This window comes from Eublepharis macularius, chromosome 18, assembly GCF_028583425.1.
Source record: "Eublepharis macularius isolate TG4126 chromosome 18, MPM_Emac_v1.0, whole genome shotgun sequence".
In the NCBI taxonomy this organism is placed as follows: domain Eukaryota; kingdom Metazoa; phylum Chordata; class Lepidosauria; order Squamata; family Eublepharidae; genus Eublepharis; species Eublepharis macularius.
Window position 1 is genome coordinate 21,064,796 of NC_072807.1, and position 144,179 is coordinate 21,208,974.

Sequence of the window (144,179 nt, forward strand, 5' to 3'; positions counted from 1 at the left end):
TCTTTGTCTCTGTACCCACATTTATAGCTTAGGGTTTGCATCTTTCAAGGAGGGCTGGGAGATCTCTCGGAATTACAACTGATCTCTAAATTACAAACTTGCATGTCTTCTCCTATTCACAAGGGAGGTGGGTTGTTTTACAGGCTACGCTTACCTAGCAGCAAGTATTTCCAAATTAAAGGAATCAGTACTACAGTATAACTTTTGCTGCTCCGGAGACTCTGCTATTCCCGGAGACCTAGATAACACTGAAAATTTCCACAATCAACTCAATGGTCACACGGGCCCATTACTGTACCATTATTTTAAAATGGATGGCTGCAGAATCGGCAGATACTTGAAACAGTCCCCCAACCTTACAACTGGAGCATGCTGCTTGTATTATTTTATACTTTTAAATTAATTTATTTTATTAAAATATTTATATGTCGCCTTTCCCTTGTGGATCCAGACGACTCATACAATTCCAATATTACAAACATACAAAATACAATAATGCACCAGTAACCCTCCCTCCCCAAGAAAATGCTGGCAAGCTTAAACCCCGTTAAAAGCCCTTGCAAATAACAGCACCTTACAGAACCTCCTAAAAATTCTAAAGGTGGTGCCCCCTGACCAACTCTGGTTGAACAGTGAGTCCAGAAGAAAGTCCTGTTGGCAGTGATGCCGTAGGCCTTGCACTACAAGATATGGTGGAAAGACAGCTGGAAGAAAATGGTGAGGAGAATCTTGATGGATCTTGGTCTATGTTGCTTTTTCCTCTGAACACATCTGTCAAGAGGGAATCAAATTCAGTCTCAGATGTAGCCCGCAGCTGAAAGTTTGAAACCCTACAAACATGGTGTCTATTTAAAGAATTTCAGTAGTATGGAGTTCCCCCACGCAAAAATAATCTGGTTTTTCCATGCGCCAACTAGACTTCTGGGATCACCCTGAAACGTTATTCTGAGCCGAGCAAAACTTCTTCAACTGTTAACAGATTTTAAACATAGGAGCAACGTAGGTTCAAACCTAGACTGTCCCAAGACCCATTTGGAGATCCTCGAGCCATCTGAAGAGCTGCAAAGGTCACATTTGCCACACGGCAATATGCAGCATATAAGAAAATGGACCGTGAAGCATATTTAGTGAAGCAAATTATTTTTGCTCTTTAAAAAAAGAAACGTGGGCTTTCTTCCAGCTCTCATGACGAGCAATAAAATCAGTCATGGACTCCACTGAAGATGTTGACAATCAGCCCTCTGTTGTAGGGTAGCTGGTAGGGCACAGCACAAGCTTTGCTACAGGGCTGGCCGCATGCTAATAATTATTGTTGTTCAGTAGAGGGTGGTTTGCCCCGCAGCCATTTTTGGTTCCGTTTTTGATGGACTGCCCTTCTGCTTCGCTGAGGGAATCTTCCTCTTCCTCTTCCTCATCGCTCCTGTCATCTTTCACTTTCTAGGAAGGAAAGAACATTTGTTCATCATTAATAGATGCCGACGCCGTTAAGTGCTATTACTGGCGGGCCGTGTTGTAGTAACAGAAAAAGAGACAGCAACGGGGGGGGGGGGGAATGGTGTACCAAAGGAGTGTAAACCAGGTAATTCTGGGAAATTGAAAGAGATGCTGAAGTTGGATGGTAGGCTAACACTTTGGGATCAAATCAGAAGTTCAAATGGATCCAAAAATCATCTAGCTAACCCTACCTTAAATAATTTCCACATCAACATGCAAAATAACATGGAAGGGACATCAGTCCACTCTAGGAATCGCTGGAAATTCTATGGGCTTTACCATAGAATTTTCAGCGATTCCTACAATGGACTGATGTCACTTCCAGGTTTCCCTAAGAAATGATGTAATGCCATCAATCAACAGTATCCTCTCCTTCCATGTCTCTGCCCCTCCCAGACTCCCATTGTTGAAAGGCTACGCAAATCCCGAGTCTTATTTGGCTACCTTATGCTTGGCTGTTTAATTCACTTACAATTTTTATAGCTCACCTTTCAACAATAACATTCACAAGTTCATTTACTAAAATAAACAAATGCAAGTACAAAACCAATCCTTTCAAAGCAGCAAAAAAGAATACACAATATCAGAATCACTACCTAATTTCCAACTGCCTGAAGGAACAAAAAAGTATTCACCAGTCTCCACGAAGAGACTAGGGAAGCATATGACGGGGCTTCTTTGGAGAAGCATATTCTAACAAAACTTCAGAGGCCATCACAGGAGAGTTTCTGTTTGTGATAGATAAAGGTCTTCCTAGAAGGTGGAACTTTTTTTGAGCCACTTTGCTTAAAGTTATGCAGCCATATATAAATCTGGTAAATAAATAAATAAGCCTGGAATAGGGCCTCTCACTCCAGAGGCTTCTGAATCAAGCCTAGCAGGCAAGGTTTCCAGCTCCAGGCCAGAGAATTCCCTGAGATTTCAGGGGTGGAGCTCGGGGAGAGCGGGGTTTGGGGTGGAGAGGAGTTTTAGTGTGGTATGATGCCATAGTGTCCATCCTTGGCAGTTGCTGTTTTCTCCAGGGGAACTGATTTCTGTCAGCTGGAAATCAGTTCTAATTCTGGGAGATTTTCAGCCACCACCTGGAAAGTGGTAACCCTACTTGCAAGATAATACACTAGGGTAGAGATTCCTGAGCTACTGGGTCCTGGATTGCAAACCAAAGGACTTTCTAACCTTGTTAAGAATACAGGCATTTTGGAGGGAATTTTGTGAACAGAGAACCACCACACAATGGCTGTTATCACAACAACAACAACAACAAACAAACAAACAAACAAACAAACAAACACATTTGATTTATATACTGCCCTTCAGGACAACTTAATGTCCACTTGGAACGGTTTACAAAGTGTGTTATTATTATCCTCACGACAATCACCCTGTGAGGTGGGTGGTGCTGAGAGAGCTCTCAGAGAGCTGTTACTGACCCAAGATCACCCAGCTGGCTTTAAATGGAGGAGTGGACAATCAAATCTGGTTCTCCACACTAGAGTCCTGCTGCTCTTAATCACTACTAGAGATGGGCATGAACCAGAAAAAAACCAAACCAAGTGGTTCGTGGTTCATCAAATTTCATGAACTACGAACCACTTTCACGAACCTGCCCCTAGTTTGTGAACCGGTTCATTTGGTTCATGAAAACGTCACATCCAGGTCAGAAAATCATCACTTCCAGGCCAGCAGAAGATCACTTCCGGGCCAGCAGAAGGTCTGCAGGAAGTGCATTCCCTGTTGCCTAGGAAACTGATTGATCGACACCAAGCTGTCTGCAGTGATGAACCAAAAAACGAACCAAATGAAACAGCCTAAAGTTTGTGGCGGTTCGTCAGACGTGGGATCTGACGAATCGCTGGTTCGTGAATCATGAACCGGCCTGGTTCGTGCTTAATTTTGGTTCGTATTTCAGTTCGTGCCCATCTCTAATCACTCCACCAAAATGTTGGGTTCCAAACCAAGCATCCTATTCCAACAAAGACAACAGTTGCCAGATGAATGCTCTGGGAAGACACAAAATGGATGTTTCCCAAGACTCGTCCTGAAGTATTTCCTGCACCAATGAGGTGGAGAAAAGCCAGGATTGGCTCTTTACTTAGGAGATGAAATAAATAAGGGAACAGAAAACACATTGGTGGGCACAATGACGGGGAACATTCATAGGGTTTCTTAGGGCTATTGCCTGCATTCGTGCAAAATCCATACATACGAATAAAGCTTTTATGATAATAGCTGGTCAGGCTGCAATAATCTGTACTCCCATTTGTATACTAAGTTTCAACAAAAAAAATAGAGCTGAAAGAAAAGGAACATTAAAGCATAAATTGTACCCGCTTGACCAGATGACATCAGCCTCCTGGGGTTCTTTCTTTTTGTCTTTTTCACAGCAACGTGCAGAGAGGGTATCCAAACAAACAAAGCTTATTGTAAATACTGTTGGATAAACTTGGCACATCTTCAGACAGAAAGAAGGAAAAGCAACCTTCTATCCACAGACAATTGATGAGGTATCATTTCATTCAAATTGCCCACTGGCGCTTCCGAAGGAGGATTCTACTTTGCCCCTTTTTTGGGGTCAAAGGAAGCAAAATGTTGGGGGGTTCCAAGGACAATTACCACCAGCAATGTAAAGTGAGTATGTAGTGTTTGGGTGGGGGTGGGGGGAGAGGAAGCAAACTTCCACAAGTCAAAAAGAGTATACGCAGGCTGAATTATAAAGTGATTGATGGAAACTTGGCCTTCCTATCTTGGGACAGCACATGCGGTTGAATAAGCAAAGACTTTAAGGAGGTGCTTATGATTAGATACTTCCTGAGTATTTTGAACTCTAATGTTACTCTCTTCATTAAACCTATGTAAGCCCTTGCTTTTGCAGTGTGTACAATGAAGATGAAAGTACTACAAGCCAGAATTCCTCAACTGTTTTTATATCTACACAATGATAAGTACATATTTTAAAAATAACTAGGCTATTGAATCGGTGTTTTGATTTTCTGGATGATGCATCCCGATCTTGACTCAAAATATTTTGAAAAAGAACCAGGTTGGGTTGAGACCTGGCCTGAAACTCGGCTGGACAATTCTGAGAGTAATAATGCACTGGGAAAAGTAAACTTAAGTAATCAGGAAGGATTCACACTGGCTTTCTCAAGTAGCAAATTCTACACAGCGTCAGGGCATGCCAAACACAGCAATGATAATTAGTAGCCACCTCAATAGATCTCAGTGGAAAAGTTAACCTAAATCTATAGAAACAGTGATTGAACAAATTATACTACAGAATGTTGTTACATATATGCAGGGCTTTTTTTCTGGGAAAAGAGGTGGTGGAACTCAGTGGTGGAACTCAGGATCACACAATGACATCACTTTGGGTCAGCTGGAACAAGAGGGGAGTTTTTTAAAGTTTAAATTGCCCTCGGTGAAAATGGTCACATAGCTGGTGGCCCCGCCCCCGATCTCCAGACAGAGGGGAGTTGAGATTGCCCTCCGCACCGCTCAGCATCGCAGAGGGCAATCTCAACTCCCCTCTGTCTGGAGATCAGGGGGCGGGGCCACCAGCCATGTGACCATTTTTAAGAGGTGCCGGAACTCCGTTCCACCGCGTTCCCGCTGAAAAAAAGCCCTGCATATATGTAACATACATATATTATACCTTAGCACAGCTTCAGTCTATGCAAGAGATATAAAGAAGACTCCAAAGGCTGAAAATCCTGAAAAAACAACATCCTTGTTTTGGGGGTGAGTGGGAGTGGAAGTGGAATGTATTCAACGGTCCCATTCTGAATGCTTGCAATTAACTCTCGCTCCTCCTTCCCCCTGAATCGCAGGTCTTTGCAAGCTTGCACTTTCAAAATCACCAAAAGTTCCATCTTATCTTGATGTCAACTGGTTGTAACTTTTGAAGTTTACTAGCTACTCTAGGGTATGCGGCTTTGGGAGAATGTCAAAAGGCCATGCATGCTGCATGAGTTATTAAGCGTCCCACTAATTTCCAAGGGAGTCCAATTATAAATCCACTGTTGGCAGCAACACAAAGGACAACATCATAAGCATTCTGAAGCTGTTTTGAAATGTCTTTGTTAACCTAAGAGAAAGCTTAGGAGTTGAGCTAAAGGGTTCCTCGTTATGAGATTTTTATTTCCCATTAGGAACGCTTGCCTAGCTGAAAAACAGCTTATCAGGGCTGTTGTCTTTTACCGAGTGCTCTAATTGTGGAATGTCTGGGGCACTTGATGTGGCCTGGTTGTGTCAGCATTTCAGAGGAGCCTAGACCTGCTTTGAAAGGAGGGGTCTGCTTTGCACACACACGGTACACTCACCCTATGTTGTGTGACGCTCGTTGGAATGAAACAATTCCTGACACAGAGAACATTGAGGATCCAAAAAGCTAGTGTTAAGCTGCATTTTCACACAAGGGGGCAGATGAAGGGTGGGAATGCACATTACTAAGGGCCAAGCTACAAGTGATGAATGACACTTGAATGGCAACTGAACAGACTCATGTGTATTCCTCCCTGTTCACTTGCCCTCCACTTGATCAAGTGGAGGGCAAGTGAACAAGGAGGAATACACGCGAGTCTGTTCACTTGCCGTTCAAGTGTCATTCATCACTTGTAGCTTGGCCCTATGTATCTAGGGACATTCAGGTGAACCTCATTTCACATGTCCCCCGTCCAACTTTCCATGTACTTGCTTGCACAATTTGCTCCCTGTGAATACATTCACACGTTTGATATCAGTTCCTCCTCAACTTCTAAAAGTATCCCAGTTTCCCTCATCTTCCACATCCATTCATTGAAATGCAGATCTTGACACTTTCTCACACCTTAAAGAAATGCAAATTGGCAGATCAAAGGAGCCTACAGTACTTGTTCTCAACGTGAAGGACTCACTTGCAGATGCAATCGCACAAAGGGAGCTCCTGTGAAAGTGGCATGCACTCAGAGCAAGAACAGCCTGCATGTGAATTGAGGACCACAAATAAAATCCTGCACCTGAGCATCCCCAGGTAATTCGCAACAAATACTGCCCTTCTACTTAGTCGACCTCTTGGTCTATCAAGGTCAGTCTTATCTACTCAAATCGGCAGCAGCTGTCCAGGGTCCTAGGAAGAGGTCTTTCACATCACCTACTACCCGACCCTTTTAACTGGAGATGCCATGGATTGAACTCAAGACTTTCTGCACGCCAAGCAGATGCTCAAGATCGCATGAATACATGAAGCTGCTTGACCATTTATCAGGGTCAGTATTATGCACTCGGATTGGCAGAAGCTCTCCAAGGTCTCAAGCAGAGGTCTTTCACATCGCCTGTGGCTCGATTCTTTCAACTGGAGGTGCCAAGGATTGAAACTGGGACTACCATGAAGCCTTGGTGTTAAACTTGCTTCCTCGTGTATCATTTTGAACGTTGTCTTCCCTGGGTATTTTTAAATTTCAGAGATATGAGCTTGGCTCTAGTATTTCCTGGAATATCATGGTAGGAAATGATATAATTCAAACTGGTGTTAACCTGTTTGCCAGTTTTGCCTCTGAGGAGCTTTCACCTCCCTCTTAATCACTCTATTGCCACCTACTGCCCCTAATACTACTACTACTACTACTAATAATATTTGATTTATATGCTGCCCTTCAGGACAACTTAACACCCACTCAGAGCAGTTTACAAAGTGTGTTATTATTTTCCTTACGACAATCACCCTGTGAGATGAGTGGAACTGAGAGAGCTCCAAGAAGCTGTGACTGACCCAAGGATACATGCCAGGTAGACACAGCTGACTTCAAGCAGAGGAATGAGGAGGAATCAAACCAAGTTCTTCAGATCAGAGTCCTGCCTTTCTTAACCACTACATCAAACTAGCTAGAACACAGAGATCAATTCCCTTGGAGAAAATAGCTGCTTTAGAGGGTGGACCATGTGGAATTATGCCCCTCTGAAGTCCCTCCCCAAACCTGACCCTTTGCAGACTCCACCCCCAAATCTCCAGGAATTTCCCATCAAACAATTGTTGCACACTCGGTGCTTCACTATATTTTACTGAGGTAAAATGTTGGGCGCTGTGTCTACCTGGCTTGTATCCATTCAGTTGTAGGGGTGTGCACCCCCAAAAGATTCAGTTTTCCCACTTCGGGTTTACCGAAGCAGGAAAAAGATTCAAGTATTTAAGCCGCTTTGGAAAGCTTCGGGTAGAGTGGCAGCAGCTCAAAGCAAACAGCAAGAATAGTGCTACTTTCAAGCTTCTTGCCACCTTTTTTACCCAGTGGAAGGGGGGAGGAGGGAGTTGTAGTGAGTGACTCGCTACAATCCCCTCCTCCCCCCTCCCATTGGGTAAAAAAAGGTGGAGGGAAGCTCAAAGCATCACTTTTCTTGCTGTTTGCGAACAGCAAGAAAAGTGATTCTTTGAGCTTCCTAATGCTCCGATGGGAGGGGGGAGGAGGGGGTTGTAGTGAGTGTATTTCATTTTCTAAGCAATGTTTTTCTATAAGAAAATGTAGAGACTGCATGGTGTTGTGGTTAGAGTGTCAGTCTATGTTCTGAGAGAACCAGATTCAAATCTCCATCTGCCTCGGAAGCTTGCTGGCTGACCTTGGGCCAATCACACACTCTCAGTCTAACCCACCTCACAAGGTTGTTGTGAGGATAAAATGGCAGAGAGGAGAAAGATGTAAGCTACTTTGGGTCCTCACTGTGGAGAAAGGCAGAGTATAAATAAAATAAATAAAAATACAAATCAGCAAGGGATCCCCCTTTGTGTGCAGCCATAATAATCCCTCAGTGATTTCAGTAGACACTTTAATGTTATGTCCACACTGGAATTCTGCGTTCCTTATTACTGTCTAGATATTTCCATTTGATGCATGCATCCATCAAAAGGTTAAAGAACGTGGAGAAGTATAAAGGCTTTGCAGGAAAACGACGGAATACCTTTTCTGTTGATGATTTTTACAAGTATTACAAGGAAAGGAACGCTTGCATTTAACCAAACACTGCTAAGTATTGTTCAGAAAAAGAGAAAGAGCCTGTACCCATTGAAAGTAAAGTCATGAAGGACAAGATGAGGTAGACGGCTGTCATATTGGAAGGCAGGTGGAGAAAACTATGACACTTTAAGTCTAGAAGAGGGATAAAGTCTGGAAGAGGCTCAGGGGATAAAGCAGACATGAATCTGTGAATTAATAGATCATCTGGGACGGGGAATGAAGTGTGACCAGCCAATGGAGTTTAAATACAGCACTGTAAAAACAAATGGGAGGATGGGCAATGCACAATCTTCCTGTTCAACTCATTGTCATAGATTGTATAACACCATCTGACACCATAACTGGATACAACCAAGAAGATCCAACAGCTGTTGGGTTAAGATGGATCCTTACGGCCAACCACATGTTCCAAGTTTAGCCAGATACATGTTCCAAGTGTAAGTTAATTTCATGGAAACTTAAGGAATAGAAAATCAGGAATTCCATTATCTTCTTGTTCTGTTGACCACTGAACTATCCAGAAAGGGCCGCTGTTGAGGACACGATGGTCTGTATATTGAGGTCTGGCTTGGTAAGATCTAGATGGAAAGTGGATCTGACTTGGGAATGCCATTCTGGGTTTTTATGAGAAGTTTAGCCAAAAGAAGATAAACAGCCAGACCTACATGGCAGAAGTGAATTGAGGAATCTCGTTGACCAGGTCAGTAAAAGAAAAAAGGTTAGAAACCAATCAATTTGAAGCTAATTCGGGGTGGAAAATCACGCCCCCCCCCATCGCTGGAACAATCTATCTCCCTATTAGTCAAGATACCAATCATGTCAATTGATCACGTCTTTAGAGAGGGAGGTAGGGAAATATCCATGCACAGGGGGACCAGGAAGAAACGATGATTTGTGATTTGTACAGATCTTAAGAGAATCAGCAAAATATCCCATTTGTGGAATCATTTGCAGTGGAAAAGAGATAAATCGAGAGTTTGATTTTGTAAATCCATTTGGTTTGGTTTAGAGATACAGGTAGATTGCGCGGCACGCCAAGCCGAAGACTGACACCCTGTTACTGTGGAGAGCATGCAGAGGTCAAATCGGCTTACCTCATCGTTGCCTGTTCTAGCCCAAGCGGGAATAGGAATCCTGAGCACCTGGAAAGGGTAACCAGCTATAGAATAATCAAAACATGGTGGAATTCACAGCGAAAGGGGGCCGATGGACTGGTTTGGATCGTTTAAAGGAGGATTCATTCATCAGAGACAAAGAATCTGATTATTCAACATGGCTAAATGGAACCTCCATCTTCAGGAAACAAAGGCTGCTTCCACACACGTTGGATAATCCACTTTCAATACTCTTTAGTGAACATTTGAAACTGATTTTCCATGTGTGGAACAAAAAATCCACTTCTAAAGGGTTGCGAAAGTGCATTGAAAGTGCATTATTCAACGTGCGTGGAAATGGCCAATGAATTCTAATTCCAGGGTGGGGTAGGGCATCCATGCGGGAGGGCCATTCAGCGTCAGTTCTGGGTTTCGGGAGGGGGCTAGGCAGATAATGCCAAAGCCCCCCTATGCTCATAAGTAGGCTCCCCTTCTTACCCTCCCACCCACATGCCCCCACCTGCCTGTGCGTCCTTTCATTGTCTAGTCACAAATTTTCCCACCACTTGCAGTCATAGCTGCTCTCAGGGCTTTTTTTCTGGGAAAAGAGGTGCTGGAACTCAGAGGGTTGCCCTCGGAGAAAATGGTCACATGGCTGGTAGCCCTGCCCCCTGATCTCCAGACAGAGGGGTGTTTAAATTGCCCTCTGTGCCGCTGGTGGTGCGGAGGGCAATCTAAACTACCCTCTGTCTGGCGATCAGGGGGCGGGGCCACCAGCCATGTGACCATTTTCAAGAGGTTCCGGAACTCCGTTCCACCGCGTTCCAGCTGAAAAAAAGCCCTGGCTGCTCTTATGCCTGCATGCCTTCCCCGATGGCACTGGATGGTGGGTGCAGCTAGGAGTGTCACTGCCATGGCCACCAGAATGCTGATGCTTTGTGAACCACCCACATGCCCTTCTCCAGCAGTGCTAGGCAGTATATGCAGCTGGGAGTGGAGGTGACAAAGCACTCACAAGCAGGCAGTGGAAGGCTGAGAGTGCAGAAGGAGGAGATATGTGAGTAGGGAGTCAGTAGCAGTGGGCCCCACGGGCTCTGGCAACTGCCCCACCTCAGGGTATGTTGACACCAGCCCCGGGACATTGTCTTTGTGGACTGCTTGTGAGCTTCCTAGAAAAGATTCGCTGACCATTGTAGGAAATAGGATTGAGTACTTAATGGATTCCTGGTCTGACCCAGCAACGCGATACTTGGCGCCTTCACAGAAACAGACATACAATGATGACTAGATATTTTGTAGGAATCCACTGTTTTCCTTGGTTGGGAGCTCCCACAATTAAACAAGCGTGAAACGGGTTTAGCTGTCGAGTGCAGACAAGCCTCACTTCTGCTATTTAGGACAAAGTGGGCCTTGAGTGAACAACAAAAAAGCACGTTCTGTGCCGAAGGGGAAAAAGGAATGGGGGAAAAAATCATGTGGGTGGACGTGACGGTCGAAACCAAGAACTCTCTGCCTACGAACAGTCGTAATTTCGCCCTGCAGGACTTTTGTCTCTGTGATGTCAGTTTTTTGCAAAGTTGTCATAATGCGTTAGGAACTTTTTATCATTAGAAGTCCTAGCGCTATTACAGTAGAGGAAAACCACCTCTGGGCTGGGAACCCACTAAAGGTGCTGAACCAGCACCAAGCAAAGAACCTGCCTCAAACTGAATCACTTTTCCTAGTAAATCACAGCGGAGGTTTCACAGGCAAGCCTCAACTAGACTGCCTTAGTTCCGGAGCACGAGAACAAGGGAGATATATGAATAATTTTTAAAATAATATTTGTGTTTATTAATTTCAAGAATAGGCCTAATTAAAACTAATTACTCTAACACCTTTGGGTTGAGACGGATAAGTAAGCTAGAAGTAGCTTAATGAATAAATAAGAGATTTTTTTTCCCCATGGGAGCTGCTGAGGTTGTTGTCTAAAGGCTTGCCATCTACCTCCTGGGGTGAGGAACTCCTGCCCCCATCTGACTCCCCCCACCCTGCTCACCTGGTCAGCAGGGGGGGCACAGGGGAAGAAGCATGCGCACATGCTCCCATGCTCCCCTGTTGTGCTGGCGACAGAGGAACCACCAGTTGCACTGAGCTGAGCTCAGTAGAAATTGCCCGGTTGGAGGTGATTTCTCCAGAGCTCAACTTTAACTCATACAGCAGCTCTTCTATTGTGCTGGAAAATGACATAATTTCCTAGTGCGACAGGGAAGCACAGGAGCCCTGGGCAAAATGCATGCAAAGGAAGGAAGTATCCCACTGCCCCTTCCCACCCCCCAACCCTCTGCAAGTCTGCTTTGGCCTCTGGGGCCCCTCGCAATTCTAATTACCCTGACCACAGTATGTTTGGAAAGGAAGCTCTCAGCTGAAGAGAGTGTGTAACACACCAACATTTTCATTTATTTTGAGTTGAATTGCCAAATTCGGGTTGGGAAATTTCTGTTGGGGGTGGAGTCTGGGGAAGGTTGGGTTTGGGGAAAGGAGGGACTTCAGTGGGGTATAATTGCAAAGCATCCACCCCCCAAAGCAGCCATTTTCTTTAGGAGGTCCCACCTGGAGGTTGGCAACCCTAAGTGAGACAGATTTGGAGGGGGTCTGAGTCAGGGAGAAAAGAAAGTATGAATGGAATTAACTTGGGAAGGTGGTGGGAGGGGACCTAATATGGGCTCTGGGAAGTCAGACAACAAGTCTTGGGTGTTGTTTCAAATCCATTAAAAAAAAACTATTAAAAATCCAAATTTAAAAAAAATTCATTCAGGCGTATCTACCTTGTTCCAGCCTCCTTCCCTTCACGTTGCATTTTTGGTGCAAGAAAAAGTCTCACTTGCAGAAATGGTGCATTCCTGATGCAAATCTAAACCAACTTTTGGACCCATGATATTCGATATCCAATTGTCCCCCCCTTTTTTTTAGCCCCACCATGTCACTAGAGACACCATGGCTCCAGGTAAGTCGTAGCAGATGTTACAGAGGGGAAGAGGGAGCTAGAGAGATGGTTGCCATTTTGTTTGGCAGGCAGGCTTTTTCTAGTATGACCAAGAGACTGTCTCTTGAGTCAAAATTCAAACCCTGTGGCTGTTGTTCACATCTTTACAACAATGGTGTCCTTCCCTCCCTCCCTCCCTCCCTCCCACATTTTAATAATGCTTTCGGCTGTATTATTGCCTCAGTGGTCTAGAATGGAAACCACTGCATTTCGTCCTCATTCATTCAGCTCAGAAGCGAAACATTGAATCTCAACGGATTCCAAATTGGCAAGATACTTGAAATTAGTACATCCTTGTTTCACCATATGTTTTAAAACTTTTCTATGCTTAGACATCACGGCGACACACGTTTCAGTGAAGCTAGAATCCTGAACCAGAGGGGAACTTTAACTACAGAATACTTTTGCAGAAACAAAAGGTGTTTCTTAGCAACTCAAATCCTTAGACATCAAGATGGCAGCCAATTTTTTTCTGAAAGAAAGTCTGCATTACAATTTCCTTCATCCAACCTGAAAAGAAATGATAGAGCGAAGAAAAACGTCTTTTTAAAAAAAAATGCAAAATGACTGCTTAGAAGTTCAATCCTAAAAGCTCAGCTGGTGAGATGATCCTTTATATGGTTCTTTTAAAACACGCAAAATATTTCTTGTACAACTTTGGTAGGATTACTAGGCTAAACCTGGCAAGCAAAGAGAATGTGGAAGGACATGGGGAGGGGGGCTGCAATGACAGTGACGTGGAAACTCTAAGAATTGCTGCAAGCTCTATATGTCTGTGTATATGTGTGTATGTGTGTATGTTGTGTTGTTCGCCAACTTGAGGCCCATAATTGAGTGGAAAGGTGGGATACCAATGTTTTAAATCTTGACCTCAAAAATGGATGTTTTGGACAACACATGGCTGCTGCTGAAAACAGCAGCTCTGCGCCTCTTCATCCTCTTTTCTCCAGCACTGCCTACTGATTCAGCTGTGTGATGCAATGTCCTTGCTCTGCAAGCTCTCCCGCATCTTGGCAAACTTGGAAGTACCTTCCTCTGCCAGGAGAAAGTTCTCATCAAGAAATTAAGTATTTGATGCCATCTCGGCTTAAGCAGAGACTTTAGTTTCCTTACTCACAACAATCTCTCATAGTTCCACAAGGCCCCCTTTTTAGAAATTTTAATTGCCTATTCCTAACATGTTTTATCAGGCTATAACTCTGAATCTATATCAGATGCTAATGTTTTAAAAAAATAAAAATGGTTCAGCCTCAAACCAGATGTCATGGACAACGCACGGCTGCTGCTGAAAACAGCAGCTCTGTGCCTCTTCATCCTCTTTTTCTCCAGTATTGCCTATTGACCCAGCTGTGTGATGCAATGTCATTGCTCTGCAAGTTCTCCCGCACCTCGGCAAACTTGGAAATACCTTCCTCTGGCAGGAGAAGCGCTGCAAGGAGATCATGAGAATCCCATATCATCCATTTTAGAAACGGCTTGATGTTACAGGAGAGGATAAGGAGGAGGCAGCAATACTACTGAGCTACTGCGTTCAGCATTAGCCACACATCCTTGGTAAGTCTAGTTCTTATGGTCTCTCAGCAACAATTTAACTGCTTCAGTATTGGGTTTTGCTCTTATTACAAAAAAAAAATTATAAAAACAATCTGTTCTTTTGAATGAATTCCATTAATCATGGGTGCAGAGACCAGATTTTGCTCATATGAGACCAATGCTTTACAGGCTTGCTGTTTTGATAGCAACTGTTATTTGCGGAATTGGGAGGTTGGGGGATTATGTGGAACAGAAGAGCTTTCCTCCGTCATCAGTTCCAAAACTCATTTATTGAACTGCTAACTATACACAGGTAAATAAACAGTGAACGGAAGGACTAATAAAACCTAAACAGAAACCCCTACTCGATCTCCCTCATGCCCTAATTAGATGTCGTGTAGGGCAGGCCCAGTCCTTTGATACCTGGGGTTACATTAGCTCTCCATCTCCCCTCAGAGCCATCTCTCCCTCCACTCCTCAGCCACCAACTGTCAACTTCCAACTCCCTCTAACTCCCAATTGGGAGACAAGGATGTATATGAATACCTAGTATTTTTTTTTAAGACTGCCACTTCCTGTGATAAACAGACCTTGCCTTGTGATATTGCCTGAAACAAGTTTGTTATTTTTTTTTTGTTTACATCGGCTTTAAGTTCTTTTTTAACATTGCTTTTGAACACTGGAGTTGCAAGCGGCTTTCTCAGCCAAATTTGCCACCCTGAAGGAGCACAAGAGCCTGGTGAAGTTTTCCCAGACTGAAAAAGAGTAGCCGTGTGCTACCACTGCTGGATCAAGTGCCATTTGGATGCCCCCACATACAGTGTAAAATATTTATATAAATATAGCCCCATAGTGTCTACCTCTATCCAGAATTAGAATAGCTCTATTTGTCACTTTGCTGTATGATGAAAGCACAGAATTGAAGATGGCACTATGTCAACGAACAGCCTGGGCCAGACAAATCTCTACCTGTATTTTTTTCTCCTATAAGCCACCTTGAGCATATATAACAGACAGCATAGAATATTTTTCTAAATAATAAATTTAAAGAAATGAAATTAAAATATGGTCATTAGGAGCATCATTGTAACAAGAGAAGAACTGTGCTCAAGCATTTGTTCATTTAATTAAAAAAACCCCACAGAGACATGCTATACACTCAGGATGACTTGTGCAACATACAGCAGGCAACCTCCTGATCTAATGTTCAATGGAACCGTTGGAACAAAAATGTAGGGGAGTGGGGGCATATGACACCATTGCTGAATCCACACGTCCTGGCATAGCACTAAACTATTTGAATGATAGCATCTTCCGGGCGCGATTCCTGACATTATCGCACCATGATTCAGCTCTCGTGGTGCAATGACATCAGAAATTACGCCAGAAAGATGCTATCTTTCTGACAGTTTAGCACTATGTTGGGACGTGTGGATTCAGCCCATGACATCACATGCCCAGTTGCATCATGACATTGTACAATGCTCTAGGAATTTCCTAAATCTCTGTGGTAAAAACCATAGACATTTGGGACATTCCTAGAGCATCATGTGTTGCTGATTTCCAGAGTTTCTGTGCCCCCCCCTGAGCTATCCACCCATAATAACATCAGGTATTTCAGTAGTGTACATATCTTCTATAGATAAAATAAATGTTCACCCTCTTTCCTTCTTCCCCCTTCCTCATCTTTGTCCTGCCCCAGAAATTTAGAACATCCCTGAGGCAAGGGTTTATACCTTTTGCTTGTGTTACTGCATAAAAGTTGCATGCAAAGGCGGTAAATAAATATTTCATTTTGGTTTATTTACATTGGGGAGGTCCCCAGTTGATCAAGCCATCCCAGATGCTTTGACTTGAAGCCCAGCAGGCTCCTTACCTTTATGAAAATGAATTTCCTCAGAATTTTGAAAACTAAGTAGCTCCAGTAGATATGTAGACATTGTAGGACCAACAGCTGCCCATTGAATAAGAAATATGCTGCAACAAACTTCATTGAATAATATGTAGGGTAGTAGGCTGAGGCACGAATAATCCTGAAATGCAAATACTATTGTCACAAAGTGCACAATTTAAAAAATAAAAATAAAATCCCTAGTGCCTAAAAGGGAGGCAATATGTGCTATTAAATCAGTTGGGTAACCACAAGCCAGCCACATATAGCACCAATCCTTTCCCTGTAAAATGAATACTTGTGCAGCTCACAGGACTGTTGCATCGTTATCCTTACAGGAATGCCATAAAGCTCTTTAAAAAATATATAAAGCAGGTGTTCCCCAATCTTATTGGGCATGTGGGCATTTTTGAAATTTTGGGTAAGAGTAGTGAGTGTGACTAGAAAATGGTTGCCATATGAAGCAGACTGGTCACAAAATGGCTGCCACTTGAAGCAGACTGGTCACAAAATGGCTGCCACGTGAAGCAGATTGTTCACAAAATGGCTGCCATGTGAAGCAGACTGGTCACAAAATGGCTGCCACGTGAAGGAGATTGGTCACAAAATGGATGCCATTGCGGGCAATGGCCAAATGTTGGGAGGCCCCAAATCAATAATCCTCCTATGAAGGAGGCAAGTATTTCCAAATGAGTGCTTCCTGCTGCCCCAAAGGGGATGCCAAAGATGAAGGATCTTCTGCTCCAATCAAGTGGAGGAAAGGAAGCTTTGATGATGGCCTGGGTGGGGGCTTTGGAGAAAGGGTGTTTGGGGAAAGAAGGAAGTCGGCAATGTGTGGCAACTGCCATGGTGCCCATGGGTGCCACATTGGAGATCACTGATGTAAAGTGTTATTTGGAAGTTATTGTTATAGCAACACTAGAAATAATCGTATGCCTAACGATGTACATTGTACTTCAGGTCGATCGAAGCAAAAGAAAGAGGAATATACAGCAGGCTACAAACGCCACTTACCAGAAGGGGAAGATAATGAGTCTTGAGGTGAAGAACACAACAGAGAAGATGACAAAGATGACACTACAGGTATTCTCCCAACGAGCATAGTTGAATATCTTTGCTGCCTAAATCCCAAACAAATCTATTAGGAGGCATTTGGGCAGGAAGCAGAGGTACGGCCACTTTAGCATAGCTATGGCAAACCCCAAAAGCAGCATTTTTGATGCACATACTTATACATGAACACAAGCTGCCTTATACTCATAAGGTAAAGGTAGTCCCCTGTGCAAGCACCAAGTCATTACTGACCCATGGGGGACGTCGTATCACAACGTTTTCTTGGCAGACTTTTTACAGGGTGGTTTGCCATTGCTTTCCCCAGTCATCTACACTTTACCCATAGGAAACTAGGTACTCATTTTACCGACCTCGGAAGGATGGAAGGTTGAGTCAACCTTGAGCCGGCTATGTGAACCCAGCTTCTGCCAGGATCGAACTCAGGTCATGAGCAGAGCTTGGGCGGCAGTACTGCGGCTTACCACTCTGCGCCACTGGGCTCCGCCTTATACTCATACAGGCTGCCTTATACTGAATTAGACCCTTGGTCCATCATGGTCAGTATTGGTCATTTCCACACGGCTTACCTTCTTCTGGAAAACAGCGTCTTCATATGTGAAGAAGATGCTGTTATCACAGCGAAGACGCTGTTATCACACAAAATCACGCGAGAAGACGCTGTCTTCTGCGATAACAGCGTCTTCTCGCATGATAACAGCGTCTTCTCGTGTGATTTTGCGTGTGAAGACACTGCTTTCTGGAAGAAGGTAAGCCGTGTGGAAACGGCCCTTGTCTATTCTGACTGGCAGCAGGGTCTTCAGGGTCTCTATTGCCGGTCTTTCACATCACCCTCTCCTTGATCCTTTTAATTGGAGATGTTTGGGATTGGACCTGGGACCTTCTGTGTACCAAGCAGAAGTTCTACCACTGAGCCACAACCCCTTCCCCTAGCAGTTTATCCCCACCTCCTTTTTAATGTGCGTCAAGAGTCCTTTTTTGTTTATATTAGCACATTTTATCAACACAATGAAATAAAAGAGAATAGAAAGCATGTTGGGAAGATGGTATCTTTGACATTGTGCAGAAATAGGATCTCTTGCGGAAACCAAGAGAGAAACCCAGCATCTCCGATTAAAAGGATCAAGGAGAGGGTGATGGGAGAGACCTGTATAATCTCAAGTTAAAAGGTTCATGTAGGAGGTGATGTGAAAGACCATCAGTGGAGACCCTGGAAAGTTGCTGTCAGTCAGAACAGACAATATTGACCTAGATGGACCAAGGGTCTGATTCAGTATAAGGCAGCCAGTAAACTATGTAAACTAATGAGCCCACAGTAAACACACATGAAGGTGCCTTATCCTGACTGGTTGATCCAGGGGTCTCACACACACGTCTTTCACATCAGGGATTACCTGTCTCTTTTTAACTGAATGTGCTGGGGATCCAAGGTCCCAGGACCTCTTTCATGGCAGCCAATCTTCGGTCTGTGGCTGGTATGCAAGGGATCGTTAGGGAAAAGACTGCCAACAAGTGTTTTCCCTCTCTCATCAGAGGGTTTGTTAATTTCCTCTTTGCCTCCTCAAGCCTCTGTCAGTTTCACCTCCCCTTCTAAGAGGCTAAGAGGAAAGAAACAAACCCTCTGAGCAGGGATCTCCCTGGCTCTATAGAGAAGGGAAATTGACAAAGCCTTCCAATCTCTTTTAAAACTCAGCTTCCCAGCTAACTTTGCGACTTCCTTCACGTGCTCCTACTTGTGTAATTCGTCTCTTGTAGCTTGGCTCTAAGACTCTAGGAGCTGTGCCAATAACCTGAATGATTCAAGAAGCCCCAAAATAATCGTTATCAAAGAGGACCGGTCTTAAATAACAGCAGCTGCTTGTACCTCAAGCCAGAAGTCCGCACAGTCATGAACAATCATCACCAGCGTTCCAAGACGGAGGTAGTTGGCACAATAGGAGAAAAACATCAAGCCGAGGGCAGCCAAGTGGTGAATCACATGGGCTTTGAAATCCTAAGGAAAAGAGATCTGGATTTTTTCCCCCTCTTTAAAACTGATTTAATAAAAAAGAGATCCATATACTTAAACTTGGGGCACCCACAGGTTGGATTGTACCCCAATGTGGATATCAAGCAGGCACCCAGCATTCCTATTTATTCTACGTCAGCTCTTCATTAGTCAAGCAAAAAGTAGCAAATCAGGAGACACTCCTGGAATATAGCCGTGCGTGGGTCTACTTGCCTTCCTTTTGGTGTCCATTCCAAGGGTAAACAAGAGTGACCAATAGAAACTCATCTCAGCCATGTAGTACCAGTACTGGGATGGCAGTAAGGACTGCAGGAGAGGGAGAGGAAGAGATGGTGGGAGAAAGAGAGAGAAGGGGGAGGGAGACAGAAAGAAATCTATTATTTTCAGATCAAGAAGATAGTATTTTCAGAGGCAGAGGAGAGTGTAGCACATTGATGCTAGTGGCTAGACATAGGTGAATCCCAGGGCTGTTTCAGGTCAGGAAAATGGTGCAGAAGGGAAAGCTTAAATCTCCTCTCCCTGTGTGCTGTAGTAGCCCCTCCTAATCAGCCCACCTCACACTTGAATGCCTAAGTTTTAATCTGGGAATACTTAGGGCTCCTCTGCCTGACAGGACCCAGCAACAGACCTGGGAATAGTATCTAGAGGGTACTTCTTCATAAAGCGTAACAGAAAAAAGAAACTCCAGATCATAAGCCGTAGCGATGCTTACCTGAAATGGGTAGCCAACCCAAGCGTTCCAAATGTCATGAAACCAGGGTTTCTAGGAGAGAACACAGAATTGGGACAGAATGAATTTCTATACCCTGCAGCACTAGTGCAATGGTTGAGCAACTAAGCTGTGAACTGGGAAGTTCCAGGTTCAGATCTCATTGCCTGCTTGGTGTCCTTAGCCAAACCATTCTCTCACAGCCCAATCAGCAACATGGAGCAGAACTACAAGTGACAAAAGGCACAGATTGGACACTTGTCAGCTTCCCTCAAGTTTTGATGGGAAATGTAGGCAGCTTGGCAGAATGTTGGACAAGTGACAGTTGAAAAGTCCATTGGACAGCAGTCAGAGAGCCAAGCTGCAAGACCAGGATGCCTACATTTCCCATCAAAACTTGAGGGAAGCTGACAAGTGTCCAACCTGTGCCTTTTGTCACTTGTAGTTCCGCTCATGGGGAGAGTCACACTGGCATAACTTTGAAAGTGGCTTAACAGTTGCTGACATAACAGAGCGCAAAACACCCTAAAGCAGTATCTAAGATGCTAACTGATCTAAACAGATAAGCAGCGACCAGAGGTCTGAACAGTAATCACCAAAGTCCCAGTAAGTTTATGATGAAACAATGCCAGAAGGTCTTCAGTGCACGTGCCAAAATGGAAGGCAGATGCTAAAGGCTAAAAGAATATCAAATGACTAGTGGAGGTGTATATGCGTGACCTGTGATATAACGACTGCCAGGATGAAGAGGTGAAACGGGCAGATTGCTGGCTTCCAGTCGCAGTTGTGTATCCATTCTTCATTGCCGCCTATCACTGTCTTCATATGAGATCATATACACTGTTTCTCCAATAGAAACTTACTGCACTGAAGACCTTCTGGCACTGTTTCATCATAAACTTACTGGGACTTTGGTGATTACTGTTCAGACCTCTGGTCAATTCTAGGCACATAGCACTTTAATACTGTATAGGAAATCCTGTCGAATTATATTTTAATTATTTATATATGATGCTTTGCCTTCTGTAATCACCTACACTGTGTGTATATATATTCTCTGTTTATCTTGCTTAATTTGACTATAATGTTGCTTTAATTTGACTGATTTACAATAGAGACACTCATTAGTTAGATTTCACGGCTTGGTTGTTTTTGTTTATTTGATAAGCAATTATTAGCCAATAAATGCATGGGGTCTGGCAAGTTCTTCTTTCAATGTGTGAGATGGTGCTAATTTTTACTTGCTGCATAGCAAGATTTGTCCAGTCTGGGCCTTCCTTTAAGTCCCAAATCCACGTAAATCTCCTCCCACGAAGATGTCTCTGTTTAGGGTAATAATGGCAATAATAATTGAGAGCCAGTGTGGTTTTGTGGTTAGGATGTCAGGCTGGGATCTGGAAGACCCAGGTTTGAATCCTCACTCTGCCACGAAAGCTCGCTGGGTGACATTGGGCCAGTCATCCACTCTCAGCCTCGTCTACCTCACAGGGCGGGTGTGAGGATAAAATGAAGGAGAGGAAAATGATGCAAGCTGCATTGGTTCCCCATTAGGAAGAAAGGCAGGGTACAAATGGAGCAAATAAATAAATAATACAGCCCGACAAACAGTCGAGCGATTGAGACATTAGGTCTTATATTGCAACACAACACAATTTAACTTACATCATAGAGAACAGCGAATCCACCAACAGTTGATAAGAAATAGAAAATAAATCGCCAACTGCAAAAATAAAAGAAACATGAGATCCAGGAGATCACATACAAAAACAAAAAGAGAAGAAATGTGCTCCAATAACCTCTTTAGATCAGTAGGCTTCTGAAACATGGAATGACACCAGGGTTGCCAGGTGTCCGGTTTTCTACCAGACAGTCTTTTTTTTTTTTATCGGACTGTCTGGGGGGAAAGTGGTTAAAATACTGGACATATAAATATTTGGTATTTTTTTGCTCAGGGGAAGAGCGGCTTGCGGCAGGCCTGCAGGAGCTGGCAGAAGTGCATCAGGCTTTCCTGTGCCACCATTGTCCCCTCCCCCCTGCTGGAAGCACTCCCGGGGAAGCAGCTCCGTTCACCAGGGCATCTGCACAGCATCACCTGAGAGAGGCTGGCCGGCTGCCCAGGCTCCTGTATGTGCCACCTGGGAGTGGCTGGCCACTCTCCTGGGTGCCTGCAGGGCACTGCCTGGGAGTGGCGGGCCAGCTACCCAGCCTACCTGTGTGCATCACCTGGGAGATGCTGGCTGGCAGCCTGCCCCGAGAGTGGGGTGGCATAATGACCTGATGACGTCACTCTGGAAGTGACATCATCACACTGGGAGGCGGGAGTGTGCACTCTTTGCACATGTGCTACTATTTTTCCGCCCCCAGATCCCATCTGGCATCCTTAAATGTGACTTGAAATACCGGCAGAAGCATATTTAGCCATTTTGGGGGAGGGGGGTAGACATCAAGCAATTTAAATTTTCTTCCTCAAATATGTGAAGCTGCCTTCTATTGAGTAAGACTGCTGGTCAATACAGACAGAATTGCCAACTGTGGCTGGCAGCAGCAGTCTACCAGGGTTTCAAGTTGAGGCCTTTCACATCACTTAGTATCTGATCCTTTCAAGCGGAGATGCTGGGAACTGAATCTGAGACCTTTTGCGTGTCAAGCAGATGCTCTGCCACTGAGCCATAGACCCCTCTTACCAAGCTTCTTGGTGTTTCTTAAGCACTGTTGGAATCTCTAAATTTCGCCGTCGTCTGAACCATTTTTCCACCAGGTGCACGGTCCAATTACACTTTTTGGCTAATTTACGCATCTCTAGCTGCGAAGGAGGGAAAAAAGAGAGAGAGAGAAATATACATGAGTTAGAGGCCCAATAAGAGAAATGGAAAAACAGGCCAGCTCCATTCTAAGACAGCATCTAGTACCACTGGGTCACATAGCTTCTTCCTGAAAACGGCTTCCCACATTCTTGCGTTTCACTCCCAGGTCTGAACCAGTCGATTGATCCATGGATTGCTTTCCGTGTTTAATTGGAGGAAGCAAATTTGAATTGCGGCAAGCAGCAAGCTAAAGGCAAACTTGCTTGGCGACAAGAGGTCATACATTCTGTTTAGAGTGCACATGCTTCAGAACAGAACCTAAATTGGTCCCATCGCCAGCCCCACAGAAAGGGCGGGAGGAACAGCACTGTTATGTCCACTTTACAGTGGCAGTGGCTCACACTTGGCTCATGTGCACCGAGCAAGGCCCACTGGCTAGCAGTCTTGGCTCCCGCCCACCTTTTGTGAGGGCAGGGGCCACCCATTCCTTGGGGCTGGATTGGCCCTGGTGAGAATAGCCCCCACTCAGGCCATCAACCCACCTGGTCTGAAGCTTTCACTGCCTTTCTCTGAAGGAAATAATAGAAATGACCCTAAACCCTGGTTTACAGACTTCTCTTTACCACATGAGGCATGTAACATGTACTCAGTCTTCTTACATTATCTCCCAGCAGCATAAGTCCTGCTGAATTCTGTGGTAGTCACACACTCTTAACCTATTTTACCTCACAGGGTTGTTCACTTGGTTTATACTTGCTCTGGAGATAATCTGAAGGGATTATTTACTTCAAATAAACATTTCCCTCTTTGTTTCCCACTCTTTTAATTGCGCAGAATGAACACTAATTCTCGAACATTGTGTCCTTCAGAGCAGAGGCCGAGACTCAGGATGGCTTATTAGTAGCTCAGAGTATTCAAAGACGAACTTTCTACCACAAATTTTGTTAGTCTTACACAAGGCTTTTTTTCTGGAAAAAGAGGTGGTGGAACTCAGTGGGTTGCCAGCACAGGGGGCAATTCCTGGTGGGAAGTGGTGCCCCTGCTACCACATGCGTACACGCAAAGTGCGCACACGCTTTGGGGGCATGCAATGACATCACTTTGGGCCAGCTGGAACAAGGGGGGAGTTTTTTAAAGTTTAAATCACCCTCAGTGAAAATGGTCACATGGCTGGTGGCCCCGCCCCCTGATCTCCAGACAGAGGCGTGGAGGGCGATCTAAACTCCCCTCTGTCTGGAGATCAGGGGGTGGGGCCACCAGCCATGTGACCATTTTCAAGAGGTGCTGGAACTCCGTTCCACTGTGTTCTGGCTGAAAAAAAGCCCTGGTCTTACAGGTGCTACTGTACCCTTGCTCTTTTCTATTTCCGCGCCTATGTAACCGCACACTTAGTACGGACAAAGAGGGAATTCTTATCTGCTTCAGGAAGTAACTAGTGTGAAGTCAAAAAGAGACAATGATCAGTTTTTCTGAATGTGGTAACTAAAAGGGCGTGATATTGAGTAACAGATAGAGGCAGCAACTCTTTGTTTTGGATTGATTCATCTTCATAAAAGGGTGTGATCTTGGATACCAAAGGTGAGAAGCTGCAGTGCTATTTTATGTAGTGGGTTTTTTAATGGTGTTATTCAGAACACTCCCAAATTTTGTAACAGTGATGAATTATTCAAATACACCTTGTCAACTTCATAGGCAATGGCAAAACTTTTTTTACTCTTCATTTCATTATACAGGGTTGATATTGTGGGCCTGGCCAGGGGAAGATCTTCTTTCCTAATTTAACATCTTTCACTCGCACAGTCCCATCTTATAGAAGACCTTTCACCCTAGCCTGATGTGAAGTTATCCCTTCAATGACCATATAGAAATATAGAAAGATCCCATATGAGGATAGACACTGCCGTTGCTCCATTGGTGAAGTGGAGTCACTTATTCATATGTTCTTTCGTTGTCCTTTCCATCAAGTCTATAGGGACAAGTTTATTTCCCCACTCTTAGACACACCAATTGCAGAGGCAAATAAGGCCTGCCTGGAGAAACTCCTAATTGATGAAAATCCAACTATCTCCAGGCAAATAGCCAAATTCTGTCTCTATTTGGTTAAATTCCATAATAAAAAGAATAGCCATACATAGTCTGTCCTGCTCTTTTTATGATTTTAATTATTTTAATGTCAGTGTTTTAAATATTAGAATTACTGCAGTTCCCAAAGGACTATATACATTTTAAGATAAGATTTTAAATGCTAAATGTATTTTTCTATGTCCTTTACATTTTTACACTGGATTTAACTATTCTATTGTTCGCTAAGGATGTATTGTCATTGTCTTGGTCTCTGACCGCAAATAAATAAATAAATTCATTCATTCACTTGCACAGTCCCAAAATATATATTATTTTAATAATAATAATAACATTCGATTTATATACCGCCCTTCAGGACAACTTGATGCCTACTCAGAGCGGTTTACAAAGTGTTATTATTACCCCACAACAATCACCCTGTGAGGTGGGTGGGGCTGAGAAAGTTCCAGAGAACTGTGACTCGCCCAAGGTCACCCAGCTGGCTTCAAGTGGAGGAGTGGGGAATCAAACCTGGCTCTTCAGATTAGAGTCCCGTGCTCTTAACCACTACACCAAATTGTCTCTCTTTTAGAAGGAAGGGATCGTGTGACCCATGTTCCAGTTTCCAGCACTGTATGAAAATAAACTCGATTCTCTGCATCCCCAACGTAGTGCCCATGGGCACAATTATGCCCAGTGACATCTTTCCTTGTGCCTGCCAAGTGTTTTTAGAAGGTGGGTGAGGCCAGGTGGGGCTTTAGCCCATCAGGGCTTCTGATTGGCCACTGGAGATTTTATTGGCTGTGCAGATTTTTAAAAACATTGCTTTGGCAGAAACTGTTTCCACAGCACAATAATCTTCACTGTGAGGCTGAAGATAAGCTATAGCAAAAAAAGGAGAAGCACCCTTAGTAACAATAGCCAGAATCCACAGTGGAAAACCACATCTAAGGGATTTAAAGGAACATGAACACAGCAAAAAAGAAATAAATAGAAATAGAAATAGAAATAGAAATAGAAATAGAAATAGAAATAGAAATAGAAATAGAAATAGAAATTTTCTGTGATTTAAAGTGACTCCATGCAAATAAATACAAAGATATACTGTATACAAAAATAGATTCTCATACAATATTCAATAGAAAATGTAGGGATCAACAATAACATTCAAAGGCAACCGGCCAAAAGGCAAAAATCTTATCAATGTCTCTTCCTCCAAAAGGTGTTTCTTCAAATACAGGTGCGAAGATGCCAGAGCACACCAAAAGGACTCGCCAGACATAAACAGTAATGATGATGTCTATTATACTCAATAGGATGTAATCAGAATCTTTTTTCTTTTTCTCTTTCATACAGGTGAACATAAGAAGGGTGGCAAGCTTCAAAGGACCGAAGACCCGACAAGGAACCGGTCATCAAAGACGCTTGTTTCTGAAGTGAAACTTCATCAGGGGTCAACAGACCTTGCCACCATGTGTCAACGCTGACGCATAGTAATTTTCGAGCGGCAACAAGACGCCCCCTCACATTGGCTGTGCTCTGGCATCTTTGCACCTGTATTTGAAGAACCCCCTTTTGGAGGAAGAGACATTTCTTAGCTTCTGAGAACTGACGAGATCAGGCGTGGGCACGTATTTCCTTACTTAATTTATACCCCACTTTCTTCCCCATCTTCGCAACTGATTTATAAGAAGCTAGAAGTAGAAGCAGCCATGGTGGAACAACATGGTATAACCCAGTTCCATCAGATCTCAGAAGCTACGCAGGGCTGGTACTTGGATGAGGAACCACCAAAGATGCTTCTGCAGAGGAAGGTAACGGCAAAGTGCCTCTGCTCCTCGCTTGCCTTGAAAGCCCCGTGCTAGGGTCACCATAAATTGGTTGTGACTTGAAGGCATTCACATATATATATGTAGAAGCATGCATAGAAGCAGGGGTCACTTTGTAGAAAAAGAGCAGGAGGAACTCATTAGCATATGCCACACCCCTTGACATCACCAGAAGTGTGTCATTAGCATAACTGATTTGCATATGCCACACCCCCTGACATCACCTATCCTGGCTGTTTTGGACCCAATCTTGGCCATTCAGGGCCGAAATTGGGCCCAAAATGGCAAAAGGAGCTGAAAATGGCCAAAAAGGGGCCCAAAATGGTCAGGATTGGGCTGCTGCTGAGTGGGAGAGTGATCCACCACCCGTCAGAGGCCCAATCCGGGCCATTTCAACCCCAATCCAGGCTGGAATGGGCCCCAAATGGCTGAGAGTCAGGTGGGTGGGCCACCTGACATGTGACCTCTTTGGGGAACTGCCGGAACTGCATTCTGGCGTGTTCCCCCTCGAAATGAGCCCTGCACATATGTAGAGGCATGCATAGAAGTATCGACTATGGAAAAGATTTTACATATGCTTGATTATTTCAGGGATTTTACATTGTAATGGGGAGGGAGTTAAAGTTTACTCCCTCCCCATCTGTTACTTGATTCTCTAACAGGAAATGCTGGGGATTGAGCAGGGAATCTTCTGCATGCAAAGGGCCGTGGCCCCTCCCCTGATAAGGAACACACGTGAACATGCCCCACATCGAGTTGCATCACGTCTTGCTTCGTTCTTGCTGCTGGCGATGCCATGCATTGAACCTGAGATCTTCTGCATGCAATTCAGAAGCCTTATGGCCCCTCCCAAGTTGTATACCTGTGATGGCTTTTTTGTGCATTGCTTGAAATATTCCTCCAGCGTGGGATTGGGCTGGGGCTTCACTCGCTTCGCTTGCTTAATGCCCAGAGCGTTTGCCAGGGGAACTGCAATACACCTGGAAAGACAGAAAGGAGGAGAATTGATTGAAAAGGTGCAGGCAATTCCAACAGCAGGACCCAGGGAGGCAGGCTGTTTTTGTGCTTACTGAAGCGCCGTCTCCATCAACAGAGCTTTATTTTTCACTGATGTGAATGGATGGTACCAATGCTCTTCCAGGGGGAGGGGGGGTGAATAGAGTGGCACTTGGAGATACCATTGGAAACGGAGGCTGGGGGGGGCAGCTCTCAGCTCCGGATGATCACAGTATCTGGAGCACATTAAAAATGTTCGCAGTCCCCAATTTGGCTTGAGAGAATGGCAAGGGGGGGAGAAGCTTCCCCCTGTGCCATTTTCTCAAGCTGAAACAACTATAGAAGGACCCTATAGAATGATAGAAGGACCCTATTTACCCCACTGTGGGGCTTTAGACGTTGCAGCTGGTCATATGGATCCCCACAAAAAGGCAAATAGTGCCCCCCACAACCATTTGGGGACCCCCAACCCAAATCGTGGTAAATGTCACATCAAGATTGGCCCTAAATGGTATGCTCTACGTTGGTTAGTTACCCGAGGCTTCAAAAAAACCTGTTGGGTTAGCCAGCAGTATAAGGTTTTCTGGGCCACAAAACCCAACGAAAAACTTTTTTCATGACATTTTTCAGCATATTTATACTGCAGCTATCACAGAGCCTCTTTGCTTCTTGCGAAAATAACTGCAAGCAGATCGAAATAATCTTCCCATCTTTCCCGTGTTCTTGGGACCGGGAAAGTGAATCCCACACTCCTCACCTTTCAACAAAGAACCTGATGAGCAACATCACAAAGGCAAAGGGGATGGTGGCATATAAATGGTGTGGCTTGGGGAAGACCATTCCATCGCGGTCTTCAAAGTTTGCCCAAGAGCAGTTTTCAGGCATCCAGATGTCCTCCCACCAAAACCAATTGTTCAAGGTTTTTAATATGTGTGCCATTCTGGGTGGACAAGGAGAGAGAAAAAGATATCAGATTAGTCCTAGAGAAATGTGTTTACTCATAAACAACCGATGATTAGCAAGTGTGCCCTTTTTTGAAGCATTTCCAGATGAACAAGCAGAAATGTTTAGCTGTCGCAAATCCGTAGAGCTAAGCCGATTCTCCTAACTGGGTTTCTCCATGTTAGTTACAAAAACAATTCCTTGCCTTATGCCAGACCACAGATTAATCTTCCCAGGGCAGTCCTGCAGTAGGGAGACTGATTTTAGTTTACTTATACTGGTGAGCAGGTCAACAATTTTACATTTAAGTTTATATGGTATCTGCTATCCAGACCTGGAAACTTGTTACTAGACATGGGCACGATCCAAAAAAAAATTCCGATTAAGCCGTTCATGGATCTGGGCTGCCGCCGAACGCAGGTCACCGATTCTAACCGATCAAGTCTCGTTTCTAGTCCGGAATCGGGAATCAGGGAGGCCAGCGCCAAGGGCAACCGTAGTCAGGCTCTTGTGCGCGCGCTCCTGAGTCGCCCCCGCCCACGCAGCAAGCCGGCTGTCCCAGTGCACTGCGGAGCTGGTGGCAGCACGAGTGGCTTGGAGGCTACCCGTGCCGTTCACCTGCCCCGCAAGACAAAGGGCGGCCGGCTTGCCCGCGCGCCCCTTGTCCTGGGGAAAGGTGAATGGCGCAGGGGGCCTCCCAGCTTCCTGCGCTACCTTTTGCCTTTCCCTAGGACAAGGGGCGGCTGGCTTGCCCACACGCCCCTTGTCCTGGGGAAAGGCGAATGGCATGGGCGGCCTCCCAGCCTCCCATGCTGCCTTTTGCCTTTCCTTTGTGCCCATGGCTTCAGAACACCCCCTTCCCCCTCCCTCCCCTGGGTTGCTGCTCCGTGGTTGGAAGGAAGCCTGCTAATCAAGGAAAGCTGGGCTTCCATTCGTGTTTCGAGAGCGACAGAAGGAGGGCAAACACAGCTCATTCCCCTGACTCCATTGCCCCAGGAATAAATTACTGGTGCCAGAGTGTCTGCAATTCCGAACAGAAACTGACCCATCCGATCAAGTCCCGAACAAGCAAACTCCCAACTGCTGGATCAGTTTCCGTGGACGGAATCGATTAGCTGAGTCACGATGGCGCAAACGCCAAAATCGGGGGTGGGGGTGGGGGTTGAAATCGTAATTCAGATCGGGCCCATCTCTACTTGTTACCACTTCACATGCTGAATATTTGACTCAGTGGTAAAGCATGTAATTGACATTCAAAAGGATCCCCATTCAATCCTTGACATCTCCATTTAAAAGGACCAGGGAGAAGGTTAGGTGGAAGGATCTATGCCTGAGACCCTGGAGAGCTGAGCAGGCAAGACTAACCTTGATAGACCCACAGTCTGATTCAATATAAATCAAGATGGGTAGCCATATTAGTCTGTCTGTAGCAGTAGAAAAGAGCAAGAGTCCAGAAGCACTTATAAGACTAACAAAATTTGTGGTAAGGTATGAGCTTTCATGAGTCACTGCTCACGATACATGAAGATACCAAAGATCTAAAGAAGTTTAGTTTAGTTTATTCGGTGTTTAACCCGCCCTCCCCACAAGCGGGCTCAGGATGGGGTACAACAGTCATAAAATATGTATTGTCGAAGGCTTTCACGGCCGGAGAACGATGGTTGTTGTGGGTTTTCCGGGCTGTATTGCCGTGGTCTTGGCATTGTAGTTCCTGACGTTTCGCCAGCAGCTGTGGCTGGCATCTTCAGAGGTGTAGCACCAAAAGACAGATATCTCTCAGTGTCACAGTGTGGAAAAGATGTAGGTCATTTGTATCTACTCAGGAGGGGTGGGGTTGAGCTGAGTCATCCTGTAAGAGTTTCCCAGGGTGTGGAATGCTAATGGCGGGAGGCTTCACTGTATCCTGAGGAGGTTCTTTTGCATATGGATTGGTACTTGATGTGCTAATCTTCTCTGCAGGGCTATTGTCGGGGATAGAATGTTTTGTTAGCCTGGTGTTTTTCAGAACTGGAAACCATGCTCTGCTCATTCTTAAGGTTTCTTCTTTCCTGTTGAAGTTTTGCTTATGCTTGTGAATTTCAATGGCTTCCCTGTGCAGTCTGACAAAGTAGTTGGAAGTGTTGTCCAGTATTTTGGTGTCCTGGAATAAGATACTGTGCCCTGTTTGAGTTAGGCTATGTTCAGCCACTGCTGATTTTTCAGGTTGTCCAAGTCTGCAGTGTCTTTCATGTTCTTTTATTCTTGTCTGGATGCTACGCTTTGTGGTCCCGATGTAAACTTGTCCACAGCTGCAGGGTATACGGTATACTCCTGCAGAGGTGAGGGGGTCTCTGCTGTCTTTTGCTGATCGTAGCATCTGTTGTATTTTTCGGGTGGGTCTGAATACTGCTTGAAGGTTATGCTTTTTCATAAGCTTTCCCATCTGATCAGTAATTCCTTTGATATATGGCAAAAACACTTTTCCTGTAGGAGACATTCTATCCCCAACAATAGCCCTGCAGAGAAGACTAGCACATCAAGTACCAATCCATATGCAAAAGAACCTCCTCAGGATACAGTGAAGCCTCCTGCCATTAGCATTCCACACCCTGGGAAACTCTTACAGGATGACTCAGCTCACCCCCACCCCTCCTGAGTAGATATAAATGACCTGCCAACATCCTTTCCACACTGTGACACTGAGAGATCTCTGTCTTTTGGTGCCACACCTCTGAAGATGCCAGCCACAGCTGCTGGCGAAACGTCAGGAACTACAATGCCAAGACCACGGCAATACAGCCCGGAAAACCCACAACAACCATAGTCATAAAATACAATTGCATAACAGATTTTACAATAAAATCCAGCAATTAAAATCATATATATATACAAAAACCTCCAATGGTTGGCTACACATTCCCGCCCCCAGCATACAAAGAGGAGACAGACAGACACACGAGCGGTACTCGAATACCGGAGACCGGTGGGAGGCTCAATGATGGTCCCGACGCTGGCCTCAACCGTAAGCCTGGTGGACCATCTCCGTCTTGCAGGCCCTCCGAAATTATACAAGATCCTGGTGGGCCCACGTGTCCTCAGACAGAGAGTTCCATCAGGTTGGGGCCAGGACCGAAAAAGCCCTGGCCCTGGTTGAGGCCAAACGAGCCTCCCTAGGGCTAGGGATCACCAGTAAGTTCTTACCCGCTGAACGAAGCGCTCTCCGGGGCACATACGGGGAGAGACGGTCCCTCGGGTGAGCTGTGACTCATGAAAGCTCATACCTTACCACAAATTTTATTAGTCTTATAAGTGCAACTGGACTCTTGCTCTTTTCTACCAGTTCAATATAAGGCAGCTTCATGTGAGTGTAAACATGGCAAAACGGCATGCAAGTGTTATAATCAAACATTGCAAATACAATTGTTGCCGTTTGGTACAACCTTTCTGGCTGTGTTTTGTACTTATGCACAGCTGTGCATACAAGGATCAGGGCAACTGTGTGAACGGGCCACAGCTGTGATGCACTCCTTACAATAGCCATGCGAAGAATGCATGCACTAGCAAGCCGATATCCAAAGCCTGCACATTGCAGAGCACATGTGTAACCAGTTCACTGGAGGCTAAAAGCACAGATCAGACTTTCTCTCCTTGTGCCTGTGCATGAATGGGTAATGCAAATAATCACATAGTCAAATACAGTGGGCAGAATTTTCAAAACTAGCAACTGAGCATTTTAAAAAATATATGCAGTGATGAATACATCCTCTCTTTTTTTGTTGTTAAATAACATTTAAAATCCTCCAAAACAACAACAGATCAGCTCCAAGCAAGCTTGATTATGTCATCCATATAACAGGTTCATGCTTGGCCCACAGCTCAGAATTCCTTGGGAGATTTCCCAAAGCACCTGCTTCTTTTTGGAAAGGATCCCAGGCCTTTTCCTTTGGCATACATAGCCAACCTGGTTTGGGTGGTGAAATTGCCAGTTTTTTGTCCCCCTTGCATTTTGAACAGATTTCTCGTTCTGTATCCGTTTTTAATATGGTTAACCTGCTTCAAAGTCTCCGGACGGAAATGTAAATAAAGGAAAGACTGAACAAATCCCAGAGGGGAGAAAGAGTTTGACAGACGTGCCAGGCAGAAAGATTTGCAGAAGAGAGCTGGATAGCGGAGGAGAGCTGCTGTGGTATAGAGGTTAAGTGGCTGGACTGGGAGTCAGCAATCTGCTGGTTTCCCGCTACTGCTATGAGCTCAGCAGGTGGCCTTGGGTAAGCTGCTCCTCTCAGGCCCAGCTTCCCAGCTGTATTATGGGGATAATAATTAATTACACTGACTATATTCACTGCTCTAAGTAGGCAGTAGTCTGTCAAGTACATAATTACACGGTTGTTGTTATTATTGTGGGACCAATCAAGTGCTCATGTGTAATTCGTCTTGTGTGTTTCCACTCATAGTCCGTCCTTTTCTCACTGTGACTCAAAAAGGGTGAACAGTTACTACCAGAAGATGACAGCCACTGCTACTGCTACTCCAGCCTCCAGAGCGGAGTTGATAAAGGATAGTGTAACCAGGTGGAGTTAAACCAAGACATGACATCATATTCCTCCAACCAGGTCACAGTCATATAAGCTATATCTGTTTTCTCCTCTTCCACTACCCAGACAGGAATGCAGTTAGATCCGCTGAGTCTGGGTTGGGAAATTCCTGGAGATTTCAGGGTAGAGCTTGGGGTCGATGGAGTTTGGGGAGGGAGGGACCTCAATGCCATAGACTCCACCCTCCAAAGCAGACATTTTCTCTAAAGAAACTGATCTCTGTATTATGGAGATCAGTTTTAATTTCAGGAGATCCAGACCCTACCTGGACTTTGGCAATTCTAAGTGCAGTTTTATTCCTCGCCAATCTGGTGTTGCACAATAGAAGTCAACTTTTAAAAAAAGGAAATTTAGCAGGTTGATTTGGAATTCCACCAGAGGCTGGTTCTTCTTCTTTTGCACAAGAGGGCAAAATGAAAGAAAAACATGTGAATTTGGTCTCTTTAAGCAGGCAGCCTTTTTTTCTTATCACCCTGCTGGGTGCAAGACTTTCAGTAGGAAGATACAGACTTCCAAATGTCACTGATGTAAATCAAATGGTTTATTGAAATGAACCCAGTTTTGTAATAGATTTTTTTTTTTTTTTGAAAAATTTTTATTGGGTTAGAATCCATTATTTCCACATTTACATTCAATTTTCCCCAATTTTTTCATCTCTAACCCCCTCCCTTTCCCCCCCCTTTTTGTTGACTTCCAACAGCTTTCCAACCCTTTGTCCCCTTTCCCTTACTTTTATTAGCTTCCTCTATCTAAAACAAATATATATTCTCCATTATTCTAAGCAGTACATCCTTAACTATTTTTAACATTATATGCCCAAACTGTAAGCCTTTGTTTCTATCTTAGATAAACAATTTATCCCAATTTTTCAATTTCAGGTATTTCTATATATCATAAACCATATAGATCATACATTCGTTTATATCAAACAATTTGACTTATTCTCTATATATATTACTCATTCTATCTTTTTATAATAGTTCTATATATCTCTCCTCACGTAGTCAATCAATTTGACCCATCTATATCTTCAGACATTCAGTTTGGTACAAAACTTGTCAGAAAAAAAAGAAAATATTGTTAGTTAATCGCTCCTTATATTTAGTCCTTATAATTAATTATTTTCTCTATGTTCTATTTGTTAACCTACATATATCTATATATATGTCAATCTATTAATCTGACTGCTTATTAATTCACATTTATCTCTTCTCCCCCCGGTAAAGTCTCCCCCCTCTACTTCAATACTTCAGTAGTTCTCAAACTGCCACAGTTTTCCTCCCACCTCCCATTTCTTCTCCAGGTATTGTTTCAGCTTCTCCCAGTCTGTGTTGAACTGCCCTGAGTCCAGATCTCTCAATTTTCTTGTCATCTTGTCCATTTCAGCCATATACAGCAATTTGTAAGTCCAACCTTCCATAGTTGGCACTTCTTGTACTGATCTGGGCAGTTCCTTCATTATAATAATCGTCTTGCCATCAATCTCCAATGGATCTTGAAACTGTTTTGTCACAATCCTCTCTTTCATATTTCGTGTTGTAAACTGCACAATCACATCTCTTGGTAGTTTCCTCTGGGTTGCTATTCTCGAATTCACACGGTATGCCACATCTAGGATAGCCACAACTTCCTCCTCCTCCTTCCCCAGGTACTCAGCCAACACCTCAGTCATCTGTTCTTGCGCTGACTTTCCTTCCACTTCTGGCAAGCCACGAAAACGTAGCTGCTTCTCCATATGTTTAGTTTCTGCAACTGACATTCTCCCCTTCACCAATCTCATCTCTGTTTGTTGCGTGTCTGCTAAATTCTCCATCGCGTCTTCTACTGTTTTAACTCTCTGCTGCGTTCCTTGTAATTCACTTCGTATTGTTTCCATACCTTTTTTCACTTCTGACAGCTCCGATTTTACTGTCTGTGTAACCTCTTTAACCTCTTTTATCAGCTCCAATTTCGTGTCCTTAAGTTCTTTAATCATATCTAAAAGTTTTTTGTCCAGGTTTTTATCCAGGTTTTCTATTGCCGATTGCCACTCTTTTTTTGACATCGTGGGGCTTGCTTTAGCTCGCTCCCACGAATCCGCTCTCTTCCTTAACTCCGTGGCGTAAAATTTAACGTTTTTCTATTTTAAATGTCCCGGTCTTCTTATAGAAATTAAGTTTTAAAGAGTCCAAAATGTCGGGCGTCTTTTCTCTATGGTTTCTCTATGATTTTGTAATCCAAGATGGCCTACTTCCTCTTCCGCTGAAGCCGCGACCCTTCCCCTTTCAAAAATGGCGATTCCCTACTTCCTGCCCTCCAGCAAGGGCCGCTTCTCTCCAGCCACTCTATTGTTATTACGCACTTCCTGTCTCCCGTCTTCCCACAGCAGATCTCGCGATGGTGTCTTTTTCTCACAGCTCCAAAGCCACAGGTATTCAAAACAATAGTCCCATTTCTTTAATAACTTCTTTAAACTTAGTCTCTTTTTAAATTCGATTCCTGCCGAGTCTTCCCCTCCTTTTCACTAGTCTGTTGCAGTTTAAAAATCTACTTTTTTTCCTCTCTGTTTTTATCAATCTGTCCCGTCTCAGAAGATAATGATCTTTACCTTCTCTTCACTTTTCTCGGGTTGTAATCGCTGTTTCGATTTTAAGTTCTCCTCTCAGCTTCTTCCCCCAATCGATGCTTGGGTATGTAGGTCTTATGCCAGCCGAATTGGCCCCAAAACTGCCGCAGAGATTATAGCCGACCCGTCGCAAGGTGGGACCTCAAGGATCGGGGGGAGACTCGCTGTGTAGAGCCCCCCCTCGTCCGAGATCTAGCTCACCCTAGGGTCTTGAGCGTTCTTTGCCTGCTCCCCGCCTGAGAGCAGTCGGCCGCGGGCTATTTTCACCCCGCCGGCCGGTTAAAACGGCAGTCCGGTCAGCTCCGCAAGTGGAGCTGCGTTAGACCTCCATGGATCCCAAACAGGAAGTCCAGTTTTGTAATAGATTTTGTCTGCATTTTAAACACTTGCATAGGATCAATGATACGGCTATCTGATATGCATAAGAAACCTCTGTGGCACATGCAACTTTGCTACAGAGGTGAAGATGGAGAACACATTGACATAAACCATTTGCAAGCATCTTTAGGAACCACTCAGTTTACCAAGAACAATTCAATGCACGCAGACAGAGATAGAGTATATAAGATGGTAGCTTTGGATGGGGCAACCACACGTAGGTGTACATGTATTTTACACTGTAGGCAAATCAACACCATGTGATGTTCCTGATTCCAGAAATACAGAATGCAGCACAATGAAAGACAACTGTTGGATTTGTTTCTATCACAGGTGTTATTTTAACTTAACCAATGGAAGATCAGTGGTCACTTACGGGATAATTTTGCTGTTTTCCCTGGGATGGTTTCTCTGTGATGGCTCAGTTCAGACATTGTGTAAAACCACAATTTAATGAAACAAACTCTAATTACTTTGTTTGACTGGGTGCAGGCCACTCCATTAACTGTGGTTACTTTGGGCCTGTCAAATCAGGGTCTGAAGTTGGTTTATCAGCTCCAGTCCCTTTTAACTATAATTTCCATGTGATTTATGAAAGCAGGCAACCAGTTTCTGTTCTCTGGCAATGCCCTCCTAAGCAACAGAGGGAAGAAAATGAAGTCAGTGTTTGTAGAGACAAACCAGAATTCTAGTGATTGCCTTTGACTTCAATTCTGGTTTTATGAACATAGTAAAACATACACACAAACTTGGTTTTGTGTTGTGCTCCAAATACTTTCCAGAAGAGTATGCATGGGTTATAAAAGTCTCACTTAAAAAAAAAAAAAAAAAAAATAGGCGAGTTAGCATCCCACCTACACTTCTGGCTCAGGGCTGTAAATGCTGTTTGGAAATCTGGTGCAGCTTTTTTCCCATGCTAAGGTGTTAGGGAGAGAGAGGTGAGCGAAGAGGAGTGGCAGAGAACACTGAGATCTTGGTGGCCAAGAATACTGTAGCTGCACCAGGGAGAAGTATTCCTGGTGGCTCATTATCTAAGAAGAAGCCAGGGGACAACAGCTCGGCAGCATACCAGGTCACTCTGTTCTTACCTATAATTACCTTGCCTAGTGTGCATGTTCAAGTTAATAGCAATGCTACAGGCAACCACTGGGTTCTGGCAAAATGCCAATACATCCACCGCTGACTTGAAGAAACACTTCCTCACGTCCTGCCCTCTCACTTAATTACTCTGTTTGAGAGACAAAGGGCTGTGGCTTGGTAGCAGACCTTCTGCTCGTCATGCGGAAGGTTCCAGGTTCAATCCCCGGCATCTTCAGTTAAAAGGATCAGACAGTAGATGATGAGAAAGATCTCTGCCTAAGACCCTGGAGAGCTGCTGCCAGTCTGTGCAGACAATACTGACAGTGATGGACCAAGTATACGGCAGCTTCAGGTGTCCATGTGAGAGTCACTGAAAGATATTTTTGTTATCTGAACACAGGAAGGATGCACATCCATCCATCCATCCATCCATCCATCCATCATCTCTCTCTCCATCCATCCATCCATCCATCCATCCATCATCTCTCTCTCCATCCATCCATCCATCCATCCATCCATCCATCCATCCATCCATCCATCCATCCATCCATCCATCATCTCTCTCTCTCTCCATCCATCCATCCATCCATCCATCCATCCATCCATCCATCCATCCATCCATCCATCCATCCATCCATCCATCCATTATATCCCATTTCTCTCCCCAATGAGGACCTAAAGCAGACTTAGAACATTGTTGTCCCTTCCTACATTTTCTCATAACAATAACTCTGTGAAGTAGGTTATGCCGAGAGAATGTGACTGCACCAAGGTCACCCAGCATGGTAGAGCATGAGATGTCCATGGTAGAGCAGAGATTCAAATCCAGCTCTCCCAGGATCCTAGTCCAACATTCTGGTCCAGATATCCTAAAATCATAGTCCCACACTCTATCCTGGGTCTCCCAGGATCCTAATTTCTCACTCTCCACTATGCCATGCCAGCAAGCACTTGGGGAAACTTCAGTAACTTCTGCCCCCACACTGGCCACAGTCCACACAGCAACATCACTTGCCAGACAAACGCTTGGAAAATTGTATGATGGATAAACCTTATATGGGAGCCGGAATGGTGACATGGTTAGAGTGTCTGAGCAGGATCTGGGACACCCAGGTTCAAATCCCTACTCTGCCATTAAACACATTGGGTGGGTCAATTGTTCTCAATCTAACCAACCTCGCAGGGTTCTTGTGAGGATGAAATGGAGGAGGAAAGGATTACCTGTCTGATTCTCAGCTGAGTTCTAGGTGCTGATGCTCAACTTTAGAGACCTTCATGGTTGGGAAATTCCTGGAGATTTGGAGGTGGAACCTGGGTCCTCAGCTGAGTCTAATGCCATAGAGTTCACTGTCTGAAGCAAGCATTATCTTCAGGGGAACTGATCTCTGTCACCTGGAGATCAGTTGTCATTCTGATTAGAGATGGGCACGAACTGGGGGGGGGGGGAACAAACCAGGTGGTTCGTGATTCATCACATTTCACAAACCACAAACTTTCACGAACCTTCCCCGATTCACAAACTGGTTCATTTAGTTCATGAAAATGTCACTTCCAGGTCAGCAAATCATCACTTCTGGGTCAGCAGAAGGTCTGCAGAAAGCCCATCCTCCATAGCCTAGGAAACTGATTGATCGGCGCCTGACTATCTGCAGTGATGAACCAAAAAACAAACCAAATGAACCAGCCAAAAGTTCGTGATGGTTTGTCAGAAATGGGCTCTGATGAACCACTGATTCATGAACCGGCCTGGTTTGTGCCAAACTTTGGTTCATATTTCAGTTCGTGCCCATCCCTAATTCTGAGAGATCTCCAGGCCACACCTTGAGACTGACAACCCTAACCATGGTAGTGGTATAGAATAATATAGGGGAAAATATGTAGGTCCCCTATCCAGCCAAGATTTCAGAAAATGGTGTAAGTTGACCTTTTTTTGAAAGAGACTTCTCTAATTGATGCTGTTATGGAGGGTTACCAGTGACTGAAAATTTGTTTGCGAGTGGTTTGTTATTGATCAAGATGTCGGGTAATTTTCAATTTTTACTGTTGTTACTGTTTTGTTTTTGATTTGCAAGCTGCTTTGAACCCTGCAAAAAAAGCAACAAGGAGCTTTCAATTTTTTTTTTTTAAACACATTCTTGCCAGTTTCTTAGACAGGCTCCTACCTAAAAGATTCACAGCAGGTATTTTAAAAATTCCCTCTCTTGCATATACACCTTAACGTGATGAAGGAGTTTGAGTGTGTCAGTGAAGTTGAGAACAATATTGTCAGGAGCACAGACTTGGTCAAGAGTCTAAATTCCTAGCAGAGTCACTCAAGGTGAAATGACTGAAGCTGAGACACCAGACTAAGATGTATCCACCCCCTTCAGGAATCAACAGTCACATCAGCAGAAGAGAACTGAGAGCCAAGCTACAAGCGACACCTTACACAGGTTGTACACTTGTCAGCTTACCTCAAGTTTTGATGGGAAATGTAGGCGTCCTGGTTTTACAGCTTGGCTCTCCATTACAGCTGCAAGACCGGGATGACTACATTTCCCATCAAAACTTGAGGGAAGCTGACAAGTGTCCAACCTGTGTCAGGCGTCACTTGTAGCTTGGCTCTGAGAGGTCCAATGGTGATGGAATAGAGGAATATACTACTGCAGCAGCAGCAGCAGAAGGTGACAGTGGCAGAAGCTCTTTCACAGACAACAGCAGTGACACTTCAGCTAACTATGGTTAGTACTGCGCAGAAGAAGGCTATAATAAACTTCAAAAACCATATGATTATGAGACAATCTTAAATGAAAGATATAGTGCTGGAAAACAGGACCCTCAGGTCGAATGGCACGCAATTGGCTCCTAGAGAAGAGCAAAGGACGTACGAATAGGGCTGTTTTTAATTATGGGACTGGATTAAAGCCAAATGGACATCCAGTTGCTGGTGTGAATAGATGCGAAAGAAACATCCAAATTTCTGCAACACATATAATAGGAACATGGAATGTAAGAAGTATGAATCAAAGTAAAGCTCAGAATCGTAAAATGAGAAATGGAACATTTAAACATTGTAATCCTAGGTGTGAGTGAATTAAAGAGGACTGGATTAGGACATTTTTAGTCAGATTACAAAATGTTTTACTCTGGAAATGACAAATTCAGAAGAAATGGTGTTGCTGTGATAGTGAGATATAGCACAAGCAATCAGTCCCACAGACTGGAAACGCTCGATCTACATTCTACTTCTGAAAAAAATCGGATGCCAAAGAGTGCGGCAACTATCAGAACATCGCATTAATTTCTCATGCAAGCAAAGAGATGCTCAAAATTCTACAACAAAGACTCTTATCATATATGGAACGAGAAATGCCAGATGTACAAGCTGGATTCTGAAAAGGAAGAGGCACTAGAGATCATATTGCAAATTTACCATGGCTAATGGACCATACCAGGGAATTTCAGAAGAAAATCTGCCTGTGTTTTATAGATTACAGCAAACCTTTCAGCTGTGAAAAGCTATGGAGGGTGATCATGAAAAGCTATGGAAGGTGTTAAAAGAAATGGGGAGGCCATAACAACTGATTGTTTTGATGCACAGCCTGTATGTACTCTGGACAAGAGGCTACTGTTAGGACATAATATGGAGCAACAAAATGGTTTCCAAATGGCAGAGGTGTCAGACAAGGAATGTATTTTATCTCCATATCTGTTCAGCCTATATGCAGGACATATCATAAGGAAAACTGGATTAATTTAGAAGAAGCTGTAGTGATAATTGGTGGAAGGAACATTAACAATTTATGATATGTGGATTACACTACATTACTGACAGAAAATAGTGTAGACTTGAAATGACTCATGATGAAGGTCAAAGGAGGATTATAGATGTAGATAAAGATAAAACAGGATTATAGATAATAATAACAATAATAACATTCAATTTCTATACTGCCCTTCAGGACAACTTAATACCACACTCAGAGCGGTTTACAAAGTGTGTTATTATTATCCTCATGATAATCACCCTGGGAGGTGGGTAGGGCTGAGAGATCTCTAAGAAGCTGCAATTGACCCAAAGGCACCCAGCTGGCTTCAAGCAGAGGAGTGAGGAATCAAACCTAGTTCTCCAGATTAGAGTCCTGTCCCTTTTAACCACTACACCAAATTGGCTTTCCATGAATATCAAGAAGACAAAAGTAATGATGACTACTGAGAAACTATGCAATGATATATTTCTTGGCTCAATCATCAGCCAAAAGAGAGATAGCCACCAAGAAATCAGAAGGAGACTGAGGGCCAAGCTACAAGTGACGAATGACACTTGAACGGCAAGTAGATTGAGTGGAGAGCAAGTGAACAGGGAGAAATACACTTGCCGTTCAAGTGTCATTCGTCACTTGTAGCTTCGCCCTGAGACTTGGAAGGGCAGCCATGAAGGAATTAGAAAAGATCCTTAAATATAAGAATGTGTTGCTTTGGACCAAGATCAAGGTAATTCATACTATGGTATTCCCCGTTACTATATATGGATGACTATATATAGATGTGAAAGTTGGAGAACGCTGATACGAAAAAAATTGAATCATTTGAACTGTGGTGCTGGAGGAGAGTTTGATGGACTGCCAAAAAAGACACACAAGTGGATTCTAGATCAAATCTAGCCTGTATTCTCCATAGAAGCTAAAATAACAAAACTGAGGCTATCGAACTTTGGTCACATCATGAGAAAAAAATACTCACTGAAAAAGTCAATAATGTTAGGAAAGGTGGAAGGTAGTAGGGAAATATGAACACCCAAAATGAGATTGTTTAAGTCAATAAAGGAAGCCATGTTCACCAGTTTACAAGATCTGAGAAAGGCTGTTAATGAAAGGATGTTGTGTAGGTCATTAATTCATTAGGTTGCCTTAAGTTGGACGTCACATAACACTGACATACAAACATTACGGAGAGCCTCCAAATGGCAAAGTTACCCACTAGTACCAATGCACCACCAAAGACATTAACACAAGTTAGAGTTGACAACTTCCAGGTGGGGGCTGGGGATCTCCAAGAATCACAAATGGTGACTACAGAGATCAGTTCCCCTGGAGGAAATGGCTGCTTTGGAGGGTGGACTCTACAGCATTATACACTGCTGAGGACTGCCCCCCCCCCCAGCGCTATCCCCAAATCTCCAAGAATTTCCAAACTTGGAGTTGGCAACCCTAACACAAGTGGGTCCTGCAGTGAGCCCAAATGCAGGTCTGCTTTCATTAGGATTGCGAACCATTCTTTAACATTCTCACACACTGTATGTCATACTACTGGTGGATATTTAAATCATAAAATATCTCCCGGAAATCAGAGAGTTTGTATCTAGAGTATACAAAAGGCTACACTAACGCTACAGAGTCTCTTACATTAAACAAATTTTCACGTGATGCATTTTGAGGGAGTAAACTCTTGTCTTTCTGGATAAGGCATGGCATACCTTCCAAAAGAGAAAATATTTCATAGGGATTTTTTCACTCTCAATGTTCCCCCAAATTTTCAGTTTTCCCATTAAAAAAAATGGAAAAAGTCTCTGTACAAAGTGCCATTTTTCCAGCCCTCCTGCCCCCAGCTTCACATCCGTAGGACTAATCCAGGGACTAATAGGAGAAGGAAACTTGACATTCTCTTTGTCAAAATTGATTTCATAAGGGATCATCTTGTTCCAACTACACTGGCTTCCAATTAGCTGCTGAGCCTAAATCAAGGGGTCGGTTTTGACCTTTAAAACTATGTATGGCTTGGGCCCAACATACCTTTAGGACTGCCTACTCCCCTATGAACCTACCCAGCTGTTGCAGTCATCTTCCGATACCCGACTTTGTGTGTTTCCATCTTCAGGGATTAGCCCTTGGAGGGAGCTTTCTTGGACGTGGCACCAAAACTCTAGAATTCTCTCCCCAAGGAGACTCAACTTTCACTTTCTGTTCCAGTCTTCTGCCAGTGGGCGAAGACTTTTTTTGTTTCATCTGGCATTCGCTCAGATTTCCTCCTTCCTGTGTGTGTTTTTTAAATTGTGTTATGTGTTTTTGTTGTTGTGGAAGAGCCATTCAATTTGGAGGAAGTCTCGCCAGTTTGGAGGAAGGCTTCCAACTGAAGGCAAAGTGATATTTTAATCATTAAATTGATACATAAATTTTGCTCAGTGGAGTGGTAAGACGAGGTCTGGATCTGCCCCACCTCCTTGGAGACCCTAAACTGGTTGGAAAGATGGTTTTTTAAAAAAGTAAATAATGTTTTAACAACAACAGTAATAATAACTGCACTTAATATACTGCTGTTCTAAACAGATTAGTGCCCCACTCAGAGTGGTAAACAAAATCAGTGTTGTTATTATCTCCACTATACAGCTGAGGAGCTGAGGCTGAGAGGAGTGGCTTACCTGAGGCCACCTGCTGAGTTCATGGCAGTAGTGGGATTCAAACTGGCAGAGTGCTGATTTGCAACCCAACCACTTTGCTACTATACAGCTTTCTGTAGCACTGGGAACTCACAAGGGTCTATTTGAAGCCAATTCCAAAGGTTCGGGGTGAAATCTTTTAAAACTAAAGGTTTAACTAGATATTAAACAACTGCTTTTCAAAACAGCAACTATATGTCTAGCACATTTGGAGGCGTAAATTGTGGCTTCTGGCTCTTGCTGTACATGGTGGCCATTGGAGAGTAGATGGGAGATGGTTGCAGCGTCAGGGCCAGAGTACATTGCCCTAGAAACTATGCAGAAGAGGTAGGGCTTTTTTCTGGGAAAAGAGGTGGTGGAACTCAGGACCGCACAATGAGATCACTTTGGGTCAGCTGGAACAAGGGGGGAGTTTTTTAAAGTTTGAATTGCCCTTGGTGAAAATGGTCACATGGCTGGTGGCCCCGCCCCCTGATCTCCAGACAGAAGGGAGTTTAGATCGCCCTCCATGCTGCCTAGCGGTGTGGAGGGCAATCTAAACTCCCCTCTGTCTGGAGATCAGGGGGTGGGGCCACCGGCCATGTGGCCATTTTTAAGAGGTGCCGGAACTCCATTCCCCTGCAGTTCCGCTGAAAAAAAGCCCCGAGAAGAGGTAAGAAAGCTAGACATGCAGCTACCGTGGGCAAAGGCAGCCTCCTTGTTATCCTGATATCTATCTCAGCCCAGAGTTCTAAAGCCTTCATTTGAGACGACAGCTGTTCCTCTCCCATGTTATTATGAAGCGGACATGGAGTGACTCATTTTTGGCAGGTGCCCAGAATTCATTAACCGCTCCAGCCTGTGGGCTGTAACAGTCCCACAGTTCAAGCCTGGACATCTTTTGGAAGCGTTACATGTATTTGTTCTTTCGACTGGGTAAAGCTAGGATTCCAATTTCATGGGGATGCTTTATCATTTTGTACCTAAAAACAAATGGTCTAAAAACCAAAATAAATATGCAATTGCTGCTAGAAGCCTGCCTCTATAAAAATTGAATTCTTTTTTATTTTTTTCTGCATGAAGCACGGAAGGATGATGTACATATTGCACACACCGTGGCGATGCAACCAAGAGAGTTACCCCTGTGAGGCTTAGGTACCCTTGCCTAAGATATGACATCATCTCTATCTTTTTAAAAAAAATATTTTCAAAATAAAAGGGGTACAGAAAGAAAAGGGGGAAATACAGGGTCAAAGGAGGGGTAGGATTTTGCACTACAAGAGTTATTTAAATACAGAGTACTCAAAACATATCTTATTCAGAGTTAATCAATATTAAAATAAAGAATACATATACTATTCCAGCTACTGTATATCTTCACATTTGCCTTCCCAAACTAAATACATCATGCAATCTACCTCGTCATTAATATTTGCCCATTTCCATCTTATCATAGCTTTATATTCAATATTTAAAAATATATCAATATATAATCCTCAGTTTGGTGTAGTGGTTAAGAGCACGGGACTCTAATCTGGAGAGCCGGGTTTGATTCCCCACTCCTCCACGAAGCCAGCTGAGTGACCTTGGGCGAGTCACAGTTCTCTGGAGCTCTCTCAGCCCCACCCACCTCACAGGGTGATTGTTGTGGGGTAATAATAATAATAATAATAATAATAATAATAATAATAATAATAATAATAGCACTTTGTAAACCGCTCTGGGTGGGCATTAAGTTGTCCTGAAGGGTGGTATATAAATCGAATGTTATTATTATTACTATTATTCCATTATTGCTGCACTATTTCATCTTAACTCTTTATATAACTGATTACTATAGCAATCCTCTCTACTTGTCCCTAACTTTATCAATGTTTCCAAATCTACAAAGCATTTTAGCAATTAAATATTTGATTATATATTTGTACCTTTCTCCCCTTGTTAGGCTATAAGCTCTTATAAGCTACATGCAATAAGTCAGTATGTGATCTTATTCTACCTTATAAAACTGCAACATCTTATTTATTTTATTCTTTATAAGCAAAATAATTCCCCCATTTCTCTTCAAATTCACGTATTGGTCTTCTATTTATATAACTCGATCCCTGACCGAGTGTTTATACTGCCCACCAGCAGCAAGCAAGGAGGGAGGTGGGCAAATTAGAAAGTTCCCTCAAGTCATAGCTGATTTATGGCAACCCCTGGTGGGCTTTTCAAGGCAAGAGACTAACAGAGGTTGTTTGCCATTGCCTGCCTCTGCAACCCTGGTCATCTTTGGAGGTCGCCTATCCAATTACTAACCAAGTCTGACCCAAGACCTGACAAGACTGGGCTTGCTTGGGCTAGCCAAGCCCACATAAGGTCATAATAGTGCTAAAAGCAAACACAATGTTGCCAAGGGGGTGTGTGATCAGGCAAATCTTCAGACTAAAAGGGAGCTTTGACTCTTGAAAGCTTATATCCTGGAAATCTTGTTGGTCTTTAAGGTGCTACTGGACTCAAATCTTGTTCAGGTATACTTCAATTTAGACATAAATATTAAGCGGTTGGATCCATCCAGTTCTTTCGCTCAGTCTCTCCCAAATCTTCTCTTTACTATGGCCCTCATCCCATATGGCTTTTGTCCATAACCGTTCTGGTGTTCAGTTGGATACAACCCAAGGTATATACAGAGCAACATTCTCTGTAAACAAGGAGTTGCGTTAGTAGACGTTCAGATTGATTCACCTAGGCTAATAAACTCCTAGGAGGAGGTCCCTCCACTCCCTTCCCATAGCTGAAAAAGCTGCCAGCATTTGAAAGCAGATTTTTTCAGCTGATGGGAGCTGCTTTCAAATGCCAGCACCTTTTTTCAGCTGATGGGGGATCCCCCTCCCATAAGCTGAAAAGTAGATGGTGTTTTAAAGCAACACTTTTCTTGCTGCTTGCAAGCCACAAGAAAAGTGTTGCTTTCAAACTTCCCGCCCTGCTTTTGTCACTTGATGGGAGGGGGAGGAGGGGGTTCTCTCCTCCCCCTCCCATTGGCTGAAAAAAGCAGCACGGTGGGAAGTTTGAAACTTTTCTTGCTGTTTGCAAATGCAAAAAGCTAGAAAAGTGCAGCAGCTGCTGCCACTTTGCTGGCCCCTAAAGTGACGAACCACAAAGGGAACAAACTGGCTCGTGAACTGGGTCAAGTTTATGAAAGTTCATGGTTTGTGGTTCGTGACCCGCGATGAAACACAAACCGCCGTTTTCCCAGTTCTTGCCCATCTCTAATAGTAACTAAAAGCGATGTGTGTGTGTTATAATTAGTGGGTATTATTATTGGAATCATATTGGCCCTTTTCACACTACTTACTTGCTTCTGGAACATTGTGAAATGTAGCACAAAAAACGCGGAAGATAGCGTCTTCTCGCAAGAGTTTTGTGCGACGTCGCACAAAACTCGTGCGAGAAGACGCTATCTTCCGCGTTTTTTGCACTACATTTCGTGATGTTCCGGAAGCAAGTAAGTAGTGTGAAAAGGGCCATTATTCTTGCAGGATTATAATTTCCCAAGAAGAGGACAGACGCTTGGGTTCCAGACCCAGTTGCTTCATAACTAGAAGGATTGTGGCAAAGGACTATCACTTGGTGGGATCTGACAAGTTGAACTTGCTTACCTTGAGTGGTTTTCAAAGGCATTATTGGCTGAAAGTTTCTGGTTTTGTTGCAATTATGAGTTTGGTTAGAGAACAGAAAAAGAATAGTTGTATTGTTCCAATTGTTTAAAAGTTTGGTGAAAAAGAAAAAGTTTCTTAACTTAAAATTGTGTAAAAGTTTGCTTCCTAAATTAGCCCCATAGAACCCATGCAAAAGAGGTGACACAAGCAAGTGCCCAAAGACTTCTGGTTGTCTGTTTTGGAAACTGAGTGCCCAACTAGATAAGGAAAACCTTGCTGGATTAGCCCAAGTCCTTATCTTTATAACCCTAGTAATTCAGTGCTTGTTCAACAGAAAGTTAGGTTCAAAAGACCTCTTTGGAAAATTTTACGTACATGAAACTTTTGAGGCCACTGGTGATAACATTTAGGGTCTTTCTCAAAGTGACCAGTTTGATTGGTTCAATTAGATTCCTACCAGGGTAAAAAAATAAGCATTATTATTATATAACACATATATTATATATATATTATATTATTATATATGCCACCTTTCCTCCTAAAAAGGCTCCCGAGGTGGTATACATCAAGGCACCAGAAACTTAAAACATTCTTTACCCAAAGGTTTGATACGGGTAGCAATTCTCAAAAAGATAATATTCACAATAAAAACAGAGTAACTGCTGAGTCTGACAGCTGCTTAATCCCCACCCACTCACTCAGCTCAAAGAGGTGACTATGGGCCAAGCTAGAAGTGACGAATTACACTTGAATGGCAAGTGAACAGACTCACATGTATTCCTCCCTGTTCACTTGCGCTCCACTTGCTCTCAATAGAGTGGAGTGCAAGTGAACAGGGAGGAATACATGTGAGTCTGTTCACTTGCCATTCAAGTGCAATTTGTCATGTATTCCTCCCTGTTCACTTGCGCTCCACGTTGCACTCCACTCAATCAAGTGGAGCGCAAGTGGAGCGCAAGTGAGCAGGGAGGAATACACGTGAGTCTGTTCACTTGCCATTCAAGTGCAATTTGTCACTTCTAGCTTGGCCCTATAGCTTCTTCCTGAATGAATTCAGGTTCAGACTTTGGAGCTCTAGAGGAACACGGCTTACCTTGTTCCGGAAATCAGCAAAATCTCACACGAAGTCACGCAAGAAGACGCTGTTATCGCACAAAATCACGAGAAGACGCTGTTATTGCGCGAGAAGACACGATAACAGCATCTTCTTGCGAGATTTTGCGCGAGATTTCGCTGTTTTCTGGAACAAGGTAAGCCAAGGGCAAAGTTCCAGTACACCAAGACTCTCACAGAAGAAATGACGCAAATAAAATCAAAAGACTATATATTTGTACAGTGCAACAATAAGTTGAGGAACAAATTAGAATAACCTACTGAACACTGGGTTGAAATTTTATTGAGCAGGTTCCCCGGGCTTGACTCGTTTCAGATGAATAACTTCTTCAGCTATCCCTGCTCAGATTAGTCATTTCAGATTTACCAATGAAGATTGCAGGATGAGTGCTGTATACTGAAAGACATTCACGGACCAGCTTGCTAAATCTTGAAGCACATATTACCTGTTCTCTCTCTACAAAAAGGCGTGACTAATCTGAGAGCGTGGATATTGGAAGAGGCAGGGCTTTTTTTCAGGGGGAACACGGGGGAATGGAGTTCCGGCACCTCTTAAAAATGGTCACATGGCCGATGGCCTTGCCCCCTGATCTCCAGACCGAGGGGAGTTTAGATTGCCCTCTGCGCCGCTCAGCAGCACAGAGGGCAATCTAAACTCCCCTCTGTCTGGAGATCGGGGGGCAGGGCCACCAGCCATGTGACCATTTTCACCGAGGGCGATTTAAACTTTAAAAAACTCCCGCCTTGTTCCAGCTGACCCAAAGTGATGTCATTGTGTAGTCTTGAGTTCCACCACTGAGTTCCACCACCTCTTTTCCCAGAAAAAAATCCCCGGGAAGAGGCTATTCATATGAAACCAGTAGCCTGTGGAACTTGTCGGACTCATATTCATTGGTCAATAATGCTTACATCCAATGTTCAGGAGGACATGCTAATGTGTTTCACAACATACTGTTGCACTGTATATCTTATGAGCCATACCTATATATATTGCACATGACACAATATAGCTACCTATATTTATACTCATGGTTCATGGTCTCTTACGCAATTCTAGATTTATTTACATTCAACCTAGTCCTCTGCTTTTTTCTTCTGAGGTTGGCTTCCCCCGCCCCCCGAGGACTTGCTTCCTTTCCTTTTTTGAGAACTGTAAAAATTCTGAGACAGCCACTTCAAATGCCTCTCTGTGTATTCTTGCTTTTGGACTTGGATTGTACAATCAAGAGAGCCTCTCAGTGGACTGTAACAACAATAGTACCAAGAAAGGAAGTTGACCTCAGAGGAATATGTTGTGTTAAAGACTTCCTAGATCAAAACCAGCATCTTTAGTTGTACCTGAGACATAAAAATGGGAGGCCAAGCACATACACATCTATTAAGATTGCCAGCTCAGAGTTGGAAAATTCCTGGAGTGGGCCTGATGAAAGTGGGGTTTGGAGTAGGGAGGGGTGGGACCTCAGCAGGGTATAATTCCATGGAATCCACCCTACAAAACAGCCATTTTCTCCAGAGGAACCTATCTTTAGTCTATAATTCGAGGAGTCTTCTAGCAACTACCTGGAGGTTGGCAACTCTAACTCACATTCTTCCTCATACGTCTACCTTCTTATTAAGGGTCTATTTGCATTTTATAAAGTCCACGTGGCTGCCATAAGGACTTACTGTCAGATACAGATGAGGAGTTTTCTGCTAGGAACTTAATTCCCAGGTATGTAAAGACGTGACTCTGGGCCATACTACAAGTGATGCCTGACACTAGTTGGACACTTGTCAGCTTCCCTCAAGTTTTGATGGGAAATGTAGTCTTGCAGCTTGGCTCTCCAACTGCTGTCCAATGGACTTTTCAACTGTCACTTGTCCAACATTCCGCCAAGCTGCCTACATTTCCCATCAACACTTGAGGGAAGCTGACAAGTGTCCAACTCGTGTCAGGCGTCACTTGTAGTTTGGCCTTCAGATTGGCACCATGGCACTTGATGAGAAGGGGCATATGAGCCCTCTCCCATGCGATTTTCCTGATTTTAACAACTGCAGGGAGCTGCTGTTTGCCTCACTGCAAAAATTTAATGTGTACTGATGGTTATATGTAAGTTTCCTTGGCAGGGCAAAACAGTGGCTCCCTGGCAGCATTTCAGTTTGGGAAAACAGTACAGGGAGGAAGAAGAACGTCTGGCTGTTACTCATGGGAGAAATGCAACGGAATCTGCCAGGGAAGAGGGAACCTCTGACTCCCTTACCCTCCTGCTCCTTTAGTAATTTTCCTTTCAGGGTAGAGAGTGAGGAACAGTAATTATAACTTGCTAATTTTCCCTAGAGGGTAGAGCAGCAGGTGTGCTTACCCTCCCCCTCCCAAAGAGAGGTATAATCAGAGCTAAATAGACAAAGAAAGGTGGCCAAGGTAGGGTTGCCAGTTCCAAGTTGGAAAATTCCTGGAGATCTGGGGGGTGAAACCTGGAGAAAGTGGGGTTTGGGGAGGGAAAGGACCTTGGCATGGCATAATTCCTTAGAGTCCCCCCCCAAAGTAGCCATTTTCTCCAGGTGAACTGATCTCTGTGGCCTGGAGACCAGTTGTAATTCTGGGAGATCTCCAGCCACTACCTGGAGGCTGGCAACCCTAGGCCAAGGACTCCTGAATTCCTTGGATGCTTTGCCTAGAATTAGGGTTGCCAGCCTCCAGGTGGTGGCTGGAGATATCCTGGAATTACAACTGATCTCCAGGTGACAGAGATCAATTCCCCTGGAGAAAATGGCTGCTTTGGAGGGTGGACTCTATGGCATTATACTATTCTGAGGCCCCTCCCCTCCCCAAACCCCGCCTTTTCCAGGCTCCACCCCCAAAATCTCCAGGAATTTCCCAACCTGGACCTAGCAACCCTACCTAGAATCCTTTCCAGGTTTCTTTGCCTGTCTTTGTAGGAGTCTTCAGACTTCTCAGTTGTCAGACTCTGAATAACGCAAGGCCTGCATTTCCTACAAGGGACACACTACGTTTAGGAACAAAATAGAGGAGTCAAGTTAAAACCTAAAATAAAATGTATTTAGAAAGTATTTATTATAAACGTGCACAAATATAGATTAAAAACAAGTTTAAAGCATAAGGCCTGAATAGCAGGCTGCATACATATGCTAAGCCTTGAACATTCCCAATGTACAGATGATGGTATAGTGCAATGACCGATACAAACAGACACACAACATTTAGCCAGGTTTTTAAACAGCAGGTGAGGAGGGAGCGGTGTCCATAGGCGATGTATATACCTAGGTCACAAACTTAAAATACTGGCTTGATAGCTATTCCCTATCCTAGGGTTGCCAGCTCCAAGTTGGGAAGGGGGTGAAACCTGGAGAAACCTGGAGAAAGTGAGGTTTGGGAAAGGAGAGGACCTTGGCGTGGCATAATGCCATAAAGTCCACCCTCCAAAACAGCCTTTTTCTCCAGGTGAACTGATCTCTGTGGCCTGGAGACCAGTTGTAATTCTGGGAGATCTCCAGCCACTACCTGGAGGCTGGCAACCCTACCCTAACCTCTAGGAACTCTGCAAGGAGGCCTGAGCATCTCTGACCAAGAGTTCTCACCCTCACTGAATTACTGTTGTTTTTTTGGTTCTTGGCCTAGTAAGTGATAAAACTTTTTTTAAAAAATTGTGAATAGATGAGTATTACTGGAACAGGGCATGGGGGAGCCAGCATAGAGCTCTAAGAAGCATATTATAGGGATTTCCCCTCATAAATGGAGGAAGGTGAAGTACTCTTATACTAGTGATGGTAGCCAGCACATTGCTTCTTTGCTCTGGGGCGAGTCATCGTGATGTAATTTCTGGCATTTGCAATAAAATAAAATAAAAACAAAAAACACATTTCGATTTGAGCGCAGCTTACTTCAGCTGAATGAGGAGCCAGAGCGTGACCGTGCCTTCTCCCACTTCCCCCTCATTCTGTTTTACACACATTGAATACGTTGTTTACTCTATTCGTGCATAACATATGCCACAGGGGTGCCTTTGAATTTGGCATCCCTTCAATGAGTTGTGCATACTTGCCCTGGACTGCTAATGCCTTTTTGCCATCTCAGGGGCCACCACTCTGTGCTCCTGTGGTCTGCTGGTGGAGTTAAGAGGGTGTCTTAACTCCACACATGATAAGGCGTTGGAAGGAACTATTCTATCAGGGAGAGGGGGAGGATGATAGCATCCTCACTGGAACCGGTAATGCATTCTCCATGAGCATGTTCTACGTCATTTTGACTAGGACCCCCTTCAAATTTTATTATTCCCTCTAAGGCTCAGTATGCACTAGGGTGGAAAATCTGTCTCTGGGCTGCATCACTTCAAACGCGTACTTCTTTTATACTCCACCTTTCTCCTCAACGAGGATACAAAGCAGCTTACCGCATTCTCCTCTCCTCCATTTTATTCTCACAACAACCCTGTGAGGTAGGTGAGGCTGAGAAGATGGGGCTCGCCCCAAGTCACCCCGTGGGCCCAGTCCAGGGCCCAGTGGGGCCTTGAACCTGTATCTTCCAGATACTGGGTCAACAGCACTGTGACCACTGCAAAACTGTGACCACTGCACCACATATGTAGATGCTGCACTGTACAAAGAATTCCCTCTACACAGAAGACCAGATGGGTATTAGACATCAGAGTTCAAGCTTTTCCCAGACCTACGGGGGTACGGATTTAAAAATGGAGCATTCAGCAATGAATGAAGGAATGTTTGCTCGTCTGATTCCCCCAGTATGAAGCAATATAGTTCCGACACAGACGTACAACTTTAATGAGAACTAGGAAGTGAGCTAAATCAAGATCTAGGAAGTGTTCTAAATCACAAAGTCAAAAGGCCACATATATACATACAGAGTGTCCTCTTACAGCTATGTCTATCTGAACTGTTTGATGTTATTTTCATACTGCTACTCAAACATTCTCCACCCCCAGTGTCCAAGAACACAAATCAGTCTACTGTTAACATAAAAATGTTTTCTTAAAGAAGTAATTTTGACTGTTTCATTCAAATATTTCAGCAGTGGATCAATAAGCGTGGGGAGTGGGGAGAAAGAACCAAAGAAAGCAACATAATTTTTTTTTCTAAAAGCTTAGTAAAGCATTTCAGGTCAATGACTACATCTGTCATCTAAATGGAAAAGAAAAAGCTCTTTAATTTCTTCCATAAATGTTGATTCACTGTCTAGAACTGTCAGAATTTTTTTTTTTTAAATCCCAGATGTTAATCATGATTAACAACAAACTCTACAAACTCTACAAAAAGGAACCTGATAATCAAAGTCCTACCTGGATATTTCTTTCCACAGATAGAGCTGCAACTGTCAGGGAAGATGAACATGCACGCCGGCTACTTTCTCAAAGGTAAATGCCTCACCTGTGTGTGATTCCAAATTCTTCAGAGACCCACCCTTGAAAGTTGCAATTCAGGATTTCTGACTTACAGGCAATGCCATTGGATGCAGTTCTTGTGGAGCAACGCTGACTGGTCTTCTTTGCCACTTGTTTCGACACTGAAAAGATTTTTGTGCTGTATGGGACATTTAATCAGGAGAGTAAAATACAGCAACCAAGTGAGGAAATACTTCGGATTAAAACGGAGTTGCTTTACTAAAAAAAAAAGATGCTGGACTGACTCTTGTTAAGCCAAGGAGCCATTTCTCGGATGTAACCAAGATGAAAAGGAAAAGAGAGCATGCTTCAAATACTTTAAATACTAGCAAATACATAACACGGGCGTGCAATATGTTAAAGCCAATATAAGTAGTATTTTGGACCACTAAGCTCTTTAGACTGACGTTATGTGCTAAGAAAATCTTGCATCATTTACAAGCACCCAAGGCTAAGTTTGCTACCTTCCTTGCTGATCAAAGCATCATCTGAGTGTTTTAGGAAAAGAAAAAGCTGTCCCTCAGCAGAAATGGGGGTACAAGCTTCCCCTCTTCCTTCGCTTCCCCTTCCTCTGGAAAAACAACCTGAAAAGAATAACGTAAGATGGATAAAATGAAGGCAATGTTGGCTGGTCAAGTTGATGCCTTGAAAAAGGTCTTGTCCCTAACCTTAGATAAGAGCGTGGGCATTCTTTCCCAGATCTGACCTTGTTAGTACGACAGCTCAGCAACATTGATGGGAACTCATTTTATCTTCTATGCTTGCCTTTTAGGGTGGCTCCCCTTATAGACTTAGGGCAAATCCACACTCACTCATCTTCCGCTTATCTTGCGCTGTCATGGCAATCGCCTTTATTCCGCTACCAGGCTGTGCATCCTCACATCCACCCTTCCGGTGCGTCTTCATGGCACGATCAGTTCTCCACATGCCACCGAGTAAAGCGTTACCATGGGCGGTTCCATCCTCTGCCGTCAGAATTGACGGCACATATCACTTCCCTTTTTTTTTTTTAAAAAAAAGGGGTCAATTATCCGGTATACCAATATCTTGAATTTTGAGAAGTGGCAATGTACCCTCCCCCTTATCTTTGATTGGCTCTGGTGACCGTTTCTTTTCCCGCACAAACCGCTGCTCACTATGGTTGGTTTACCGGTATACCGACCATTATGCAGTTAAAAAAAAAAGGGAAGAAAACGGATTTCCGCAAATATCACGTGGTTTGGAGGGAAGGCACAATAGTGCCGCGGTGATGGCAGGGAACACGCGGAATGGGAAAGCGTGTGAGTATCTGCATGAATAGCGCGCCAATTGCGAAAAAGCCGCGGAAACAAATAGTTAGTGTGGATTCGGCCTTAGCTGATTTGCAGTGCAATCCTAAGTAGCGTTATTCCAGTCTAAGCCCATTGACTTCAATGGCCTTAGACTGGAGTAACTTTTCTTAGGATTGCACTGTTGGCCACAATAATCCATTCCCTGGCAACCCGGAGGATGGATGAGCGCTGCAAAGGGCTTCCTGGAGGGTTCCGGCTAAAAGAACCTGGAAAGTTCAATTTGTCAGTACAGAGCACCATCTTTATTGACGGAAACATTTCATTAGATGCAATTTAGACTATTTGCATGCATGTTTCTGAGGCTCAGTTTATGGTGCTATTTACAACCAATGAAGCACCGTTGGTAGCTTTGAACGCATATATTTGGAGGGCCTGAATTTACATGCTACAGTTATATTCCTCCTAGCAGTTCCTTCTTGAGTGGATCTAACTTACACAGAGATATGATCAGTTGATGGGCTCATATTGTATAATCACTATGACAGCATGGAATAAATTTCCTCTGGAGGTGGGATAGATGCAGTCAGTGGTTGCCCTTATTAAAAGGAACAAGACTGTTTTATTCCACTGAGTTTTTAGCTGAAGCTGTACAGTTTATTGGGTAAAGATTTGTCATGTGTTAATTTGAACAATTTTAGGGCTTGATTTTTATTGGTCTGAATATGCCTAGGCTTGCCCTTAGCCTGCTCTCAGGGCCAAGCTACAAGTGATGATTGACACTTGAACGGCAAGTGGATTGAGTGGAGGGCAAGTGAACAGGGAGAAATACACTTGCTGTTCAAGTGTCATTCGTCACTTGTAGCTTGGCCCTCAGTCCCAATAACTCACCCTCAAGAAACTGAGGGCTGCAAGAAAAAAATGGCTTCCACAGTAACGCTTTAGGAATGTCCTCGTATCTCTTAAGCTTTTTACTATAGAGATTATGGACACTTCCTAGAGTGTCACTAGGAAATGACATCTCATCATCCCCCAGCCTACACCCTCCCCAGGCAACATCCTTAAAATCTCCCAGAATTTGCCAAGGCACTGCTGACAACTCTCTCTATATCATTTGGGGAGAAATTGGCCTATAAAATATTTTAATACATAAATGTCCAAAATGCTGCATCTAATGGGGGATCTCATCAACTTTCCCCCACAGACCCAGTTATGGAAAACTCTTATTATAGATATGCTAAAGTCCAAGAATGATCTCTTTTTAGAAGCAATATAAGATCTCTCTGCTTGAGCTGGCTTTTGGGACTAAGGTTTAAACTGAAAAGGGTGGGGTAATTTCAGTGTTTTGTAGCCTATGCGTGGGTTACTTTTATTACCCACCCCAAACCTTCAAGGACAGAGAAACATACACATGTAGAATCAATGTTAAAATTTAGAAAGGGAGTTGGAGGGTCCTTTTTACAAATTCATAGCCGCAATAAAAACTGGTTGTAGTTTCATCTACCAGGAAAGATTGTGCAACTGAATTCCTATAGTTTCCTTTGAATATAGTAAACTTGGATATTTGAAGAGTCTTCTTCGTCAAATATGTTACTGGGGGAAGTGCAATAAACAGCAATAAAAGCAGAACTGAGGATCTTCTGTAAGATAGATACCTACGTTTCGGTTCAGAAATCTTCCATTGTCAGGAATTCTTGGTAATTAAAGTTTGGATTGCATTCAGTAGGAAGACCCATTGGACGGATGAAAGGTAATATCCTGCAACAGCAGCAACATTTTGTTTAAAGAAGGATTTAAAATAGAGACAAGACAATCACAAAGGTTTTTTTCTTTCTTTCATTATCTTTCGGCTGCATGGAACACCTCTAGCTCTTTCCCACAGGAGTTGACTAACTGTTGTTTATTAAACCATCCTGGTGTAATTTCCCAATTTCAGGAAAGCTAAAGCAAGTCTCTTCATGTTTCAGGTGAGACACCACACTTTTACGCATAACACGATTGACAGGAGAAACACCCGCTTCAGCTATCTTGCTTCATTGCTTCATTCATTCCTGCCGTCATCCACCAAACATGAATGGCGGGGGCGGGGGGAGCAGGGGGGTGAAAGCTTGCTAGGCATATTTGAATAGAACAGATGGATCTTTTGGAGAATGCAATACCAGGGAATGAATCGTTTCGAAAGTAGATGTAAGCCCGAAACAGTGCAAAATTAATCACGCGCTGCCTCCTCCCCCACCCCCATCGCTTTGGTTTCAATGGGTCTCGTATAATTCATTGTTTACTCCCATTTTACAGAAGGGAATGTTAATAGTGACTTGGAGGCATTCCTCGGCACAGCTATACGTTTCTAAGACCATTGACTTCAATAGACTTTGAAAAGTGTATCTGTGCTGGAGATTGTGCAATCAGCCAACTCCCCAGTGAGCTCATGGGAATCTTCTAGGCTCAGAAGCAGTGGTCTTGTCCCTGGACAGCACTTCTTCATGGAAAAAAGGACTTATCACCAGCTTTAAATATGTTAGAGAAGGAGGCAGCAGAATCACTTTTTATGGGTCGCTTTTTGGAATGTTCTTCTATATTGAAAACCTCCTGGTAAAAGGAAAACCAACACAGCATGCAGAGAAACACTGCTGGCCAGACATTAGTGGGAAGAGGAGCCCTGCCGGATCAGATAAGTGGTCCAACTGCCGCAGCATTCTGTCTCACCCAGTGGCCAACTAGTTACTCTGGAGGACCAACATCAGGGCATCAAGGCCAGGGGCATCTCCTAAAGTTGCCTCCTAGTACTGATATTCAGTTAGACTGCCTCTGGACACACTCTAGTCACTATGGCTGGTAGCGACGAACAGCAATATGAACAAAAAAAAGCTACGAACAGCCCAATCTGCTGTTTGCGAACAAGCTGTTCGTGAGGCCCCATTCTAAATGAACAGGTGGTCGTTGCAAGCCTCCTTCATTGCTGTTTGTCAAGCCAGACACCTGCAATCAATTCTCTTGGCAACTTAGGCAAGGATTGTCTGAACTCTGTCTGAACTCCTGCTGTTGCCCTGGAAACCCCAATCTAAGCCCAATTTAGCTTGATAGGCAGGTCTTCCTTTCAAGTGCGGAGCTCCAAATTTGTTACAAGAGAGCAAAGACCAGGGGGGAGGGGGGCTCCCAGCTCTGACTTTGCAGACAGTGGAGAGACAGTTGCTGTTGGCATTTTGATAGAGTGAGTGCATTGGAGCTTGAATTTTCTTTGTGTGTGGTGGGATGGGGAGCTACCCCTTTAAGTTCCAGGGCTGCTGCTAGGCTCTGGGCCAAGCTATTATTTATTACTGGTACCTTTCCTGCTGCCTGCTCAGGTCAGGTTTCTGGGAGTGGTGCGGTAGGGATCTTGACTTGGATGATGGCTGGAGGAGAGCCTGCTGGCCCCCACGAACAGCCAGCCATGAACATGTTCGTGAACAGGGCCATGTTTGTGGTTGTTCATGAGTCCCTGTTCATGGATGGCAATGAACAACGAACATCATGTTCGGTTTATTTTCTGTTCGTGCCCATCTCTAGTAGCGACTGATAGACCTAAACCTGTCTAATCCCCCTTTAAAGCCATCTATCCCTGGGGCCATTGTTACTTCCTCTGGCAGCAAATTCCATATTTTAATTGCTTGTTCGGTAAAGAAGTATTTCCCTTTGCCTGCCCTGAATCCAAATCAAGAAATTTGACCATCCTGAATCTAAACCAGTCTAAAGCAGTGCAGTCCATTAAAAAAAAAAGATTTTTAATACATAACACAAAACATAATACAACACATATTCCATAACATTTCATGCTCCCCAGTACAGAAAGAAACAAGGAGCTATTATAATAACTTGTAAAAAACACAAGGAATCGCTTTTTCTCTTACATTATTGTTCCAAAGTATTATAAACAATGCCTGGTGGTGCAGTCCATTCTATCGCTCTACTGGCTAACTCTCCTGTGGGTGTGAACCAGGTACCTTATAACGGAAATAGGCAGAGGTCATTTCGTTGAAAAAGAGCTGGAGGAACTCATTAGCATGATTCATTAGCATAACTCATTAGCATATGCCACGTCCCTTGCCATCACCGGAAGTGTGTCATTAACATAACTGATTTGCATATGCCACACCCCCTGACATCACCCATCCTGGCTGTTTTGGACCCAATCCTGGCCATTCAGGGCCGAAATTGGGCCCAAAATGGCAAAAAGGGGCTGAAAATGGCCGAAAAGGGGCCCAAAACGGTCAGGATCAGGCTGCTGCTGAGTGGGAGAATGATTCACCACCTGTCAGAGGCCTGATCTGGGCTGTTTCGGCCCCGATCCAGGCTGAAACAGGCCCAAAATGGCCGAGAGTCAGGTGGGCAGGGCCACCTGACATGTATTACCTCTTTCGGGAACTGCCGGAACTGCGTTCCTGCACGTTCGCCCTCGAAATGAGCCCTGGAAATAGGTTTGATGTTGAAAATGTCTATGCTCATTTAGCCCGTGAAACAAACAAATGGACCTATTTCTGATTTATGGGCTCAGACTGGGGTAACTCTGTTTAGGATTGCACTGCCCGAGATCCTCCATTCAGGGATGACACCTAGTGATATATTGCATTAATAAATATTTATTTATTTAATTAATTAACCTGCCTGCATTTTGGATGGGTGCCTGGAGTTTGTGGTCAAGTGCCTAAGGCGGAACAAGTTCAAACTTAATCTGAATTAACATTAAAGTGATCCTGGTTGATTAATCTGATGCGCTGGAGAGAGTACGTTGTCAGCTTGAGAGGGGTGGTCCTTATCCTTGATGGCTTGTGTTAAAAGCCTGGGGGTACTTGGTTAAAAAGGCAGGTTGGTGTCTTTCATTCTTGCTGTGCCTCTTTGTCCGCTGTTTTGTTGGCACCACCTCTGAGGTCTGTGCCAAGAAGGATGTAATGCAACTTAATGAGTCCTGCATGTTTCTGGGCTTGATGTATGGGGACATTTTAATTAAACAAATACTTAATATTTCAGAGAATTAACCAAGGAATTACGGAAGTTGGTGCAAAACCTGGGGAAATGAGATCAGAAACTTGAGAATAAAGTGAGTGTCATTCTTTTATGTTTGTTTGTTTGTTTGTTTGTTTATTAGATTTCTAGCCCGTCATCCTCACAAACGGGCTCAGGGCAGGTTACAGCACAGTATAAGTACATTTAAAATCACAATAAAGTCATAACAATAATAAAATACAGTAAAATATGGTTTCTAAGATAGCGATCCATACCATCCACCCCTGCTGATAGTGTGCAGAGGTAGGAGGAGGGAAGGAGGAAGCAGCCATTCTGATCAGATTATGACTCATGTGGGGAGAGATAACTATACAGCCACCCCCCCCCAACAGGAGACCAGTAGGGAGGCTCACCAGATGGACATGCAACTGGCCTCAACGCGCTACCTGGAAAAGGTAGCAGGTTTATTCATTCATTTATTTACTTTATTTACATTATTTCTAGTCTGCCTTGCTCACTTGCATTGTATTTCTAGCACGTGGGTGCCTTAGTTTCCAGCCCCCAAGCTAAACCAGTTTCGTAACAACCATGGACCACCCAACAGACCGACAGACAAAAATAGGAACCAGATGCCACAACAAATCTTGATCTCAACTATGAAACAGCATGATCAAAGGACGTAATACAGCACCAGTTATGCAATCTTGGGCTTGTCTACTCATTCTTTTTCCTTCATAATATATGCCATTGCATGTCAACAAGGGCCTTCTGCTCTCTCATTGGACAAACTGGTCAATTCCTCCATAAAAAGAATAAACGGACACAAATCTGACATGAAAAAATGCGATATTCAGAAACCACTGAGCGAACATTTTAATCTCCCAGGCTGTTCTTTTGCTGTTCAAAAAGTGACTGAGAATCCAATGTGAAATCACTGAAATAGGATTCATCAAGAAGCTCCAAAATAGCCCCTTCCCAATCTGAATACAGATTTGGGATTTCTCACTCATGGCAGGTGCTAACATCATAGCATATCCCTCCCCTTACAGACATTAATTAGTTCGTTAGTTCAGCTAAACCTCTCCACTTTTCTAATTGGATGTGCTTGTCGTGTTTCACCCTGCACCTTCCTAGATTAGATCTAATTTTATGTTAATCCTTCTTTGCCTATCTATCAACACTTGGGAGCAGCCCTCTCCCATTCCAAGTGGATTACTCTTTTGATTGGATCATGTTTTAAATTGGCCTGTGTAACGCTCCCTGCCACACACACAACCTTTCTGTTGTTGGCAGCTTTCATTATACATTTATCTGCCTATTGGATGAACACTTCATGCATCGGATGAGGAGAGCTCTGATTCATGATGGCATAAATTCTGTTCATCTTTCTGTTCTTCCTTCCTTCATACCTCCCCTTTCCCTAATGAGGGACTCAAAGCAGTTTAGATTGTTCTCCTCTCCACCATTCCATCCTCACAACAACCATGTGGGGTAGGTTAGGCTGAAAGTTTGTGAATGGCCAAGGTCACCCACCCAGTGAGCTTCCATGGCAGAATGAGGATTTGGACCCAGGGTTTCCCAGATCCTAGACTGATGCTCTTAACCACTACACCACAAAGCTGCCACTAGACTAGAACTAGGTTCAAATCTCCCCTGCTGTGAAGCTTTGCCCGGGGCTAGTCATGCTCTCTCAGCCTATCCTACCACACAGGGTTGTTGTGAACATAAAACGGGGAAAGGAGACCTGCTTATGCACTCTAAACTGAGTGGAATTTTTAAAGAAATACATGACTACTGTTCTTTGTGTACTTTCATGCTCCGGTTTGCTTTTATTAGCTGTTTTTATCGGCATGTTTTTAACTTACTTTATTTAAGACTTGGATTCTTTTATTGCTGTGTTTTTACTGGTATGATTTGGTTTTTTATTATCCATTTGCCTGGTTCAGTTTTGATGCCTCGAGCATGGCTGGAGGGGTGGCATATGCATTTCCTAAATAAATGTACTAGGATGTCAATCAGCCAAAATTTATTTCGATACAAAATCAACTCTGGACAATCAACAATAATAATAAAAAATAGAAATGAAGGAGAAGTAAGATAAAATATGGGAGGTGCACACAGTGCAGCGAGCCCAAATTGTGGAAGACAAAGTAGCTTCCTCTGACAAAGAAGTAAAATTACTGATGCTCAGTCAGCCGTTATTCCACATGCTTAAAGGCAAAATTTAATAACTTTATTAGTTATCTCCTGGAAAGAATCTGTAAGAAGGAAGGAGACATAGAGTTGTTCAGGTCTTCCTGGTAAAGTTGGCAGGACTGGGGCTATGTGTTGAGATTGGAAGTTGTTGTAGAAAATGCAGTGCAGCAGAATGTGTTCAATAGACTCTACTGTGTCCAATAGACTCTACTTTCCCTGTACGACATGGACAGAGCCGCTGGGGGAGTGGGACACGATAGTATCTGCCTTCCAGGAGGGCTGAAGGTAGAATGTAGAAGCGTGCAAGGGTAAAGATTCTCCAATATTTGGAGATCTCAAGGGATATAAGATAATCTGCTGATTGAAAACATTTAGCATACTACAGAATAATTGGATATTTCTGTATCTCTGCCCTATCTGATTGGAGGGCACGATCCCAAAGCTGCTGTTTAATTGTTTCTTATGTTTTTTGGTACCCAAGATGGAGTAAGACTTGGTCAGAGAAGCTATGCTCCTGGAGTTTCCCCTCAATTGCTCTTTGCCAGGATAAGCGATGACTATCAGCAAGGATCAGAGGTACCCAGGTCTACCAGATTAAAAATGAGTTTTAACCAGTAGGTGGATGCAAGTAGCCACATATGAGTCTCCAAGGGGATTGGCCCAGTTTCCAATCTAAGGAGAGCTTTTGATGTACACCAAGGGACTCCAAAGATCTTACAAAGGAACTTGGATTGTACTGCTTCCAATAGGCTTTGTATATACAGAGCTGAGAACCGTATGAGAGATGAAATACAACCTTTCCTTGAAAGACCTTGATTGTGGCAGGAATAAATAATAGTATTTGATTTACATACCACCCTTCAGGACAACTTAATGCCACACACAGAGTAGTTTACAAAGTGTGTGTTATTATTATCCTCATGACAATCACCCTGTGAGGAGAGTGAGGCTGAGTGTGAAAGAGCTGTGATTGACCCAAGGTGACTTCAAACAGAGAAGAGGGGAATCAAACCCGGTTCTCCAGATTAGAGTCCTGCCGCCCTTAACCACTACACCAAACTGGCTCCTTTGGTAAAACGGAATCTTGAAATAGCGGTGGATGCTCTATAGGCAGTCTGTGCAGCGTGCAATGCCTAGGCTCTCCAATGTCCAGATGACTGAAAGACTATTCCAAGATATTTAGGTTTTTGTTTGTTTGATGTTATAGCCGTCTATTTGCCATTTGTGGATTCGATGTTTCTTGGTAAAAATGAGAACTTGCGTTTTTTGGTAATTTATCGCCAGCTGCTCCTCTTTATAGTGTATAGTAAAGGCACGGAGTGCCTCTCCGGACACCCACTTATGAGTGGGATAGGGTGACAGTATCATCTGTGTATAGTAAGGCAGGCATCGTTTTATTTGAAAGCTTTGGAGAGTGGACGCTTGGATTTCTTAGGTGTTGCACCAAGGAGTTGATGTAGTTGTTGAAAAGTAGAGGGGCCAAGATACAACCCTGCTTAACTTCTTTCTCAAGTGGGATCTTATTGGAGAGGTGGCCTTGAGGACTGATGTACTAGGGTGCAATCCTCCACACTGTTGCAGAGAACCCCTGGGCACCCAGTCCAATTTTGCATAGATCAGCAAGGAAAAAATTTCTTTAAAGGTACTCTGCGTTCCAGATTACATTTCTCCACAGCCATCACCCACAATTAACTAAGACACCAAAAGCGATCCATAAAGAATTAATGAGCTTTATTTACAATAAAACCCAGATGCAGTGCCATGTTCCTACACATGCATAAAGATCCGCCATAGCAGAGGATCTTATATACTTCCCAAAGTTAATTGTTCACAGAAAAGAGATAAAATTGTTATACAAAACTAGATACAAACAATTCTTCAGAATCAAATTCTCCAGGAGACATGGTACCAGGGCTTTTTTTCAGCGGGAACACAATGGAACGGAGTTCTGGCACCTCTTAAAAATGGTCACATGGCCGGTGGCCCCGCCCCCTCATCTCCAGACAGAGGGGAGTTTAGATTGCCCTCCGCGCTGCTGTGCAGAGGGCAATCTCAACTCCCCTCTGTCTGGAGATCAGGGGGCGGGGCCACCAGCCATGTGACCATTTTCTCTGAGGGCAGCCCACTGAGTTCCACCACCTCTTTTCCCAGAAAAAAAGCCCTGCATGGTACCAATACAGGCCTGATTGACAAGACAGTAAACTCTCTCTGTAATATAAACATGCTCCATGTCTGGTGCCACAAAGGAATCTTGGGTGTTTTCCTGAAAGAGTTTATCCAAGGTAAGTCCATGAGTACAAAGTCAAAATAAGAGAGATACTGTCCTTGCAATAGGGCTTTCTAACCCTACTTAACCACAGCATCATAAGGAATCTGCTTACAAATAATTTTTGCCTTCTGTGCAACGGGTCAACTCAAATAAATGCTCATACATAGGTCTTTTAGAATAGGGCTCATAGAAATTCCTTAACAGTCAGGTAAGATTCTCAGCCTCCTAGAGTTCTCCCAGAATTACAACTCACTTCCAGACCCCTGGAGGAAACAGCAGCTTCAGAGGGCAGACTCTGTAGTATCACATCCCTGTTGAACTCCTTCCCCAAACTCTGCCCTCTCCAGGCACTGCCCCCAGATTTCCAGGAATTTCCCAAGCCAGAATTGGCAACTTTATGGCAAACTGCCATGAGGCAAGCTGTGTTTTATTTCAGCCGCATGAATAAGTTCCAGGCTCATTTGAAACAATCCCATTGACTTGGTTGCCTTCAAACTTAGGGCCAAGCTAGACTTGCGGGTTTTTAAAAGACTGGAAGCCATACAGCAGTTAAAAAGTAAATGGCTGTTAAAAAAAAACAAAGGAGAGCCCAAATGGCTTCAGAATGCCTCCCTGGGGAAAGAGGGGCTCCTCCCTCCCCCCCCTCAAGCCATTTCCACGTGTCACAATAGCACGGGAGGCGTTTCCCCCCGTTTTTACTACTCCACATGGAGAAGAAAAAACAGGGGGAGAAACTCTCTCCTCTGCTATTTTGATAGGAGAAAACAGCTTGAGGGGGGATGGAGGAGCCCCTCCCCCCACGGAGACATTCTGAGGCCGTTTAGGGTCTCCTTTGTTTTTAACAGTTACTCCCCAAAGCTGCTGTGTAGCTGCAAGGGAACTCGAGTTCAGTCTTGGAAACCCAGACCCGACATCTGCACATCTAGCTTGGCCCTTACTGCCCCTCCTCTTGCCCTCTCTTACTCCTCTTTAATACATTCCCAGCACTCTCTTGAGGAAGGCAGATAGTGGAGGCACGTAGCGGGCCAGATGGCACTCTTTGAGGGGCTGGGTGTGGCCATGGGCTGCTGTCCTTTGCTCTAAAGGATTCACGTTGAAAAAGCAAGAAGTAAAGTACTGTAGAAGAGAAAACTTGAGTTGCTGATCAAGATACTCCTGTTCCATGTGACAGAGGTCAACACTGCCCACCCCCCAATATGTGCAAGTAACCTCCTGAGGAAACCCCAAAAAAGGGTTCTTGCTCCCACGAAAGGCATGAGTTGGCTGAGAAGATGGCCGTCTCCCTATATTTGCAAATTTAGTTCACCCGAGGCAAACATCTAGATAGTCAAGAAATTCTGCACCATAGAAAACCAGGGATGGGCAAAGATTACTGCCCTTGTTTAATATGTTCTTCTAAAAGATATTTTTAAAGACTCTCTCCTACTCAGCAGAACCTATTTGAGCCTTTGAGAAGCTAGCGTTCTTCAGGCTTGGGCGAAGGGAATGTAAATGCATAGCTCAAAGCCAAAGGCGAGACAGAAATCCTGGCAAACCCGAAATAGGATGTGTAAAAAAAAAAAACCTGCTGTGGGAAAATAATAAAAGACATTGGTTCCTAAAAACAAAAGGCATGAGGTGTGCAGCGCAGATGAACAAGAAATCAAAATGCAACACTGAAGTCTCTGGAGCAGATTTTTTTTCCTTGTCCTCCAAAATGTTTTTGATGAAAGGTGATATGAGGAATTCTACACCTGATCAGAGATGCCTGATAAGAGATGCTTGATCGCTTGCCATCTTGGCTCCTGCCCCTCTTTGCAGGTAGCGCTTGTGGTTGCCGACTATCTGACACGGAGTACAGCTGGAGCCAAACAGTTCAAATCTGCCTTGGGGGGGGCGGGCGGGGGGGGGGGGCTGAGGGAGATGACTCCGCACATGCGATAACATAAAGTTTTGTGGCTGATGCTGCACCTTGCGCCAAGTAGGCTGCTAGCATTGTCTCCAAATGAAGAGAGATATTTTAAAAGGAAAAAAAGTTTTGACTTTTCCCATTGACTAAGCTGATGTTTCTATGTGGCTTAGCGTGTGGTAGTATAATGGGAGCAGCTTCTATAAGGAATAAAATATTGTATTCTATTGCAATGTTTATTGTCCACGTCAACTCCCTTTCTCTACTACACTGTACTCTACCTTTGCAACCCCCTTTCTTCATTATGGTACATCATACCTTAGATATTTTTATTGACCTAGGCAGCTTTTATTTGCCTTGCTTTCCTGTAATCCTAGTCCTACTCCATTGTTTATGGAGGTCCTTGCTCTCCAATTGAATTGCTTTTCATATTTTGTAATCCCCCTGGAGTCTCAGTAAGAAAGGCAGACTGTAAATGAAGTTAATAACAATAATAGCCTAACGCCCATCAATGGTTGCCAAGTTGTCCAAATTTAGATCAGATTGTTCACATGCATACTTGCACTGACCCATGGGAACTGTAGTCTTCCCCCATCACCAAAACTAGTTTTTAAAACTCTTACGTGACCGAGAGAGAACCACAATGTGGCTTGTTGCAACAGGGATTGGAGCCTGCCTAGATTTCCACAAGGGCAAGGAGAAAAGCTATTTTCCCCGACACCCTTCTCCTGTAGCAGCCCCCAAAGCACCCTGAAATGCTGCTCCTCAGGAATAGCTTGCCCAGGAATTGGGGCAAAATTTGACTTATTGTGTCTGTGGAATAAGTGGGATTCAAGAGTGACACAGAATTCCTGGTGAACAGCATCCACAATGACAACTTAAAAGAAATATTGTCTGGATCACGGGTAAATTTGCAGACTGTATCCCGTGCCAGTCATTTAAAGGATGCACCTGACTGCACTGACACAACAAAGGGCTGCAATGCAGGTGCTCGACAACTAGGTCTCTATATGTATTTTCTGCAAATGTTATGGGTTTGTGATCACACTATGATTGGGAAGGATAGAAGAAAACTGCTTTGCCTCTGAACAAAAAGGACCTTTCATTGGTTTCATTAGTGGTAGCTGCATTATCCAACCACATACGATTTATACCATGAGGCCTTTCCAAGTAGTTGATGTTGAGTTTATTTCGGAGACTGGTCATTTACAAAGCCCACGATTATTGGGGGCAACCAAAAATCACACAAAACATTTCACAAGCTTTCGAGTTCATCAGAACTCTTCATCAGATGAGATATTACAAAATTTTAGAAACGGAAGAGGGAGGGGGGATCAGATTTTGCAGGTCAAGAAGATCTTAAGCCCCTTTCTTGCCAGTCTTTGGTGTAAGATGCTGATGGACTTGTGATTTTATTGCCACGGATGTTTGAATTTTTAGCACTTGCGTTCTGGAAAGAGGAGTGGTTTTTATTCATGGATTCACATTATTTATAGGGTGCAATCCTAAGGTCGCTTTCCTGGGAGTAAGCCCCATTGAATAAGATGGAACTTACTTCTGAGTCGACCTGCTTAGGATTGCTCCCATAGTCTGCCTTTCTCACTGAGACTTGAGAAGGATTTCACACTGTGAATCGGTACAGTCAATTTCAAAGACATTTCAGTAAACATTTAAGAGGGTATGCACTTGCAAATTTGGCAAGATTTAAAAAACAGCAGGAGAGTCATCTTATTTGAAAAAAATATAGTCCTACAAAGTCAAAATGTCACTCAAAAACTCATGTGAGAAGTACAGTTCTCTTTGCAGGGTGAGAGCAGAAGGAAGCAGTTGGTAGGCTATATTTTAACAACGGCTGAGATAAATTTACAAGGGTTCACAAGGTATATCAAATAGAAGCCAAATGAGGTCATTATTACCTTGGGTAACAGCAGTATTACCTGGTTTCTTGTTCTGGATTTTGCACGGGCCAGTACAGCTGTTTACAAAGGGCTCAAACAGATGAGGGGGCTGGGGGAATCCAGCGACCCCTGTGGTGGGTGCAAAAATATGCTATTTTTGTGCTATATAAATGCTGTTTCAGCATTAAAGCACTCCGTTGAGTTTAAACCTTTTAAAAGAACGATCGCCTTTTCCAGGAGCCCTCCTGGGCCCTGCAGAACTGGATCTTTCCTTACTCTCTGGAAAAAGCTCACTGAAACCAGATTACCACCGTGTGATACCTGCTGCTAGATGTCTCCACCCAAGCCCCTTTCAAGCCTTTGGGCTCTCAAATCAGCCCATACAAGAGAGACAAGGAAAATTTAGATAAGAAGTCACATTGAGTCAGGAATAAAATTCTTTGTACAGCTAAAAACGGTAGGCTCCTGCTTCCTCAAGCTACTTTCTGTAGGGCAATGCAACCTGGCTTCCTTAGAGATAACAGACAGCGCATCAATTTGATAATGGAGTATGATTATAGATCAGGCTGTGCCAATTACCTGAACAGATGCACTTGACAGCTCAGTTATGAAACGGTGTTATGTGATTGTGTCTCTCTCACACACACGTTTGCTCTTTTGGGGCTAAAAACTTCATTTCCATGCTTGGCCTGTTGAAAATATAGCAGCCTTACTGTTCTGATCACTTGGGCAAGAACCAAACAGCCTGAGAGATGCTCGGTGCCCTCCTAAGCAGAGAGCCACGCTTCTAATTTCAGTGAAATTAATGGGTTTAGATGGCACTGGTGGCTATCCATATAGTAATGGCAGCCACAGTTTCCTGCACAGCTATTTTATGACTTAATTTATACCCCACCTTCTCCTTTGGGAAACCAAAGTGGCTTACACTATTCTCTCCTCCATTTTATCCTCACAACTCAGTGAAGGAGATTAGGCTGTGAGTGTGTGACTGGCCCAGGACCACCCAGCAAACTTCCCTGGCACAGCGGGTATTCAAACCTGGGTCTCCCAGATCGTCGGGCAATGCTATCGACTACACCACATTGGCTATTTTAAGTCTGGACAGGGAAGCGTACGGTGTTGCCAGTGTGGAGTACTAGTTAAGAGTTTCTGACTAGAATGGGAGTGTGTGTGTGTTATGTGCTGTCAAGTCGTTTCTGACCTATGGCGTCCCTATGAATGAAAGAGCTCCAAAACATCCTATCATTAACAGACTTGCTCAGATCCTGCATACTGGAGGTCGTGGCTTCTTTTATTGAGTCAAGCCACCTCGTTTTAGGTCTTCCTCTTTTCCTGCTGCCTTCCGCTTTTCCTAGCATTATTGACTTTTCCAGAGAATCTTGTCTTCTCATGATGTGACCAAAGTATGATAGCTTTAGTCTTGTCATTTTAGCTTCTAAGGAGAATTCCGGCTTGATTTGATCTAGTACCCACTTATTTGTCGTTTTGGCTGTCCATGGTATCTGCAAAACTCTCCTCCAGTACCGCATTTCAAATGAATCCATCCTTTTCCTGTCAGCTTTCTTTACCATCCAACTTTCACATCCGTACATGGCAATGGGGAATACCATAGTTTGGATTATCTTGATCTTGGTTCCCAGAAAGACATCTTTATCTTTAAGGATCTTTTCTAGCTCCCTCAAAGCTGCTCTTCCAAGTCTCAATCTTCTTCTGATTTCTTCATTGTGATCCATATTCAAATTGCCCACTTTACCACGAGCCCAGCTCTCTGAGCCTACACCTGCAGAGATAAGGCAGGTGGCAACTAAAAACAGGGCTTTTTGAGTGCTGGCACCTCATCTCTGAAATGCCCTTCCCTTTGTGGCTTGCCTGATGCCAACCCCACTTTTTTTTTTTAGGTGCCAGAACAAACCATTTTTAATGATCGCTCAGCTGCTTTATGTTTATCATGTTTTATTTTGTAAACTGCCTCAAACAGATTATCTGGAGAAATTTTCTAGGTAAATAAATATGTAAAGTGGTAAGTTGCAGTACTGCAGCCCAAGCTCTGCTCACGACCTGAGTTTGATCCTGGTGGAAGCCGGGTTCAGGTCGCTGGCTCCAGGCTGACTCAGCCTTCCATCCTTTTGAAGTCAGTAAAATGAGTACCCAGTTTCCTGGAGGGAAAGTGTAGATGACTGGGAAAGGCAATGGCAAACCACCCTGTAACAAAAAGTCTGCCAAGAAAATGTCGTGATGCGACGTCCCCCCCATGGGCCAGTAATGACTCAGTGCTTGCACAAGGGACTACCTTTACCTTTTACCTAAATATATAAAGAATTGTTTATGGTTAAAGATGGACCACTTTTAAACAAAGGAGGGCTTGTCTCTCCTAAGGTCTGCCTTAATTTCAAAACAGGGTATAGTTCTTGGACATTTATTTGAAAATGTGCCTTTCAAAGCTTTCAAGGCTATTGCTGGACGGTAGAGATTTATTTGAGGTTGGTGTAACCAATGGCCAATTCCTCTCTTTAACTGAGAGAAGAGGCAAGAAAATACTCCAAAGGGTGTGGGGGGAAAGGATTATCACTTGGAAAGTCCAGAAGGGAAAGTAGAACAAGCATTTGAAGACCTGGAGAACTTGATTCAACAAATGAGGATCAGATAGCTTCCAAATTCAGAGAAGGCAGTAAGGGTTTGAAATCTCAAATGAAAAAACATTTTAAAAACTCTAAAAGATTCAAAACTCCAGAACCTTAGAGAAGCAGCTTGGGAGTTTGGAAACACAGGTTTCTGTAGAAGCCAGTGTGTGGGAGTAAGAAAATTGGAGCAGAGAATACACACACACAAACAGCATGATAAAACAGCAAGGAACAGAGAGCTTGAAAATCAGGTGGGAAGTTCTTATTTTTTCACTACTAACCTTCAACAAACTGAAAGGAACCTGGGAACTTCCGTATGTTATTCAAGACAGACTTACTTAGCCCACAAGATCAAAAAAGTCATCTAGGAAATCAAAAGTGGCCGACGTGAACATGATAGCACTGCCTTATGAAACTGCGAATTTGGTATACGTGGGTATGAAAGGATGATGTCTGAACTCTCCAAAAAACTTCTAAATTATAAAAAGAAAGGTGGTATGAAAGAGCTTAACTGGTCAGAGTATATCATTTTGAAGAATAAGGGAAAGATCTTACAGGTAACAAGAGAATTTCCAGAAATTTGAATAATAAGCCAGGCAAGATGTCTAGCACCTCACAATTTAAACAACGGAATAATTAATCTATATGGTTGCAATTGGTGGTGTTCTATAGAACATTGAAAAGGAAATATACAATGCGTACCTCCATGCCTAGCATGGTCAATACTTTTATAGTTGGGTCTGCTGAAATTATCGTATTGTAGATTTAAGGGACTTTTAGCAATGGATCCAAAGACCAAAACTGCTTTTGCCACCCCAGATGGTCCATATGAATTCCTACTTTTACTCTTTGGTTTTAGAGATTATTCAGCATCCTTTGGAAGGTGAGTTAATAATCGCAAAGCAGGTTTAACTAAGCCTAAGAAATGCCAGACTGGAATATCTGAAGTGACATATGTGGGATTTTGTGTAGGAAGGCAGCAGATAATTCCTTTGATGGACAAGTTGCAGCCATGTAAAAGTATGAGCCTCCCACAACTAAAAACATGTTAGATCCTTGAGGGGAGGGGAAAGTTACAGATTTGTTCCTTACTTTGGGGATGTTTTGTGTGTTTTATGTTGCTTCTGACTTACAGCGACCCTGTGAATGAAAGACCTCCAAGGTGACTTATCATTAACAGACTTGCTCAGATCTTGCTAGCTGTATCTTTAACTGAGCAAACCAACAGGGGAAAAAAATCCAGACTCAGAATTCTACTAAACATGATTTACTCTCGGGAAAGTGGCCTTAGGTTAGCATTGTGGCTCTCCCAGTTTTCGTTTCTATTTGATCTTTTGAAAGAAGAACGCTTTGCTACATTTTACAAATAAAAAGTTTTCTGTTTCTTCTTTTGCAAACTATTTCTGTATTAAAAACAAAACAAGCAACGGTTGACAATCTTGATCTCATTCATCTGGCGTGGTGAAGTGGTGAGAATGGAATCTGGGAGACTCTGGGTTCAAATTCCAACACTGCCAGGAAAGCTCACTGGGTGACTTTGGGCTAGTTCCATATGCTTACCTTAAGCTACCTCACAGGATTGTTGTGAGGGAAAAAAAATGGAGAGGAGAATGATGTAGGCTGCTTTGAGTCCACACTGGGGAAGACGGCAGGGTATAAATCATGTAAATAAATAAATAAATAAAATAAAAATGATGGGAGAGACAGCTGATCCCCCCTTTCAGTGAAAACAGAGGGAAACATACTGCCCAAAGCTACAGGGCATGTCCCGGATTCAAATCTAGAGGCTTAGCACCCAAGTCTAATACCTCCTCTATTGGACTTTACTGCTTTCACATAGATTGATAAAGACTGGAAATAATCCAGTCTTGAAAACAATCCTTGCTTCTTAGCAAACAAAAATCCTACACCTCTAACTCGGGAATGACATTCACCTTCAATTCACTTGAAAAACAAGATATTCGTGTGCAGCGGCGTCCCCTCCACTCCCTTCCTTACATCACCCATATGTTAATGGCATTGCCCAATTGTGACAAGTGAGATTAGACTTCAAACCAGTCATGGTGCTTGAGCTGTACAATGCAATGAGAAACAAAAAATTAAAAATTGCCTTTCTACCCCGGCTCCTTATTTATACATGCTGGAAAATAACAACCAAAGAAGAGCTTTCACCCTTGCTAGGTTTTCCGTTCTGCCATCTGCAATCATCGAGGGCAGATACCGTAAGATCCCTTGGGCAGAGAGACTATGCCCATGCAATAGTGGTGAGACAGAGACGACGGCCCATATGTTCTTTTGCTGTCCTTTTTATAATGTGATCCGCGCTGTGCATATCCTTCCGTTACTGGAGCGTTCTACAGACACTTCTGAGTTGGCCAACATAAATAGGCTTCTGTCTGATGAAAGTATGGAGACCACTCGGCAGGTAGCCAAGTTTTGCTCCCAAGCAATTAAACTTCGATCTTCTCACATCTTGCCTGGCAATGTTGATGAAGGATTGATTGTAATATCTAACACGTCATCTTAGCCATACTTTGTCTGGAGTTGTGCAAATCCTTATCTCCACTTATAGTAAGTCCTGATTTATGTTGTTAGTTGGCATATTCTGGCCTTTTAGTAGCATTGCACTAGTATGTTTTAGTTTTTGGTTGGTCCTGATGGACTTCTTTTAATTTTGCAAGTTAGTGTTTGTTATGAAATTATGTATCCACATCTAGATTTGTTACACTCTTGCTGTATTTTATATATGCTATATTCTGGTCATTTTTATCTCATTCCTCTCTGGTTGCTGACTGTAATAAAGAAAGAATAAGAATTAAAAATTGAGATCCCAGGGTCACAACTAAGGTTGGTGAGCAGTTGTTTGAAAAACAGGTGGTAATTTCCTGGGTGAAAAACGAAACAGGAATGTTGCATGAACCTCTGCTTTTTGATACATTGGCAATATGCCTTAAAACGAGACAATAAACTGCAAAATTATTCCATTGGTTGCGCAAAATTTCAAAACCTCCCATCCAATTTTGTCTTCTGGAGCTCCTGAAACAGTTCTTCCTACTTTCTTCCCTGCATAACTCCCTTCTAAAACAGCCATTGAGATGGTCAAGTATCCCGTGGAATGTACTGTTTATTTATTTACTTCATTTATACCTCGCTTCCCCCTATGTTTTTAAGTGGTTTACATCATTCTTCTCTCTTCTACTTTATCCTCACAGCAACCCTGTGAGGTGGGTCTGGCTGAGAACATGTGACCGGCCCAAGATTATTTGGCAAGCTTCCATGGCAAAGCACAGATTCAAACCTGGGCTCCCAGGTCCTAGTCTGTTCCACTGACCACCACACTACACTGGTTCGTACTATCATAAGTACTTATTGGTCTGTGCCTGTGACGTCACTACTAATAAGCAACACAATTCACCCTTCTGTTGTGCACACAAGCTTGTATTATCTCTTTCTTTTTAGTAGTTTAAGGCAGGGGTTCCCAACCTTTCCAATCCTGCAGGTACCTTTGGAATTCTGACATAGGGTGCTGGGAACAACCACAAAATGGCCACAACGGGAGGTGGAACCACACATACGGGAAGCCCAAGGGTAGGGTACAAGACGAGTAATTTAAAAAAAAACACTGGGAAAGAGTAGTGAGGCAGAATAGAAGCAACACCAGGGTGGCGGCGGCTGCCAAAACAACATTATTTTAATTTGCCGAGTCAACCAGATTTCCAGGGGCCAATCAGATGCCATGCTGGGCAGGAGCCCCTCCTGGCTCTGCCTACTTTCTAAAAGCATTTGGTGGGTGCCAATGAAAAGTGTTGGTGAGAGACATGGTGCCCACAAACACCACACTGGGGAACCCTGCAGGACTTGTGAGCTACCAAGCTGAATGCAGCCTCCCAGCCATGCGTGTTTCTGCTGTCAAGGTGCTCAGCATCCTTGCTGGTTTGGCACTGTCAGGCAAGCAAGAACAGGCGATTGCAATCAGAAGGCCCAATGGACTGCATTTGTGCTTGTCGGGCAAAGAGGAATGCCGCGTTTGGCTTTGAGCATCAATGTGCCATGGGAGTAGAAGAGCACTCATCTAGACTTTGTGAAAAGCGGGCAGAGCGAAGTGAGGCCGCCTCCTCCTCCAGCTATACCCTCCCCGTTTCAATAAGCACACATTTTTAATTGTGTTCTTTTTTAATTAATGTAAGTCTTTTGTGGTTTGTGGGCTGTTCTTCAGGGCTGTAAAGCACGCAGACACACACCTCGATTTCTCCTTTCCAAGAAGTACAAATATGATTATTCCTGATCAGGAATTCTACCTTTCACCTGAGCATGAAATAACATTGAATAATGACAGTGTCAAGAATTAATATGTAGTTTTTTTAAAAAAAAATCCCCAAAGCTCTGGCTACAGAGACCTATGGGCAAAACGGTACCCTGAGGGCAAAATTGTTCATTGTTAAAACACATTGTTAGAGCTACAATTACACAGAGTCAGCCTTCTTCAGCTAGTCCAACCTGCTTTCAACTATACTGACAAGTCTCAAAGAATGCAGAGGTTTCGGTGCATGCTAATCTGATGCTATTGTGGAGGTTGATACCGGGTTGGGGGGGGGGGCGGTCAGAAACTGTGTGTGCCTAGACCTTGATAGCTTGGAGCAGATCCACATGTTCTACTAATTGCATCAACACGAGTCAATAGCTTTAGAAGAGCGGCCGGGTTGTACGGGAAGAGATTTCTTCTGTGCAGCCGAGAAATGGATTTTTGCAGTTCTTGTAAACACTTCAACGACTTCTGAAGCACTTCTTCCACTAATATGGGGTTGTTTGGGGACATCTTTTGCTGAGAAGGTGGCAAAACAGTCACATCCTTGTGATCTGGAAGCAATGCATTACGTTCCAAGGTTTCTGCCTGGCCAGCAACATCCGTAGAGGCGGTTACATCCAAGCAGGCTGGATTCTTTAATGGCCTCTGTGTCCTGTCTGCCAAACACTCCTCTTCTACTTCAGAGTCCTCTGAACTTTCATAATCCACCAGCCTTTGAACAACCCCCAGTGAAGACATGTTATCAGGCCTTCTCAAAGAGCTCGGCCTGTGGGGTTTCACAGCTTCGTTGTCAGCTTGTCGCACAACTGTGCAATTCTGGGAAGAGGTCACAAGCGGCATAGAACAGTGCTGCGTATCGTGCAAAGCACTCTCCGAATTCAGCTGTGACTGCTTGGTGTTCTTCTCTTGACAGGGCAGGTCCTTCAAAGAAAAGCTCCGGCCTCCACAAGCTGTGGGCTCGAGGCCTTCGGTGATTTGGGCAAAATGGTGCCAGTCTTCGATCAGAAGCTTTAAGTATCTCACCAAGTACTCCAGGAAACAGGTTTCTGACGAAATCAAGAAATCGAGAAGAAGGGTGGCATCAAACGCAATGCTTTGCAGCAGAAATAAAAAGATGCAATGGGGGTTGCAGCCGTTCTGATGTGTCAAAGTGTCCCGGGCTCTGCCATCCACAAGGCACGAGGGAAGCACAGCTTCATGCCAGAACCTGGACAGTTAGCAAAGAAAGCAGAATGAGGATCTCAATGCTTCGTCAGTGACCGTTAGCCTAAATAGCCAGACTTTGTTCAGAAGCAGTGCACCTCTTGTCCCTAGACACCAGGGGCAAATCACAGGTGGCCATTAACATGCATTCCTGGAGATAAAATCCTACCCTTGATGACCCCCAGGCTCCATCTTGCAAACAAATGTGCAGTTCTTTTTAAAATGAGAAGATGTCCAAGGCTGCTGTTAAAAATGCTGCATAAACTGAACTCAGAAAGGCATCTGAACAAGAGCAACAGGAGAGCAGATTTAAAATCAATGCTCAGCGGTGCGATCCTGAGCAGAGTTACACCTTTCCAGGGGTCGTTTCGTAGAAAAAGGGCTGGAGGAACTCATTAGCATAACTCATTAGCATATGCCACGCCCCTTGCCATCACCCGAAGTGTCATTAGCATAACTGATTTGCATACGCCACACCCCCTGACATCACCTATCCTGGCTGCTTTGGACCCAATCCTGGCCATTCAGGGCCAAAATTGGGCCCCAAATGGCAAAAAGCGGCTGAAAATGGCCGAAAAGGAGCCCACAATGGTCAGGATCGGGCTGCTGCTGAGCGGGAGAGTGAACCACCACCCATCAGAGGCCCGATCCAGGCCGAAACGGGCCCACAATTGCTGAGAGTCAGGTGGGCAGGGGCACCTGTCATGTGACTTCTTTGGGGAACTGCCGGAACTGTGTTCTGGCGCGTTCCCCCTCAAAAAGAGCCCTGCACCTTTCTAAGTTAACTGAAGTCAATGGACAAAACTCGGTTTAGGATGGTGCTGTAGAACTTGACCTTTTAATCCCCCTTCCCAGATGTATATTATGTGCTGTCAAGTCACCTCCAACCTCTGTGACGACCCTATGAATGAAAGACCTCCAAAACGTCCTATCATTAACAGACTTGTTCAGATCTTGCAAACTGGTAGACGGGGTCCTTTTACCGAGTCCAGCCATCTTTTTTTGGGTCTTCTTCTTTTCCTACTGCCTTCCACTTTTCCTAGCATTACCGACTTTTCTAGAAAATCTTGTCTTCTCATGATATTGCCAAAGTATGAATGCCTCAGTTTTGTCATTTTAACTTCCACAAAGCGTTTTACTGTGGAAATGACAAACTCAAAAGAAACGGTGTTGCTCTAATAGTGAGGCGAGACATAGCACAAGCAGTCAAGGGCTACAACACAAAATATTACCAATTAATATCAATCAGACATCATGGAAGGCCTTCCCAGATAGGGACTAAAATATAAATACCCTTAACATGGAATGAGCATTGTAGTTGATAGGGGAAGAACAAAAAAGAAAGAAAGTGAATGGACCTGTATGCTATTATTTTTTTGGAAATAACAAAAAACCTTATTTGTTTAATAAACTTCTATATTACTTTTATATTTAATACATATAAGAGTTTCTTGGCCTTTTGGTTAAGTTCATGTGTGTGTAGTAGAGTTTACAAAAAAATTAAAGTAAAATCAAATAATGTCTGGCAACAGTAACACTCACAAACAGTTCAAATTCCACCATCTAAAGCTTGGAAGGAAAAAAAATCTTCATGCCTCCTGAATCAATAAGTTCTGCAAATTCAGTGTGTATATGTGTGTGTGTGAAGGGGCGTTCTATAGTGTCTGGGAAGTGACTAAAAAGTTCGTGCTTCTGATGAGTGCTAACCTGGAATCTACCAGTAGCGGAATTCTCAGGAGGGTTTACCGTCTCTGTGGGAGCAGGTGGTCTCTTAGGTGTTCTAAGCAAAGATGGTTTGCCAAGACAAAACCAGCACCTTTAATTTGGCCTAGAAACACACTGGCATCCAACACAGTTATTGGAAAGCGTTTGCGCGTGCTCGCTCGCTTGCCCACACTTACAAAAAAGACAGACAAGAACCAACAGATCTCTGGACAGGATTCAAGAGAGGCACGCGTATCCCGAGCCCTCCTGCTGTCGGGTGGGGCCTCAGCTAGACTGCAGTTCACCAACTCTAGTAACTGGTCCAATACTTATCGTGACTGGGTGAGTAAAGGGAGTAAAGAGAATTGTGAGTAAAGGGAACCCCTGTGTTCCGAGGCAGCCAGACTCTGAATTTCAGGGCTAGGAGACAGCATCAGAGTCAGGCCTAGGGTTGGGAAATTCCTGGGGATTTGGGGGGGTGGAGCCTGGAGAGGGTGGGGTGTGGGGAAGGGAAGGGCCTCAGAATGGTATAATGCCATAGAGTCCACCCTCCAAAGGAGCCATTTTCTCCAGGGGAACTGATCTCTGTCACCTGGAGATCAGCTGTAATTCTGGGAGATCTCCAGCCACCACCTGGAGGCTGGCAACCACAGTCAGGCCTGAGTTTCCATGCTGAGCAACTGGTTGGTCCCTATGTGAGACAGGATGCTAGATGGACAAGTAGCCTGATTTAGCAGGGCTCTTCTTATGTAGAATCAACTGTATCACTTCAGACTTGGGGATTAGGGAGTCTGAACTCCTGTCCTCACAGTAAATCCGCGAGAAAAGTTCTAACTCAGCCAATCACTCCAGTGCTAGCTTATTTGAAGGGGGCTTCACGAACCGCGGGCGAACGCAATGAACTGGGCTTCCAACGAATGCTGGTTCATTGGCCATGGACCCTCATGAACCGCCGGATCGCGAACAGACGATCAGGCGGTTCATGGGGTTTTTGGGTTCGTAATGCAGTTCGTGCCCATGTCTACTGGTGACACTGTTCCCAGAAACAAAGGATGCCAATTCATGGCTTATTACAACATATTCTTGTTCCTGCCCTTCCTGCCATAAACAATAGAACCCTGAACTGGGTTTAGCAATCTTTGAAAACCATCTCAATGCACCCCCGCCCCCAACTGATTAAGCCAACCTCAGGAGTCTTTCCTCTCTCCTAATTTATAAATAAAATATAAAAAAATATTTCTGTCATCTCCCCGGATGGTTTCATTCTAACACACTCAACCGCAAAGCTTGCTCTTGGACCTTTCCCCATGACGGGGAGAGAATTGCTTTTGGTATTCCAGAGAAAATGCAGCTTGCTTATATCCCACCGTTTTTGTCTGCCCTTACACTGCTCGGATCTCAGTTTTACAAGATAACAGGAGTTCTCTCCCATGCAGACTGCATGAACAATGTAACCAAACACCTCGGCGACCTTGGGAGAATGTGTGGGCATCCCAATGTCACTTGGCGAGGGAACAAAAAGCAGCGTTAAGTAGGTAATTGTTTCCTAAACAAGAAGGCTGCCAATCCACCCACCCCTTCCCTCATAAGGGCTGAAAAACAAAAACGCTATTCTTATCCAAAGTTATTTCAACTGACATGTCAGCAAAGTCCTACCAGAGTGCGAGAGAGCTCAGATTAAGGGGCTATGTACCAAGTTATCAGGTGAACTTTGCCTGCCAGGTGGTCAGCGGACAATGACTTTCTGCAACCCCAAGAAAGAAAAAAAGACATCTTTTTTTCTTAGCCAAGTCCCTTGTAGGCCACCATCCAGAGCGAAGAATGGACTGAGCTCCGTCTGATGGACAGCAAGCTGTAATCCGGTATTCAGGAGTGCTCTGAGCTGTTCTTCTACTCTTTTCAAATGCTGGAAAACTTGTTTTTTAAACTTGCGGACCCAATAGTTTATTTTATTTATTTACTTATTTATTTCAAATTTCTATTCCTCCCCACAAGCAGGCTCAGGGTGGATCTATATTAAAACATTAAAACAACAGTGTATTAATACACATTTAAAACAGGATGGTGGACAGCCTTCACAGGGAGGGTTAAGATTTTATACACCCCTTTTTTCAGGCTGGCGGAGGCCCAGCCTCAGCCATATGCCTGGCAGAACAACTTTGTCTTGCAGGCCCAGCGAAAGGATAGTAGGTCCTGCCGGGCCCTGATTTCAGCAGACAGAGCGTTCCACCAGGTGGGAGCCAGGACCGAAAAGGCCCTGGCTCTAGTTGAGGCTAGGCGGGCCTCCTTGGGGCCAGGGACTACCAACAGTTGTTTGTCCCCTGATCGGAGTGTCCCTGGGGAATATATGGGGAGAGACAGTCCCGTAGATACACTGGTCCCAGTCCACACAGGGCCTCAATACCAGAACCTTGAATCTGATCCGGTACTCCACCAGCAACCAATGCAGCTCGCGTAAGAACGGTGTTATATGCGCCTTATTTGGCACTCTCGTAATAATACGCGCTGCTGCATTTTGTACCAGCTGTAATCTCCGGGTCAGGCTCAAGGGCAGCCCCGCATGGAGCGAGTTACAGTAATCTAGCCTAGAGATGACCGTTGCTTGGATCACTGTAGTGAAGTCACAGGTTGACAGGTAAGGGACAAGTTGCCTGGTCTGCAGCAGATGGAAAAAAGAGGACCTGACAACCGCTGTGACCTGCGCCTCCATTTTCAGGGAGGCGTCCTTAGTTAAGCTAAGGTGGGCACTCACCTCTTAAAGTGCAAATGAACTCTTAATAAAGCTGTTGTGGCTTCAAACATGTCATCGTCTTGTTCTATGAAGAGCTTGGAAAGCCACATGCAGGGGTGCTTAAACGGGTGAGCACAAGGGGAAGATCTCATGGTATTTTTTAAGAAGGATAACAAAGGGCACATAACACTCTCCAAAAACACTATAAAAAAGAGAAAGAGATAACACTGTAAATTAAGTTCATTTTTTTCCATTTTAAAAAAAATCACACATTTGCTTTTGTTTCAGGTCGGTAGCCATGTTGGCCTGTAGAGCAAGAGCTGGGTCCAGAAGCACCTTAAATACCAACAAGATTTTCAGGGTATACGATTTTGATAGTCATGCTAACTTGATCAGGTCTTTAAAGTGCTTCTGGTCTTCTTGAATCTTGCTTTGCTTTTGGTTAGCAGTGGCAAATCTAAAGGCTTGGAGAATGCATTTTGCAAATGCTACAAGAGGAATCTTTTAGCATTTACTTGCTCCTGTAGGACATAATAGAGGGAAACACTTGATAACACCGTACAACGTGCAGGGAGAATGCCTTTCAAAATCCGAACAGTGGTAGGCAACTAGCAGCCTGCGGGTCAAATACAGCCCACCAATAATAGACTTATGCCCATCTAAAGTCTAAAAACGCTCTGCTGATCTCCTTGCAGTGGATGGCTGAAGCGAGACATCCAAAACACATCTGCTTTGCAATCCCCGTATTCTGTGAATTCACCTTTTCCCAACTCCTGCAGCATTACCTGTGTGCACTATGGAAGCTCCATAAGGAACACACATTTTGTTACTAATAACCTGCGGAGGCTCTCAGGAAATCGCCTCCCTGCTCATTAGTTTTGAGAAATGCAGACTGCGTGAGTTCCCTTGTCCTGAAACTAGTTGCTCTCATTCCTGTATCTTCTTGCTACTAACTGGCTGTTGCACCTCTGCTGTGTGAACCTAAGAGTGGGAACCTCTCCTGAGCTGCAACTAAAAGGGAACATTGCATATATAGGGGACCAAAAATTTGCTTCCAAACAATCTGTCCATGGTCCAGTGATGTAATTCAGTAAGCGGCACAGGGGGCTCTGCCTACAGGTGACAAATTGGGGCACAAGGCCACGGTTTTCCAAAGAGTTGTAGAAAGGGGTTCATCCTCTACCATTAAAAAAAAGGTTCAACTGGGTTTGTCCCATCTTCTATTGGATGTCTATTATGCTACGGGTGGTGGGATGGCACAGTATAGACCAATCTGTAAGGCCTGTACTTGGATGGGAGACCATCCATGGAAGATGCTGCAGAGGAAGGCAATGGCAAACCACCTCTGCTTCGAGCTCACTTGCTTTGTAAGCCCCTTGCTGGGGTTGCCAAAGATCAGCTGTGCTTTGATGGCACAGAGGTGCGCAGGTGCGGATACATCTGCAGAAGAAGTTGCTTAATGGAGGATGAGACATACCAAATTACCAGAAACTCCAGAGGAGAAACTTCAAGCCCACTACAGGTTTTGCTGCTATGCCTCACCCTTCTCACGCCAGCCATGGTGGCATTGCCTGCATTTACCAGCACTATGGAGGAAATATTCCCCCAAAGTTTGACATCTCATTGCAGTAGACAAGATAACTAAAAGCTGGCACTGACCGCCAACCCCGCCATCCTCACCCAGAAGCAAGTTTCTTGTACGTTTCTAGAAAAAAATACACATACCTATTTTATCTATTGAAAAAAAAAGTCAAACTACTAGGGGATACATAAAAACCTACTTCGGAAGGCCCTTTTCTTTTTCATTCCCTTTAACAATAATGGGTACATCCTCCAAGCAATAAAAAATCATGCCCCGACTAATTATTAATTGGCACTCATTTATTATTCGTCTATCGAAGCATGTAGTAAAACAGGCATCTCGTGCCCTCGATTACCCAGAGGCTGTATCAGGTTAGAAGGTTGCTTCCAATAGTGCCGGCTGATTGAATGTATTGAGGGAAGGGTTGGGGTATCCCAAATGTGGATTAAAGCTGAGGGGTTCTTTTGCCAAGGCTGCAAGACCACCATCCCGTCTGTAGAATATTACTAATCCCTAACCTACTACTACTACTACTACTACTACTACTACTACTATTAAATGTATAGTCTGCTCTCCCTCACCCCTCTCACAGGGTGTTTTGATGTGGGGATAATAGTAACATACTTTGTAAACCGCTCTGAGTGGGCATTAAGTCGTCCTGAAGGGCGGTATATAAATCGAATGTTATTATTATTATTATTTTCCCTGGAAGCGGGCTCAGAGCGGAGAACAACATAAGTTACATAAAAAATGAAAATAATGGTAGCAACTACGACATCTTAAAATCATTAATACAGCGCATCCTTAAGAAATATCGGTTTTGGTTGGCATACTAGTTTGGGATCTTGATATTTCTTCATAAAGCTAAGATAGAGCTAATAGTTGTGGTCAGGGCTTTTTTTCAGCTGGAACGTGGTGGAACGGAGTTCCAGCACCTCTTGAAAATGTTCACATGGCCGGTGGCCCCACCCCCTGATCTCCAGACAGAGGGGAGTTGCTGGCGCGGAGGGCAAGCTAAACTCCCCTCTGTCTGGAGATCAGGGGGCGGGGCCACCGGCCATGTGACCATTTTCGCCAAGCGTCATTTAAACTTTAAAAAACTCCCCCCTTGTTCCAGCTGACCCAGTAACATCATTGTGCAGTCCTGAGTTCTACCACTGAGTCCCACCACCTCTTTTCCCAGAAAAAAGGCCCTGGTTGTGGTCCATTTGGGAGAGGTTCTTGTCCTCTATCCCCACCCACCCGCCAGGCCTTCATAATAAGATTACCTTGGGCTTCAGCTTCAGAAGTAGAATTCTGGACCCCAATCTCTAAAGCTTTAAGCAGAACCAAGCTTAAGGCACGGAAAAACACTTCATCAGGACCACTACAGATACTGAGTTCAGGCCTAACTTGACAGCCTCCAAAGTGGACAACCTTTTCACTGGCAAACAATCGATCCAGCCACCCGGAATTCACAAACTGCAGTACGGTGCTGGAGAAGGCGGTTCTATCTTCATCAAAATGAAAGTCTTGGAGGAATGAAGGGGGCACCTTTCCCATTACTAGATCTTCACCAGCTTTGCCAAGGATGCCCCTTTTCAGCAGCACAACAGATTTCTTTTTGATGAAATTGGGCACAGGGGAGGTAGTCAGATCCAATACAGAAGCGGCATTCAAAAAGACCATCCGTTGGCAGGCAAAGGTCACTACCGTTTGGATCCTTGAGGCCACAAGTAGTTCGAGGAGATCGAGGAAACCGCTCAAGTTGTTTATGCATTCTGCAGAGGCTGGAACCTCCTTGGGAAGATCAGACACCTGAGACAAGTGGTGGTGGTAAAAGCCTTCCAAGATACTATCAAGCGGAGAAAAGAGCTTCTTCAGCTCCCCTGTAAAAACAACACAATCAGTTTTAAAGTGTGGTGCGGAAAGCATCACTTAACTAGGGCCTAATTAATTGGAGAGAAGTAGGCTGATTCCGCACACGTTGGATAATGCACTTTCAATGCACTTTCTCAATCGTTTAAGGTGGATTTTTTTGTTCCGCACACACAAAAATCCGTTCCAAATGATCTATAAAGCGGATTGGAAGTGCATTATCCAACGTGTGCGGAATCACTCGTAGAATGATGATATGGTATAGCCTGATCTCATCAGATCTTGGAAGCTAAGCTGGGTTGGTACGTGGATGGAGACCACCGAGGAAGACTCTTCAGAGGAAGGTGATAGCTAACCACCTCTGCTTGTTACTTGCCCTGAAAGTGCCTTGCTGAGTTTGCTGCAAGTTGGTTGCAACTTGGCGGCACACACATAACTCACAAGAGAAGTTGCAACTGACTCATGGCCACCCTGGGTCCACGGGGTTTTCAAAGCATGGCCGTTTTCACCCTACCTGCTCCCGGAATGTTGCAAAACATCACGCAAAAAACACGGAAGATAGCGACTTCTCATGAGAGTTTTGCGCGATGTTGCGCAAAACTCTCGTGAGAAGACGCTATCTTCCACGTTTTTGGCGTGATGTTTTGCAACGTTCCGGGAACAGGTAAGTAGTGTGAAAACGGCCCAAGAGATGAGCAGAAGTCTTCTCCTCAGCACAGCAATCCCCATCTTCCCATCCAAGTACTAACCAGGGCTAACCCTGCTTAGCCACCAAGATTTGAAGAGATCAGGCTAGTCAGGGCTATTTAGGCTGCTTTATTATTAAAAGCTGCTTTTTGGCTCTGAAATCAAGAAGTTTCACCCACGGGAAAATCTCTGCTGTTGAGATCTGTTGCCTTCTCCCCCCTCTAGTGGGCATTTCCAAAAATCCATCCCAGTTTCAAAAGCAAGTACCTCCTTTGTTCAAACTTGCATCTTTCAAAATTTCTCGGATTGTGTTCGTAAGAGTCCACAGGCATTCTGCAGTCTGGCCGCCGCCGGGGAATCTTGACAGAGTCTCTGAGCAAAACGCGAGCCAGGAGCTATTCAGTGAACCCTGTAAAGAGAAAGCGATTGGAAGACATGTCTGTATATTGCAGCAAGTGGGATCCGTCCTGGGCCAAATCAGGGTCTCTGAAAAGTTCCATTTGCCCCTACCCCAAAATGTCAACTCAAAGGCAAACAAAAGTACGCATGGAGCATCAACGGTGTCAATGGAACCTGCTGGCCTTGACATAAGAGTTGGGGCCCTTCCTTTGAGCTCTTTCTAGCCAACAAAACTAAGCACCTTCTAGGGCTCTCTAGGCTTCACCTAAGGGCGTCTATTTATTTAGAACATTTTTATCCTGCCTCTCCAGTAAGCTCCTCGAAGCGGCTTACCATTAAGACAACAAACCAAGATGCTAAAATCAAAGGCAAGGCCATTAAAAACAAGCCAACATCAATGAAGCAGCCAGGGCATGTACATGCACACTGGCCAGTCTAAAGCAATGTAAGTAAAATGATCCTCAGGCCAGAATCACAATTTACAAGATGCTTTAAATAATTTTAAGTTAAAATCCTGGGTTAAAAGAAACATTTTAATCTGGCATCTAAAGAAAATAAGATAGGCTCCAGAGGAGGGCATTCCAAAGGTGACGTGCCACTACTGAAAAGGCCCCGTCTCTGGTCGCCACCTGGCTCAACTCTGAAGGCAGGGTACAGAAAGCAGGCTTGGAAGAGGATAACCAGTGGGCTGGACAGTCTAGGAGGAAGAAATCTTCAATGTATACATTACAAAGTCTGTGCTCTTTACATCTGCCACACACTCTAGACCTGAAAAATCTCATGAGACACAGCATTCCCCTTCATTGAACAACAGAAATGCTAACCTAAATCACACAGTTGTCCTCGCCATTATATTTCCATACATATAGAGGTATATTTTTTTCTTTGAAAGTGACAACGAAGCAAAGGAGAATAGCTCCGTTGTCTGGGAAGGGCACAGCCGAAAGGCACATGAGATTCCATGGGAAGCCTGAGCTCAACATAGCAGCTCTGGGACTGGGCTGGAGGTCTGGCACTCCAGATTTTTGACTGGGCATCGCAGGGATACTTAACGCCAGATAGTCCCATACCCATCTGCCTACTGAATCTGTTGATTTGGAAGGAAAGACAACAAAAAAATTTCTCTTATGCTCTGAGGCCCTCTATTGGACGACTGTGGTACTGCGGTGTAAAGGGGGGTCCTCAAGAGATCTGGTGCCAGTTGAAACAGACTTCAAGATTCTGACTGCTCTATGGTTCAGGTCCTAGACATACAAAGCATTGTGCTCACAATGGAAAAATCTGCATCCTGAGATTCTCACGCATGACGCCAGTGCTCAACAGAGACCACGTAAGGCATAACTAAACAGGGCGGCAACACACGGTCACTTCCGGCTGCGCCAATCAGCCATTAAAAAAACCTCTGGATCTATGTTCATGTGTTACAGTGACCATGTATGCATGTATGCGTGAACATCTTTTTGTAATAAAAAGCCAACACATATACACCTTTACAAATGAAACCGGGGACCGGTAACAGGTTATATCTGTGGTTTTTCAATTACATGTTCAGCTGTACTTATGCTGAGTGTAATGTGAAAATTACTCAATGCGAGTATGAAGAAAAATCAAGGGCATGTTGTACCCAGATTGTGCACTTGTTCACTGTAACTTATGAACAGAGCTACAGAAAACTAGTACGGCAAAGTAGAAGAGTAGAACTTTTTTGGCAGACACTCATATCCCGTAGAATTTACTCCCCGTTCCATTGGGGATGGCTCCTTTCTTAGATGCCTTCCCGGGTCAGCTGAAAACTTTAAAAAGAACTTCTGGAATATAAAAACGTTAGCTCTTCTTTGGTAATTTCAAATGTTTTGGTAACAGCTGGTTGCTATTTGTTTTATATTGATTTGGGGCTGCTTTTAAAATGTTTTATAAGCTGCCTTGGGTGTTTTATTTTAAATACAAAGGCAAGATGTGAAATGCATAATAAATAGAAAAAGAAGAACCCTCCCCCCACCCCAACACTGAGTTTTCTAGGCATAGTGAGTTTTTAAAAGATGGAACAAGCAGACGGCATTTCAAAAGTTGTACCATCTAGATGGCTTGTGCTTTTTTGATTGGCTTTAATATTGATAATGTTATGTTTATTGGTTTTATGATTTTTTGTGTTGTTTTTACCTTGTGAGCCAGAGAACAGACATATACATAACCTTACTTGTATTAGACATAGCATGCCTAGTTTGGGACTTATTTGCAAGGTTGGGCTACAGGCTGCTAGATTAGAAAACAAATAAATCAATCTAAAGATGATATAGATCTTAGAGGATCCATATGTTACGTTTTCCACCACAGCAGGAAATCACTGGCCATTTTTAGAGTGCAATCAGATACAAAGAGATGAAGCTGGAATGTAATGATGGGTCTAAGAATGAAAGGGCCAAAGAAAAATAACTAGGAAAAGCTGTCTGAAAAGAAAATCAGCACAAAATGGGTAATTTTACTTAAAAAAGTAATATTCTTCTTGAAACTTACCTCTTCTCTTAACTGAAAATGTACAAGCGAGACCAAACCTTTACAGGCCATGTGAGCTATCAGCTTATCAGACGTGTGTAACAAGAAAATCTGCAAGAAGTGAGAAAAGAGTGGGAACTCTAGAGGAGAGCTACCAACAAAGAATCTGACTCTTAGAACACAATTTGACACTTTAAGATAACTTACTAATTTTGAGTCAATGCTTAATTCTTTCACAAGGACTCTAACAATGTCAAGATACTTCTGTTTTATTCCAGCTTCCACCCCTGGGCTCTGAACTTTGGAGATCACCATCGGGATCAAGGTTAATCGAAGCAGCGTTATTTCCCGTGGATTGTTAGCTGTATCGGGTTCAGAATTTATCTCAAGAGGTAGAGTGTCAGGAGGAGAAGAATCCCCAATGCACCAAGCGTCGGAAGAAAACAGATACTTTTCCACACAAGACTTGCTGGTCTCTGCCGATGAACATTGGGATGGAATGAGCGGATCAAGAAGAACTGCATAACTGTGACCATCTTTTGATAACGGGCTACCTATCAGTATCTCATCATACATCTGCTGTAGGAAATGAAAAAGATTCCCCATTGTGGGAAAAATTCAGTCTTTTCAAGAATTCTTTATGCTTTCACGATATGTGGATTTGCTCAGTTCTCTGGTGTGTTAATAACTTTGTACATATTTTCCTTAATATACCTAGATGAGGGGAAAGGCATAGTATAAGATCAGCAGTGTGAACTTCTTAAATTAGAAAACCAAACTATTCAGACTAGGTATATGATTAGAAAGGAATACTATATATTTAGCTTTTGACAAAACAAATCTATTACTATGTAATGGTCTATTACGATTCCTGGTGTAATCCCGGCTGTCTCGTTTAACATCAGGATACTTTTATCAGCACAAATAACTTGGCAAGGTCTCCTTTATTTTTGTCTCGCTCTGGAAAAGAGGTTGCAGGCAGCTCTGTTGGTCCAAAGCAAAAAGCACAGAAGATTTTTTTTTTAATTACGACCAGCCGAAATGACACAAATCAGCATGCAAGCTTTCGAGTTCTCCTGAGCTCTTCATCAGTCTTTTCTCCCACCCACACACCCACCCCTTTTTAAAGAGTTCCCGGAGAATGTGAGAGCTTGCACACTGTTTTGTTTGTTTATTTATTTTATTTACAGTCTGCCTTTCTCACTGAGACTCAAGGCGGATTATACAATGTGAGTCAGTGCAGTCAGACATTTCAATACACGTGTAATACGTGCAAATTTGCAAAGACTTAAAAACCAGCAGAAATCCAATACAAATCTATGACTATGCCCATGATCAAAAAGAGTCCAGTAGCTACTGGACTCTTTTTGATTTTGCTACCACAGACTAACACGGCTAACTCCTCTGCATCTATGCCCATGAAATACCTTAAAATGATTGCAGCCAAAGGAATAAAACAAATATTTTGATAATACCAATTAGTGAAAATTCTCCTTTCTTCTAGGCACAAAATGAGGAAAGGGGGATAGGAAAAGGGCTGAAAATTCAGAGCTGCAAGATTTCCTAAATGCTGCTCAGCGGTGCACCAGAGGCACAAAAGTGCACGAGAGGATGGCATACTAACAAGCCACAGAGGAAAGGGGGCAGACTGGATTTAACCATGGAGAACATGAAGATATTTTCTACCGAATCAAACCCTTGATCTATCAAGGTCAGTCTTGTCTCCTCTGATTGGCAGCAATCTCCAAGATATCAGGCAGCAATCTCCAAGATATCAGGCTTTCCCATCACCGGATCCTTTTAACCAGAGATTCTGGGGATCGAACCTAGTAACTTCTGCAAGCAAAGCAAGGCAGGCCCTCTCCCACGTTTCAAGTACACTGTATTATAAAGCAGCTTCAATACAGGAAGCTGTCTTATACCAAGCCAGAGCAGCGGTCCATCTACTCTGACTGACAGCCATTGTTCAAGGTCTCGGGAATAGAAAGGGCTTTCTTAACACCTCCTCTCCTAGACCTTTTAACTGGAGTTGCCAAGGGATTGAACCCGGGACCTTTTACATGCAAAGCAGATAATCTGCAGCTGTACCACAGCTCCACACCCTAGATGGGATAAAGACGTGGATTAATGTTTAGCAGGGTGTGGCAGGGAACTGCTATAGAACTGCTACTGATAAATATTAAAAATACAAAAATGAGTTGCATTTGCCACCACCCCTCACTCAGTCAAAATCTGTCTCCACCTGACACATTCCCTTCTCTTCCGCATCTTTTTAGATGACCTCATACCTTAGAATGAGGCCACAGAATTCAGAGTGGATTCTACCACTTTAGACTCCCTAAAGACGTGCGTATGTGTAACATTTTGAAAAACCCCTATCAAATGAAAATTCTGAGAAGCTCTAAACGGAGCTTTAGAAAAGAAAGTTCAAAGTCAGTCTTATAACCTCCGCGTGCTAGCTTTCTGCTTGCAGGAACCTGCAATAGGCCATGTTTCTTCCAGCTCAGGACTCTACCACATTTTTTGTACTCATGTTTGCATCAATCTATCCAGAGAGTATTTAAAAAAAAAACCACCCCAAAGCCACTCAATTCTCAGCAGCACTAACCCTTTGTGTTGCTAGGCAACCACATCCCGCCTGGCCTCAAAGCCTCGAGCATCCCTGGGGCGAGCATCTCCTTGCTTTGCACGCCCCCCCCCTTCTGTCGCAAAATCCTGACCCCAGTTTTACGGCAGCAAGGAAGGAAGAAGCCTCCCAACACACTGAGATTAAGGGTAGGGCATAGAGATGATAGCGGGATAGAGCGATACTTACTCAGCTCGAATTTCCGGAGGAGGTCTGGGAGCATAGAGATAAGAACATTACAATGACTGCTGTCCCTCTCTTAACTTCTGGTATTAAATGGAAAGCCTCCAGCTCTATGGGTGCAGAGGGGTTTTGCTTCATCTCCAACGTCTAAGAGCTAAGCTACAAGTGACGCCTGACACAGGTTGGACACTTGTCAGCTTCCCTCAAGTTTTGATGGGAAATGTAGGCATCCTGGTCTTGCAGCTGTACTGGAGAGCCAAGCTGTAAAACCAGGACTCCTACATTTCCCATCAAAACTTGAGGGAAGCTGACAAGTGTCCAACCTGTGTAAGGCGTCACTTGTATCTTGGCTCTAAGAGTCTCTCTACACAAAACAACTTACAAGGGGATGCTCAAGGGACTTACTTTCTGTGTGGTCTTATATTCAAGTGTACTCTGTCTCCCTAGCAGTGCATGTGTACCCCCAATGGGAGAGCAAGTGTGAGATCATTCATTTGAACGTCCCCGTGTAAGAGTCTCTCTACACAAGACAACTTACACGGGGACGCTCAAGTGACTTACCTTCTGTGTGGTCTTATATTCAAGTGTACTCCGTCTCCCTAGTGGTGCACGTGTATTCACAATGGAAGAACAAACTTGAACATCCCTGGGTAAGATGGCTTGTGTAGAGAGATTCTTTATAGTGCAAGCTTAAAAGATGGACAGAAAGACAGATGTTTTATACAGGGGGAGCGAAAGAGAGAGAGTAATTGAAATAGCTCAGAGAGACGCCTTGGTAAGGGAGTTGTTGGGTGCTGTCTGCTGATGTAGATATGCTCCTACTAGGTAGTTTCCACACTGCTAAAGACGTTCTGTTAATTAGTTGGGCTTTGTTTCAGAAAGGTTTCATCTCTGTGTTTTGGCTTTATACTTGTTTTAAAATTTTCTGCAACTGTACACGATTGTATCTGTTTTTTATTGAATGTCCTGAGCTGTTGATTATATTATATTGTATTTGCTTGTGCTGTGTAAATCTGCCTTGGGTCTCAGCAGGAAAAGCAGACTATAAATAAATAAATAAATAAATAAATAAATAAATAAATAAATAAATAAATAAATGAGAAAATTAATTTAATTGATTAGATTTCTTACCCACCTTCCCCACAAGCAGGCTCACCGTGGGTCACACAACATGAAAAATATTACATAATAATAAAATAACAATACCCAATAATAAAGAATAAAATAAACAAATCAGTATAAAAGTTAAAAACCACACATCCAAGAGGCAGCATTTTGATGTTGATAGACAATACACCCCCTCAATAATCTTGGGGGGTAGGCAGATTACAAAAGTATCTTAATTGAGCAGTATCTTAACTAAACTAAACTAAATAAAAAGAATAATTGAAATCATAGATTGAGGTTACATTTAAATCAAGCTGAAGGTAACAAACTATATCTACACATCTACAATTTTAATAAATAAAAATATTCAGCATGAGATACACTATGCTCTCTCTCTCTCTATGTATGTATGTACATATATATGTATGTGTATATATATGTGTGTGTGTGTATGTATATGTATGTATATGACAGACTATGGTCTCTCTCTCTCTATGTACATATATATGTATGTACATATATATGTGTGTGTATATGTATGTATATGAGATAGACTATGCTCTCTATGTATGTGTGAGCGTGTGTCTAGATAGGTACGTGTACACACACGTTTAGCATTTTTAATAAATCTGTTATACGCGGTCGCTTCACCTCCAGAAGTGCTTAAGCGTTCTGCAGCCTGCCCGCGCCCCTTTGGGCCAGCCGCCGCCGGAGCCAGAGGCGGGTGGGCGGAGCTTTCGGAACGCCCCCGCCCTTCCTCCCCGCGCCGCCCAATCGGGAGCGCCGGTGGGCTGCGGCGCGAGGGCGTGCAGGGGGAGGGGGCCGGAGGCGAGCGAGGCCGCGGATTGGCTGAGCGCCGGGGTCAGCCCCTGCCCGGTGACCCCGGAGCGAGCAGGCTCCTCTCCAGTCAGTCAGTCCGTGCAAAGTGGCTCCCCTCCTTCCCCTCCCCGCCGTGCCCGCGGCTCCCTCCCTCCCCCTTCTTCTTCCCCCGTCGCCCCGGCAAGCGAGAGGGGAGCGGCTGAGGCGAGGCGGTTGGCCCGGGCCGGGCCCTGAGAAGAGGCGGAAAGACGGACAGGTAACGGCCGCCAGGAGAGGAGGGGCTTCGTCGTCCCCTCCCCCAATAGCGGGACCCGAGGGGGGGAGGGCGCCAGCTAGAGAAGCAGCTGCTCCGGGGGGGGGCGCACCTGGGGCAGACCATAGCAGAGCCTCCAATGCTCCTGGGGTCCAGGTTGTGGGGCGGGGGGAGAGGCTTCAATATGCGGTCTAATGGTGGGGGGGAGGTGTTGGTGACCCCCCCCCCCACTGTCTCTTAAATGCCTGATGCAATCACTGCTTTCTCATTTAAAATCAGGATACTTTTATCAGTACAAATAACTTGGCAAGATTTTCCTTTATTTTTTTCTCTGTTTGGGAAGAGGTGGCAGGCGGCTCTGTTGGTCCAAAGCAAAAAGACACAGAAGTTTTTGATGGGTAGCCATGTTAGCCTGTCCCTAGCAGCAGAAAAGAGCAACCTGTAAGAGGAACAAAATTGATGGTAGGGTATGAGCTTCCCTGAGTCGCAGCTCACTTCAGATTCCAAGAGTCCAGGAGCACCTATAAGACTCATAAAATTGGTGGTAGGGTATGCACTTTTGTGAGTCACTGCTTGCTTCAGAGACCAAAATGGGTAGTCGTGTTAGTCTGTCTGCAGCAGTAGAAAAGAGCAAGAGTCCTGGAGCACCTATAAGACTAACAAAATTGGTGGTAGGGTGTGAGCTTTCATGAGTCACAGCTCACTTCTTCACCAGATTTATAGCACACTTTTCTCACCAAGACTCAAGGCAGGTTACCCAGCATAAGATAATATTTCATGTGGTTATCATATTTTCACTTTCTCACTGAGACTCAAGGCAGATTACATAGTGCAAGTCAATATTGCACGTGGTTTTCTGGCATCTTCAAGACCATATTTCTAATGCCTCTTTACTCAGGAGCAAGCCCTTCTGCTCTCAGTGTTACTTCCTAGTAAACTTTGTTGCATAGTTCCATTATCATGGCAGACACTTCCGTGGACCCTCATCAGGTGAAAGTGTCTGCCACTGTTAAGTCAGTTGTGTTTTGTTTCAGTGGACTCTTTCTGGGATTTCTTGGTGTTTTCCAATATTTTACTCTGGGTACATACTAGATCAACCCATATGATCTACTGATATTTTCCAGAGTCTATGACAACCATAAAAACTAAAAAAAAAGACCACTGCCGAAAAGGCAATGGTGTGTAGGGGGAATGGAGAGGTAGGTTTGTAGTAAAATTAATTATGGCCCCTTAATGACTAACATTTTTATTTCAGCATAGACTCTTGCAGATTTGATCCAGCATCTGAACAACAAAAACAGGAGTCTTGTAACACTTTAAAACCTAACCAGAATTTATACCAGCATAAGCAGGAGGATTAAAGTCTACTTCTTAGACATCAGAAGTGGTCTTTAGTTCATCAAAGCCCACGCAGGAATAAAATATTGTTAGTCTTTTTAAGATATGAAGTGAGCCCGGTTTTTTGTAGCAGCTGGGCTGGGAGAAGGGGTTTGGGCATGACTCATTTTAAGAGAGCGGAAGAAGCAAATGGGGTGGAACTCAAGGTGGAAGATGGGAAGGGGCTGAGACTCATTCTGGGAGACTGGAGAGATTTTCTAGGGGTGGTTAATTGTGTGAACAAGGTGTTGTTCAGACTCCTCCTTGAGTCTGGATGTGGGTCAGTTAAGCAGTCTCATCTTCATAAAGAAACCTCTGCTTGGGGGAGAAGGAAGTGAAAAAGCAAGTTTTTCCTAAGAAAAAAATTATGAGGTTAGAATGGGGAGACTCCCCACTGGTCAGCCTGGGAAAATGTGGAATTTGAGAAGAGGTTGTGAGGAGCAGGAACAGAAAGGTGAATGCTCTCCCACACCATTCCTTTCACCAAACACTCCTGGGAAGGAGTAGGAATAAAGAGAACCCATTTTCAGACGGGAGGAGTATTCCATTTATCAGTCTATATTTTGTTTCTGTCAGCAAGATGGGGATGCTATTTAGCAAGGGGGGGAATGCGACCCTGAGTATTATGACTCTAGTTTAAAAGGGGATGATGGTGTGTGAGAGAGTGCGAGTGAGGATGCTCCCATCACCCCTATCAGATTCTGCACTCTAGAATGAGCAATCCTGACCCTGCTGTCATCTCTCTGCAAAAGACTCAGCTTTCCTGATCCATTTTGTCACATTCTCCTGTGGGCAATGAAAAGACACCCACATCCTACTGCATGCTGTGCACTGAGTTTCTTCCACCTCTTCACTTTGGAAGAAGTTCTTGTCCGGATCCCTCTGATATTTCTCTCTCCTCCATACGCTGTATTTTTTCTTCTTCATCCTCTTGAGTGATTGTTGCCCCCCCCCATCTTTCATGTCAACTAAGTTTGTATTTTAGTAAAGAGTCCAGTAGCACCTTTAAGATTAACCAACTTTATCGTAGCATAAGCTTTAGAGAACTACAGAGCTGTGGTTCTCGAAAGCTTATGCTACAGTAAAGTTGGTTAGTCTTAAAGGTGCTACTGGAATCTACTGATTTGCAGCTACAGACTAACACGGCTGACTCCTCTGGATCTAAGTTTGTTATTTGTGAGTGATGTGGGACTTCTTCCAGTTTTTACTTTTCATCTTGTTCTTATCGTCCTATTCCCCATGTTGGCCTACATTACATCCCACATCATTTCTTCCCTTCAAATGTTGCTTTAAAAAAAATCCTGTAGATTTCAGTAGCAGATGTAATGAGTTGAGCTATTTATGAATGCTTCCTTTCCACCCCTTATACTCCTTAGCATCTGTAAATATCTCAAAGGATGTTTCCGATTTCGGCTTGGATCTAGTGATGCACAAGCAGGAACATAAATGGACTTGGCACAGTTCCACTTGTGCAAGATCTTGTGCAGTGCCTAGCATTTTTCTCCCTATACATCATAGTGCCCCCAAATAGAACCAGACTTACCACAGTTCCTCTTGTACAATACCTAGTACCTTGCACGAGTGGGGATCCAGTAAGTCTGACTTAGTGCAAATGGCTGTTATGGTCTTTTTCTTATATTTTTGCTTGTGCAGAATCCAGCCTTCCATTTTTAAGTATTTTATCTACTGTGGGAGATACAGAGTTTTTGTATACTGTTTGTTCCTTACATATTGATATACCTAGCAGTTTATGAAGTATTAGGAGAAAGAGCCTCAAGGAACTTGACATCTAAATTTAAATGCGGGGCGGGGAGCCAACAAAAAGAGGGCGAAGCTAGATGTGAAATACAATACTTGTCAAAGGACTGAGGTCTGTTCGTTTCAATGAGCGTTCTCAGAGGGAAGGATGGGATAAAACATATTGGCTGAGCATCATCACTCATGATGATCAATGACATCTTAGAAACATAGCAATAAATAGCTGCCTTTAAGATAGTGATTCTCATACTAGGAGACTGGGGGTGGGTGGACACAGGATACCAGTTACAGGGATCAATAGGATCCTGAGATTGATGGAGCCTTCTTCACATCTAGCCTCTAGCTGGGGCATGGTTGCATTTAATGCCTCTTTGCGTGTTGAAATTAATTCAGGGAGATGACTACATCCTCCCTCTTGTAGTATACCAATCTGGTTTGGAAAGAAGAGAGAGCTCAGCAGTAGCTGCTGCTTTGTTCTAATTGTGATAGCTATCTAATGACAGCATTGTGTATGATTTTAGACCTACCTTAGAAATGCCCTGTCCTATTTCTCTTGTCTAATTAGTATCATGACCACAGGTATATAAAGTGCAACAGTATGCCTTTGTATATTAAAAAGCACGATGCTTACCTCTAGAACATATTAATTGGTTGAAGGGGGCAAGAAAGATTAAGTTCAGAAATATATTTACTTCATTTAGACTCCAGCTTTCTCCCCGATGAGGATCCAAAGCAGCTTACATCATTCTCCTCCTCCATTTTATCCTCACAACAACCCTGTGTGGTAGGTTAGGCTGAGAGTGTATGACTGGCCCCAAATCACTCAGCAAGCTTCCACGGCAGAGTGGGTATTTGAACCTGAGTTTCCCAGATCCCAGTACAACACTTTAACTACTACACCATTGTGTGTGTGTGTGAGTTAAAATAAACTTTAGCGAACTAATTGGCATTGCCACATGGCATTGAGTTGGTTTTGCAACAACAAATTAACGGCTATGTTTCTGGAGTTTGATCCATTTACTTTTTAGCCCATTAAATCATTGTTTCCACTGTTTCATAGTGGCTTGGGTTTAAGTATATCCTCCTTGTTCCTATTCTGTTTTCATGGTTTAACAGTGTTTCTTAAGACCTTGGAAGTTGCCAGAATCAGAGTTGGAAAGGGCTGTGTCAAGACAGAGTTATCTTTCCCAGTTTCCTTCACTGCTAGGATTTTCTTAAGTCGGAAGATGACTACATATAACCTGCAGGCCTCATGGATAGCACCAGAATTCTTTTGTACAACCTGTGAGCTTTTAGATAGCAAAGGCACGCTACTTAATCCACCCCCCCCCAATACATCTAGCCTGATTGGTTTCAGGTAGTGAGTTTGAAAATATGACAAAGAAAACAAGGTTTACTAAGCCCGAATTGATTGTTTTGCAACTGCTGTCGGCCAGTTGCAAATATCAGCATTGTTTAAGAGCTGGCTCTCGTCGGTCATATTTGAAAATAATGTCAGAACGAAAGATTATGTGAGGAAGCAATCAGAATGTGTGTGAGTAAATTCGCTCATGCTCTTTCTGCCCTTCCGTGTGTTGTGTGAAGTCACTCATGGATCCTTTGTGGCCCCCTTGCAATGTGCGAAGCTCCTGAAAGCCTAGTATATAACAAGTGAACCATGTTTGCCAGTCACTCCTGATGTGACCAGAGGACTCAAACTACTGAGCCAAATGCCGTCTTCCAATAAATCCAGTTCAGATATTCAAAGCATGCATACTCTGGGCTTATGGGGGCCCTCCTCCTAGACGTAGGACATGCAGTGTTCATGTCTTCAGCAAACATTATGTGTGTATACGTATATTGTAGCATTTGGGTATGTGATCAGGATTCAGGCTTCTTTGCAGTATTTCCAGCTGTGCATACATAGTAGGGTGTTAAGTTTATGATGGAGTCCTAAAGCAGTGGAGGCTCCTCCATTGGGGCAAATGGTGCTTGGCCCCTGCAAGAAAAAGAAAAGAAAGAAAAAACACATTGAAAGACATAATTGTAATAAATTACTCAAAGATTTCTGTGCAGCCTAGGCTAAGCCACTGGCTCATTAATCCTGGTTTTCTTCGGGTCCCATGGCTTCTCTCTCATGTCTGAGTCTCTGTTTCAAGCTGGTTTTTCATCCAGGTTTCTCTGAGGCTGTCAGAGCAAAGGGAAAGAGGCCTGCAGACGAGAGACTCATCTAGCAACACTCCCTTGTAATAGTTCTCAATTACAAGAAGGACCCATTTGCTTGTTTTGCTTTCTGGCCCTTCTCAAAGCTTTCAGCCAATGGCTAATGAGGCTGCCAGCCGCTGTGAGGTGATTTTTAGCCAATCATATAAATCCAGTTAGCCTTGGGTAGGGCAGGCCCCTCTTGGATACCACTTCCTTCCAGTTGGCTGATTCTTCTCTATTAGGGCAGGACCATTGATAGGAACCAATTTCTATATTGGGAAGAAAAAGCTCAGTTCTAAAGCGTAGTTTCCCACCCTCTCTTTGAAAGGGGCCTGGTTGGTGTAGAGAAAAGTAGGCCCCTTTATATCCAAATTTGCCTCCAGTGTCCCCCCCCCCCCCTTTTGCCCACCAACCAAGGAATTCCGTTCAAATCTGAGTCCTTCAAGGGGCTTCACGTGCCAGACATCTCATCCCATCTCAATATCTTTTTATCCTCATAAAAACCTTGTGGTTAAACTGTGAGGAGAACTGATTGGCCTCATCATCTAGCTACCTCCGAAGTGACCAAAGTTAATTCTTTCTTAATAGATCAAAATGCATGAATATTCTTAAAAGTATAAATTTGTGCTGTTCCGTCCTAGGGTTGCCACCCCTCCAGGGTTGGCCTGGAGTCTCCATGGAATCCGCATTAATCTCCAGGAGATTACTGCAAGCAATCCTGGCGATTTTTATGTTTGGTATTATGTAAAAAAATATTTGGAGGATGCAGAGGGATTTGTCCAGGAATGACATCAGAGTTGGTTTCTCTATTCTGCACTGGGGTCCTGAGTCCCAATATGGTGACTATTTGTTTATTGTGAAGCATTTGTATTGATAGGCGTCGAGCACGAGAGAGGCTACAATAAATAGACTCCACGTTTGGGAATATAAGAAACAACACAAACCAGCAAGCACCTCTCCAAGGTGCTGCTGGAACTGAAAATGATTGTGTCAGTATATTGTTCTATTTATTTTGTAGGAAAAAAATTCATATATGAGAACTATGAAAATTTGTTCTGTGTGCAGAGTGTTTATAATATTTATATGTTTCTGAGTGCTCAGAATACTTCACTGGTACAATTTTATTCATCATGATAAAAGTAACATAGGTTACTTGGGGAAGTAGAGTTAAGTGATACCAGGTTTGGCTCGATGTTAGGTTCTTCATACAATCAGTGTTGCTTTGAATCTTTAATGTATGGGGACATCTCTTCATTTTTCTGGGAGTTGGCAATCACAAAGGTATGTTACAGCATCGCTTCAGGATGCCTGATTGACACAAATGTGAAAACACAAGGGATAAGTGTGATTTAGTGTGATAATGCAAGAAGTGACTATCAGCTGTAATTTGCTAGAGTGGCAGATAATGCCTTTGGAAAATATATTATGAGCAGAGTGTCAGTGAAGAGCTTTTGTCTGGTACACAGTGGTTATCCAAATGTGCATGCGCGCACACAAGAAAACTGTATATATGTGTTGAATACATGAACTGTTGCACTATAACTGTTGTAGTTATACATGCTATGCACAAGCAAAAGAAATTGGCCCAGCCGCCGCTAATCTTAAGTCCAAAAAGCTGAGACCCATGGCTGTTTGCCTCTTTCGCCTTTACCAGGTCTAATGCTACTTAATTGTAGCATATTGGATTAGCAACTCTGTTAATTCCCCTGCTCCTCATTTTATTTTATTTATTTGCAGTGATTGCAAACTTGGTTCTTCTCCTCATCGTGTCAGGCTTACGCTGCTTTGGGGGAAACTTGCATATTCTGAATCCAAAACGTCACTTAATGAGGCAAAGATGTAACCGAACCCTGTATGCAGGTACACTCTATAGTCCTCATCATGCTCTCACTAGTTTGTGAGTTTTTGTTGGCTGAGTTCTGGAGTTTGATTGGTTGTACCTGTTATCTGAAGTGTCAAGTGGCTTGTCCTGTGAGGTGTTTCTTTTCTGCCCACTGGCAGGTTGTCCAAGAATAATAGTAATAACAACATTCGATTTATATACCGCCCTTCAGGACAAATTAACACCAACTCAGAGCAGTTTACAAAGTATATTGTTATTATCCCCACAACAACAAACACTCTGTGAGGTGGGTGTGGCTGAGAGAGTTCCTAGAAGCTGTGACTGACCCAAGGCCACTCAGCAGGCTTCAAGTGGAGGAGTGGGGAATCAAACCCGGTTCTCCAGTTTAGAGTCCTGCACTCTTAACCACTACACCAAACTGGCCCTTTTCAGTTATCTGTCCTAAGTTACTTGTGAAATGGCTCTGTTCTGTTCTTGCATCTGATCCTGTGCATGGTTTTTAAAGCTGTGCTCCACTGTGTTAAATTAGTCTCATTTTGGGGCATGCTGTATGTAGAATTGCATTCTAGTGTCAGATTCTCTGTGGAGCGTACATCTTTTGTTTGTGCATGTAATAGGTTTCTAACTGGAGTTGCTGCCCAGATTTACTACTTGTTATCTTAAAATCAAGCTCTGGCATGCACTTTATCCTCTGATTTTTCTTAGAGAGCTTCATTTACCCCCAAGCTCATCTGTTAGTAAATTTCAAGCAGTCAACAAATTTTTTTTTCTCTTCGTTATTTGCATCTTTGTAATCATGGCTTGCTTTTCATCTTGCAAGATCACTTTGCTAGAGGGATTTTCCAGCCTGTGAAGGCAACTAGCTAAATGAGGGGGATTTACCTAAGTGCAGGGCTTGTTTTCAGGGGGAACGCAGGGGAACGGAGTTCTGGAACCTCTTGAAAATGGTCACATGGCTGGTGGCCCCGCCCCCTGATCTCCAGACAGAGGGGAGTTTAGATTGCCCTCCACGCCGCTCCAGCGGCGCTCCGCGGCACGGAGGGCAATCTAAACTCCCCTCTGTCTGGAGATCAGGGGGCGGGGCCACCAGCCATGTGACCATTTTCTCCGAGGGCAACCCACTGAGTTCCACCACCTCTTTTCCCAGGAAAAAAAGCCGTGCCTAAGTGTAAGTGCCACTTAATGCAATGAGGCTTACCTCTTAGGAGGCTGGTGGAGGGGAAGTGTGGGAAGGAAAAAGTGTCATGGCTTTTATTTTGTCCCATCTGGTGGAAAACATTTGCTTTGCTAGTCAGAGGGATTCTCTGCTATGTGATGGCAGTCAGCTAGCTGAAAGTGTTTGGAGCGCTTGGGATGAGCTTGGATAATATGACATATTTTGACTATTTACCCTCAGATAATTTGCTCTTTTCTGAGTTGAGATCTGAAGAGAGCTGGGGGAAGGGGGGCTTGCAGATCTCTAGAAACCACCACAGTGACTTGCTTGGCAAATGAACGGATTACAGTAGATTAACTACTAGCTGGACCTGGATTTTTTTTTCTTGTGCATCAGTTACTGTGTGCTCCTTATACCGTATGCAGTTCTCTGAAAACTAATGATTCCCCCGATTAGTATTTTTTACAGTTAAAAGTGCACTGGGCTGTGTTGTCGCTATTGTAGCCAAAGAGTCAAATATTGTTTTTGTTCAGTGAGGCTCAGCATGTTTTAAGGGAGCTGTTTGGTATTGCAGGAATTTGAAAATACGTTGTTGGGAAAAAAAACCATTAAAAACCCTCGAAAAGTAAACAAAAAAGGATAGATAAGTAGATCTTCTGTAGCATTTCTCTTAGTTTGCTGAAGTAGGTCTTGTGTTTAATTTTTTAATAGTCAGTATTTTTACATTTGAGTGCATTCAGATATTTCTTCTGTTTGTGCTGAAATGATGTTGTGGGGGCAGGGTTGCACTTGTTCATATAGCAGTTTTGTGTTCTAACTTCTGAGTGTATGCAAATGGATTCTCGTAGACAAACTTAGGTAGTGCCCTAATTTAGTTTGTATGTTCACAAACCAAAGAGTCCATTTATGAGTGCCAGAGGGGTTGTTCTTGTGTTGTAGAGTTTTCCTGGATTATCCTAAGGTTCAAGAGCGGAGAAGGAGTCATCTTAGGCTGCAAATAATTTTCAAGACTCCCAGGTCTTATGTATTAACAACAACTGATCTGGACTAAAAGTCTTAGCTGCTGTGCCATCCTTTACATTCAGTTTCTCAGTACTCCCCTGAAGAGGGGCATTTATTACTATTTTACAATTGGCAAGGTGAGGCTCAGTGACTTGTACCGGACAGCTGATAATGAAATGGACAGCGGGACAGGCATTGGTGGGTGCATGTTTCCGAGACCTGCTCTGAATACTGACCACTGTCATTTGTTCATAGTGAAATGCAGTCATTTTGTGGAAGGGAGCAGCAATAAATTCTGTTCAATAGTGCATAGCAATGGCAAGTGCAGTAATTTCCACTTCCTCATCCTGCCTTTAGCTGAAATTGCTATGGGGAGGAGTCTTAAGAATAAGACTGCCTGTGAAAAATGCCATTTGGCTAGAATGGAGGATGCCGTAACGTGGCATTTATAAGTAAAGGCTTGAGGTGCTTTTAATATCTAGAAAGAGACCCTGGGTTTTTGGTTTTGTTCTCTAAATGACATCATAACAGTATATTGATTATATTTATTGCCAGCCAAATGATACATCACCTCATCTTTGTTTCATAGCATCGAAGTGTTTCTTGGTAGACTGAGTCCTGATTTCTAGATCTTAACACTTTACTTGATGTCCCATGTGATTAGACAAAAGGCAGCATAGTGGAGCAGATGCACCCTTGCCGCAGTAGAGAGAGAGTACCCCTAAATGCTGGTGTACGACATCAGTACTCTAGCAGAGCTAGCAAGGTAACCATGAGAAGGAATAAAGAGAAAATACGAGCTAGAGGAGGATTCCCCATTCCCTACATGTTGAGCATAGTATGGAAGCTTAAGAGTTTTCCATTTCATTTGTTTAAAAAAGGTCTGAAAATAATGACCATTCATTGCTTTAATCAAATACCAGCTCTGCTAGGGTAGACAAAGGAAAACCTTCCCTCTGCCTGAAGAAATGCAACCTAAAAATGCCAACTAATGCATATGCAGAGTAATGGAAAGGGAAAAAAAACATTGTTCTGAATGTTAGCCCTATTAAAAGTCCCTTTAAAGCTCACTGCCATTGGTCGATTGGCTCCCTACAAGTGTTGTGGAAGGCGTGTGAACTTCAAGACACATTTGAAGAGGAAATGCTAATAATAAAAGCCGTGAGAACAAGTGGTGTCCTTGAGCATCTAGCAGGCAGCTCTCTGCTATGTAGGTCTCCTAGGATATCAGCTTATAATCATGATAAAGGGAAGTTAGTTTCTGAACCTGTAACTAAGGCCACCTGGATGTGTGAGCCTTCTATTTTAATCCCAGTGGTGGTGACTTTCCCACTGCATAATCATTGCTGTTACAAATTTTAGATTAATTGTAAAGGTGAAACAGGAAAGGAATAGTTTCCTGCCCAAATAACTGATTTGTGGTTTGAGTTTTGAGACTGTCCCTTTGGGTTTTTAATACTTATACATCTGTGCATACTGGAGAAAAAAAATGCAGAAACTTGTTTCTTTGCTTTTCTGTATCTACAGTCTGTCTCTGTACACAGTCAAGTACCTAAAGCAAGAATTGTCTCCCATGGTTCTGTCCTTCTTTTGGACACCCATTTGCAATCAGTGTGCATGTGAGAGCAAACAAATAATCTTTTGTGTGTGTGTGTGTTGCTCGCTTTGATCTAACAATACTCTTCTATTCATTTCCAGGAGTGCAGTTTTTTGATGTGTAACCTTTGCACACGGTTCAGTCTAATGAGATGGGAGGTATACATTACGAAGTAACCTCTAATACCGGTAATCTTAAAAGTGATCCTCTTACCTATGAATTTCAGCCACGGTTACGTTGTACTGCTTCATCTGCATCATTCTAGGGGAACACAAGTATTACAGTTGAGGCTATGCGGGACATCTAGGCCTACCTGTTCAATAATCCCAAGAAGAGAATCTGTTTCCCAGCCTGCAACGTAAATTACGAAAAAGAGAATTTTCTCTTCATACTTTCCTTCATTCACATGACAAATAAGCACTGTCTAGTTATCTGTTCCCAGAACCATATTTTATCGGAGACTAAATACAACGTTGAGCATTAAATGCCAAGCAGGACAGAATTTCTCCTGTAATTGCTGCCCCACCCAGGCTGTCGCCGCTCCAAAGATGAACATTCAAGCAGAGTTTAAAGAACTTCAAGGCCATTTTTATGTTGGTATTTTTTTTAAAAAAAAGTTTGTATAAGTGTTTCTGAAGCCTTCATTTTTTAATAAATAGTGTTACGTTTGCAGATTGTGAATTTCTGTTCTTTGGTTGATATGTGAGGAAGGACCCAACCCCCCTTTTTTGTGTGTGCATAACTTCACAAGTTGACTGGAGAAAAGATGCTGGTACAGTCTCACTTGTAATGTATGTTTTCAAATTATGGTTACAGCTATTCTCGCTTTATGCAAGTAGCAAACACAGTGTTGCATTACATGGCATTAAAAATAGTTCTGGCTACTGACACCAGAAGACCGATCACCCACCCCCACTACCCAATCTCCTAACTTTTCCTTTAAGAAACATCCTTGACATCCTGCCTGCCTTGGGCTTTGAATGGTAGCTCTGAGAAGGTGGCACATTTTCCTCTTGTTGCAGTGTTTAGAGCCACCATTCAAAGCTCAAGGAAGGCAAGATATCAAAGATGCTTCTTAAAGCAAGAGTTAAAATTCTTTTTGAGTTTTATTTAATTGGGAGGAAAATCAGAGACAATTGCTTGAAGTATACTCAAGAGTTCAGCTCAGTAATGGAACAGATGACACTTTGCCACAACCTGCTGACTTGGAAGACTTACCCAGAATGCAAGATAGTGTCATTCAGAAGGCTACTGCACTGTATGGTGGTCTTCACTGACACACATGGCTGTAAGATAGTTTCAGGTGGGTAGCTGTGTCAGTCGGCAGTAGAGCAGCAAAATACAAGTATAGTAGCACCTGAAAGACCAAAAAGATTTTCAGGGTATAAGCTTTCGAGAGTCAAAGCTCCCTTTGTCAAATGGTGTCTGATGAAGGGAGCTTCGACTCTTGAAAGCTTATATCCTGAAAATCTTTTTGGTCTTTCAGGGGCTACCGGTCTCAAATCTCAGGTGGCTTTAAGAAATCCCGAATGCTACTCACGTTGCATGAAATGCTGCTGTAGGGGGAAGGTCCCTCAATCTTCAGGAATGGTTCTTGGGGTTGGAGGAGGTGAATGGCGATGCAATGAGAGGGAGAAACAGTGTGTGCAGTCTTTTGGATCCTAAATACTACTAAGGGAGTGGTATGTGGGTGTGTTTTTCCTAGCTTTCTTCTCATTTGGATTTTAATTCTTTATCCATTGAAGGTGAACAAAGAGACCTCATGACCCTTCTTTAGGAGTCAGATTCTGCTAGGATGTTACATCACCACTGTCGAAGGAACCCTGAGCTACAGGAGGAACTGCAGATTCAGGCTGCGGTGGCTGCCGGGGATGTCCACACTGTGCGCAAAATGCTAGAACAGGGCTATTCTCCTAATGGGCGAGACGCCAACGGCTGGACCTTGCTCCACTTCTCAGCAGCAAGAGGGAAAGAAAGATGCGTGCGCGTGTTCCTCGAGCATGGAGGTTGGTCGGTCGAACAAAAAGGAACTTGTGGTTGTCTGACACAAAGCATTTAAAGGCCCTTGGAGATGCTGAGAGCCAGATGGTATAGTGGTCAGAATGTCGGACTAGGATTTGACAGGCCCAGGATGAAACCCTTGCTCTGCCACAGTAGCTCACTGGGTGTCCCTGGGCCAGTCACACACTCTTAGCCTAACCTACCTCACAGGGTTTTTGTGAAGATAAATGAAGTAAAATAAATAAATACCTTGTTTCACAGTTAGGAAACTTTAGTCCAACTTTCAGGCCTTGTTTTTGAATTCGTCTGTCTTGTCCCCCCCCCCCCTTTTAATAATTGACAATGTCTCCTCCTGCCTCCCCCTAATTTTCTGGTTAATTCCATAAACCGATATCATGAAGTGAGGATAGAAGTTAATCTGATTTCTTTAGCTCTCCCATAATGAGGGACAATCTGAAAACAATTGAGCTGGGGGGCAGAGGTATTGTTTTCAAAATCTGCCATGGGGTGGCAGCCTTCTGTTATGTTTTTGAATATCATTTTCATTATATGAATATGTAGAGCGTTTATTTTCCAGATTCTCTTACTGCAGGAATTGAGCTATCGAAGCTGGGGTTTGTTCTGGTCTCTTCTGTTTTACCCCTTGAATGCAAGGGGTAAAATAAGATTTGGGTCAAGCAGCACCTTTCCAGGGAATAAGTTTTCAAGAGTTTTAGTATCCTGCAGTTAAATACAAAATGGATTGGATAATATTTCAGCTAAATTCTGACACATTTTGTATTCCTTAATAACCAGCGGGTGTACTTCGGAGGAAATTACCAGCATTTAAAGCTATATGAGAGTTAAGATTAAAGCATAGAATCTCTCTTTGTCTTCTGGCTTTTGTATTCAGTGTTCTCCTTATATTCCTGTGCACATGCTTGTTAAATAAAAAACTCTTGCTGCCACATGGTACTAGTTTTTGCTATGGAACTGGTCCATTCAGTGGCGGCAGGGGTGAATATCAGCTTGTGCAACTCCCGCGTCACTGCTGGGGAAAAGTTTTGCCCTGGAGAATAAAAAACTGCCTATCCTTATCTTAAAATAAAGCTTTATAGTTAAGAATCTGCAGGAGAGCAGAATTTTGGTTTCAACTTTTGAAGCTTTGGGGATTGATTGAGGCACGTCCTTCATGTCGCACAGTAAAATCCAGCTCAATGAAAAGGACATCCAATTTGGCCAGAAGATGGCAGCACAGTGCTTGCAAAACCAAGTGTCTAGCAGTGAAGAAAATTTCCTCCGGAAATTCTTCTTTATGAATTTAATGGCAAGTATTCTACAGCTGGTCTTGCAAGCTCAAATAATCTTCAGATATTTGCTGTATTTGACACCTTAGAGGTACTGGTTTCAATATTTAACATTTGATAATCTTTTGAAATGTATGAGAGTTAGGAAGTGGTATTTATCATTTGACTGTTACAGTTCATATGCAGTGGTATATGCAGTGGTATATTGCAGTGGTTACCTTCAGGGAATATTGCCCGTAACAGAACTCTCCTCTTCGCAGAGGATTATAGGGCATATTACATGTTCACATAGTGGCGAGGGAGGAAACATAAGACCGTGCAATTTTCTAACAATTTGCAAATATTAATTCCACTCATAGAAAGAGGTGAATCCCAAAGAAAAGGGATCCAGTAAAGGCCCATATTTTTCAATAAGATTACAGAAGTGTCACCAGCTACCCCCCTCTCTCTTGCAAGGGGTTTAGTTAAAATACCATTAATATGAATGGTTGGAAAACGTTGAATTTAAACAGGTCGGCGCCTTTTGCTCCTCAAATGGTAATTTATGGGCTTTCTGAAATTGTTGTTTCAGTTGTTGTTACTCCCTAACTCCCAGAACCAGGGTTCTTACGCTTTCCATTGAAGACTTCACAACCTTAATTTAAATTTATTAATCCAACTTTGTCCGCTATGTTTCTTGTTCCCTATTTCAGTGATTTCTGACCTTACAGGAATCTCATGACAGTTTATTCAGTTTTTAAAATATCTCCTAACCAACATTCCTCTGGCACTAGATTGTGCCTTGTCTCTGCTTGAAAATCAATAATGCTCAGGATACCCACCAGGGAGTGTTTAACTGTAGAGATTCCTGTTTTTCTTTTTAAAGGGACAAAACCTTTACCAATGGTTTGCTTACTTCGTAGGGACCATTTTGTGATTTGTAACGCTATGCACAGGTTGTATCCAAGTCTACTCTGCCTGATCATTTCTTGACCGTATACGTTGTGTTTATATGTAACATTTTTAAAGGGGTTTAATTTAAGCAGTAGCCCTGGAAACGTTGATCTTTGCAGAACCCTTTCTTTGTTTTTCCGTGCAGAAGTGGGGTGCGTGCTAATAGGTCCAAAACCTAACTGCTTAGACAAGAAATCAGATGCATTTTAAGCTAGCATATGTTGTTCATCAGCTCAGATAATCTTGGTCACAAATACAGCCATTGCAAGAAGTTCCCTTTTGTTCAGTTAGTAAAAACAAATCACGGATTGTCTGCGTTTTCCTATTCTTCTCCCTTTGACTAATAGCTTGTTTCCCGTATCACTGTGCAGGATGGGATCAGCACCTGCACAAATGTTGCAAGTTATGCGGTTGGATCAAGCCGTCTTGCATTGGAATCATTCCACTCTTCCCAGCAGTTCCTTTAGTTCTCTGGAAATTCCCATGGAATCCCATGGGCAGGAAGTCATGTGGATCAGGGGACTGTGGGGAGGAGTAGGAAGAGAATGAAATTGCCCCTCTTCCGTCAGCAGAGTGGTACTTGTGACTCTTCCATCTTCCTGTTCCTTGCTGTGACCCTCCCAGCCGTCTTGGGAATTAGCTTCCCCGAGGACAGAAAGGACCACTCAGTGAAGAGAAATGCAAGTGCTCCTTCCGTTGATGATTCAGCTGGATCCAGCCCTTAATCTTGCTGTTGTTGCAAAGGTTTTATCTCACTTTTATAAGGAGATAAGGTCAGCATTTAGGATTGGGTGCCAACAGCATCTTCTCAGTTGTGTACGAGCAAGGAACTGAGAGACTGCGATGGAAATGGAGCGTGTGCATATCACTGGGTTGTCAGAAGAATATTCAATATATATCTGTCAATATATATATCAATATATATATATGGTGGCATACCAAACAATCTATGTCTTGTGATATATACTACATTGATAGTATAATTGATGAAATATATGTCTAAAAGAAGAGAAATAGAAAAGTAAGAGACATTGAGATCCCGGCTATATATATAGTTTTTAGCTTAGAGGAATATGATTTCCATATTTTGGAGGGCATGTATCTTTTTGTTATAGGAACATCATTTTTTTCACCCTGAAACCTCCCCCTTCCCTCCACTTGTAATTAGATGCTTATATTCTTGGACTGTCTTAAAACTCTGAAATGATAAACCCAGAATGGATTATTTTTGTTTTACAGAAAGTAGCTTTATCTAGGAAATCTGTGATAACATGTAGGTTACGTGCTTTAGAAATGCTGTAGAGGAATTTTCTTTATCTATAGCCCACCCCCACCCCCCCAAACAGCCTCACCTCACCAAACCACAATCCACCATTGTCATTGCCCCACAGATGTTGCTACACATGCTTCCCTTTAAGATCATGAAGCAGCACAAGGGAAAAGAAAACAGAAAGAGGCATGAAATTTTATAGCTGAACAAGCAGATAGAAATACCTGAGCGGTATTAAGATTGCACAGTGGACGCTAGGAAACTTGACTGAGAGCCCCCCTTTTTAAAAATCCTTTTAATTTAGCTCCCAACTAAAACGTCGTCATCAAGGGGAAAATTAACTCTAAAGCATATTGGGCTGCTACTGCTCAAAAGCATCATTTGGCAGATTGAGATGCACACATTGAAATTTGGGCTTGGTCAGTCCAGTTTAAATCTGAACAGTCACGTGCTCATTGGCTTTTTGCTCTTGCTTTTCATTTAAAAACTTTTGCGTGTAATACTGATTCATACAGTGCTTTTGAGCTTTTCCCAACAGTAAATTATTCCACATCAAATGAGAACATGTTGAAAACCCTGGCAGTATAAAATGTTATACTCCGATCTACCAATCTACTTTTCATAGCAAAGTAACAGTTCTTTATTGCTTTCATACCTTGCTAGAGATCTCATAAGCATCTTTGCTCCTTTATATTGTTACCACTGGTAGTCTGCTCAGAAGGAAAAAAAATCCCATAATTTGTGACAAATGTGTTAAATCTTCTGTTCATCATTTATAAATAAGTCCCACGGTTCAAAACACTATACATTCAAGTCAGCAGCCACTGTCTTTACACCATTAAACCATGTTTTAGGTTCCCTTAAGTTTCAAAGCAGTTTTCAGTTAACGAGAGACTCCTGAATTGAAAACGTACAAATTTCCAGAGGCAGATGCTCAATTTGTTGTCTGCCTGCATGCTACAGTAGTTCAGATCATGCCTGAGTTGAAAGGTCCTCAGATAAAATTTATTTTTCAGCTGGTGAAAACAAAGGACTAACTTCTTCCTATCTCCCCAGTTTTTTTGTAATATTCGCTTACAGTAAATAAAATCAGCACTCTGAAGCATTATATATACATTATGGGATCTATGAAGTGATCCATAAATGATCCAGTGGAAGACGTTTGTATAAGAGCATTTTATAGGCCACGCTTATAACCATTCTTATAATGTTTGGGGAAAGTTATGCTATTTTGCCTTTTTTATTCTCTTGGTGACAACTAACTCTGCATTTTCCCCTCTAACTTTAGCTGATCCCACAGTGAAAGACTTAATTGGAGGTTTCACCGCTCTGCATTACGCAGCCATGCATGGCCGGGCCCGGATTGCTCGCCTCATGTTGGAATCCGACTACCGTGTTGATATTATCAACGCAAAGAGCAACGATGGCTGGACACCCCTGCATGTGGCGGCGCACTACGGCAGAGACTCGTTTGTCCGACTTCTGCTGGAGTTTAAGGCGGAGGTCGACCCGCTCAGCGACAAAGGTACAACACCACTTCAGTTAGCCATTATCCGTGAAAGGTCTAGCTGTGTCAAAATCCTCCTCGATCACAACGCCAACATCGATATACAGAATGGCTTCCTGTTACGTTATGCCGTGATCAAAAGCAATCACTCTTACTGCCGGATGTTCCTTCAGAGAGGGGCAGATACAAACTTGGGGCGCTTAGAAGATGGACAGACACCGTTGCACTTGTCTGCTCTTCGGGATGATGTACTGTGTGCACAGATGTTATACAATTACGGAGCAGATACTAACACAAGGAACTATGAAGGACAGACTCCGCTGGCAGTTTCGATAAGTATTTCTGGAAGCAGCCGACCTTGTTTGGATTTCCTACAGGAAGTTACAAGTATGTATGCTGAAACATTTTATATATAAATAGCACTTTGTCAAAAATCCTCCAAGGATTTCTTTGGGTATAGGTAGAATAATATTTATTATTTAAGATGTTTATGCACTGCTTTTTTTCTTCAACACGAATCCATAGTCGCTTACAACACCATTCTCCCCTCCTCCAGTTTTACCTTTGCAATAACAGCACTGTGAAATAGGTAAGGCTGAATGTGAGAGTGGCCAAAGGTCACCCAGTGAGTTTTCATGGCAGAGTGAGGATTCGAACCCAGGTCTGTCAGGTCCTAGTGTGATTCCAAAGCTTTGCAAGCTTTGCTCAAGCCTCTTATGTTGGCAGAAGGCTCTTTGAGATGGAGGAAAGTTCCCATGTTAGGACAGAATAGTGGGGTCCAGTCCAATTTGTTACTTGGCAAATCATTACTAGTTCCTTGAGGAAGTGTAATAGTACAGAACGGCCATGTTTTTGAATGCTTCTGTTCCCTCTCAATTAATTCTGGTTAAGAAGCTTTGTAACTCTTTTTTAAAAAAAAATATGATACATTTTTTATTACAAGTAGAAAAATACAACACAACAAAACAAGCGAAATGACAACCCAAAGTTAACAAAAAAGAACATCCAAAATACAACCAATGACACAACCCGACATAACCACATCAATACCAATAAGTAATAACTCTAAAAATATATCATATCTCAATAAATTAGATCTTTCGGGAGAAAGTCAGCTTCTATCATATAGCTTATTAAAGGGTGCCATGTTTCTGCAAAGGTAGGTTTATAATCACTGCCCATCGCATATCTGTCCACAATATATTGAATTTTGTGAACAAATAAAAGATGATGCAAAGATAAATGAAAATCTTGTGAAAACTATTCTAATGGTTGCCCGTGTTACTTTCCGAGTCCCTGGACTGGAGAAGGGGAAAGGATGTTTTCTCGTGCTTAGTTGTAATGATCTCTCCTGGCTGCAAAACGAACCTTTCTTTAGGATGTAGAAATATTATGACTAATACTACTACATTATTCCTAAAGTGAGGAACTAAGCAATCAATGGTGCATTTTTTATTTAATAACAATGATGGCTGCACTCTTGGATTACGCTTGACCAAACCCGTTCCCTTTGTAGCAGTTACTGTGGGCACTCTCTCAGTCCTCTTTCTTCTTGGTTTCTGCTTATGCTGTGTTGGGAACGTGGCATGATCTGATCAGAAGAAAAACCAGCAAGGTGAAATCCAAGGTCTATAAGCTGGAGTTCTCCCTGTGACAAAACAGTAGCACGGCAACTCAAGCTGTATGCAGTGTGGTGGTGCCACCTCACCTTACATGCCAGACAGAGCTTATTGCCAAAAGCAGATGGAGCAAAATGAGTCATAGTCCTACCTCCATTTATCATCAATCCCCTTCCCTTTCCTAGACAACATACAGCTGCAAAAACTTCCTATTCTATGAGAGAAGAATTGAGTGAGTAATACAGAGTCTTAACAGCCGCCAAACAGTGAGCTGAAAGTAACTTTAACGTTCGCAGTTGTTAATTTTAACCATCATTTTTATTTGTTTTATTTACCGCATTTATACCCTGCCTTTCTTTCCAGTGGGGACCAAAGTGGCTTACATTGTACTTCTCATTTCCATTTTATCCTCTCAACAACCCTGTGAGAGGTAGGTTAGGTTCAGAGTGTGAGACTGGTCCAAGGACACCTAGCTAACCTCCATGGCAGAGTGAGGATTTAGAATCTGGGGCTTCCAGATCCTAGTTTGCTACTCTGACCATCATACCACATTTTTCTCATCTAAAAAAAAATATGCATAGGGCAAATGCTGTCCTATGAATTTCATTGGTGTATTTGTGGAGGTGTATGAGATCCAGTCGTCCTTGAATTTCTTATTTTGAAAACTAAATTGGATTAATATTGTGCTCTGATGTCACATTCTTTTCTTCCGAATATTTTCCATTATCTTTTTAATACATAAAATCTTTCTCTCGTTAATCGGCTTTTAAAAACGTGTATTAAACATTTAAATAGCATCTGGAAATGATCTTTTCCTTTCTTTACACATTATTTTACTTTCTCTTTTAAAGTTTCCTCTGCATTTCTCTATCTAACAGATAACTGCTTTACAGTTTTTCTGCAATGTCGCTTACTTGGCGTGCCGTCATACTTTCTTTGGTGTTTGAGAAACCAGTATCATTTTCCTAGTATTGCTTCAATTTTTCAATTTGTAGAAGCAAGTAAAGCACCTTCATATAAAATATTTGGCACGAGCTATCATCTGGGGTTTTTTTTTTTTATTGTCTCCAGTCAACCTTCCTGGAGTTGCCTCTTCATTTCAGGAGTGCATTTGACATTTTTCCTTTTGGTTTAAAATAAAGATGGAAATATTTGATTTGCAGTGTTTTGAAGTTTTTAAAATTTTATTTTCGATTCTTACCCAAAATACTTCCTTGGCATTCTTGAGAAACTGTAAGGTACATTTCCTGGTGGGCAAAAGAACCCCCCTTAGACTAGTTTCTTTAAATACGCATATATGGTAGTTTCAGTATCCTTACTAAGCTTGTATGGATTGGTTCAGTTACCTATTACCTTTTTCTTTTCATTTCTGACCTTCTTCCTTCCTTAGTTTCTCCCATGCTCCATAGTTCTTCAAAAGCCATTATTTGCCTTTTGGCATGTTTGGAAAACCATAGTATTCAACAAAAAAATAAATCTTCCATCTTCAGTGTATTCTCAGTTTTGTAGGGTGCCTTTCTCCCTTCTGTGAACTTCATCCTATCTCCTCTGCACTTCATTACAGTTTTTCTCTGCACGTGTGAATAAAGCATGCATGATGCATACCTTTTACCTACTTATTGGACATTTCTCTGCAGTTTTTCATTCTGTTGGGTTCTTCCACCGCTTGCTTACTCCTGTAGATTTTCTTGTTTTTAATTAGGTATATGTTCAGATGTGTGGGCATTAAGGTTGCCATCCTAATCTGACTTAATTTAGAGCCTGCGGAGTTCACTTCAGGATGTGTCTGAGATTGCACTACACTGTAATTATATAGTTCTTTTTTTCTACCCACAATAGGTCACATTTTAATTATCTTATACCACTGCTCCTTTCTGACCTTTGTCACATTCATGTTTTTGCATTTATGTTGTAAGTTTTTCATTGTTTGTTGTGGGTGGATTATGCAATGTATTTTGATTTCGTTGTGCTCTCTATTTCCTTTTTTCCTTTGTTCATGTTAATTTCAATGCATTTTTCTTTCTGTTCAGAAATTTGAACCTGTATGCACTTACCGTGTTCGCATTGTATATTTTCTTCAGCTCTCAAATGTTTATGGAATGTGTTTTCAACAAGCCTTGTTTATTGAGATTTTGAAGTTAACTAAGAAGAAAGCTCCCTTAGCTCACATTCCAGTCAGTGTACCCCCCTCCCTCTGGTTCACTTTGCACATACTGAGCTCAGCCTGTCCCCTTCTCTCATCAGCCTCATTCCCTTTGCACCGACGTGCTGCGCTCAGCTTCTTTTGCACATCCCACTGAACCCTCCACTTACACTTGTACCACCTAAGATTGCACCCCCCCACCTTCTAGCTGTATTTTTTTTTATGTAGAACTCTTGGGGGGGGGTTCCAGTCAAGATTTAATTGCTTACCTTCGGGGTTATTTCACAACAGCATGGCCCCCGTTCCTTCTCTCCACCTTTTCCTTCTTTTGACTTCCAGAGTATTCTTAGCCAACATACCCATTTTACTAATACGGGGAATAATTCAAAGAACTGTAATAGGGATCTAAGAAACAAAAATCGCTGGTAAGATTCCAGGACATTCCCATCATCGTGGTTATTTGTTCTTTATTCCCAAGGCATAGTCCTGTATAGTCCTGTCGTTTTAGATGTGTGATGTAGTGATCTTTGCCATTTGATAAGATGATCAGGGCACCAGTGAAACTCCTGGCGGCCCTGATCCTTTTGGTGTCCCGCTCACTTTCTCGCTGTGCTTCCCACTCGCTGGCCAGTCCTCCCACCTGCACAGCGGCCATCAACTGGCTAATGTGGGGGTGGGGCTGGCTCCCCCAGACTCTGCAGTAGAGTACTTCCTTTCTGAACCTCGCTCTGTTGGGTTTTTCTATTTGCTCAGGGGGCAGGTTCAGAATTGGATATATTATATTGTTCTTTAGGACCTCCTAGGCAGTATTCTATCAAATCAGTCCCCGGATGAAAATGTAATGCAAGATATACTATAAGTGATCGTTCATAAATTGCATGTAAGAGTATCGAGCCACTCCTAATTGTTTGGCCTGCTTGTGAAAAGCCAAGGTGCTCGCCACTTCCTGTAGCCTTTTTTTTGTAAAGGGAGTGACTCATGGCAGCGCTTCCTCGAGCAAAAACTTCTATTGTGAAAGATGGCGCTTTAGCGAGCCATCCTACACATGTTTACTCAGAATCCTACTCGGGTCTATTCAACAGAGCTCAGAAAGAGCTCTCAGAATTACACTGTTAATCTCTGTACGAGCCACAGTGATACTGAGAGGACCATTGCAACCATCTGTGGTTGGTACTGCAGTTCTGTGTTTGAATGTTGTGTGAAAGTTGGTGTCCCGTCTTAAGCTCCATGTGTTGGGGAGATAACTGCTTCTTTAAGCCAAATCTGTGGTTAGGAAACAATTACTAACAAACCAACCAATACCATCATACTCAGCCTTCTAAGCCAAGACCCTGCACTGAACAGCCGGTTGTGTGGATCTACTAGGATGAAGTGGCTGTTATTGCCTGAGTACCTCCTACCAGTTTTAAAGCTGGAGCGTGTTAGGGACGAGAAGCTAATTGAGCTGCCACCTCTTAGACGGAGACCCGGCTGTTGCAACACTGTCTTTGTTAAACAACTAGAGGCGATTTCTGGGTTTGAAAACCATTTTAAATCCTTTAGATTCTCCTTTCCATAACAACAACTGTTGAAGGAAATCTAAATTTTATTGGCTAAAATTTGGAAGTGTGTGTGTTTTCTAAAAAAGAGCTGTTGCTATAGCTTTCAGCTGCTGCACAGTTGGAATCCTTTGAAACTGAGAACTTCATGAAATGTAATTCTGCAGTTAATTGCTAGCTTTTACCTGTAACTTGTATCCGCAGCATCTTTCACACGGGTTGGAAAAATATTCTTAAAATTTAATGTGAAATTTAGTCTTTCCTGGCTGTGAATTCCATGATGTGTTTCATTTGCTTCATTTTGTTTTTTTAGATGATTGCATTGTTCCTTTGTAACTTTATTAATCTAATGTAGAAGATTTCTTTTTTTCCCCCACCATGGAGTTGGTTTCATGGAGTCTTCCACAGACTCTTCGTACAGTACCAGTCTTTCCTTATTAGTTAACTGATATTTAAAAGCCACTCTTAACATTATTTATGGCGTGGGGGTAGGAGGCTTTTATGTATGCTGGAGATGGATCAGATGCCTTCAGAGAAGTGACATACCAGCTACTCTTGGGCAAGAAATGTAGAAGGCTAAGTTTTCAAAGTTTTATGTAGTATCTTAGGTGAGTGACTGTTGCTCAAAGCAGACTCCCTTGCTATCGTATTGCGGGCACATTTTCAAAGCATGTGTGTTTGTCTCGAGAGCATAACTGGGCGCTTTGTTCAAGTAGTTTCTTTGATATTGCCGTATGTTTTGTGTATTTATCCTCTAACAATCCCTTATTCAGACCCCAAAAGTGCCCTGTTTTGTACAGTGAGGAGGTAAAATTCGGCTGGCCTTTGGACCTGGCAGTATGGTAGGAAAGTGCAATGCCAAGTATACCAAATGTAAATAGAATTAAAAACCATGACAACTGCTTTATAATGTTTATATATGGGCTAAATTGATTGCAAACCAGTTGAGGTGGTTATGCAATAAAAAACCTCATAAACATGTTTTATGCACGTTAAAACACTAATATTTTTATTACTTATGGGGGGGATGAATCCCAACAAAATAGCTGGATATGAATAGAAAGGATCTTGACCATAACCAAGTGAACTGTGTGTACCAGTGACAGTGTCGAGTTGTATACCTGAGCCATTCCATGCCATATCAACAACATATGGCACGAGGTTTTCATCATAATCATGGATTTTACTGAAGTTTTGAGGAGTCATTATGCATGTTGAAATATATCTACAACCAAAACAAATCCAAAAAAACAGTTTTCTCATTGGTCGCCACCCCCCCCCCCTTACAAAATTTTGTTCAGAGTTGTACGTCCTTTAAAATGTGTTGCTACAGAATGAGATGCACTGTACTAAATCTTTTAAAACGTTGAGTGCGACGTGCCGAAGCCAGCAGCGTTTGAAGGTCAAACAGGACATTTTCAGGAATTTCTGCACCCATCATTTTCTGTAAGCAAGTAACTCCAGCAATGCATTTCATTAGTGATTGGTTCACTTAGAACATTTAATTCTGATATTTACATGATGCTTTGGATTGCTGAAGTGTGAAAAATACAACCCCATACTTTTGCCTCCCCCAATAGCTTTTGTGTAATGTTTAAAATGGACTTGCTTGATAGTTTAGAGTATGTTAAACAGCTCCAGAAAAAAATGTCTCTATTCCAATTCGGATTTTAAAACTTTTTCATAGATGTCAACATTGGGTATAATGTGTAGAGTGCCACATGCACACATTTCAGGATGACATTTTTTAAAAAAAATCTGGACAGCTTTCTATATTCTTTTTGGGTAAGCTAAATCAGTATCGCAGTTGCCTCTCAGATCACTTGGCTTTCCCACAAATGTTACGAATGAATTCATTTACATATCCACTTACAATCATGAGTACACTTGTACTGTCGTGATACAGCTAAACTAATCTTTTAAAAAATACATATATGGATGTATTTTATTTATAGTCCACCTTCCTTACTTGCAATGCAACTAATACTATAATTGCATGCAATATCTAATAAATAATGTTAAAGGACTGGGATTACAAATATTAGAAAAAAATGCAAACAAGTTATTGGGGATGATACGTCAAACAATGCGTCAATGACGCTTTTCCTGGCACAACTTTTTTAGGAAGTGGGTTAGGGCCAGGTGAGGCTTCTGCCCAGTAGAGTTTCTGATTATCTATTGGAGATGTGATTGGCTTGCAGATCTTTAAAAGAAATTGCTTTGGCAGCAGCTGCCACCACAGAATATGGATCTTTACTGTGTGACTGAGGGTAAGCTGTGTGTAAGCAAGAAAACGTTTTTAGAACACGTTCATTTCAAAAGGCATTGTGTTAAGCCACACTGCTTCCAGATATGTTGAAGAGTTACCATTAGAGTCATGCACGACTTTGCTCTGTGAAATGTTGTGCCTGGTTCCATCCTCGCAGCAGCCATTTTGTGGTTGCACCCACCACCCTGTACCAGAATTCCAGAGGTGTCTGCAGGCTCAAAAAGGTTGGGGAACCCTGCTCTAGAAGAAGCCAGAATTTTTTTTTGCTTTACAATACATATTGAAAAACAGTATATGACTTCGTTTATATTGTGTTGTGATTTTTAAAAAGGTTTCTTTTTCCATGAGCCTAGGAAGCAAGCTCCAATATAGCATGCTGCTATCCTAAAATTATTGATTTATTTCTTTAATGCCTAATGAGATCTAGGCATTATACAAAAATGAAAGCAGTTCCGGCCTCTAGGCTTAGTTTTTAAAAGACAAGAAATATGAGAAGTGGAGAGAGAGGGAGTTTTTGTTCAAATGTTTGGGATGCTTACAGCAATGCCTGGATCCTTGAAGCCGCAAAGCACTTTTTCTCATTCCCTAGATATGTTGATTCTTCGTGGACCAATCTGAGAAATTTCAAAATGACGGAAAATTGTCTTTCTAATCTGAATTACAACAACAAATGTTAACAGAAGAGAAATATCTCTTTGTTGCGAGACTGAAGCTATTAGGCTGTGAAATGCATTTGAAATGGAGTAGAGGTTAAATGCTAGCTTTGTCCCATTTGAGGTAACTACCCTGGGGAGACAGCATTTTCTTATAGAGATTGCTGTTGTACCACTAGCCACAAGAATCTGCAGTGGTTATAGGAAACATGTTTTCCCGACAAGTTAGGCAATTGTGTTTGCACCATAGCCACTTTTGTGTAACTAAAATGACTTCTCTAAGCAATCGCATCAAGGAAAAGTGGAGTGGGGGCGGGGGGCGGATATACCGGCATATAAAGTACGTAATTGGTCTGGGTTTGGTACACTCTACATTCCCATCTTCCAGTTGTAGATCAGTTTATCTTCTGGCAGTGACAGCTTTTCCTGGTACTTACTGCAGTCAACCCCCCAAATCTTCTACCTCTGGCCTAGTTTGTAGGTCACTGCCGCTTGGACAAATCTTGTACTAGGATTGTAGTTAATTTGTTCATGTACGTGTATCCCACATAAAGCCCTGAATGGTCTATTGCCATCAAGTTCTTTTTATATTTTAACTATTGTACCACCTTGAGTTATTTTCTGATATTTCAGCTATAACATGTGCCTTCTTGCTGTTCCGTGAAAACATACTGAATTTTTAAAAAAATTTTATACATATGCTAAAGATTGTACATTCCTAGCAATCAACTTGTATTTTCTGGAAGATGGCCAGGCTTGGTTAACTAAGCATGAGAAACTGGCCATTAGTGAGGACCCTCTAACCAGGAGCGTTATAAATGTGTGTCTTATTAAGTTTCTGGGGTTCCTATTACTACTGTTCATACCCACAAACAGAAAAATGTTGGAAGGGTAGAAAGCTGACTGGCATTCACAATTCTTTAAACATAATTACTATGAGCGTATTCATTTCAAAGCAAAATGAGGGAACTTGCTTTAAAGGGCTGTGGAATTTGCTGTTGTAATTCTTTCTCGTTAAACCTGCAGGGTTGGTGTTTCCCCCCCCTCTTTCTCAAAAGTGCTTTAACTTAATGTAAAAGTAAACTACACCATCAGTTTCTGTATTCTAGAAAAAAACTTACTTCTGTCATCCTTAACGGAAGAGTGTGCAGGTTGATGGCTGACCCACACAAATCCATACCTGTGTAAGCCGGTGTAACGTGGGAATTGGCAGCTTAGTTGTTTACTTTGGACCCAGTGTGATCAAAAATAGCAGTCCTCCCACTGATTTCAAGAAAATAAATACCCACACTTTAGCATGTGCCACCACCATCTTCAAGTGATTAGAAAGCCAATGGGTTTCATCCAGTCAGTTTTCTGCTGGTGAAGAGGGAGGAAGGAGCCCCTTTGACCACTGTGATGCTGAGAATAATGGACAAAAGCTATATGGGACTGAGCTAGAATGAGAAGGGAAATAAGGTGAGCTTATGTGTTGGAGGGGGAGAAGGCCAGGTCCAACCTAGTGTGTTCATCAGTTCTGAGTGAGAAACTGTATTTATGCAGTCATGTCATGTGCAGCAGCTTCTTCCTGTGCGCAAGCACAACAGATTATGCTCCTGTCTCTTCTGAAAGAATGCGTGTACCAATGTTTATAGAAAGAATGACTATGTAGGAAATTAATCTTCCTTGAAAGGCACCAGAGAAGAGTTTTATGGGTAGTGTGCAAGAGAAATAGGGTAGAATTGATGGGTAGAAATATTTTTGGCCATCGTATCTTCTCTGTTGATATGGGGGAGGGGGTCGAATGAATAGGGAGCACACATCTTTTATAAAGTACACACAGCAGCATTTTAGTTCTGTTCTACCTCCTTTTGATTCCTCCAGTTTCCCAGACTTCAAGTCTTTGTAGACAGAGTTTTGTTATTTATAAAGTAAAAAATGTATGGCCTATCCTACTGGCTCACACTCAGCAATAAGTCCTGGCTTTATCAAGCAACTGATTTTTTTTTCATTTTAGGTTTTGGGGGCTTTTGTGTGTGTTTTTAAAAAATTTTAGGTTTGATTCTCTGAACTTTTGCCAAGTTTTGAAGCAGGCAGCGAAGAGTTAATAAAATTGGTTTCACTGCTCTTGTGTTTCTGGGGCCAAGGTGCTGGCTATGGAAACCTCTCGGTTCCCTTGATCTCTTTTTAATCCAAACCTGAAGATCTTTCCAAATTGAGCAAACAATCCCCACTTATTATGTCTTAATCATCGTTGGGAAAAGCTTGATTCTTCGTCTCTGTTTTTTTTCTTCTTTGCCTCACTATTGCCAAATTACTAATAACATTTTACATTTTGTCAAATGAAAGTTCACTGATGTTGGTCCCCCCCCCTTTCCCTTTTTCATTCAGAGGCAATCAAGAATGAGTAAGTGCTCTAGACACCAATGTGGCAACTGGTGCTTAACACTGCAGATGTCCATTGTTAACACATTCCCAGGAAATGCTCTTCGGCTTATCAGGGGGAAATGTCAAGACTGTTGATAATCAACTCCTCAGGAACACTCTAAGTATGAATTGACTCCTCCCCCCCCCCCCCAGTTCCGTTCTTTGCGGAATGCTCAGTGAGTATTGTTGAATCCCCCGAAGAGATACTGAGACTATAACACACACACAATGTGTGCTTTTGTTCACTAGCTTGTTTTCGAAAAGTAGATATATTTTTGAAACATTTACATTATCCAGAATACGAACTTGAACCAAATTTTGTACATTGTCTACAATGTTCGTATGGTAACATCAAGACTAGACTACTGTAATGTACTCTACATAGGTCTCCCCTAATCAACTCGGAGACTCCAGTTGTTGCAGAATGCTGCTGCTCAATTACTATTGCAAGCTAGGCCAACAAAAGTTACCAACCTAAATTCAAATTACTAGTTGTTGCATGCAGAGCCCTTTTCTGCCCTGAGCCTGCGAAAGCGGTGAGGGCGGAATATAAATACAATAAATTAAATTAAATTTATGCCTCGGAACCTCATATCTGCAAGACCACCTCTCCACCTGTGCCCCACCATGACAATACTAATCTGAACAAGGTGTTCTGCTAGTGCCACCCTGCAGATGGGCAAGATCAACAACTGCCTGAACACATACCTTCTCTGTAGTGGCCCCAACCCTGTGGAACAGCCTGCCTGAGGAGGTCAGGAAGGCTCCCACGCTCCTAGCATTTCGCAAACAATGTGAAACAGAGTTGTTCAGGGGGACATTTTTATAAAGGAAAATAGGGCTGCTGGTCCAGGAAAATCCACTCTACTGATGCCATGCTTTACATTTTTGAACATAACATATTTAATACTTAATGCTTTATTTGGACAACAGCTCCATTTCAAATTTCTGCAATTCATAGTCCTATTACTTTGCTTGTTAGGTATATCGTCCTATAGATTGCATTGATTTACATTGTGGGAAAGGCAGGCCATAAATAGTGTAAATAAATAAATAAGGGAAGGGTCTGAATTACAAAACATTTGTTTTCAAGCTTCAATGTATTTATTTCAAGTGCTACTTTAGTTTTTTTGTTATAAATTTGCTCTGTGTGTGTGTGTGTGTGTGTGTGTGTGTGTGTGTGTGTTTTTAAACCAGAGTGGCAAGGGACACTCTGGAATTTCTCAAAGACTCTGTGGTAATACTATAGAGTTTTTGAGAAATGCCAGAGTATCCCTGGTGACACGCTAATGTCACAAGCTCACAGAAATTTATGCCAGCGTGTCAACAGCACCAACATGACAGTTCTCCCGCAGGGTAAGTCTGCCACCAGGTGCCAGAGGGGACCTGTCAACCTTAGGCTGAACCCTCTCTCTCCTCCTCATGTTAGCCCTATTTGGTTTAGGGCCATATGCACTTCCTGTTTGCTCTCTACAAACAGGCACGTCTGCCCCTTTAGGCAGTTTTATATGTTAATTGAAAATTGATATTTTTCTTCTGAATTAGCTGTTCTATTTCATGTTGCGGATAGAGGGTATGAGTGTTTGGGCTCGAGACATTGCTTTTATAGGGATAGTGCCATAGTATAGTATATTGTAGGTATCAGCCACCTTTCTACTGCATTTCAAGGTCTTTTACCTTTGTAAGCCTCACTTTGGTGTTGCATGTCAAACGTCACACAATTTTGTCACCTTAGGCCATTCTTTGCCTACAGTAACTGTTTTGTTGCTTCTGACTGATTTTTTTGGTGTTCTTGCATTGTTTTCTAATTCTTCAGTCCTAGTCTCACTGCATTGTTTTGTTTATTAGAGAACTTTGCTATTTGATTGAATTGTTTTTATTATGTTTTATAACCTGCCTTGACTCTGAGTGAGAAAGGCAGGCTATAAATGAAGTTAATACTAATACTGGAAGAGGATTCGAACACTGTATTTGATCTATAATCTTAATGTCACATCTGTATAACAGATGTGTCCTGGGGAACTTCTGCTTATCTATATTAGTTATATTTTAACCTTTAATTGAGATATTAATCTTTTTGTCTCCTCTCTCTTTCTCCCTCTCTCTCTCTTTTTAGGGCAACCCAGGAATTTACAAGATCTTTGCCGAATTAAAATTCGCCAGTGTATAGGCCTTCAAAATCTCAAACTACTTGATGAACTACCGATTGCCAAGGTCATGAAAGACTACTTAAAACACAAATTTGATGATATCTGACTCTTTGCAAAAAAAAAAAAAGACGTTAAGCAAGATTAGTTTATATTCCAGATACTTTTCAAAGGCCGGTTGCCTTGCACAACGTATATCCTATGCAATTTCTGATTTTTTGTTTTTTTCGAGAAGTCAGAAGGCAGGTATACAATTCCTTGGGGGGGGGGGGGACTGTTTATACCAAATGCTAGGAGGTCTTAAATTTTTTTTCATGGTCCACGTTTACAAGATCCAAGGTTTCTATACAACGTTAGAAGCATAGGGTGAGCGTAGGGTGTGTTTTTTGTTTGTTTCAGCATCACTTTTAAAAGTTTCATTTGCAGATTGGAAACGAAGAGAAAAAAAACATGTCCGAAAGAAACTTTCCCCTCGCTCAACCCCTCCCCGGTAGCATGTGTAATACTGTGATGGCTGAACGAGTGCTAAAGAAAGTAAGAACATGTGACTTAAGAGAATGATCCCATCGGTGTCGCTGTCATGCAAGCTCCGTTTCAAGTTGGCATCTTTGGGAAGTCGACACTTAGCCCTCTGAAACAAAGACACTGTAAAATGGCATTGGCAGGTGAATTAAACCCGCTAGCTCTCCTCCCAGACAAAACACCTTTATGAGCATCTGCATATGCCCACCTCCCCAATAAGGAATCCTGCTGTTGCAGTTGGATTCCATATGCCCATACATAGCCTTTCTGCAGAATGATGACCTTGGCTTTTTAACTACAGTAAATTCTCAACACCTTACACACGGCAACTCTTTGGAAACACTGCCCCCTTCAACATGTTTTTAAAGTGCAAGTTGGCGCTCTAACATAATTATTGTAGTTCGAATGTCCATATGTCTTAACCATTTCCTTTTCTGTGCCTGTATGTGGGCCACTGTTTGTAATTAAGCTTTTTACGCTGCTCAGATGCCTCTGTGGTCTTTGTGTAACTTTTTTCTATAAAAACATTAAGGGAAAACAAATTTAATTTCAAAGCACATGCATCCTGTTTTTCATATAGAGCCTCTCGTGCAATCATTTTTTAAATTATGTTTTTGCCATCACGCATGTGATTTTTTTTTAACACATTCCTATCTCGGCCTCAACATGTTTGTTACTCTTGGAATTGCTGCTTTGTTATTTCAAGGTCACTTGCTTTTTTAAAAAAAATTCCCTGCTCTCTCTCCTCCCCCCTCCCCAGTTTCAAAGCCATATAATTTGAACTATTATGGTTAATTTTTGAGCAACTTTTTATGCAAGAACCTAATTTGTTTTGCTCTTGAGACCAATATCTGACTTAGTGGTTCATGTTTACCTTGTCAAAGGGGCTTCCCTGGCTGTGCTCTTCTATCGTTTTCTGCTAGTTTGTTTTTGAGCAGGTTTTTCAGCTGATCAGAACTCTTCTTTTTTGCTTTGTTGTAAGAACCACATGAGAACAGCTTGCAGCTCCAAAATACTGCAGATTGCGTCACTTTCCTACAGGCAGATCTTTGTGGAACTGAAATGTTCACAGATCATGTTCGTAGGTGTTCGAGGTGCAAGTGACCAAGCACACCCACAAAAACAAGAATATCCGAATGGACTCTTTTTTGTCTCGCTGAGAGTTCCATATGCAACCTCGCTCTTAAACTACCTTTCCCACTAGCAAGAAAACCACCCCCTGAGCATAAATCTAATCTTGCAGAAGTCTAGCTTGTGTGTTTTTGCTTGAAACTGGCACATGATTATAGTTGTGACACTGGCTATTATGGGTATCCCGAGACTTGATAGTGCCCATTCTTTGACAGTTGCGAGCGTTGCAGAAATGGGTTTTTGGGTTTGCCACTTTTTCACAATCTATTGCCCAAATTGGAGGTGTTAGTCCCTCTATATTGCCAGTGGCAGTATCAGGATTGGCCATGATCCAGAAACATTGGGATTTGTTTTCAGATTTGACCATAAACGATTTTTAGGGAGGAATTTAATCTTTCTCACTTGAGTCTACTTCTCTGCCCTTTTTAAGCACTTTTTTAACCCCCCTTCATGAAGGAGGAGGCACAGCAGAAGGCAGGTAGTTTAGGAGTGATTCTGATTGTTGATCAGTAATTCATAAAAGCAGCAATGCCAGTCTTTGTAAGCTTTACTGCCTCGCTCCCAATGAATTACAAGGAATCATAGCGCCAAGGTTCACTTTACTCTTCTGCGCCTTTGGCATTCCGTAAGCCAGTAAGAGTTGAAGAGTAACATCACAGGCTAGTCCAAGAAGGCCGACTAAACTGTCACAAAGTAATGGGCAAGCTTTTGAGTTCCCCAGAACTTTTCCTCTGCGTGATGAGTACAACAAAAAGAAAGGCGGAAGGGCAGGAGAATGACAGGAGAAATCAGGTGGTGGTCTAATTTCTTGAACTGGCAAACTCTTTAACATCTGATCTCAATTTGGGCTTTCCCATCACAGGCTGGATCATTTTTTCTCCCATTTGTGTGTGTGTTATACTGAACACCCTGAAGCAGAGAATGGGGAACCTCTATCCACTACTTTGTGGCAATTCGGTATGGACAGAAAGGCATTACAGGTTTAGTGGCATCTTTTTCCCCCCTGTCAGACCTCCAGTCTACTTGACTAGTGGCCAGAGAAAAGTGACATTGATCAGAAAATAGCAGTTGAATGGCCACCACACCTTCTAGAACAATAGGCTCACCATTCATTTTCAGATCTTGAGGGAGATCTCAGCCAAGCAGGAATATTTCATTTCTAGGGCTATGTTGAATGCAAAGGTTTTGCATTGCCCCAGTTCTGTAGCTAAGAGCCGCTGCCCAGCCATAATCTTCTGAGACCTGTCTGGAGAGCCCTCCAGTGGTCACTCTTTTCTGGTTTTAGGTTCTTTAGGGTTTGAATGCTCTAGTTTTAGGTTCTTTAGTGTTGAAGGATCTGATCCAGAAAAGTGGGGGGGGGGAGAGTTAGTCCTGCTCAAGCATGGTAACTGGGCAGCAAGATTGCAGGTCTGGATCTAGTTTGGTTGACTAAGGAAAGTCAACCCTTCCGTTGCCTGTGGTGGTGCATTTTTAACAGCCTGGTGGTGCCTACTGGTTCAGGGATCCATTGTAAGGTGAATTTCATCCTGTCTTGCTGCTGTGACTTCAAAAAACAAGTTATGAGATGTCTTGCTGGTTAAAGAAGTGCTATTTAATGAAATATATAATTCCATTATTTATTTGTTTTGAGGTTTGTTTGGGGTCCCTCCCTCTTAATTTAATGTCTGAGACACTTAAATGAAGTACATTTTAGACCATACATTGAGATCTTGTGAAATCCCTTCAATCTGCATTAAGAGCCTTCTTTTCTGTAAAATAGTATCTGCAAATTTTAGGCAATGGGTTATCTCTGTGTGTGCGCACGTGTGTGCGTGTTGGGTCCCTCTTTTGTAGAAAATTAAGCACTTGATTTATTAAATAACTGGGTAGAGTCTCGCTCTTTTTTTTTTGTAATGTCTGGGGGATACCATTGCTTCTGTGATGTGTGGAATCGAGCCCTGAAGGCAAAATGTACCATATGCAACTCCACACAATCCTCATTGGTTTGAGGGTTATATGGCACACACACACACACACACGGTAGATTTGCACCTATGTGAACAAATAACTTCTTTATTCGACTGGAAAGAAAAATTAGATGGAAATAACGTTGATATATTTGAATTTTGCAGTTAGAAAATACTTGGGAATTTTCCATTAAAATGTGAGTTTAAACTCTTTTTTAAAAAGAGAAAAATATCTCATCCCAGTCTTGTTACCACTTCTTGAATATTTGTGACCGTTTAATTTTTGCTTTTTTAAAAAAAAAAGATACACAAATTGGCAAATGCACCAAAGAAACAGACAAGATTATGATCATTAGCAAACCGCAAACCTCATTCTTAAAAAATAAAACCAGAGTTTTGTAAATATTTCTGTTTATAAATGTACAGCAGAGTGTGTTTTTTTAGATTATTTAATTACCATATTTCTAATCTATTTACAATATTAGAAATCATATTTGTTAGCTCCAAAGGCTTCTGTTGGGGGCGTTAATGTTGCTGTTCTTGCTGTTATTATTACTGTTACTTGCTGAATTAATTTCTCATACTAAGAACAACTCTGCCCTCCTTGGGACAGCATGAAGACAGAATATTCTGTACATGGTGGTGTCTGGATATTTCTTCAGATGAATAAAGGGAAGCTCAGGTGTGGGCTCTGGTGCCCTTCAGACAATTGCTTGCAAATCAGGGGACAGCTGCAAAAAAGTGTGCTTCCCCATCTACCTTGGTCAGCTTTAACAACGGCTTATTTTCGGTGCATATGTGTCAGCGTTATCCAGAGTCTCATCTTAACTAGAGTCTGCAAACTAGTTTCAAATTCTGGTTAAGATGTGGACTCTAGTTAAGCATTTATTGGAATAGGTGTAATACTAAAACCTGGTAACACCCCCTTTGGAAGGGGAGAATTCGTGCAGGTTGAGTTTTGGCTTGCGAGTCGTGCTTGCAGGTAGCCGGGGGTTGCCTGCATCAGGCCTGCCAGAAACGTCTCTTCCAAAAGCTCCAATGAAGTAAACTTCTGGTTCTTGCACTTCGCAAGCCCCCGTTCATTTCAGCAGGGCTTGAGCTGGAAGACGCTCGTCCTCTGCCTGTCGTGGTTTTATGAAGGGTGGATAAAGGAAATTTGAAACTCCAATCTCAATAAAATCAGTGCGATGTTACGGAAGGAGGACCTAAACATTTTACCCGCTGTTCTATCTTCCATGCTGCTCTTTCTCTGTTAGCAATATCATAACATGTTTTGTTCTTCCTTTTGTAATGTACGGGGTGGGGATTGCATTGGATCATTTTTTTTTTTGAATTAAAATAATTACAAATTCTTTTAAATCTGCTTCATCCTTTTCTTTAATTTCCTTCAGACATTTTAATGTGTCAGACTGGAAGGAGAAACCTCTGTCATTAATTTCTATAAAATCCTTGTTCAACTATGCTTTTTAAAATATTTAATACTAGTTCTCAATCCCTGAGTTTGGGTGTTGCATTGGATTGAAACTGTGAAGTTATCTGGCTTGGAGTCTTCGGAAACGGTATTCCCAACCACAGCAATTATTGAATACAAAAAGTAAAGTGAGAATTAACCCTTCTCCTTTTTTTTAACCTGTGGGTTATCTCTGTTAAAAACCATCTTCTTTGGGCTTAATTGGGTGACCACATGAGCCTGGGATTTTTCTTTAGCGATGCCCAGTTATGGAAAATACAGATGTGGCTGATGCTGAATGTGCTAAATTTCCAGTGGCAGTTAAAGATGTATTTGTCTATCCGGACATAACTGTGTGTGTGTGTTTAATGTGATTATTTTGATGCTGGGGTTTAAGTTGTTTAAATGATCAGGAAGCTGCCTTGAGCACCTGTGGTGGAGAGAGCAGGATGCAAATTATTAAAATCCCTACATTAAATAAATCAGCCCTCATGCCAAGCATTAAAGCAGATGTACCAATCCTATTTGTAGGGCTGCCAGGCCTGCACTCCTTGGTAGCTGTTTTGGGGTGGGGCTTGGGAAAGGAAAATGTCACTGATACTCTAGGGAGCCCCCAAGCTAACAAGATAAATACCATAGAGTTTGGATCAGTTCCTAGAGCATTGCAGGGTGCCAGTCTTCAGCCAGAAGTGACATCTAAGCATCAGCAGCATTTTCCCCTCCTGCTGCTCACTGAAGTGAGGACAGGCAACAGAGGACAGATAGGAGAATTCATCCACCCTCAGCAGGCTTTTGGCAACCCTACATATCTGAGCTACCCAAAGTCAGGTTGCTGCTTTTTCTTTCTCCAGAGTTCCTACCCTTCCCCCTTGTGCGGGTCCATTCCCACTCCTTGAGTCCAGTCTTTACTCAAGCCCTGCTTCTGTTCTCGTTCTCAAGCAATGCTGCTCTCTGCTCTACAGTTCATTTACTTGCTTCATTTACAGTCCACCTTTTTCATTCAGACTCAAAGCACACTGCAGCTAAAATAATATAAGGACAGTACAGTGTGTACCACTAATGATACAGACAACAAAGCAGTAGTATAAGAATAGTGAACAATAGAGTGAAATACAATGCATCACATTTTCTCTCTGTGCATATGTAAAGTTCTCCATTAGCACTTCTGCTCAACTGAGTACCTGGATCCTGTTCTCATCCGTCTCCCCAGAATTTAAACTGTTGGGGTCTGATACTGTTATTACTAGAAGTAAACAAAGACAATTTCATAAGATATGGTCATGTGTTAAACTCTTGTCACTAGGAAAATTCTTATAGGGAAGATTACAGGGGCAGGGGGAGAGAGTTGGCACCTGGTACCTGGTGGGTACATAGAGGTTGCCATCATATTGATGGCCTGACAACATTTCTGGGACAAACCCAGAAGTGATGTCATGCCACACTAGGAGTCGGTAGAAGCTGTAGTTTTACCATAGAGTTTCTGCTGAATCCTAGAGTGATGTGACATCACTTCTGGGTTCACACTGGAAATGGCTCCATGCTATTGACATGGCAGTGATTTTTTGCACTAGTTACCCCCCCCTCCCGCCAGCCTACTGAATGGAGGTGGGGGTCAGGGGCTGCCACACAGCCCTACCTGTAATTTATTATGCATAGGGCCTAATTCTGTTTCAGTCAAACAGAGAATTAATACTTGGTAAATTTCACAGATTTCATGCCTAACCTTTCTACCCCAACAACGTCCTTTCCCCCCTTATACTGAGAATTTACACTTGAAAGATTCATGATGGAATTCACACCAAACCTGCTCCTGCAGTCATCCCTATAAGAATTCCCCTTCCCATATCTGAAGAAGGAGCTGTAACTCACAAAACCTCATATTGAAATAAATGTTAGTTTTTAAGGTACCGCTGGAGTTTGGTTTTATTTGGCTATGACAGGCTAACATGGCTACCTCTTCATACTGTTTAACTGGGAAGTAAAGCTGCATTTTAGGGTCCAGGGTAAGGAGAAAAACAGGTTATGGGGCAGAGAAGGGAGCTGTCCAATCGTTCTCTAGTTCTGACTGTTCCCGTTGGCACTGCTTTCACAACTGCTGCTGGGGTTCCTTGGGGGGGGGGCTCAAGCATTCTGGATGGATTTGAAAGTCTAAAGCTATTTGCCCAACACCGAGTCATAAATTATACTCCAGTTTATGTATCTCATTTCCTGTGTGTGTGTTCATATGTCAGAGGAATAATTAATGGTGCCTGTTGCTATTTACAGAAGTGATGGATCTGCAAGCTGTTGACAAGTGACTCACTCACAGGAGGAATGTGCCATCCCATAAGTGTCTTCAGATTGTGTTGTACAAAATGGGGCTCCCTTTTGTAACAATGGACCGCTTACTGAGCTTTGGCCACCTTTCTCCCTTTTGTTAAATATACGTATATACGTGGTGGGAGCACAACTCCATTAATCCAAATGCTATAAGCCATTTGTCCTCACTGGGGAGAAAATTGCAGGCATAAATGAAGTAAATAAAATAAGGATTATATTCTGAACATTTTTTCCCTTATAAAGAAACCCTGTCCCAATATCTGAGGTTCCTGTCTTCTTTAGAGTAACCTGAAATTCGTGAGCTGCCAATTGGTCAGCCTTTATCTACCAATTTTTTTACTTTTGCTTAATGTTACTTCTCCTTGGGATTCTGTGTGCAACGTTTCACCTGTGCCTGAGAGAATGTGCTCCATAACTATGAAGCCCTCCAGTCTAGATGGCATCAGTTTTATTACAGAACTTAACCATGAGTGCGAAGTTCCATTGAGGAACCCACTTACCTGATATGTTGGAGAACACAATGGCCTTCATCTCCAGAGGAAAGCATTCCCTGCCTTTATAGCAGTAGTTCTCCCAAAGCAAGGAAAAAACTTGCCAAGTCTTACACCAAGGAAACTTCAGTTGAGGGTGGGTGGTGGGTGGTAAGGTATAAAATATGCAGACTTGAATTGATTCCACACACATTGGTTAATGCACTTTTAATGCACTTTAACAATGGTTTTGAAGTGGATTTTTTGTTTCACACATGAAAAATTCAGTTCCAAATGATCTCTAAAGAGGATTGGAAGTGCATTATCCAACGTGTCTGGAATCAACATTGGTTTCAATGGCAAATAAGTGTGGTTGTAGTCATTAGGAGTCTTAATGTGAGTTATGATATAAAAAATAACCACCGCTTAAAGCTGTTGCTGTTTGTTTCTGCAAAGATCCCTGCTAACTGAACTGCTTCAGTTAGTAATGGAAACTAGAGGTTTCATGGGGAGGGGGGGAGGGGGGAGATGGACAAACAGAGAAAGTGGACACTTGGACGTGACCTTATAGCCAGCTGCTTCTCTTCCAGGAAACATAAGGCAAATCCAACTTCTTTCGCATTGTGCTCTTAAACGTGCAGAGTTAGGTAAGTTTTCTTGGGATAACCTAGGACACTGCTATGATATAAGACCCTGATTTTTTCAGTAATGTGGCTTGCAGATGATATTCGATCTTCCCTCATTGCTATCCCTCATCTCCCCCCCCTTTTGTTTAAGTTGTGCTGGGAAGCGTGGATGAGGCAGCCGTCTTGGGGCTGATTGGCCATATTGTTGGTTTTGATTTTAATGGATTTAAAATGTATTTATATGTTTTATCTTGGTATGATTATCCCGAGTCCGCTTGTGGGGAGGGCAGGCTATAAAATAAATTCTAATTTATTACATTCTAAAAGTCATCTGAGCAGTAAGCTTAAATGTCAATTTCTTTTAAATGATTCGGTTCCTGAAATTACTGAAGCAGTTGCTAAATTTCTTGTGGAAGTTCTTACACTTAAAGGTAATTTTAATTAGTAGTCTGAATGGAATTGTATAGTTGAAAGTTTTTATACGTTATGGACCAGATACCTTATCAATCTTGTGATTGTTGTTATACCAGTAAAGGTAGATGATGATGATGATAAATAATCCAACTTTGAGCTCAGGATTCAAGTTGGTCGTCAAAACTGTTGGAATCTAGATAACACGAGTCCCCAAGTGGTTCTGTGTTGTGTTATAATCAGGGCTTTTTTTCAGGGGGAACGTGGGGGAACGGAGTTCCGGAACCTCTTGAAAATGGTCACATGGCCAGTAGCCCCGCCCCCTGATCTCCGAGGGCAATCTAAACTCCCCTCTGTCTGGAGATCAGGGGGTGGGGCCACCGGCCATGTGACCATTTTCTCCGAGGGCAACCCACTGAGTTCCACCACCTCTTTTCCCAGAAAAAAAGCCCTGGTTATAATCTACATGCCCCCTTTTCAGTATTCAACGTGACTGTTCAGAATGTGAGCCCCGAAGTTGAAATCTTTCTTCCACCTACTGCCTGCTCAGTGGCCTTGGACCACCTGCAGTTTCTTTGCTCCTCAACTCACCCTGATATAGTATTAATATTCTTTACAGGGTGGCTGTTCAGATTGCCAAGGTCATGTACACGAAGCACTACTGAAGATGTGAAATGCACTGATAAAACATTAAGTGTAATGCCCAAATGGAGAGCTGAGTCCAGCTCCAAACACTGGATGTCACAAATGCTTAAGCTTGAAATAAAAGGCATGCAGAATTCTAGCTATTAGAATATTATGGGCTTCCATGAAGTATGGGGGGCCCTTTGGTGAAGCACGCTTGTTTTCCAAGATACTCTTGTAAGCTGATTTTTTTTTAAAAAAAGACAACAATATATACAGTATACTACAAACAATGGGGATATTTTTCTGGTTCTTACAGGGTTGTTTTAACTTAATGATTCAGCTTTTCATTTGCTTGATCTCAAGTCAGTGAAATCCACTGTAATGACTGCTATCGTCTAGGGTTCTGTCTGGATATATAATGGCTTGCCGTTTAGAGCCAATTCATATCAGGGACGTTACTAATCAAGTAAGGTCTTGTGAAAGATGACCCATTTTTATCTGCCAAATGGATTCCGCCAGTGAGTCCTAACCGGGCTGGATTTTTTGGCTGTCCTTTTTTTTTTCAAGTGTTTTAGAGTTTATTTTAAAATATCCACCAAAGCTGCTTTCTCTGTTGAAATAAGAAAGACCCGTTGGAGGGGGTACATTTGTGGATGGCCAAGCATTGGAGGAGGCAAACTTGGATTTCTCATCCCCTTTCAAGGGATTTTAAGGTCAAAATCCAGAATCTTATTTATACAGAGCATTACGGGAGCTTTACACGGTTTCACAGCCAGTTTTGAGTAGCTGACAGCTTAATATTGCGTAAAGAGGAAGAAAATTGCAGGGAAACGGGGGGGGGGGGGGCAGAATGCAAGCCAATGGAGATGTAAGAATTTGGCCTTTATTTCAAACAAAGGCTGAATTTTTTTTTGTCAGACACATGTAAGAGCTAGCTGAGCCTGTCAGTTATTTGCTGTCCAATAACTAATATTACAGATCATTGGATATCTCATAGCTGCTAGATTTGTAGCAACCACAAGCAACAGAGGGCATTTCTCAGGCTAAAAAGGCACATTGGGGAGAGAATTTCTGCCGCTTCACCTGCCTCCTTTGCATATATGATATTCCTGAAGGCCTCGGATCCCTAGGTGTGGTTTTTCAGGAGTGCATGTGAAGGGTCTGCAGTATGAATGGGACCGATTGATTCTTTATGTTGAACTGTTCTTGAGAACTCTTTAGATTCAACCCTGTGGAGTTCTATAGAAAAAGTAGGCTTTGAGGAGGAATGTGTAGGAGAGACAGTAGCAGCAGATAGGCATTCATGGAGAGGATTCCAGGCTTAAAGGGAATCCAGGCAATCGACAAGCCATCGAACTGGAAGAGTGAAGAGCCAGCATGGCTTAGAGGTTAAAGTGTCAGCCTAGGATCTGGAAGACCCAGGTTTGAGTCCTCAATCTGTCATGGGAGCTTCCTGGTAGACCTTGAGCCCATCACCCACATTCAGCCTAACCTACTTCACAGGGCTGTCATTGAGGATAAAATAGAGGAGAAGAGAAAGATGTTGCAAGCTGCTTTGGATCCCCAACGGGAAGAAAAGTGGGTTATAAACGAAGCAAATAAATGAAGGTCACAGTTAAGATATATGGGGAAGTGAAGGCAGAAAGGCAGGGTAGGGAAGGCGGTGGAGTGTTTTGAAGGATCTGCTTAGAGAGAGAGAGAGAGAGAGAGAGAGAGCATGATTAGAGATGGAAATGAGGTTTTTGGTTCTGCAGAGCTTGAGGATCAAAGCGTGGCAGCAGCATCCTACATCCCAGGTACTTTTCATGCCTGATGAGCTGTATCAAAGAACTCTTTGCATTTAGCAGCTTCTCAATTGACCACTTTTTAAGCACCTTATTGGTACTGTTTTAGTGTGAATGGGGATAAAATCCAGATTAAAGTGGTGGTGGACATCTCTGCACGCTGGACCCTGCAACTCCCATGGGTGATCTTGTCTACCCCAATGATGTTTTGTGACCTTGACTCTTATGATTTGGGGGGAGGCACAAAGGTGACTTTGTTCAGAAGCAGTGAATGTAATAAAAACTTTAAACCAAACTCTGGCTTTAAAAATGAAAACTGATTGCCCTTTCTGCTTCGACAGAGATGATGGCAAGGAATGAATGTGCAATAAAATTATTTAAATCTTTTTATCTTTGCCTAATTCTTAAGAGAATTCTTAAAGGGGGGGGGCTGGCATGGCTCAGCAACTCCTGTCCCTAATGACAGTCTTGAGTGAGGTCCTTGGACCCTGACATCCCCGTTCACAGGTGCCTGCTGCAATCTTTCAGTGACTTTGCAAAGAGATGTAGAGATCTGCACCCTGGCATATCTGTTGTCCAAAATCTTCACTCCGAACAGACAAGCGCTACTAAAAACATTTCAAGGCAAGCAGGTTCCCCGCCCCCAAATGCAGAACAAAGAGATTTTAAACTTAGCTGTTAAGTGAAAGTGGCTGATCTGGGATTTAAACTCTGGCATTTAAAATCAAATAATCAAAAATCAAATAATCATAAATTATTCTGCAGTGGAGGGAGCCAGCGTATTTCTCCCTGTTGTGTTATATATGAGAGATTTTATTGATTTTGTTTATTTGAATGGTTTGCCTCCTGCCTCAGCCAAGCAGCTCTTGAAAGGGGTTCTTAAGAATAAAAGAATTGACCCCAAAGCAAAAAAACCCACAATAACCCTAAACAATAATTAGCAGCAAACAAAATTTTAAAATACCTAACAATAAAGAGTAAAATTTGGAAAATCAAATTCCGAGTAACTGCTTTGGAGAAAATCAAATTCCGAGTAAACCAGTTGAAATGAACATGCAGAAAGTAACTCCCAAATGATGTTAATAGCCACAGGGCTTTGCAGAGTCTAGGAGCCACCACCCCGAAGGCCCTTTCCTTAGTGTCTTCAGGTGGACAGGCTGTGCCAGGAGTGGCACATAGCAAGACTTCTGCAGAAGGCCTTTGTTGGCAGGCAGAATGATACGTACCGTGAAAGCCAAGAGTGTCTATGTGTTGGAGCCATTCGGTGTGACTTTCCTGTTGTTATTGGGGTGGGCAAGATAGTGCCAGTTGAAAATCTATGAATTCTATGTGTGGGATAGGTGAATGTGTGAGAGTGAGGATGAAACAGGCGAGGCTTGTGTGCAGTGAAGCACTCTTGGTATGTTGGCATGCTGTTAATAAAATGAAAACAACAATGAGAAGATCTCATTAATACTGCCTGCTTGTTTGTGTAAAGCTGCTTCCTCATTCTCCAAAAGCGACCTTATTTCCTTCAAGGCTGGCCAGTTGGTTCGGTGCCCGGACCACAGAAAGAGAACCCAAAATCAGATGGCTTTGGCTAAGCTCATTGATGTGCAGCCCAGACCTGTGCATATTTACTTGGAAGCAAATTGCACTGCATTCCATGGGGCTCACTCACCTCATATGCATAGGAAGGCAGTCTTACTTGTGTATTGGAGGCTGCAGAAATTAGGTGCACCACCACCCTGTTTTATTCCCTGTGATTCATGGCATAAGCTGTGTCAAATAAAGACAGAATCTAGAGAAGTAATCTTACGAAAATAAGAGCGGTAGTGGGAGTTGAACCAGCAGAGTGCTGATTTGTAGCCCAGCCACTTAACCACTATGCTGCAGCAGCTCTCATGTCTCTATCTAGGCTCCCCCATTAAAGCCATCGATGCTCATGGATATCACTACCTCTGCTGATAGTGAATACCACTTACTGAATAAAGATGTATTTTCTTTTGACTATTCCAAACCTGTTTGCCAGCAAGTTCATTGGGTCCCCTTTATTACTATAGGAGAAGGAGAAAAAGTGCTGTATCCACTCTCTCTCTCCCTTGTGTTCCGTTTTATAAACCTCTATTATGTTCTCCCTAAGTTATCTCTTAGACTCTTCAGCCTTTCCTCAAAGGACAGGTGTTCCACCCCCTCCTCGTCTTGGATGTCCTCCTTTGTACTTTTCCCAGTTCTGCAGTTGTAGAACTGTTGCAGCTAAAATGCGAAAGAGAGAGCTTGAGGGCTCCTTAGAAGGTTAAACTTACTGCAGCAGAAATTTTCGTGGACAAAAACTCACACCTTGGAGGCATGAGATATGATTATCAGTTTCAGCCATCTGACAAGGTGAGCTCTAGTCCACAAAACTTCACGCCACAAAAAAACTATTTCCTGGGATTTTTTTTTTGGTTCCACACCAGCTGTTGAGCCTGGAATTTACCACTCTTTTGTTCACCAAGTTTAACTGCACAATCCAGACACTGTTGGAGTAACTCCTTGTGTTCCAGTGTCTTTCTGTGTTGGTTTCGCGTATCTCCCCCTACCTCCCACTCTGGACGTGTGGACTTTTTAAAAGTAAAAGCACAGTTACAGCATCTAGCTATCCAATATGAACAGGGAAAGCGCTATGGGCTTCTTGTGGTTATTTCTTTCCGTTTTTCCCCATGTCAAAATAGCATTGGGGGGGGGGATTTCCCTGTTTTTATTACTCTGCATGCACAGAATACATGGAGCAGCAAAAACAAAGACTCTCCCCAGTGTTATTTTGGAAAATGGCTTGAGGGGGAGAGGCAGGAGCCCTTCTTTCCCCCACGGTGGTGTTACAAGGTTGTTTGGGGTCTCCTTTATTTTTTTAACAGCCATTCCCCGCAGCCACACAGCTGCTATGGGTACTTGAGTTGGGTCTGGGGAAACTGGACCCAACTCTTTAAAAACGTGTATGTGATCTCATCAGATCTCAAAAGCTCAGCAGGGTTGACCTTGGTTAGTAAGTGGATGGGAGACCTCCAACGAAGATCAAGGTTGCAGAGGCAGGCAATGGCAAACCACCTCTGATAGTCTCTTGACATGAAAACTCCACCAGGGGTCGCCATAAGTCAGCTATGACTTGAGGACAGGATTTCATTTGTCTTGACCTGGATAGCTCTGGTGAGCCTGCTCTCATCAGATCTTAGAAGCTAAGCAGGGTCAGCCTTGGTTAGTAATTGGATGGGAGACCTCCAACGAAGACCAGGGTTGCAGAGGCAGGCAATGGCAAACCATCTCTAATAGTCTCTTGCCATGAAAACCCTGCCAGGGGTTGCCATAAGTCAGCTATGACTTGAGGGCACCACACACACACATGTCTAGAGAGACCCTTAGACGCTAATGGCAGAGCCAAAAATGGTATTGTAATTGGAATATTGGACCTGGGGAACTCAGGATCAAATCCCTCTTTGTCATGCAACTCCCTGGGCGACCTTGGGCCAGTCAGTGGGTTGGACCCAGCACAAAATTTCCACTTGCACTAGAGTTCTTGCTCAAGTGGAAATGCAAGAAAAAAAACTATATTAGATGCTCAAACTCACTTATCCCTGCTTGTGTTTCTGCTTGTGCGACCAATTTCTGAGCGCTACAGTTCAGACAGGTGCTGGGTGTCGTTTGTTTCCGCTTGCGCATCGCTGGATCAAGCCAGTATCAATGAGACTACCTCACAGGGTGGTTGCGAGGATAAAGTAGAGGGGAGGGGAGAGAAAGAAATATGTTCATTGCCCTGACCTTCTTGGAGGAAGCGCACCATAGAAAGGTATTAAATATATTACTCCTAGGTGGGACGTCCTTGGGGCAGAACTTTGGTCTTCTCCCAGCAGTTTCCAGCATCCAAGCTTTTTCAACGTGGGGATTTCTCTCCTGGTGGATCACAGCATGCCCCTGCTTTATTTGAGAGCTTCCGCAGGATGCTATGCTCTTATCTGACGCAGTGGGGGAAGCGGCCCTAGGGAGGCAGGCAGAACCTCCCTGTAAAAGCTCTGCCCACAGCCAGTCCAGGGAAGCAGAGCTCAGTGCTGCCGAGTGGAACAAGGGCAGATTTAGCTCATTTGCAGCTGTGTTCAGATGGCGTCTCTTGGTCAGGATGTTGAACGGGATGTGATGTCTCCGATTTGGAAAAAGGACCTAAACTTGGACCCCGTGGAGATCAAACCCATGTGACTTGCTCCTTCAGACAAAGTGCTTTCCTTAAGGGGCTTTATAATCCTCTGCTGTAGACACTCAATAAATTGCATCTGTCCCCCCACCCACCCTTTTCACCCTATGAAGCCAGCTTTGCAAGCCTGCTCATTTTAAGTGTCATCCAGCCTCAATACCCTGTCTGTTCTCACCCCGTTGTGTCAGCTCTTACGCATCCTTTTTGTTTAGTCTACAACCCACTGGGGGCAACCTTAGTGGGGGAGGCATGATAAAGAAGGTTTTTGTGATTGGGAAAAGTGACATTTCGTCCTTATTGTCTTCCCGGATGAAGCTCTGTTACGAGTTTAAAGAAGGCTTCTTACCAGAAAGGGGGGAGGGGGGGCAGACAAGACTTTTTTTCTAGGCTGTAGCCCAAAAAGACATTTTTTAAAACGGTGTCCAGGAAACAGGAAAGCCTTTAAATTGGAAGTGAAAGAACAGTTTTCCTGAAAATTAAAATGTTGGTAGCTTCATCAGTGCTTGCTCTATTTTTTCTTGGGGCATATTACTTATACTGCACGGAATAGGGGTGGATTAAAGCCCCCCCCCATTATTTATCCCTCCAAAAAGTAACTCTGCATGCCTCTGAAAATGGAAGGGAGCATTTTCACTCTGAAGGGAGTGAAAATGCTGGAATAAATTTTAAGTCTTAAGGTGCCGCCGGATTCCTGTTTTATATTGCTCCGGCAGACTTAACATGGCTCCCAGTCTGGAATTTTCTACAAGTCAGGGATGCTGATCTGCCAACGCAGATATGTAATTGTCACAAGAGTAAGATATGGGGGGGCGGGGTTCTAATGGTTGCACTGCAGGTTATTTTGGCTCTTAGCTCACACCTGAAGCTGCCTTATACTCAATCAGACCATTGGTCCGTCAAGGACAGTATTGTCTACTCAGACTGGCAGCTGCTCTCCAGGGTCTCAGGCAGAGGTCTTTCATGTCACCTACTGCCTTGTCCTTTAAACTGTGGATATCAGGGATTGGATCTGGGATCTTCTACATGCAAATCTGAGGCTCTTCCGCTGAGCCATAGCCCCTCCACAGCTCAGTTTCATTACTAGAGGTGGGCATGAACCAGGAAAATACCTAACCATGCGGTTCGTGGTTTGTTGCGTTTCATGAACCACGAACTTGCCCTGGTTCACGAACTGGTTCATTTGGTTCGTGAAAATGTCACTTCCGGGGCAGAAGAAGGTCACTTCTAGGACTGCAGAAAGCCCATCCCACCCATTGCCTAGGAAACTGATTGGCGCCAGGCTGTCTGCAGTGATGAACCCTGAGCCTGCTGGAAATGTGGGGAGGGTGGAATAAAAATCGAAAATAAATAAAAAATAAATAAAAACGAACCCAATGAACCGGCCTAAAGTCCATGGTGGTTCATCAGAAATGGGCTCTGACGAACCACCAGTTCGCGAACCACGAACTGGCCTGGTTCATGATAAATTTTGGTTCATATTTCAGTTCGTGCCCACCTCTACTAGTTACTGTTCCCCATTCAAATTGTTACAGGCTCGCTGTCGAAGAGATACTGATGGCTGTTGCCTATTTAGTGGGGACCAGCATGCGTTATTCCCCAATATGTGTCATTGGCTTATACAAAATTTGTCAAGGTGGGCTTCAGTGGCCTGTTGTTGTATTTGGGATACTTACCTATATCTGCAAACATGCAGTTTGCACACAAAAAATAGAAAAGGAGCTATTTGTTGTATCCTTGGTCACCTACACTGTTGGGTGAGCGAGGATCAGGTTCTGTCTTGTCCCTGTCAGGCCAATTAAACAGATGAAACATGCTATCAAATCTGACCATCCTTGTTATCTATTTATCTGTCATCCCAATCTGTCCACAAAAAGCATCCACATCTCTAGAATAATAACAACAATAATAACAACATTTGATTTATATACCGTCCTTCAGGATGACTTAACACCCACTCAGAGAGGTTTATAAAGTATGCTATTATTATCCCCACAACAAAACACCCTGTGAGGTGGGTGGGGTTAAGAGAACTAAAAGCTGTGACTGACTCAAGGTCACCCAGCTGGCTTCAAGTAGAGGAGTGGGGAATCAAACCCGGTTCTCCAGATTAGAGTCCCACGCTCTTAACCACTACACCAAACTGGCTCTGGAATGTGGCACCGGGAAGCATTCTAAGCACCCTTGTGGGGAAAAATTGCTATCAAAGCTTTTCTAAACAGAAACAGCTTGATCCGGAAACGCAGTCATACATTTGATAAAGAGGTTCTGCCTCCCCTGAAATGTAATTTTTGGATGCACAAACTGAAACTCCCCAACATTCAGCCCATTGTGAAAACAGTAAGAAGATCCAGCAACAGCCGTGCATAGCTGACTTATGAAGTCATGTTGATGCCTTCCGTAGCCACATTGCTTATGAACTTCCTTGTTTGCAACAGGGCAACCCATTGAGCATTAGACAGTATGATGACAATTTGTCTGTCTCAAAGAGGATGCGGAAATATTTCTCTTGGCTTTGAGTGACAGACAAAATTCAAAAACCTCTCTTGTGCAAGGTTGCTTTTTTATGAGAGTCATGTAATACCATACCAACCCTATTTTTAAAGGAGAAGCATTTAGGAAAGGTACTTTGTAGCCTTTGTGTAAGGTACGCACACTTATTCTTACACTTTTTAGGGTTTATAAGGGTAACTACTAGCAGTAAGGAAAACAGCCTGTGCCCCTTGGCTCTTTTGTATCTGCAAAAGTGTGTTGGGTAGAAAACAGAGACAGACAAAGCGTTTCCTTCCTCCAAGCATGTTCACAAGCCCATCGCACACACACCCTAAGAACATTTTGAAGGCGAGTGTAGTCACATGGAAAATGCAAGTTCGTTTGGGGTTTCCCCCATTAAAGACTTGTTTAGCGTACATGTAATCAAGCCCTCATTTTGTAGGTGGTGGCATTCACCACTCAAAGAATGCTGCCTATATCGATTGAAGAATGCAATCTAGAACTATCCACTAACCAGATAGTGCATCCAAAAACCTGTACTTCATGATCTGCATACACACAGGGCTTAATTCATTTATGGAATTCTGTATGGGATGTCCATTGGCTTTAGATCGCTTTAAAGGGGATCCAATACATTCATGAACATTAGCCAACAGTAGTTTGTACACTGATGCCATATAAATGGAGTCTCTGTGTTCAGAGGAAACATGCCGAATATCACATTCTGGAAGCAACTGTTAGAGGAAGGTCTTTGTTCCGGGATTGTGGGATTCCCAAAGATTCTTGACTGGCCACTGCTGGAAACAAGATGCTGAGCTAATCCAAAGTAGCAAGACTTTCTCAGGGGTCTGGAAAAGCTAGTCCAGGAAGTTCTGCACCAGTTGGTTAGAAGTCCCATGGGAGGCCATCAGATATTGAGCAAGGAGACAGGAAAAAATTCTTCCCAAAACCATGGGTATGTAGAGCAAGAACTCATGGAGGCAGTTGCATCCACGAGGCATCTCCAAAAGCAAAACCATCGGCTTGGCAGGAAGTAGGAAGAGTTTAGTGCAGGATAAACAGTTCTTCTCCAATATATGTAAAAGCCATTGACCTGGGGCGAGCCCAGCAAGAGACAAACAGAGGCGGTTTGCCGTTGCCTGCCTCTGCGTAAGACCCCTGGACTTCCTAGGTGGTCTCCCACCCAAATATTAATGAGAGACGACCCTGCTTAGCTTCCAAGATCTGATGAGATTAGGCTGGCCTGGGCCGTCTAAATCAGTCTTCTCTAATGCCTGATTGTTTTAAAAAATAACTGCAGATGATTGGTCAGCTTCCCTTATCGCTGCCCCATGAGAAGGCTGGTAAAAGCACAGAGGAAAGTCAAAGGGAGACCTTTCCGTCTCGGCTTGACCAGAGGCCAGGAGAGGAGAGAGAGAGCCTTGGGCCGTGATGTCATCCACTTCCTGGAACAAGCGTTGATTCAGCCAAGGCATTCCAAGCCTGGGCTGTTCTGTTTTGTTAACAAACAAGAACTGGTTCTTAGGAAGGCCCCCCACCCCCACTCTCAGCTGCTGATTTACAGTACTAGGACACAGGTAGGGGGTTGGGCTGAGTCATGATTTTCACAGAGGTTTTGGAGTCTAAGAGAAAGCAGACTGTGTGACTCTGGGATTTGGGGTCCCTTCTGATGGTGAACCCAAAAGGGTTTAAGGGAAATGGAATGCATGGGAGGAAACAAAATAGGGACAAATCATTCTGTGGAAAGCATCCCCCCCCCCAAAAAAAATCCAAGGATGATTTGAAAACTTAATAGGATTGAAAGGTAAGGAAGGTGAAGCTGGCTGATTTAATAACAACAACAATAACAATAATAACTGCGCGTATATATTGCTCTCCTAGACAGATTACTGCCCCGTGCAGAGTGGTGAACAAGTTAGTGTTATTATTATCCCCACAATACAGGTGGGGAGCTGGGGCGGAGAGGAGTGACTTACCCAAGGCCACCTGCTGCGCTCATGGCAGGAGTGGGATTCGAACCAGCAGACTTAACCACTGGGCTACAGCAGCTTTTATTTCATTCGGACCCCTCCTTTCTACCCAATGGAGACTCAAAGTGGCTTACAACATTCTCTCCATCTCTATTTTATCCTCAGAACAACCCTGTGAGGTAGGTTAAGCTGTGAAAGAATGACCTGCCCAAGGTCACTCCACAAACCGCCATGGCAGATTGGTGATCTGAACCTGGCTTTCCCAGATCCTAACTGGACACTTTAACCACTACACATCACTGTTTGTTAGTACTTGATCAAGGATCTGGGCCCGCCTGCAGCTGCTTTTGTAGGGACACTGTGAGTTCCATGTCGCGTGTTCCCTGGCACACGATGACCCAATTTGGGTGGGGACCATAGCATGATGGGAGGGAGGAATGAAGCCTTTCTCTGCAGCGTTTTCCTGACCTGAAATGACCTTGGGAATGTGCAGTTTGCCCTCTTGGTGAAATTTATAGATACTGATATGGTTTGCACAGAAGCTGGGCCCAAAACAAACAGCCCTCCTGAACTCTGTAGCCTTGCCTCAGATGGAAGGAACTCCAACCCCATTCATAATTTTGGTCCCTTTTTAGTACCATGGCCTGCTTTGCAGTATTTTGAAATGAGGCAACTTGAGCTGTGCGTACTGTTCCAAGGGGAGGAGTTGTGGCTTACAGCACCTGCTTTGCCGCTAAAGGTCTCCGGTTCCATCCCCAGCAATCCAGTTAGAAGGACCAAGGAGAAGGTGATGGGAAGGGCCTCGATCTGAGACCTGGCAGAGCCACTTCGGTAGTCCAGTGGTCTGACACA

At 43.1% G+C, this 144,179-nt stretch overlaps 3 protein-coding genes across 7 annotated transcripts; 1 reads left to right on the forward strand and 2 right to left on the reverse strand.

Annotated features, from left to right (window-relative positions):
- Nucleotides 1-452: 452 nt before the first annotated feature.
- CERS3 (ceramide synthase 3) lies at nucleotides 453-53,603 on the reverse strand. 4 transcript variants are annotated; one of them, XM_055002748.1, is made up of 12 exons: nucleotides 53,520-53,603; nucleotides 28,256-28,438; nucleotides 27,365-27,482; nucleotides 22,490-22,608; nucleotides 21,468-21,525; nucleotides 19,809-19,859; nucleotides 19,310-19,402; nucleotides 18,953-19,081; nucleotides 17,032-17,138; nucleotides 16,003-16,159; nucleotides 9,569-9,616; nucleotides 453-1,437 (listed from the first exon to the last, which is right to left on the reverse strand). In XM_055002748.1, the coding sequence occupies exons 2-12, from the start codon at nucleotides 28,435-28,437 to the stop codon at nucleotides 1,300-1,302; spliced, it is 1,200 nt and encodes a 399-aa protein (XP_054858723.1). In that variant the 5' UTR covers nucleotide 28,438; nucleotides 53,520-53,603; the 3' UTR covers nucleotides 453-1,299. The 4 variants fall into 4 exon arrangements, with proteins under 4 accessions (XP_054858723.1, XP_054858725.1, XP_054858724.1 ...); XM_055002750.1 differs by lacking the exon at nucleotides 53,520-53,603 and adding an exon at nucleotides 48,487-48,527; XM_055002749.1 differs by lacking the exon at nucleotides 53,520-53,603 and adding an exon at nucleotides 47,488-47,546.
- A 21,315-nt stretch (nucleotides 53,604-74,918) lies between these two features.
- On the reverse strand, nucleotides 74,919-90,375 carry LINS1 (lines homolog 1). 2 transcript variants are annotated; one of them, XM_055002818.1, is made up of 6 exons: nucleotides 90,312-90,375; nucleotides 87,725-87,814; nucleotides 85,079-85,220; nucleotides 83,536-84,135; nucleotides 80,707-80,887; nucleotides 74,919-76,254 (listed from the first exon to the last, which is right to left on the reverse strand). In XM_055002818.1, exons 2-6 carry the CDS (start codon nucleotides 87,773-87,775, stop codon nucleotides 75,342-75,344), a joined length of 1,887 nt encoding a protein of 628 aa, XP_054858793.1. In that variant the 5' UTR covers nucleotides 87,776-87,814; nucleotides 90,312-90,375; the 3' UTR covers nucleotides 74,919-75,341. The 2 variants fall into 2 exon arrangements, with proteins under 2 accessions (XP_054858793.1, XP_054858792.1); XM_055002817.1 differs by lacking the exon at nucleotides 90,312-90,375 and adding an exon at nucleotides 87,911-88,359.
- A 15,008-nt stretch (nucleotides 90,376-105,383) lies between these two features.
- On the forward strand, nucleotides 105,384-128,355 carry ASB7 (ankyrin repeat and SOCS box containing 7). Its single transcript, XM_055003063.1, has 3 exons — nucleotides 105,384-105,614; nucleotides 110,387-110,992; nucleotides 123,350-128,355. The coding sequence occupies exons 1-3, from the start codon at nucleotides 105,404-105,406 to the stop codon at nucleotides 123,487-123,489; spliced, it is 957 nt and encodes a 318-aa protein (XP_054859038.1). The 5' UTR covers nucleotides 105,384-105,403; the 3' UTR covers nucleotides 123,490-128,355.
- Nucleotides 128,356-144,179: the final 15,824 nt, after the last annotated feature.

Coding starts and splice junctions, on each gene's coding strand:
- CERS3 (XM_055002748.1), bottom strand. CDS start 28,437: ATGGCACACATATTAAAAACCTTGAACAATTGGTTTTGGTGGGAGGAC. Junction 27,483..28,255: donor ATCAGGTTCTTTGTTGAAAG/GTGAGGAGTGTG, acceptor CTGTCTTTCCAG/GTGTATTGCAGTTCCCCTGG. Junction 19,082..19,309: donor GAATGGACACCAAAAGGAAG/GCAAGTAGACCC, acceptor TCTTTTCCTTAG/GATTTCAAAGCCCATGTGAT.
- LINS1 (XM_055002817.1), bottom strand. CDS start 88,309: ATGGGGAATCTTTTTCATTTCCTACAGCAGATGTATGATGAGATACTG. Junction 85,221..87,724: donor ATTTTCAGTTAAGAGAAGAG/GTAAGTTTCAAG, acceptor TTCTCTTTACAG/GGTTCACTGAATAGCTCCTG. Junction 80,888..83,535: donor TTCTGAAGCTGAAGCCCAAG/GTAATCTTATTA, acceptor TCTTTTTTATAG/TGTTTTTGGAGAGTGTTATG.
- ASB7 (XM_055003063.1), top strand. CDS start 105,404: ATGTTACATCACCACTGTCGAAGGAACCCTGAGCTACAGGAGGAACTG. Junction 105,615..110,386: donor CGTGTTCCTCGAGCATGGAG/GTTGGTCGGTCG, acceptor CTCTAACTTTAG/CTGATCCCACAGTGAAAGAC. Junction 110,993..123,349: donor TTTCCTACAGGAAGTTACAA/GTATGTATGCTG, acceptor CTCTCTTTTTAG/GGCAACCCAGGAATTTACAA.